Consider the following 144,179-nt stretch of genomic DNA (forward strand, 5'->3'; position numbering starts at 1 on the left):
CCGATTGTAGATGGTTGATACTAAATGGTAGAAAGATAGACGAAAATTTTGATACGCATGGTGTATGGAGTCAAATGACTAGCCATCACCGATTTAAAGGGGGAAATTACTCTTATTTGGATATAGATAGAGCTGAATTAAGAGTAATTCATAGGTTTTTTGCTAATTCGATTACACAAAGAGGTAAGAACAAGGAAAAGGTAAATGAACAGGATTTGTTTTACCATATGTGTATTCGAGACCCACAAAGCGCTGTAAGTATACCTTATTGTGTGGGTTATTATTTATCAGCTATGGTTAGGGGGATGAGACCGCATAACATAATAGGAGGTGGTATATTTATTACTTTGATTGCTGAATATCTCGGTGTGGATATAAGTCGGGGGGATTATTAGTCGAAGAACCAGAACCCCTCGATACAATAGGTTTAAATGTATACCATGGTGCGAAAGTTTTGAAGAGGCGAAATAACGCCACAGTACAATACCATGGTAGACATCCACAGGTTGAGAGAAACCAACAGCAAGGTAATGTAGGAGGGGGAAATGAAATGGCAGAAATGCAAAGGTTTATAGCTTCACAAGAGTATGAAAATGCTAGACATAGAGCATTTGAAGATTGGCAAGTTCATCAAAACCAAATCATAGCTTATTGCCAACATATAGGTAGAAACTATATTCCTACTCCATCACCCATATTCCATCCCTGGTCTATAGAGATTCAACCACCGTATCCTACGTATAACCCAGCTGAAGCATTTTATAGCACCTATGGTTATGCATGGAACCCCTACTGGTATCAGTATCATCCATAGTCTACTTAGTTTTATTTATTTTGTAATTTGTAATGTTGATACGTTTAATACTTATTTAATATCGTAATAGTTTTTATAATTTTCTAACTTTTATTCTTAGATTTTAATAATTTTTGAATGTGGGATAATATACCAAACTTCAAAAATATGTATATATGTATGCAGTTTATCTTATGTACACAACAGGGTAAAACAACGTATTTTCAAAGACTGGCATTAAGTTCAGCAAAAGCAATTAATTTTGACGACAAGATGCAAAATATATGTGAAATAACAACAAGACGGAATGAACAAATGATATGCACCATTTATCATTCAGCAAGCAAACACAAATATGTTTGGAAACGTTGGTAAAATTTAATCATTTTCACACAAATCATCCTCAATAATTTAAATTGTTACTGATTTCTTGCAAATGAGGGCATTGCAAGATCTTAAGTGTGGGAAGGGGTTAAATTCTTTCGGATTTTAAAATTTTTATCTTAAACACTGGGTTACCATTAAAAATACTAGTAAAGCAGTAGTTGTATTAGAATCTAGTGCTCTCTGATAATAAAGAACAGCCCTAGTCTTATATACTGACTACCCAATTCTAGTAAAATTTTTCAAAATTTTCAATTAAATGAACTCAAAATCATGTTTATACATATTTATGAACGATAAAACTAGGTTTTAACACCGAAATTATTGTTACCTCTGAAAGGACATAAATTGAGAAACAAACCAAAATGTTAAAATTCATTTAAAATGGAATAGCGGACAATAAAAAAGAAAATAAAAGCCAAGTGTGGGAAAATTTACCAAGTTATCTTAAACATATGTCACATATATCTGTAACAAATAACTGAAAATACTTTTGCTTTGGACTAAACTAAACTGTTTTACCCGATGAAAGAAAAGAAGAGATGGATCTACACGATGAATCAATTCCATCATTAAAAGGAAGTAAAGTCTTCCGAAAAAGAAACGCGCTTCTTGATTTAGGTCAGGAAGTTGTCGTCCAGACCAGCTGTAGGTTGACGAAAAACCTAGAAAAGTCATCACTAAAATCAGCAGGAAATCCACGAACCTCAGCATTAAACAGGGTCGCCAAGTGGTCAGATTTATCCTAACCATGAGAAGGATTTATCTCGTACAATGGGGGGCACCATGCAAATTAGCTGGATAAGACTAATGAATCAGATCCCTAGAAAGGATAATCTCCTTAAAATATCAAAAATCAGCTTTTAAGCCTGATATTACTCAATCCTTGAGATTGACCTTAAAGATTGAGAATTACAAACTCATGGAATTCAATGATATCTAAACTCGATCCTAAACGAGAAAATATTTTGATAAAAATTACAAACCGATTTGTTTTCTAAAAACCCATTTTCAATGCATTCATTACCATTGAACGTAAAATCCTAGGAATTCACCTGGAATTCATTAGGTCACCTGAACCAAATTGGGTGTCAACCGTAAGAACGGTGGTTGCATAGCATGGTCAAAAACAGGACCTTGTGCCAGACCGGAAAATTATAAGGGTGAGCTTTACTATTGCTCCTACCAAGGATAGTAATTGCGTCCGACACGTTATAGACCATAATTAAAAGCATGTCAGGGGACATTGCCTTAACAGTTGCTTGTTCAACGCTTTCCTTTACAACCGGACGGTAGTTTACCGAAAGGTAATATACGGGACAAGTAAACTGGACGTGTTGCTTTCCTAATACAAGGTTAGCAAGTGGGTGACACAAAACCGCAAGTTTTGAGCTAAAATTTTCAAATCTGAAACCCACCAAACCCACAAAAATAATTTGCAAACACCGGTAAAGGGTTATTCCTGAAAACTTATCTAGGGTAAAAACTAGATTTAATTTTCAAAAGATCAAATGTTTTCATAAAGATTCAATTTCCTTAATGGATCTAAATTTTTATAGTCATGTGGGACTGTAAACCATATCGTTACTACCATTGTTTATACCGCCGTATAGAAGTCACTGATGTACAAAGTGTGAAGAATAAAGAAGTGATTCTAGTATTTCAAGACGATATTGCTTGAGGACAAGCAATGTTCAAGTGTGGGAATATTTGATAATGCTAAAAATGAACATATATTTCATAGCATTATTCCCCAAGAAAGACAAGCTTTTAGTTGCAATTGTTCTATTTACAAGTGATATTCGTTTAAATATTAAAAGGTGAAGACAAAAGACAGATTCGACGAATTGAAGACGCAAACGACCAAAAAGCTCAAAAGTACAAAATACAATCAAAGAGGTTCAATTATTGATAAGAAACGTCTCGAAATTACAAGAGTACAAGATTCAAAAGGCAAAGTACAAGATATTAAATTGTACGCAACGACGTTCGAAAATCCGGAACCGGGACCAGAGTCAACTCTCAACGCTCGACGCAACGGACTAAAAATTACAAGTTAACTATGTATATAAATATAATATAATATATAATTAATTATATAAATTATATATATATTATATTTATATAATAAACCGTCGGAAAACAAAGAGCCAAAATGGAGTGAGCTATAATTACAAACTCCGCGACTCGCGGAGTTTGAAGAGCAAAAAGGTCGCGAGTCGCGGAGACCCCCTGAACTCAATTCCCTATAAAAGCAAACGCAGTTTGATCGCAAAAAATCCATAATTTCATCTCTCTCTATATATGTATACGTAAATATATTTATATTTTAATTTTAATTTTAATTTTAATTATAATTCTAATAATAAGGGTATGTTAGCGAATGTTGTAAGGGTGTAAGTCGAAATTCTGTCCGTGTAACGCTACGCTATTTTTAATCATTGTAAGTTATGTTCAACCTTTTTAATTTAATGTCTCGTAGCTAAGTTATTATTATGCTTATTTAATCCGAAGTAATCATGATGTTGGGCTAATTACTAAAATTGGGTAATTGGGCCTTGTACCATAATTGGGGTTTGGATAAAAGAACGACACTTGTGGAAATTAGACTATGGGCTATTAATGGGTTTTATATTAACTAAACAATACCTTGTTAATTTAATATACAAACTTATAATTCGACGTATTTATATATAACCATATACGCTTGACTGGGTACGGTGGGTGGGATATCTATAAATACCAATAATTATTCATTTTACCGGACACGGAACTGGATTAATAGTTAAATAGACTTGTTGAAACAGGGGTGAATTACATTCAAGGGTAATTGGTGTAATTGTTAACAAAGTAGTAAAACCTTGGTTTACACGCAGTCGATAACCTGGTGTATTCATTAAACAAAGTATTAAAACCTTGTTACAATTCGAATCCCCAATTAGTTGGAATATTTGACTTCGGGAATAAGAATAATTTGACGAAGGCTTTCGCTCTTTATATTTATGACTGATGGACTATTATGGACAAATCCGTATGGACATATTAAATAATCCAGGACAAAGAACAATTAACCCATGGGTATAAAACTAAAATCAACATGTCAAACATCATGATTACGGAAGTTTAAATAAGCATAATTCTTTTATTTCATATTTAATTTCCTTTATTTTATATTTAATTGCACTTCTAATTATCGCATTTTTATTTATTGTTATTGTATTTAATTGCACTTTAATTATCGTACTTTTTAATTATCGCAAGTTTATTTTATCGCACTTTTATTATTAGCAATTTCATTATCGTTATTTACTTTACGCTTTAAATTAAGTCTTTTATTTATATTTTACATTTGGTTTTAACTGCGACTAAAGTTTTAAAATCGACAAACCGGTCATTAAACGGTAAAAACCCCCCCTATATAATAATAATATTACTTATATATATATATATATTTGTATTTTTATAAAAGTAACTAATATAGCGTTAAGCTTTGTTTAAAGATTTTCCCTGTGGAATGAACCGGACTTACCAAAAACTACACTACTGTACGATTAGGTACACTGCCTATAAGTGTTGTAACAAGGTTTAAGTATATCCATTCAATAAATAAATAAATATCTTGTGTAAAATTGTATCGTATTTAATAGTATTTCCTGCTAAAATTTTATAGTATTTTATACCCCTTAGCTCTAACTATCAAGGTTGTCAACCTAACGGATCCGTCCATCTAAATTGTGCTTACACCGATGGTATTAAAAGTATTCAAGCTAGAGGCTTTTTGAACAAACTCATTATGCATATGTGTAGTACTCATGTCAATATAAAAGTAATTGAAAATGTAAATATAACAGTGTGTATTCTCATTCCTGAAAACATGTAAAAAGCGGGACTGTAGACTCACCTTTGAATAAGCTCGGAATGAAAAGTGAAAAATAACTTGTACGGTTTATAGCCGAGTAATGCAACCTAAGTATACGTATGTAGGTTGGTCAATATATGTATCTTATATAAGTGTGGTTTCATAGTGTACGTTGTCTTATTGCTCGACTCGACGCGTTTCAAAGTAAAAGTCAACTATATCATGCAAGTCAAACAAAGTCAACTGAAGTCAAACCGAAAGTCAAACTTGGTCAATGTGGTCAACTAAAGTCAAAATAAGTAGGTTCATGTCAAATATTAGTCAACATGTCAAACCTAAGTCATACAATACGTTTTAGGTCATGAATAATCACTTTCACAATTTCAGTTTATCGATGTGCACCAAATCCATGAACACGTAGCATACTTAGCATATTATCTCATAGTACAAAATTTTTATAAACATGGAAAACTCCAGATCATAAATAGACTTAAAATTGATTCCAAAAAGTCCGGCCAGGGTCTCATACGATAATTAAAAGTCAGGAATCAGAAGGGGTACATTTGGGGTTTACCAAGTCAGTTTTTGACTCCGCACTGATTTCATTTTGGCTATAACCGGAGTTAGGAACATTAAATTGATACAAGACCAGTGGTCATAGTTCAAGGACAAATCAAAGTAACACATATCACAAATCTAGCAACTTTTGTTTAGCCAATTTGTAGAGTTTATTCGTGCAATTTGAACATTCAGTTTTCAGTTCAAATCAGAATTTGCATAAAGTATGGCTCTATTGTGCCCAATTCATAAGGTTTCAGAGATTGACATAAACTAAGAATAAGTCACATATCATGTTAAGTTTCATTTCCAGAAGCATATTTGCTCAAACAATTCACATAATCCACAGAGTACAAAACCGTGATCAATTTACAGATTCGATTCTCATTTAGTTAGTCACATTTGCATACGATTATCCGAAGATCTAGATACAATTAGCCTATGAAATCCACATGAAAGATGAAGTAATTGTTGTCTACTTTTCAAATATGCAAAGATTTAATCACAGGAGTTAACACATTTTATCATACAAGGTTATTTTCACGCAAGTGCTGTATAAAACTACTTCTACACTAATTCTAGCATAACTCGGGCTATACAAAAGCAAATGACATGATATCCTAGTCTAAATTGAGTATTTTTAAATTATATTTCCAGTGGTATAAGTCTTGCATTCCAATTCATTGTCTATCAATACCAGATTTCTGATCAAGCAACAAAAACACAACGATAATTCAAATTGACATAACTTAATCATACGGAAACGAAATCAAGCAAATCCAAAGCCTAAACTCAATAGTTTTTTTGCAAGGAATGTGATTATAACATAATAATTAACATTTGAAAACTTAATTTTTCTGATCAAGCAAATAAAAATTCGTTTTTAAACCCTAGCGCATCAAACAATCAAAATAACGATAACGATTAACACGTACGCGTATAGCCTTGAGTAATTGACAACATAACTATGAAACTTTAATAAAAATCAGATTTTAAGAATTAGGGTTTATGCAATTATACCTTAGATCGCTAAAAGAATTATATCAACGCGTAGAGGATAACGCGAATTGAAACTTTGATGTTGAACACTTAAGCTAAAAAGCAAAAATTGATGGTGCTATGGGATGGTGATGGGCGACGGTTCAAGAGGGAGGGGAAGAGATTGACTGCACAAAAATTTAGGTAGGAGATAATGCAGTTTAGGTTTAACACATACCATTTATATTAAGTCCTAGTTCCACTAATTAACTCTTAAGTCCTCCAAGTTGCAAAATTTTAAAAATAAAGGGTGGGGAGGGGGAGTTCGGCCGTGGCCCACATGGGAAGTATTCCCGGGCTCTCGTTTTGCAAAAGTGTGTATTCATGGACCGTTTTAAGTGCCGTTTAGTCGTACCGAAGTCCCGGAATGCTAACCCAATCGTTAAATACAACTAATCGCTTAATTTATTAAAAACCCAATAAATTGAATATTTTAAAAAGTTAATAATTAATAAAATTAATTATTAAAATAAAGCCGAGCGTTTCGTTGCTCAAAAAGCTATGATCAAAATCGTATCGTTTTTATCGTATTTCATTATTCGAAATATTTATTTGAATTAATATCAACTCATATTAATTATTAAAACCCTCCGGAGATCAAGTACGCATTTAATACACGTAAACACATAAAAGTTAAATAATCGCCGTTAAATAAACTTACGGAAGGTTAACGGAAGTAACGGAAAAATCAGGGTTGTTACAATGGTGGGGAATAAGTTTTCGCTATCTTTTCAAAAAGTGATTCTTTTGTCTGCCAACAACCATATATACATCAAAAGTGCCATTTAGCTTCACTGAACTGAGAGAATAAAAATGATGACTTACTAAGGCTTGTTGTAGTCTTAGAATGAAATAGAAAAGGAACGAGGAATAGCATCAACCATGCATAGTTATATTGAGCGTATAATTGTTTTGGGCTTGAATCAAAAATAAACATAAATCGTAACAGCAGGTTGTGAGTGGCGTCTTTGAACAGAAAAATAAAATAAAAACGGCAGTGTGGTTGATGAACTAAAACTACGGAGTAGCAGTAATGGTGACGATGGTGTTTGACGATAATGGTTAAGAGAGAGGAAGAGGGATAGTGAGAGAAAAAGAGATGATGGAGAAAGGTGGTGCTCGATGGTTCATGGGTGTTTAATAGTGGTAGTGGCGATGGTGGGTTTACGGTTTAAATATGATAGGTATTAACGGCGAAGGGTGACTGGTGAAGATTATGAAGTGATGGTGGTTTTGAAGGGAATGACCGATGAGTTTCATCGAGTTTAATATATGTAATAGATAACAATTTCGACGCGTTCATGGTGTTATTCGAACCGAGATAAATAGGATGGTTTGAGTGTTGGTGATCATATAAGTGTTTAGACAATTATTAATGTGGTGGAAGACGATGGTCGAGGTTGTTCACTGGTGGTGACCGAAGGTTGAAGGAGAAGGTGTTGCAGTGGGTTTGGGGTTTGTGAATGTTAATACATATATAATACTCCGCAAGACATTTTGTTTAGAACAAAACACAAACAGTAATTAATAATAATATATAATATAATAATAATATTAATAAATCAAATGTAAATAAACGTGCAGGAATAGTTCAGCAACCTTGAAACTTGTTTTCTTTCTACCGACAGTTTTAACGGACTATTATATCGTGCCCCGTTGTTCACTCAGTAGCGAATAAAAAGTCTTCAGAAAAATCCCATATTTTTAAATTAAATAGTTTTATTTATTTTAGTCATTATGGTATAAAATTTGATCATTAATTTATTAAATAAAAATTACATCAACTATCCCTATCAATTCTGGGTAAAATATAGAAAGTGTAAAAATTTAATAACTAGATCCTATATACATTTTTAGTAAGCCTAAAATTTATAGAACTCATTTTCGGATCACCGTTTATTTTAAAATTAAATAAGTTTGAATTTAACTTGCTTAATATCGATCGACTGACAAACGAGTGCTATTATCGTTTACTAAATAAATTCGAAAATATACATTCAATATACCTTACATATATATATATAGATTTATATTAATATCATATATTATTTTATTTACATAATTAATTAACTAATATAATATTTTAATTTATAATAATTAATATATATATATATATATATATATATATATATATATATATATATTTATTTATTTATTTATTTACACATAATGGTTCGTGAATCATCGGGAATAGTCGAAGGGTAATTGATTACATGAACTCAGTTCAAAGTTTTTGAAACATCAACATTACAGACTTTGCTTATCGTGTTGGAAACATTAAGTCATATAAAGATTAAGTTTAAATTTGGTCAGAAATTTTCGAGTTGTCATACCACAGGGGAGATTGCCCCATTCTCAACTGCTGCTTCTGAAAAGAAGGTTGCTATGGAACCTAGTGCGTCTCTAGACCAAATAGCAGAAATCTCTAACTTCATTAAAATTATTTTACCTGCTGACTTGAAAAATGAAAGTAGAGTTAAAGATACAACTTTGGCTCCCAAGCTGACTAGTTTTAAAACTAGTGTTAAGAAGAGTAGCAACCCATATTCTTCTAACCACACACTTTCACATTTTTCAAAATTATACTTTATGAAATATCTTCTGCTGACAGTACAACCAGCAGAGAACATAACTGACCCCAAAAGCATACTTGAGTTGGCTCCTCATCGTGTTGAACCAGCTCAAGCTACTGCAAAACCCAAATGTTACTTGGATCATGCTAAGAGTCACACTTCTAAATCATTACCAGCCAGAACTCTTACATAATCTGAGTCAACATGTGTTGCCAATGAGTCAGCAGAGTCATAGATGCACTTACAGACACCTTACTCTGTCTCAATCAAAGGGTTGACTAAATCACCAGTCTGTCCCGAGAGACCAACAACAGATGCAATTGTTGAGTCAAATTTATTTGGTTCTACAGTTGTTAACATAAAATGTTCTTTTGTTTCACTTCTTAGCAGGGTAGATGAATAGGCAGAGGGGAGCAAGAGGAGATTGTTAATGTTTCCACTAATGAGCTCTCTATTTCTGCTACTGGTGTTGGTACTACTAATTTTTCTACTGGTGGTGCTGATGCTAGTACTGTTGCCTCTGCTGCTGCTGGTAATACTGGAGATGTTGTGTCTACTGGTTCCACTGAAATTACTGTTGATAAGGAGTTAGCTACTGCTGATATATCTGCTACTCCTCCCATTGTCTCCGGTAGTGCTGCTTCAACCACTGATTCTGAAGTGGTTGATGAGATGATAATGGAACCTCCTCCTGTACTTGAAAAAGTCATTGATAATATTGTTAAGGAGGTTCTTGATCTGGATGTTATTGGTTCTACCACTGTTACTCCTCCAGCTGTTGCTACTAAGGAAGTTACTACATGAGGTTACCAGGATGATATGGTGCTCACTGATGAGCTTATTGCAGCAAATGCTGCCTATTTTGCACCTATCACTGGTTTTATGGAACCCACTTTGGATGTTGGTACCTCCACTGCTACTACAACTGATGCTACTCTGGTTTCTACTTCTACTGAGAAGAAACCATATGTCTATCAGGTACCGGATCCAGAAGAAGTTGTGCCCAACTTCATCTATAGGGGAGCTTATGTCACTCCCAGGATTGCCTTGCTGGTGGATCAGCTGACGATTGATCCTCAAAGTGCCTTGGTATCAGCCATCAAACTACCCAGAGAGGAGCTGACTGAACTATTATCTCAGCTTGATCACCCAGCAAGAGAAGAAGTTTATGAGAGGCTGGCCACTCTTTAACAGGTTAATGAACAGCCATACTACCATTACTTTGGTATGGCTTCAGCTGCTTCTCCATGGCCTGGTACATGGAGGCCTCTCAAGTTCATTCGAGATCATGCTACTAGTAAGTACATCATGCAGAAACTTCCTGATTCGCCAGTACCTTCTGATTCATCAGCTTCTTCCTCATTATCTTATTCATCTGATGGTGATGCTGATAAAGGTACTGGTAAGGAAGAGCCAGTCATTCATGATAATGTGACTGGCTCCAAAGAACAACCAGTGGATCTCGATGATGATGCTGATAATGATGCTGACAAGGATACCAGTGGTTCTAAACCTTCGGGTGAAGGTAAAAATGATGGTGATCATGGTGATGAGTCAGATTCTGACCTTCCACCTCCACCACCCCACGAAGGTAATCCTATTGTCACTATTAGTAATTGCCCCTCAACCAGTAGTTTTGATCCTACTGAGGTGGCTGCTATTTCTACTCTGACTGTTTATCGTACAGTAGCCAGAATCACACCCGATCTATAAAGAACCATTCGCACTACTCTTTTCAATCGAATGACTGAAGCCATATGCAGCGCTGCGGATGTAACCACATCCACTATTGAAAACTAGCTCAAACAGGTGTGTGCTTTTGCTGATCTAGCAGTGGAAGCCATTGTCAAACACCATGAAGAGGAGGAGGAACTTAAACAGTGAATCATCTCTCATAATGAGTATGCTGATCACATTGCCCGTCTTCAAGCTGATCTAGATGCTGCTAATCGCAGGATTATTTTTCTTAATGAGGAGAATAGGGCCTTGAAAGAGAGATTGGATTCACAAGAACAGCAAATGGCTCACATGGTTCCTGCCTCTGCTTATGTTCAAATGGTAGAGGTAATGCAACGAATGGCTACTCTTCAAGCTGATGTTAGAGCTGATGTTCAGTAAATGGCCATTGGTGTTGCAAGGAATGAAGTCAGATCTTCAAACCTTTGCGTCAGACAACATGGCATGGATCCTTGTACCCATCTATCTCCTGCTGATGCTGACTGGAACATATTTTCTTATTCTGTTCCTGAGTCAAATGAAGCGACCCGTCCTAATCCATCTGGACGAATACATTACATTTGGTTACATCGTGAGGTACTTGACCTCTATATGATACATTTTACAAACATTGCATTCGTTTTTAAAAGACAAACTTTCATTACATCGAAAGTTGACAGCATGCATGCCATTTCATAATATATCCAACTATAATTGACTTAGTAATAATCTTGATGAACTCAACGACTCGAATGCAACGTCTTTTGAAATATGTCATGAATGATTCCAAGTAATATCTTTAAAAATGAGCAAATGCACAGCGAAAGATTTCTTTCATACCTGAGAATAAACATGCTTTAAAGTGTCAACTAAAAGGTTGGTGAGTTCATTAATTTATCATAATCGATCATTTTCAACATTTTAATAGACCACAAGATTTCCATTTCCATTTCTCATAAATATACGTCACATGCATAGAGACAAAAATCATTCATATAGATTGAACACCTGAAAATCGACATTAACAAGATGCATATAGAATATCCCCATCATTCCGGGACACCCATCGGACATGATAAATTTCGAAGTACTAAAGCATTTCAAATTTCAGAATGGGGCTTGTTGGGCCCAATAGATCTATCTTTAGGACTCGCGTCAATTAGGGGTGCACTAATTCTCAAAATTAGTGATGTTCCCTAATTCTTAGATTACCAGGCTAAAAGGGGCATATTCGGCTTCGATACATTCAACCATATAATGTAGTTTCGATTACTTGTGTCTATTTCATAAAACATTTAAAAAGCGCATGTATTCTCAGTCCCAAAAATATATATTGCAAAAGCATTTAAAAGGGAGTAATGAAACTCACAATACTGTATTTTGTAGTAAAAATACACATGACGACATTGAACAACTGAACAATACAGGGTTGGCCTCGAATTCACGAACCTATATCAATCGTATATCTATTAAAACATATAATGGAAATCACATAATTTCATTTATTAATATATGTTATTTATGTAATTTTAGTTATGTAAAATTTATACTAAATTTCATTAAAAATCATATACTTATATTATATCTTAAATTATGTGTTATTTATGTTTATTTTGTATATATATCTAAAATGATTAATATGGTTATATTAATATCTAAATATATTTAGTATTATATTAAAAATACCTAATTTATTATATATAAGTATTTATATAGATAATGTTAATATGTTTTATATATAGTTATATGGAATATTAATATAATTATATTATATGTAATAATTGTGTTTTTATGTATAAAATATTTATTTGTTAAAAATGATAATTTTGACATTAATGATCTACTAATGATAATAATAATAACTTTATTAATAATGATAATATTAATACTAATAATGATATTGTTAATAATGATACTTATGTTAATAATAATAATAATAATCCTAATAACTATAACAATGATACTAATACTAATATTAATAAAAATAATAATGTTAATTCCAATACTAATGTTTAGTAATAATAATAACAATACTTTTATTAATCATTTTAATACTAATAATAATAATTTTTAATAGTAATAATATTAACACTAATATTACTTTTAATAATAATAATGATCTTACAAATTTTAGAATGATAATAATATTCCTAATATCAATAATAATAATACTTGTTCTAATACTTGTTTTGATATTAATAATAGTTAATATAATAATAATGATTAAAATAACAATAACAATAAGTAATAATAATAATAAAAATTTTAAAATGGAGAACTACCTCAAAATCTGTTTTTAAAAAGAAAGCGCCCCGAACCGGGCTCGAACCCGCGACCTCCCGCTTAACCCCAACACTCCCAACCAACTCTATGTCTGATTCTTTTCCGAATTAATACCCAATTTAATTAATATAACTCGTTTGTAGCAGCAAGTAGAAGATTTGGGTTTTGTTCAAAACAGAAAACAGTTGAATTTTTTATGGCCCAACAACCAAAAACAATACACACCACCCAATTAAGAACATGATAGCCCAACAATAATTCATGGCCCAAGCTTCATCAAAAAAAAAATGGTGTACAGAGATATATACGAAGCAGCAGCAGTAGAACAAAAAAAATAAATAAAAAAAATATAAAAGGGTTTTGATCGATCCATACAGGAACGAGAGTGATTCGTTGGTAACTGTCACAGAAGCAATCGGTACTAAGGGTTGGATTAACAGGAGATAAGAAGAAAAGAACAAAAAATAAATAAAAAGAAAATAAAAGGAGCTGAAGAACACGATTTTCTTGGGATCAAATCTGATATTCTAAGGACTTTTACGAATCGATTTCTTCATGAATCCTGCTTCAAATCACAACTATAATACTCATGTATTATCAATTGAACCTGAAACAGCTTATAAATCTTTAATTTGAGAAATTGAAATTCAGTTGACTTTTGGATTTGAAATTTGACTCTTCGAATTCAAGTTTGATATGACGAATTAAAACCTGAGAATTTGAGGAAACGTTCACGACATGATTTATGATATTTCTGCATTTCTACTTATTGTCAATTCATTTTGAATCAATTTAAAGGTTAAATGGGTTTGAGAGAAAAAAAAATGAAGAAAAAAAAAATAAATATCGATTCTGTTTCTTTTAGAATTTTGTTTTCAATTTCGTATGGTAGTAGCAGATTGCAATTGAATGATTGATATATGCAGTACTAATTGATCAAAATTGGTTGCTGGTGGAAGACAGATAATCACAGACGAACAGAAGGATAGAAAATGATAAAGAACATATTCAATGAATAATACTTATGAATATCTGCTTTAATGTAATATATATCTATGTTCGTATATATATCTGTATCTGTATACTCATCCGTATTTATGTATCTATATATAACAGTATTTATATATATATCAGTATTTATACATTACAACTAATCTTATTACTTAAAAATATAATAATAATAATATTACTCTTAATATTATAAATAATAATAATAATAATAATACTAATAATAATAATTTATAATAATATAATGGTAATAATAATACTTTTATTATTAGTGATAATGATAATAATGATAGTAATATTAATGATTATAATAATAATGATAATAGTATTAATACAACGAATTATTATTTCATACCATGTTATAAATTTCTATATAAAATTTTATAATTTATTTCTATTACAATATCCATATATATAATTATGTATAGAAGCTTATATATATATATATATATATATATATATATATATATATATATATATATATATATATATATATATATATATATATATATATATATATATATGTATATTGATCTACAATCGTTAATATATATACAAATTCGTTATTAACTTTGTTAAGAATAAAACGAGTACTTTTAGGTAATATATTCAAGGCTTCAAAAATATTATATATATAACTATTTCGTAACAAGTTTTTTTTACATAGAATAACAGATTAAATATAGATATATATATTAAAATACATAAACTTAAAACATAATATTATACTTTAAGTGTTATGTTAAAGTTTTCAGGTTATTATATAAATACACATATTTATATAATATTTTTTATATGTATGAATATATACATATTTATTTACAAACAGTTGTTCGTGAATTGTCGATAACAGTCAAAGGTCAAATGGTTTCATTAAAACAATTTCAAAGTTTTTGAGACTCAACATTATAGACTTTGCTTATTGTGTCGAAATCATTTAAAGATTAAGTTTAAATTTGGTCGTAAATTTTCGGGTCGTCACAGTACATACCCGTTAAAGAAATTTTGTCCCGAAATTTGAGTGAGGTGGTCATGGCTAACAATAAAAATGTTTTCATGACGAATATGAGTTGATAAATAGAATTTTATCATTATTGAGTAATATGGATAAAACAATTCATTTATGTGAGGAGTACGAGTGAAGCTCTCACAAAAGAATGAAATGAGTAAATGCATCTTCGTTTTAACCGGTGACGTAGTCACGGCTGATTTTCGGAATTCAATGGATTTAAAGAAAATCTTCGAAATCTAAAAGATTTGATTCTTCGACGAATGAGGAAATTAAGATCTCTATAATTAAATACGGTGATCTGCCTCGATTACTCTGTCTGATATTTCCATTATCAATTAAACCGTTCCATTATTTTCACCATTCCTATACTTTCTTTCTTAGTTCATACATCTAAAAGATTGTGAAAATGCTTAATCCAGTTCTAATCCTTGATATTTTCCTACTTATCATTTCCGTCATCCCTCTTTTCAATCTTTCACCAAGAAAATCTGTTTACTTCTACTATTACCTTGGGGTGATACTATTCTTAATTCTACCGTGTCTTTATATTGCTATTCGTATTAATATCCACGGTTTGTAACCTCCGTGTTGTTATTGGGCTTTATATTTTTTCTTATATTTTTGAGCTATTTGCCTTTTTTTATTCTCTTCTCGACCTCTAGTAAATCGAGTAATGGTCCAAAATTCGTAAGTATGGGGTTTCGAATGAACTTGATGTTCTAAACAAGAAAGAACGTAATAGCACGAGTTGAGTTATCATAATACCGGAATCACTGAGAATAGAACTATCAAGAATATATTTTCTTGATATGTTCAGAAGTTAAGCAGAATGAAAGAGTTATGTAACATGGCACATGATGACGTTATGATCTGTGAATCATCACGTTCCATTAGAAACTCAGCATGACTTACTGTAATATAATCACGTTGATCAAGTGTCATTATATTATACTAACTCATGCATCAATTTCCAACACTACTTCAAAATCATTCATAATTCAAACTCGAATTTTAAAGAAATTTAGAAACTAAAGTAGTTTCCTTTATGATGTATTATAGATAGCACGAAGAGATAAATAATTTCGGACGAGAATATTTATGAAAATATCTTCAGAAATATCGAAGATATTTATGATGATATTTTGGAATTTCTAAGTTCGATGGTTGATGAAGAAAGATTTTTCGCAAGATTTTAACAAGAGTACGGAGCAAGATATTCGTTGAAGGTTTCATCGGATCCAGAATTACCTGGATTCTTTGAATATAGGGTATGGTCCTTGCATTTGTCCTTGGTCCTCTTCGTGGTTAGCTCAATCCGTTTTCCAGTTCCAACTTTTCTGAGCTTTTCCAACATACTATTCTTTATTATCAAACTTTTGGCCGTTTAGACCGTCTACAATTTTGCTGTTTCCTCCGCATTTAATTCTACGATATCGGAATCATCGGTTATCAATCCGAGGTGATTTTAAGAGAATTGTGTTTTTAGATGATTAGACGCTGATGGTAATATGGTAGAATATAAAAGGTTTCCTGGTAATAATAAAAGAGTACGCATATATATCAAGGTTATAATAAAGTTGTTTCGAACGAAAAGTCGAAGTTGATTTGCTGGAGCTGTGACAAAATTGGCTAATTTTGAAAGGGATTGCAAAGTTATTTTTGGTAATAACAACGCCAAAGGAGCTAGCACAGATTCGTGTTTAACGTTTAATCAGGTTTTGAGTGTTTTCAGGTGCATAATTATATGCATAAATTTTTCCTTCCGTAGATAAAGTGCGGTTGGGTCATCCTCTAGATTGAGGTGTTTTCAAGAATCATGAAAGGTTTGAATGCTGATTGTAATCATCAAGATACAAACGAGGTTTAAGATGAAATCAAGTGGCAAACTTGAAGAAATGTTTAGTTTCATATGTTATAATCAATATTTTAATTCATTTTAATTGTCCAATGATATTAGTCCATAGTCGATAGTCCACAGTTAATAGTCCAATAATTCATATATAGTTTAATATATAATATTCGAATTAATTAATACGTATCGTGACTCGTGTACATGTCTCAGACTCGATCACAACTCAAAGTATATATATTATTTGAGAATCAACCTCAACCCTGTATAGCTAACTCAAGCATTACTGCATATAGAGTGTCTATGGTTATTCCAAATAATATATATAGATGCGTCGATATGATATGTCAAAACCTTGTACACGTGTCTCGATATTTAAAGTGCGTAAAATAAATACAGAAATTAAATGACGATAAATAAAATTGCGAGAATTAAAATTGCGATAAAATAAATTGCGATAATTAAAATGTAATAAGGAATTAGCGGTTAGCTAGGAACAGTTAGCTAGGATTTTGTTTGCGTGAATTCTTAACAAAATTTCTCATAGTTAATTTGTTTGTTTCTAACAAATTTTATTTTGTCCAATATTTTCTTCATTATGCCACTTGTTGGATTCTGATATGTCAAAATCCAAATATGAAATTGAATGAAAATGGTTATTCTGCGGTGAACGGATACGTATATCTTGTGGATGTAAGTAGGATAGTAAATGACTATTGAATCAGATTCAAAGAATGTACAATGTAACTTATTAATGTGAAATCTAAATATTCCTCGGGTATTACCTACCCGTTAAAATGTTTTCATCATTAACAGTTTGTACGAAAGAATTTTTAATTACAACCTTTATGAAAACATATATACATATATATTTTTTTCAGATGTAATCATGAATTTAACGAGTCAATATGATATTAGACTCATTTGATTTACCGTTAGAACAAGAATATATAATCTCTAAAACATTAGAGATTACATAATCGTCATGAAGAACGAAGATAATTGATGTAGAACGATACGTAGAACGATACGTAGAACGATGATTATGCTCGAGGTACAAAATGAGATGTTGAGGTGTGTGATGTTGAACTTGGATTGTTGGTGGTACTGGTATTGATGTTGGTGCTGGTGATGTTGCTGAAGCTGGAAAATTTTGCATCATATTCTCCAAAGTCACTACCCGAGCACAAAATTCGTTGACTTCTTCTATTATTCCGGGATGATTGTCTGTTGGAACAAGCGGATGAATAAGGTTTATAATTTTAGATAGAATATAATTGTGGCAAGATTTTCGAGAAATGAGAGAGAAAATGGTGTCTCGAACAGGTTCGCCGGTAAGTGCTTCAGGTTCTTCTCCAAGAGGGCAATGTGGTGGATGGAAAGGATCACCTTCTTCTTGTCTCCAATGATTAAGGATGCTACGAACCTATCAGATGAATTGGGGATGGCTGATTGGCTGATTCATTCTGGTGACGTTGCTTCTAGAGCTTAAGTGAACATCCATGTCGGAATAGCTATCGGGTTCAGAAGAACTTGAACTAGTGACGAGCTCCATTTCGTACGATTGAGTAAAGGATTTTTCGATATAATGATTTTCGGCTATTGGATGGTATTCTAATTACATAGAATATCTATATATATAGAACAAAATATTTCGTAGATTACGGAGGAGTTTACGAAATATGTCAGGCAAGATTACAATAACAGATACGCTAAGATATGAAGTAGCAAATACGCTAAGATATGAATTTTGTCTATACACTATTCATGCAATCTAGGCAGTAAGATATGTCTAGATTAAGAATGATAAGCAAGTGATTCGCTAAGAATGATAAGCAGGTAATTTTCGACACGAAATGATAAGCAAAACTTTTGACATGCAGACACGGTCGAAGTCCAGACTCACTAATGCATCTAATCAACTATCAGTTAGACACATTAATGCAAGACCTGGTTCGCTAAGACCACCGCTCTGATACCACATGAAGCAACCCATCCTAATCCATCTGGACGAATACATTACATTTGGTTACATCGCGAGGTACTTGACCTCTATATGATACATTTTACAAACATTGCATTCGTTTTTAAAAGATAAACTTTCATTATATCGAAAGTTGACGGCATGCATGCCATTTCATAATATATCCAACTATAATTGACTTAGTAATAATCTTAATGTACTCAACGACTCGAATGCAACGTCTTTTGAAATATGTCATGAATGATTCCAAGTAATATCTTTAAAAATGAGTAAATGCACAACGAAAGATTTCTTTCATACCTGAGAATAAACATGCTTTAAAGTATTAACCAAAAGGTTGGTGAGTTCATTAATTTATCATAATCGATCATTTTCAACATTTTAATAGACCACAAGATTTCCATTTCCATTTCTCATAAATATACGTCCCATGCATAGAGACAAAAATCATTTATATGGATTGAACACCTGATAATCGACATTAACAAGATGTATATAGAATATCCCCATCATTCCGGGACACCCATCGGACATGAAAAATTTCGAAGTACTAAAGCATTCCAAATTCCAGAATGGGGCTTGTTGGGCCCAATAGATCTATCTTTAGGATTCGCGTCAATTAGGGGTGCACTAATTCTCAAAATTAGTGATGTTCCCTAATTCTTAGATTACCAGGCTAAAAGGGGCATATTCGGCTTCGATCCATTCAACCATATAATGTAGTTTCGATTACTTGTGTCTATTTCGTAAAAAATTTAAAAAGCGCATGTATTCTCAGTCCCAAAAATATATATTGCAAAAGCATTTAAAAAGGGAGTAATGAAACTCACAATACTATATGTTGTAGTAAAAATACACATGACGACATTGAACAACTGAACAATGCAGGGTTGGCCTCGGATTCACGAACCTATATCAATCGTATATCTATTAAAAAATACAATGGAAATCACATAATTTCATTTATTAATATATGTTATTTATGTAATTGTAGTTATGTAAAATTTATACTAAATTTCATTAAAAATCATATACTTATATTATATCTTAAATTATGTGTTATTTATGTTTATTTTGTATATATATCTAAAATGATTAATATAGTTATATTAATATCCATATATATTTAGTATTATATTAAAAATAACTAATTTATTATATATAAGTATTTATATAGATAATGTTAATATGTTTTATATATAGTTATATGGAATATTAATATAATTATATTATATGTAATAAATGTGTTTTTATGTATAAAATATTTATTTGTTAAAAATGATAATTTTGACATTAATGATCTACTAATGATAATAATAATAACTTTATTAATAGTGTTAATATTAATACTAATAATGATATTGTTAATAATGATACTTATGTTAATAATAATAATAATAATTATAATAATAATAATAATAATAATATTAATAATAATAATAATAATAATAATAATAATAATAATAATAATAATAATAATAATAATAATAATAATAATAACAATGATTCAAATACTAATATTAATAAAAATAATAATGTTAATTACAATACTAATGTTTAGTAATAATAATAACAATACTTTTATTAATCATTTTAATACTAATAATAATAATTTTTAATAGTAATAATATTAACACTTATATTACTTTTAATAATAATAATGATCTTACAAATTTTAGAATGATAATAATATTCCTAATATCAATAATAATAATAATACTTGTTCTAATACTTGTTTTGATATTAATAATAGTTAATATAATAATAATGATTAAAATAACAATAACAATAAGTAATAATAATAATAATAATTTTAAAATGGTGAACTACCTCAAAATCTGTTTTTAAAAAGAAAACGCCCCGAACCAGGCTCGAACCCGCGACCTCCCGCTTAACCCCAACACTCCCAACCAACTCTCTGTCTGATTCTTTTTCGAATTAATACCCAATTTAATTAATATAACTCGTTTTTAGCATCAAGTAGAAGATTTGGGTTTTGTTCAAAACAGAAAACAGTTGAATTTGTTATGGCCCAACAACCAAAAACAATATACACGGCCCAATTAAGAACATGATAGCCCAACAATAATTCATGGCCCAAGCTTCATCAAAAAAAAAAATTGGTTTACAGAGATATATACGAAGCAGCAGCAGTCGAACAAAAAAAATTAAATAAATAAAATATAAAAGGGTTTTTATCGATCCATACAGGAACGAGAGTGATTCGCTGGTAACTGCCACAGAAGCAATCGGTACTAAGGGTTGGATTAACAGGAGATAAGAAGAAAACAAAAAATAAAATAAAAAGAAAATAAAAGGAGCTGAAGAACACGATTAACTTGGGATCAAATCTGATATTCTAAGGACTTTTACGAATCGATTTCTTCATGAATCCTGCTTCAAATCACAACTATAATACTCATGTATTATCAATTGAAACTGAAACAGCTTATAAATCTTTAATTTGAGAAATTGAAATTCAGTTAACTTTTGGATTTGAAATTTAACTCTTCGAATTCAAGTTTGATATGACGAATTAAGACCAGAGAATTTGAGGAAACGTTCACGATATGATTTAGGATATTTCTGCATTTCTACTTCTTGTCAATTCGTTTTGAATCAATTTAAAGGTTAAATGGGTTTGAGAGAAACAAAAAATAAGAAAAAAATAAATAAATAAATATCGATTCTATTTCTTTTAGAATTTTGTTTTCAATTTCGTATGGTAGTAGCAGATTACAATTGAATGATTGATATATGCAGTACTAATTGATTAAAATTGGTTGCTGGTGGACGACAGATAATCACAGACGAACAGAAGGACAGAAAATGATAAAGAGCATATTCAATGAATAATACTTATGTATATCTGCTTTAATGTAATATATATCTTTGTTCGTATATATATCTGTATCTGTATACTCATCCGTATTTATGTATCTATATATAACAGTATTTATATATATATCTGTATTTATACATTACAACTAATCTTATTACTTAAAAATATAATAATAATAATATTACTCTTAATATTATAAATAATAATAATAATAATAATAATAATAATAATAATAATAATAATAATAATAATAATAATAATAATAATAATAATAATAATTTATAATAATATAATGGTAATAATAATACTTTTATTATTAGTAATAATGATAATAATGATAGTAATATTAATGATTATAATAATAATGATAATAGTATTAATACAACGAATTATTATTTCATATCATGTTATAAATTTCTATATAAAATTTTATAATTTATCTTTATTACCAATATCCATATATATAATTATGTATAGAAGCTTATATATATATATATATATATATATATATATATATATATATATATATATATATATATATATATATATATATATATATATATATATATTGATCTACAATCGTTAATATATATACAAATTCGTTATTAACTTTGTTAAGAATAAAACGAGTATTTTTAGGTAATATATTTAAGGCTTCAAAAATATTATATATATAACTATTTCGTAACAAGTTTTTTTTTACATAGAATAATAGATTAAATATAGATATATATATATATTAAAATACATAAACTTAAAACATAATATTATACTTTAAGTGTTATGTTAAAGTTTTCAAGTTATTATATAAATACACATATTTATATAATATTTTTTATATGTATGAATATATACATATTTATTTACAAACAGTTGTTCGTGAATCGTCGGTAATAGTCAAAGGTCAAATGGTTTCATTAAAACAATTTTAAAGTTTTTGAGACTCGACATTATAGACTTTGCTTATTGTGTCGAAATCATTTAAAGATTAAGTTTAAATTTGGTCAGAAATTTTTGGGTCGTCACATCAGATAGTGACCTTGATGCACAAGTCTCCCCAGCTCCTATTTCTGCCCCTGCTGATGACAAAAAGGGGGAAAAGAAGTCTAAAAAGAAATCTAAAAAGAGAAAACAATCTGAGGGGGAGCATGAGCATGAAAAGGCTCCAAAGCAGCAAAGGAGAGATGGTGATGATGATGGTACTGGTACTGGTCAAGGCTCTGGCACTAAGCCCAGCAACCCTCATGCTGAAGTAAGTGTCAAGACTGCTGGTGAATCTCTACCCAGTATGTCTGCCACATCTGTAGATGATATTGGTTCTAGCAGTAAGCCCAGTGATGTTTCTGAACTGGCTGTTGCTGAATCTTTTGTTATTTCTCAAACTATTGAAAGGAAAATGAAAAGAAAAATGGAGAGACATCAGAAGAGACAGCAGGAACTTGATGCTGCTTTCAACGCTAAGTTTGAGGCCTATGCTGCTATGAAAAGACTTAAAATTCAGCGTAGACGAACCCTCACTCCTGAGAAGCGTGAAATTGATGATGAACTAATCAGCATTGATGAACATAAAAGGGCTACCTTGAAAAGAAATGCTAAGTTCATGATCAAATATGATAAAAGAAAGCCAAGTTGTATGTTGAGCGAGCTGATAGAATTAAGAAGATGACTCCTGAAGAGATGAAAGATTACTTAGCTTCTACTGAGTCAGGAGGAGTTAGGGCTGATGTATTTATGAAGTGGCTTGATGCTATACTAGAAACCAGCCAATCCTCTCGAACTGCATCTACTGCTTAGCCAGCTACACAGGCACAGCCAGTAGATATCATCAACCTTGATGATGATGATGAACCAGCAGAGACTGATGTGTCTACTGCTGAGGGGGAGCACTTAGCAATTGTCCCCTATATGCCTCCATAAGAACCAGTATCAATACAAGAACCATCAGCTGAACCCATGCCTATCGATAAACAAAGGGTGGAATCTGCTCCTAGGGACAACCAACCCTTAAGGAAAGGACCCCTATTTGAGGTAACTGATGAAGATACTATGGCAGTTGTGCCAGCTGATACTAATCAGTCAGCTAGTACTGAAGACTTAACAAGGAGTGCTGTGAATGATGACCCAGCCAGAAGTGTGCGGCTGGGTGGATCAAGTGTTGAAGACCCAGCTAAGGTGGTTGAGCTGGGTGCTAATAAAGACGATGATACTATTGATCCTGCTGATTTCACAGTCTGGGGCTGAGGGGATCATCTATTTGTTCAATCACCTATTTCTGCTCAGACTCGTGCTTATTTTGATAGAACACAGGATGAACGTATTGACTTTTATTCAGTAGGTTCTTCTGGCATAGCAGAATCACTCATGTATCCTCCATCTTCCCCAAAACATCATGATAAACACACAACTTAGGAAGATGATCCAGTTGCAAAAGGTGAGCCAGATCTAAGAAGGATGAATCCAGATGAAAAAGAGGCTTACAGGCTAGAGATCACTGTACATGAATTGCTTGAGCAAAGACAAGCATCTATTTCTGAAAGGATATGCTAAGTTAGATTGCTGCATCATCCACTTGATCGGCCATTCTATATCACTGCCTTGACTTATGGCATTGAAATTGGTGTGTATCTAAATAACAGTGGTCAAAGGCTACATACTAATGAAGAGAAAACTCTCTTTTATGAGGCTCTATGACTGGACATGGATCTAAAGCAATACTGTGATGTCTTTAAAACTGTTAAGGGAAGGCAGATGATTGCAACAGTAAAATCCCTGAATATTACTGCCAATGACTATCTTTTGGGTCTTCAAGTTGAAAGACAAAGAAGGGAGGCTGTTGATGCTGAATATGCTGAGAGGCTGAGGCTTCAGGAAGAAGAAGCTAAGTTGGCTGCTGATAGAAAGCTAGAGGCTGAGTCCCTCAAATTAGCCAAATCTATTGTAAAGGAGCAGGACAAGGAATTCGATAAGCTGGCAGCTGCTGAGAAGGCACCTACTACTGTCCCTATAGAAACTGAACGAACAATTGAGTTATCTGATCATTACTATAGGAGCAAATATGGTGATGTGCTGACCAGGAGATTAAATCCTGGCAAGATCATCAAAGTGCACAAAGACAAAAAAAGGGCTTTCTCTGTCAGCAGGGAAAATAATGTTTATAAGCGGGTAGACTACACTGAACTCAGATCTTATGGTTACAGTGAATGGATGGAGATTATTGAGTACTTCATTGATAAAGGTAAAAGTGCTTTTAAAGACACACTGAAACGTGATCTTCAAGAACTTTTCAATAAAGCTGTCAAATATGGAAATGCACCAGCAGTAAATGTAGAGGAGATCCTTTCTCAGAAACCTAAAAGGAAGAAGTCTGCTGGTGAAGGTCCACAGAGAAGAGATTCCATCATTCTACCCCCTCACATTCCAGTATGTGACCATGCTGAGCTACCTATCTTGTTTCCTGAAGCCTGGGCAGCTCTCAAAGTTAAAGAAGAAGAGCTATCTGAAGATGAACAAGAGAAAGACAAGGATAAAGACAGATAGCCTTCTAGTGCTCAAATTGTATCTTTTGATTATTTCATCGTTCATTATAATGTTTTGTAATTATTGTATATACTCTGTTGTAATGAAAATGAAATGAGTTTATCTTCAAAAATCATATCAAATTATAAGATATAGATAACTCAGCAAAAGATCCCAAAACAAGCTTAAAAAGGAACAAATTTACTGCCTATTTTTTTAAAGTCCCTTAGGCTGGCTTTAGTGTTTTCACTTTATGTCATAGGTTTTATCATCATCAAATAGGGGGAGATTGTTGAGTCCCCAAAATAATTAAGGATTTAATTATGACAAAACTGTAAATAATTTGTACTAAAATGTTATGTGTAGCCAGCACAAGTTTATTTATGTATAGATAGCATGTATTGAGTGTCGCGTGTTTTAGTATGCTGCCTAGTCTACCAGCACAAGGTAGAGAGTATTCTTCGAATCAGCACAGCATGAGTACCCAGCAATTCAAGAATATCAAGTGACTCAACATGAGCAGAACCAGTAAACCTGATAAGCAGCATACAACACAAGACAGCCATGCTCCAAACAGAAGTCAAAGACAAAGTTGAACAGAAAAGGACACGCGTCGGCGGCTGACAAGTGACCTTACAAGACCAAGTAGGAATGCAGAAGTTTAACGCATGTGTAGACATGTGTTACACTTTATCAATGCCTAGGGAACACAACATTCTATTTGTTTAAACAAATAGTGGTGCCAAACCGAATTAGGGTGTTCCTGCAAATAGCTATCAAAGAGGAAAGAGGAGAGCATGCTCTCTGATGCAATTGTCCCCACAAGTACAAACATCCTATGTACCAGTGGATAATAGATTAATTACACAGATAATAGGACTAGTATAAATTGAAGTATCCACTATTGTAACAATTAGTGGTGTGGGTTTTATTATTTAGAGTCCAAAACGTGTAATAGCTTAAGTTTATCCTCATAGCTATATTCTAGGTAAATCTGTATCAACCAACTATGATTCCGCCAATGATAGTTGTAATTCTTTATGATTCAATCAATAAAGAATAAACCGTTGAAAATTACCAGTGACTCTACTTAATTTACTTACTTGAATACTGAATTGTGTTTAACTGTTAAGTTAATTAAAAAGAATTGTATTCACCCCCTCTACAATACTCCTGTTGTTTATCAAGGGACCAACAATTACAACCGAAGAAAATATACATATATTTTCATAATGACTGTAATAAAAATTCTCTTGAATGAAAGATTACTTGTGAAACTTTTAACGGGTAGGTAATACCCGAGAGATATATAAATTCACAATTGATATGTTACATTCTTCAATTCTGATTCAGCAATCAGCAACTATACTCACTACCTTCACAACGCTATACATTCTTTCATAGAAATCCAAACAACCATACTCACTCAAATCCAATTTCATATTCTGATTTTAACATATCAGAATCCAAGTCGAGGTATAACCGATATCATCACTCTTAGATCCCTACAGCTTTCAAAACTATACTTTGACTTCAAAACTGTGCTAGAACATCACTTCTATTCATAACATCCAGAAAAATACTCTTATCGTTCAAAATTCTAGAACATCATATGTATATTGAATATTACAATCTGCGTTCAAACCCTTCATGATTCTTGAAAACACCTCAATTAAGAAACAACCGAGAGGATGATCCAACCACACGTTATCTACGAAAAGAACTTATGCATATAGTCATGCACCTAGAAAATGCTTGGAATTTAAGTAGAAGTTTAACACAAATCTATGATCCATTGGCGTTGTTATTAAAGAAAATAACTTTATAATCCCTCTCCAAATTAGCCAATTTTGTCACATCTCCAGCAAATCAATATCGACCTTTCATTCGAATAAGCCTTATTATAACTTTGATATATAAGATTGCCCTTCGAACTGTTTATATCCCACCACATTAGCAGTAAACTTACCAGCAACTTCATTGATCTTTGAATTTCCAAAAAATCATTATATACGTTGAAACTCTATCATGTACTCATCTACATCTTGTAACAATAATTGCCATACCAACTACCGGGAATTAGCAATCAGTATATCAAATCTCGCAGCATTTCTACATCAACAGTTATATATATATATATATAACATTTATCTCTTAGAACTATGATCTTCCATTCTGAAATTCTGAAAAGCACCCAGTCTACGAATCAATACTCCAAATTTTCAAAATTGCTGATGAAGCAGCAAAAACTGTAAACGACCTTAACAGTCGGAAGTTTGATGATAAAGAATAGTGGCTGAAGAAGCTCAAAAGAGGAGAAAATTTGGTACTGAAAAATGGATTGAGCAAACTATGAAGGAGACTGTGGACAAATCACCAAGACTAAACCTGCCTCCAAAGAATCCAAATGATTCAGTATCTGTTGAAGTCATTAACGAATACCTTTCTCCTGACTCTAAACCTTTACGGACAATCTTCTTCATCATCCTTCGATATTAGAAATTCTAAGATATCATCGTATCTTTCATTATGAATATCCTCGATATTTCTGAAGATATTTTCATAAATATTCTTATCTGAAATCATTTATCTCTTCATGATATTAGTGTTATATCATAAAGGAAACTGTCTTAGTTTCTAAATTCTGAAAAATTCGAATTTAAAATATGAATGTTTTATGAAGTAGTGTTGGGAATTGAAGCATGAGTTAGTATAATATAATGACACTTAATCAACGTGATTATATTACAGTAAGTCATGCTGAGTTTCTAATGGAACGTGATGATTCACAGAACATACCATCATCATGTGCCATTTTACACGACTCTTACATTCTACCCAATCTCCAAACATATCGAGAACATATCTTCCTGATAGTTCTATCTTTTCTCTTGAATTCTGGTAATTTAACCAATCAAGATCGTGCCTATTACGATTTCTCTCTCAGAACATTAGTTATGTTCATTCCAAATTTCATACCTACGAATTCTGGACCATTACTTGCTGTGCTTAATGGCAAGAAGAGAAAACAAACGCATGAAGCTTCGAAATAGAAATGGGAGTATAAATCGCAGCAAATAGGAGAGAGCATTAACTGTGGATGTCAATGATTATAGAAAGGCAGAAGCAGGGACTCAGAAATATAAGGAAAGATATAAAGTCTGGCGACAACACATAAATTACAAACCGTGTATATCAATACGTATTGCAACGTAAAGACACGGGAAAATTAAAAACACTATAACCCCAAGGTAATAGTAAATGTAAATAAATTTCTCCGGTGGTAGATGAAAAAGAAGAATGACAGATATGAAAGTTTGGAGTATATCAAGAATCATAACGGGATGAAGCATATTGACAAATGCTTTAAGGTATGAATTGAGGGAGAAAGAATAGAAGATGTGAGCTGTGGAAAGAAGAAAACAAAGGGAGTGGATTTATAGTAAAATATCCGACATAGAAATCAAAACAGATTATTGCATATAACCAAAGAAGATCCTAATTTCCTTAATTACCGAAGAACCAAATCTTATTACGAAGATTTCCATTAAATTCCTTGAATTCCGAAAATCAACCGTGACTATGACACCGGTTAAGACGAACCTGCATTTACTCATTTCACTCTTTTGTGATAACTTCACTCGTACGCTTCACATAAATAAATTGTTTTATCCACATTACTCGCTGATGATAAAACTCTAATTTTCAGCTCGTATGCGTCATGAAAACATACTTATTGTCAGCCATGACCATCCCAATCCTGACCAAATTTAAACTTAATCTGTATATGATTCCAACACGATAAGAAAAGTCTATAATGTTGAGTTTCGAAAATTTTGGAACTATGTTTATATATTCAATTACCCTTCGACTATTCCCAACGATTCACGAACAATTATATTTAACTTGATGTGCATATATAATTATATATAAATATTAATTAAAGATGTTAACAAAGTATTAGATGTATAACACTTTACATTAACGTAATTTTTTCGATATATGTTTAATATATTTATCGGCGGAATTAAAAGATAATATCAAATGATTGAATTATCAGATACATTGTGATATGATTAGGGGTCTCGGTTGAGGTCCATGTTGATTTGAGAAATCATTTCTTTTTTAACGGTATTAGGAATAATTGGTAAAGTGATCTACATATGAGAACAAAGTGTCAATTAACGAGAATTGGACAAAAGTTAGTGGAAGACTAAATTTCATAATAATCAATTGATTTAGTTTCAAATGTATGAAAATATTTTTCGATATAATAGAATTTGATTATTTAAAATGCCTTTGATTAAATAACTTGAGTTGGAATATTGGTTGTTAAATATATAAATAACTTGCAACGTATATTTAAAACGTGTTAATGTATATTGAATATATATATATATATATATATATATATATATATATATATATATATATATATATATATATATATATATATATATATATATATATATGATTTCAAATTAATTAATTAAACGATAGTAACAATTGGTTATTGATTCGATTGATATTTAGTCATGTTAATTAGAACGTTTGAGAAGTTAAAATAAATGTTGGCGCATAAATGAATTATATCAAACTAAGTTCTAGAGCGTAAACGTTAAGTAATATAATAATTTCTATTATGTAAACAATCTTAAATTATACTTTGAAATATAATTAGTATTTGAAAAACTAAATATTATATTATTAAATAAATAGTTCTAAATTTATATTTCTAAATATATATATATATATATATATATATATATATATATATATATATATATATATATATATATATATATATTTTATAAAATGATAAAATATAATATTAACCTTGATATAAAAAGTTTTGATTTAAAATAATACTATTATATATATATATATATATATATATATATATATATATATATATATATATATATATATATATATATATATATATATATATATATATAACGAAACGATGATTTAAAGAAACAAATGACCAAAACACTCAAATGAATAAGTTACACCTTGAGTGGGATAGTTTTTCATTGATTTGAGTCTTGTTATTGATAAAGGTACATTACACGAAATATAAAGTATCAATTTTCTAAGCGTACGAAAATGCGTTCGAGAAACCAGAACTGGGACGTAAGTCGAGCGTCAACGTATAAATCTTTGAAACAAAAATTTCAAGTTAACTATACACATGAATATAATATAATATATAATTAATTATATAAATTAAATATATAAATATATATTATATATTAAATAACACAGCAGCCCACATTTTAAGCAAGATTGGGTGCGTACTAGCTGGCCATGCGGTCGCATGGCCATAAGCCTAAGAAACCATGCGATCGCATGGGGTCAAAAATCAGCAAAAATCTATAAAGCTCGACGAATTTAGTTGTTACACACACCTGAATCTCTCTATCTATTTCTCGTATATAATTATTATTTATATTATTATTATTATTAATAATAAGATTAATATTATTATTAATCTTATTATTATTAGTAGTATTATACATAAAATATTACGACGGGGTCATGAGCTAGTTATTTTAAAAATTGGTTTTCGAGCGGGATAGAGCTAAGGAAATTATGGGTTATCGCTATGGAGGTTATGGGTATTGTTCGGGGGTATTGCTCGTGAGGTCAAACTAGTGTTTATCATTTCCGTTATATCTACGTACTTTTCTGCAATATTGAATCACAATATTGATACGTGAGCATTCATATCTTATCTTTTATATATTAATAGTGTATCCCTGACTAGCGCTCGAGTATATATGATTATGCATGCTTGTATGCTTAATTTTGTCGTTAAATAGTTTATGATAAATCACGAATTTGATACATATGCTACTGAGATAAGTTAAATGATATGCATGTCGTTGGAAAGCTGGCGAAAAATTAATAACTTTTCATTTAGAAATAGTGTGGTTTCGATAAACATATTAAAAGATATGGTCAACTGAATTATCATTAATTCTAATATTATTATTATTATTATTATTATTATTATTATTATTATTATTATTATTATTATTATTATTATTATTATTATTATTATTATTATTATTATTACTATCGTCGTTATTGTTATCGTCATTATTATTATTATCTAATAATTATTATTATTATTATCATTATCGTTATCAATATAAGTATTATCATTAAAATTGTTATTGTTATTATTAATACTATCGTTATTATCACTAAGGTTATTATTAATATTATTATTATTATTATTATTATTATTATTATTATTATTATTATTATTATTATTATTATTATTATTATTATTATTATTATTATCATTATCATTATAATAATTATTAGTATTATCATTAGTATTATTATAATTATTATTATTAGTATCATTATCATTAAAACTAATATTAGTATTATCTAATTATTATGATTAATATTATTATCATTATTATGAATGCGATATAAAAGAGGACTAAAAGCCATTAAACAAGTCGATTAGTAAATAATGAGTATAAGTATCATGATTCAGTTAAAATATTGTTAAGATTATGATTTAGATAAAAATATCATTTTCATTATTTTTATCATTATTAGTAATATTATTATTATTATGACATTAGTATTACTATAAAAGATTATTATTTATTATCAAAATTATTATTATCAATATTAATATTAAAATTTAAAATCAGTATTATTAATATTATTGTTTTCAATATATAACATATAGATATGAAGTTGATATATATAAATTGTTATAGAATTATTATTACTAATATTATTATTATCATTCATAAAATTAGTATTATTATTATATTATTATTATTATTATTATTATTATTATTATTAATATTATTGATATAAATTTTATAGTTATTATTATCATCATCATTAATAATAATAATATTATTATTACTATTAAAATAATTAATATTATTATTATTACAAAATAATACAGCTTTTGGTTCATTATTATTATTATCAATATTATATTATTTAATCGAATAAATATTTGATACAAATATATATTTATTACATGTAATGCAATTATATTAATAATACATATCACTATATTTTTTATCATTAAAATGATATTATGTAAATACAAATTATAATACTTAATATATAAATATATATTTTTATCATATCTCTTTATCATTAATACATTATAATAGATGATGAAATAATTTAAGAATATTACTATATAAATATTAAATTACTTAAAATATGTAGAATAAATATAAGTTATTTAATTATTAAAATAACATATAATTCAGTAAAATAACATATAGATTACAAATAGATATACATAAACTAGTTACATTGATTTATCTAAAAATTTCCGAATATAACAATTTAGTCAGTTATGTGATGAGTTGAGATTTGTAAATTATCGATTCATTCAACTATCAAGATTTATACTCTAGTAATATAATTATATAATAAACATGTATAGATTTTGAAAGTCATTTTTGGATTAGATGACTTGCGTTAACTTTTGCATGATAATCTCGAGCATTAGAATTGTGATACACTATGACCTGACCTAGCTTATTAGACATTTATTTGATCAACATATACTAATATAGGTTCGTGAATCTGAGGCCAACCCTACACTTGTTCAATACCGTCATATGTATTTTTACTACAAAATACAGTATCGTGAGTTTCATTACTCCCTTTTTATATATATTTTTGGGACTGAGAATATATGCGCTGTTTTTATAAATATTTTACAAAATAGACACAAGTACTTAAAAATACATTCTATGGTTGGATTATTAAACCGAATATCGCCCTTTCAAGCTTGGTAGCCTAAGAATTAGGGAAATGGCCCCTAATTGACGCGAATCCTAAAGATAGATCTATGGACCTTGACAAGTCCCATTCGGGTTACGGATACTTTAGTACTTCGAGGTTTATATTATACAGACGAGAGGTTCTGTTTGGGGATATTCTATGCATTAAAGTTAATGTCGGTTACTAGGTGTTCAATCCATATGAATGATTTTTATGCAGATTGCTATATGCATGCATGATGTTTATGAGAAATGGAAATGAAATCTTGTGGTCTATTAAATAATGGAAATGATTGTTTATGATAAACTAATGAACTCACCAACCTTTTGGTTGACACTTGAAAGCATGTTTATTCTCAGGTTTGAAAGAAATCTTTCGCTGTGCATTTGCTCATTTTAAAGATATTACTTGGAGTCATTCATGGCATATTTAAAAAGACGTTGCATTCAAGTCGTTGAGTTCAATAAAGATTATTATTAAGTAAATGACAGATTAAGTCATTTATAGTTTGGATATATTATGAAATGGTATGCATGCCTGTCAACTTTCGTTGTAATGAAAGGTTGTCTTTTAAAAACGAATGTAATGTTTGTAAAATGTATCATATAGAGGTCAAATACCTCGCAATAAAATTAATTATTATGTAATATTTATAATCGATATGAACGGGGCATTTCACATACATGTTCAGACGGCTCATCCAATTGAGCGACTCGGTTGGGTGATGTATTAACTTTCCAAAATGGTCTAAATTTTCTTAAGTATAATAGAATACATGGTTTTCCATATCCGAGAGACGTGATGTGCCTCGATGCTTTCGTTAATGATTGGTTAAAAGATAGTTAGGCCCTTAAAAGAGTTCAACCATAAAGAACACCATGGCCAAGTCAAGCTGACTTCCATGAATATGTTCGATTATCCTAACGGTCTAATCCTTTATGTGTTTGAACAAACAGTTCCTTAATTAACCAAGAATCCCTCAAGCGTGGTGCAATGCTTGAGTACGCATTATGGTGAAGTGTACTAGTCAACATTAATCGTGTTCCATGGCCTTACTTAGTAGAGGTACAGCTTACAACAACCGTTGTGCTTCAGCGTGCACGTATGAAGTTTATATGCTTGGTGACTACACTAGCATGGTCCAGGACCGACAATGTACTAGGGTTCTAGTTGGATGTTTCACTACAAAAAAGTCCTCAGTCGGAATCCAAGGCTCGGTGGACTTACTACAACCGGTGTGCCTCAGTTAAACTCACGTTGTATCTGATAGACTTCTCTTAACAAGGGGTGACACAGATAGTATACTCTGAATCGGGGTTCGCGACTTCCCAATAACAGAGCCAATAACTACGTTCTATTAGTTGGAAAATCGATTGAGTTCAAAGCATAATCGAAAAGCATTTTGACAACATACACAAAACATAATATAATTTCGGCATTATAACTAACTACGTTATAACATACACTAAAGATAACTACTCGCTAATCATGGCAACAATATCACAAAGCATAATAATGGAAGACATTATATAAAGACAAGGGATAAAAGTACCAGTAGATTAAACGAGTTCCGAATACAAAAGTGACAACTTCAAAACTCCAGACCGCTCCTAATACAATCTTCAGCGTTCTTCTCCGGGTACTAGGTTTCTCGCACGGAGTTGAAGGCCTTGAGAGTATGACTAATATTGTACAAGAGAGAAAGAAGTGAATTGAAGTGTGTGTTTGAAATGAATGACAAAGACCCTTTAAATAAGCTTGATTTTTGCCTGCAAACGGCTGGCAGGCCGTTTGGCAAGCCGTTTGGCAGGCCATTTGCAGGGGCTGTTTGCCAGACCAGCCCGTTTTCTGAGGCCGTTTGCTGAGGGCGTGTGGCAGGCCATTTGTGAGCCATGAAGGCCATTTGGCAGGTCATTTGGAAAGCCGTTTGGCTTGCTGATTCCCTGGATCGTAACTTGATTCCTTATCTTTCACCGTTTTCGCTCTAGAATCTTCGTTTTAGCTCCGATTCTCTTGATTCTTTTTGCACCATCTTCGTAATTACTTGTTCTTCAATATGGATCGAAGAAGCGGGTATTTTGGAGATAAATTTTGGAATTTTATTGTTTTTGGGCCATAATACTTAGGTAAAAACGTGACTTTTTTGTCGACATCAACCCTCTTTTAGTGATAATGTGTTTTTGCAATTATATGAACAACGATTTTCATAATTTTCATATGTGTTAATGCTTTGCAAACTTGGTTATCATCAATACATGAGTGATTTGATGTTAACATTCTTCACATTATCACCCTCTTTTAGTGATAATGTGCTTGCACCATATGAACAATGATTTCATGAAAACCTAATCTATTTGTATCATGAACCCTAGAATTCATACCTTGAATTGATGCATTATTATTACAAATTCAAAGTTTTGGATGTTTCAAGAACACATTTGATTGTTTGCATCAATTCATAGTGTACAATATTCAAGTTAGGGTTTCTTTAAATAATATTTGAAGATTACATCATATAAACACAATTGAATGAAAGGAACATATAGATTAATCTTACTGAGAGTTAAGATTAAGATTGAGTGATCACGAGTTCTTCGGTGTCCGGTTTGGAGCCTTGGTCGTGTGTCACGACCCTACTTTTTTCGTTATCTTTTACCGTTTATTATTTAACGCCCGTTAATTGTTATTCATGCCACGTCTTTTCTATGACTTATATTATTATTTTAGTAATAATATATTAATTATTGTGTGTTATATGAATATTTGTATTCATATTTTAAATCTACGTGTCGTGAATTTCTATCCGGCGAATCTTTTCAGTTTTCAAACCAACGGTCAGACTTTTGAGATTTTTGAATCCCAATTATTTTAAATATGATATTTTTATATCATATGTTTATATATAGTGTTTATATATTTTTTTGTCGCGTATATGTTATCTCTCCGAATAATCAATCGCGTAGTAGTGTTTTCGTGTTGCGGGCTTTCGGGCCACAAGCTTTTCTTCTAATCATCAAAGTGGGCTAAGGAGCCCACTTCTTGGGGCATGGTTTGGCCGAACACCCCTTAAGGTGGGGAGAGTTTGATTTTTATTTTTTTCACTTAAGCCTTTTCCATTTTAATTCAACTTTCACTACTTCATTTTTCATTTTCCCTAAACCTAAACTTTCTCCTCTCCTCTTCCTTCTTCCTAGCTACCGCCAACCATCAACATTATCAACGTCATCTTTCAATTTTTGCCTTGAAGGTTTAGAGCTTTCATCATAATCGGGTTGCTCTCGTTCTCCTCTACACGATCATACCTTTCATTTCTCGATTAGGGTATAAATCCTAACGCTAGCCTTTTGATTTTTATTTAATTTTACTTATTTTGATATTATAATGATTATATAGTACTTGTGTATTGTTGTATTGATGATTGTATGCGTAGAAATGCTCGTTATTGTATGTTTTCGGTTTGATTGAATTGGGACAGCGGGCTTTTTATTAATTTCTGTAAACTTGGATGTTGTTTATGATAAAATAAAGTGTTTAGATGAGTTCCTCTCATCAAGAAAATAATTTTGGACTTTGGATTCATGTTAATTCGAGTTTCGGATCAAAAGTTATGCTTGATTTAGTGTTTTCATGAAATTGAACTGTAAAAACGAATGTATTCAGTTTTGGTCCGACTTTGTGAACACTTTTGGAGTCTCTAGGGTGTACTAGTGTGTTAGAATTGATGATGGGATGAACATTCATGTTCGGGTCATCGAAATCCGAGCCACGGATCAACCGGAATGACTAAAACAAGATTTAGAACGGATTAAAGTTCTAAGTTGATTCATGGCTGTAGGTCACAACTTGGGGACTGATTTTAGGGTGTTCTTGAGTACACTAATGTGTCGGGTGGTTTGGTTAGACAAGGATATATATAAGACTCGCCGAAAACCGACACCTGGGGCACAAGTTATGACCCAATGAACTTTTAATTAAAACTTATGGTTATAAAATTTAACTTATGATATAAATAATGATTTTCATTATCATTAAATTACTTATGATACAAAATTAATTATTTTAATTTAAGACTTATGATATATATATTTATTATATCATTTATTAATTACATTATAATTTAATTAAACTTTTAATTAAACTTATGATTAATAATACTTTTATTATTAATGAAAAATACTTATGGTATGTATTAAATTTATGATATGAGATTATTATATTTTATATTAAGACTTATAATAAAGTTTTTTTTTTTAAACGGCAAGCTTGCATCAGTGTATCATTTATTTCAACGGCACTCATCATTTGCACACATACACACGTTCGGGAGGAAACCCGAATCGCATTACAGGAACTCGATCCTTATAATAAATATTAATTAATTATTTAATTATTATAAGGCTTAGTTATTATTTAATTATAAATTAATTATTAAATACTTATGATTTAATGATTATAATTAAATACTTATGATATGATTAATAATTCATTATTAATTAATAATACTTATGATATGATTTAAAATTTATTATTAATTAATAATATTTATATTATGATTAATATTTAATTATTTAATTAAATAGTTATGTTATATTAATTATATCATTTAAATTTATGTTAACTTTAATAATTTACGGCTCTGTTGAGTCGACAACAATCATCAATTTATTGGCGACTTGACTGACTCTTAGAGCCTAAATTAAATTCCAGTCAAGATTTAGAACCCGTGGAAATTTGATTCTACCATTTTCATGGCGTCTAATTATTTTTATTTTATATTTTTTTAGTCTTTTAAAAAAAATTTCCTACTTAAAGGTCGGAGGTCCTCTCGGAAGCAATCTCTTTATTCGTCGAATAGAGAGAGGGGTGACTTCCTCTACTTTTGAGAGTGTTTGACTCTGGGTGGAGTAATGACTTGTCTTTAATCTCGGATAGGGAAAAGATTGTCTACATCACACCTCCCCCATACACCACTTATGTGGTATTGGGTTTTTTGTTTTTGTTGTTGTTGTTGTTGTTGTTGTTGTTGTTGTTGTTGTTGTTGTTGTTGTTGTTGTTGTTAACTTTAATAATTTATTTTAATTTAATTAAACTTATGTTATGACATAATTATACATTTATGACTTTAAATAACATTATAACTTATATTATTAATATAATTTACACCTTAACCTCAATGTTGACTAAGTTTGACCAAGGTTGACTTTTGAGTTGACTTTCGGTTGACTTTGACTTTCTGTTGACTTTCTGTTGACTTTTGTTGACTTTTCTAATTAAGAAAACTTTCCTAAGTTATAAACTTTCCAAATATAGCAATTTTCTAAAAATGAAAACTTTCCAAAAATATAAACTTTCTAAAAATAGAAACTTTCCAAAAATAGAAACTTTCTAAAAATAGAAACTTTCCTAAAACATAAACTTTCCAAAAATAGAAACTTTCTAAAAATAGAAACTTTCCTAAAATAGAAACTTTCCAAAAATAGAAACTTTTCAAAAATAGAAACTTTCTAAAAATAGAAAGTACTGGTTATACGCTGTCCTGATCATATCGAAGCATACCGAGTGTTGTTCTATGTTTACTTGCAACAAGTACTATAGCTATCATACTAAGACTTGACCTAAGTTAGTTATTTATATCGACTTGCTTTATTTATAGGTCGGCGTTGTGATCATTCTTGATCACTTACTTCATTTGCGGTTCACATTTTTGTGTGGTTACTTCATTTACGTTAAGGTAAGTTATAGTCCCGCTTTTCATACTATTTAAAGTATTTTGGGATGTGATTACATGCATTTTGTTTTACGTTTAGACACAAGTGGCAATTAAATTTAAATTATTCATTATGAGTTGAACGAAAATATTCCCTAGTCTGGTAACTGTAATCACTGGTTTATACTGGTGAACGCGAATCCTATGGATAGATCTATCGTGCTTGACAGCCCCATTTCGAGCTAGTCGCGCTAGCAATTTATAATCATAATGTATTAGTACTTCGTTATTATTTGAAGATACACCTGTTCAGTGTATATTGTGTTTGGTTAAGTGGTTACCATGTGACTCATGGATTAATGGAATAATATTTTATGTTTTCTAACATTTGAAATCTTGTGGTCTAAAGTTTATACGTTTATTTAAACCTATAATTCACTCAAGATTTTTGTTGACAGTTTACTCGCATGTTTTCACAAGTACTTGATTAATTGGGCTTCCGCTATGTTAGAGAGTCTGCATGCTTTTGGGCAAATTTTTGTTAAACATTAAAACTTTGCATTCTCTTTTGAATTATTAAATTGTGGGTGTTTGGTTGACAATGTTTTATGTCAACTTTGGTTATTTTAATATGTTGGGTTTGTTTAAACTACATATTTTGATAAATTTCCTTTTTATGAAATTATTTTAAATAAAGAATGCAATGTTGTTTAATAAATTAATTTAGTGTTTGATCAAGCTGTGGTTGAGAAGGGACCCGTTCATATACATTATAAACGATTCACAATAGTTGATTTCATTGCGAGGTACTTGACCTCTATATGATACATTTTACAAATATTGAATTCGTTTTTAAAAGACAAACTTTCATTTACATCGAAAGTTGACGGCATGCATACCCTTTCATAATATATCCATCTATAATTGACTTAATAATAATCTTGATGAAATCAACGACTCAAATGCAACGTATTTTGAAATATGTCATGAATGACTCCAAGTAATGTCTCTAATATGAGCTAATGCACAACAGAAGATTTCTTTCATACCTGAGAATAAACATGCTTTCAAGTGTCAACCAAAAGGTTGGTGAGTTCATAAGTTTATCATAAAACAATAAAATTCATCATTTTGATAGACCACAAGATTTAAATGCTGCATGGTACAAATGGGCCCGAATCCTATACCCACCTGTAATGTACATGCGATATCTTTTAAATACAGTACACCTTTCTCGTGTACGAAATCATCTTTCATAAATCTTAGTAACCGTACACATATCTCGTGCACAAAAATAACATACACATAACCTGTGTATAAAATCATTCTCTCGATACATAACATTCACTTTTCATTGCTTTCATAGCTTGGCTTGGTAACCGACCTTAACATATAATGCGTATAATAATATCCCCAAAATAGAACATCTCGTCTGTATAATAATCATATAAACTTCGAAGTACTAAACACCATGCCCACTAGCCCTTCCGTCTAGTAAACATTCTGGGTGGGGGTGTTAAACCCGGTAGCTACCTTTAGGATTCGCGTCAATTAGGCGTGCACTAATTCTCAAAATTAGTGATGTTCCCTAATTCTTAGGTTACCAAGCAATAATAATCAGGGGAAAAATATTCATATCAATTGTGGCAATTATCACGTCCACATAATTCGATGGTGACAATTATCACGTTCACATAATTCAATGGTGGCAATTTTCACGTCCACATAATTCATTCCAGGAATGTTTTGCTTGTGTCTATCTCGTCAAACATTTATAAGAGCATTTTATGTATTCGCAGTTCAAAATGTGTTTCAAAAGTATTTAATAAAGCAGTTGTAAAAGTAGCGCATGTGTTCTCGGTCCCAAAAATGTAAAGAGTAAAAGGGAATCAAATGAACACACCAAATGTATTTTGTAGTAAAAATACATATGACTATATTGAACAATGCAGGGTTGGCCTCGGATTCACGAACCTATATCATTTGTATATTTATTAATACACATAATTGTAACTGAACAAATTCATTTATTATATCTTAATTTATATGTTATATATTTAATTTGTGTATATATTCAAAATGATTAATATCTATATAGTTATATTAATATATATTTGGTTAGTATTTGTCATACCCCGTCCTAATCCGTCTGGACGAAGTCACCAACATCTGGTTCCATTGTGATGATCGACTCCAAGTAATGTCTTTAAAATGAGCAAATGCACAGCGGAAGATTTCTTTCATACCTGAGAATAAACATGCTTTCAAGTGTCAACCAAAAGGTTGGTGAGTTCTTAGGTTTATCATAAAACAATAAAATTCATCATTTTGATAGACCACAAGATTTAAATCCTGCATGGTACAAATGGGCCCGAATCCTATACCCACCTGTAATGTACATGCGATATCTTTTAAATACAATACACCTTTCTCATGTACGCAACCATTTTTCATAAATCATAGTAACCGTACACATATCTCGTGCACAAAAACTAATACACATAACCTGTGTATAAAAATCATTCTCTCGATACATAACATTCATATCAATTGGTGGCAATTATCATGTCCACATAATTCAATGGTGGCAATTATCATATCCACATAATTCAACGGTGGCAATTATCATGTCCACATAATTCAACGGTGGCAATTATCATGTTCACATAATTCAATAATAATCTGCAGAACTTCTGTCTGCATAATAATTCATTCTAGGAATATTTTGCTTGTGTCTATCTCGTCAAACATTTATAAAAGCATTTCATGTATTCGCAGTTCAAAACATATTTCAAGAGCATTTAATAAAGCAGTTGTAAAAATAGCGCATGTATTCTCAGTCCCAAAAATGTAAAGAGTAAAAGGGAATCAAATGAACTCACAATACCATAATTTGTAGTAAAAATATGCATACGACGGAACTAAACAATGCAGGTTTGGCCTCGGAATCACGAACCTATATCATTTATATATATATTAACACATATAATGGCAATCGAACAAATATATATATTATTAGTGATTTAATTGTTATTTTCATTATGTGTTTCATTAATAACCTAATTAATTACATTTATTAATATTTATTATAAAAGTATTAATATAGTTATGTTATATGTAGTAAATATAGTTTTATATAACCAATAGTTATTTAATAAAATAATATTGATAATAATAATAATAAATAAAAAGTTGTTTTATTTTACAATAATAATAATAATAATAAAATCATGTTTAATGATAATAATAATAAAAATAAAATTACTACCTCAATGAAATAGCTCTAAAAAAATAGACGCCATCGCCCGGGCTCGAATCTAGGATCTCTCGTTCAAAGACTCATACCCTTAGCCATCTCTCTGTCCCAGTTTTTCTGATTTAATTGTTACATAAAATCTTTTAACCCGTCATTCGATCATTTAAAAAAAATAACATAACTGTCTTCGTCATATATTATCGATGGGCTTGCAATTTCGTGGCCCAATCATAAGAGCTAGTCCTCGGCCCAATCAAAGTAAATGACCCAACATTAATTCACAAGCCCAACTTGCAAATCAAAAAAAATTAATACGGCCCAATTAAAACAAATTGGATTACGGCTGGAAAAGAAATGTAGTAGCTGTAGCAACATCATTGTGACCTCACCAACATACACTTGTCTACATAAGGGTATAACGGGTATTTTGATATGAGCATTTGAAAGATCTCAGATAAGTGTGCCACTATACTTGAACATTTTAAGATTTAATAAACAATCCCAACCATTATATGTAAAACGTGATGTAACCTGAGTAATTATTGTGTCTTAGGCTCAAGTGCCTCACTTGTTTCCTTTGGTTTGGAATTAGCTACTAAAACTCTTTGATCCATTCTGGCAGATCGATGGTCAAGATTAGGACGTGCATGTGGCGGCTTAATGTGTTCCTCGTATTCATTTGTCCATGCGTAATGGATGGCAAAATCCATACGACTAAGATCTCATATTTAGAGACCATGACAAAAGTGATCAGTGAACAATATAGCCACACCTTATAAAGGAAACTTAGAATTTAGAAGATGAAAGAAAGACAACAGAAGAAAAAAAAAATATAATACATCGGTTTGGTGATAACGCTCGTGTTCGGTTTTAGATTGATCGAAACAGAAAAAAAATTGGAAAAGCGAAGGTGGTGGTCAAGATGGTCTGAAGGTGGTGTTCGATGGGTTGGCTTACAACCGAAACATAAATTCAAACAAAAAAATGATTCGTTGGTGGCGGTTTGATTCATTGGTGAGGGTGGTGTGTAATGTTGGGTGGCGATGGCGGGTGTTTCATGGAAAAGGTGGTCGTGGGTGATGGTTTCAATTGTGGTGATATGGGTTGATGATCAAAGGTGGTTTGGAGGTGGCGGTTTATGGTTAACGGAAGTGCAAAATGGGGCTGACCAACTTGAAGCACATCATCGTCACTAATAGTAGTGACTACGTCATCAAATTACATTTCGTCGGATTTTCATAAAAAGGTAGAAGGATTGTTTAGTGTATGAACTGGGTATGAGAATTCTTGAAATCTTCCGTGTCGTGTGATACTAGCTTAGCTGTTGCTACATATATAGATTTGCATGAACTACAATTACCCATTTCTTAAATAAAATAAAAATCAGATTGTGGAAATATGTTGGAGTGGTGTGGAGTGGTCGATGGATTGTATGTATCCTATTTATAACACAGAAGTATATTAAAATAAACTTAAATCACACGTTTACAATTTAAAAGTCTTTGTATGATGGCTTTGATTGGGAGTAACAACAAAAAGAAACAAACATTAATATCTTTTAAATTACACACAACATTAGCCGCCACTAACTTATCTGTCGACATTAGATTTAGGGTATTATTTCGTGCTCCATTGTTAATCAGTGTCGGATAAAAGTCTTCGGAAAAATCCCAAATTTTTACATTAATTATATTTATTTATTTTAGTTATTATGGTATAAAATTCTATCATTAATTTGTTAAATAAAAATTACATCAACTGTCCATCTCATTTATGGGTGAAATATAAAAAGTGCTAAAACTTAACAAATAGTTCCTAAATACATTTTTAATAAGCCTAAAATTTATAGAACTCATTTTTGTATCACCGTTTATTTTAAAATTACATATGTTTGAATTTAACTTGCTTAATATCAATCGGAACATCAGAGGAGTATTGCAATCACTTAATATTTATTTTTAATATACTTTATTTATATATATAGATATATTTTAAATAAAAATTATTATAATATCCTATTTTTATTTTATTAAATTTTTTTTAATAACAACAACATATAGTACTTCAAATTATATTTCGAATTATTATTTATATATACATACACACATATCTATTTACAATTAATTGTTCGTGAATCGTCAAGAGCAATCGAAGGTCAATTGAATATATGAACATCGTTCCAAACTTTTCTAGACTCAACATTACATACATTGTTTATCGTATCGAAATCATATGAAGATTAAGTTTAAATTTGGTCGGAAATTTCCGGGTCGTCACAGTACCTACCCGTTAAAGAAATTTCATCCCGAAATTTGATTGGGATTGTCATGGCTGACAATAAATATGTTTTCATGACGAATATGAGTTGATAAATAGAGTTTTGTTACTGTTGAGTAATATGGATAAGATAATTTGATTACTCGAAGAGTACGAGTGAAGCTATCATAAAAGAATGAAATGAATAAATGCAGATTTGTTTTGTCTGATGACGTAGTCACGGCTGATTTCCGGAAATCAAGGAATTTAGAGAAAATCTTCGTAATAAGATTTGGTTCTTCGATAATTAAGGAAATTTGGATTATCTTTGGTTAAATGCGATGATCTGCCTCAATTGCTTTGTTGGATATTTTACTATAAATCAACCCTATTCATTTCCTTTATATTTTGGAGTTCCATCCCTTTTGTTTTCTCTTCCCGACTTTAAGTCAAGCGAATAATGGTCCAGAATTCGTAGGTATAGAGTTTAGAATGAACATGGTTAATGTTCTAAGAAAGAAACGGTAATAGCACAATCTGGCTTGTCAAATTACCATAATTACTGAGAATAGAACTATCAAGAATATATTTTCTTGATATGTTTAAAAGTTAAGCAGAATGAAAGAGTTATGTAACATGGCACGTGATGACATTATGATCTGTGAATCATCCCGTCCCATTAGAAACTCAGCATGACGTACTGTAATATAATCATGTTGATCAAGTGTCATTATATTATACTAACCCAAGATTCAGTTCCCAACACTACTTCAAAAACATTCATACTTTAAACTCGAAGGTTTCAGAATTTAGAAACTAAAACAGTTTCCTTTTATGATATAACACAGATAACGCGGAGAGATAATTAATATCGGACTAGAATATTTATGATGATATCTTCAGAAATATTGAGGATATTAATAAGGAAAGATACGATAATATCTTAGAATTTTAGAATCAAATTGTGATGAAGAAATTCATTCATAATGATTTAGAGCGGTTACGGAGCAAGGTATTCGCTATAGATTTCATCAGAAATAGAATCATCATGATTCTTTATGTACCAGTTTAGTCCTTGTGATTTGTCCACAGTCTCCTTCATAATTTCGCATAATCCGCTTTCCAGTTCCAACTTTTCTGAGCTTTGCCCACATACTATTCTTTATCTTTATACCTTCGACTGTTAAGGTCGTGTACAGTTTTTTGCTTCTGTATTCAGCTTTTTCAGAATTCCGAGTATTGATTCGTAGACTTGGTGTTTTTCAGAATTCCAGGATGGAAGATTATGATTCCAAGAGATAAATGTTATATGTATACATATAACTGTTGATGTGAACATGCCGCGAGATTTCAAAATACTGATTGTTAATTCCGGGTAATTGGTATGGTCATTCTCGTTATAAGGTGTGGATGAGTATATGATAAGGTTTTTAATGAACAATTAGTTTTTCGAAGAAACTTAAATCAATGAGTAATGAAACTGCTGGTAAGTTTACTGTTAATGTGGTGGAATATAAACGATTCTTCGGTAACGGTGACGAAAGGCAAACTTATATATCAAAGTTATAATAGAGTTTATTCGAATGAAAATTGAAATTGATTTGCTGAAGCTGTGACAAAATTGGCTAATTTGGAGAGGGATTTCAAAGTTATTTTCGGTAATAACAACGCCAAAGGAGCTAACACAGATACGTGTTAAACGTTTACTCAGGTTCAGAGTGTTTTCAGGTGCATAACTTTATGTATCAATCTTTTCTTTCGTAGATGAAGTGCGGTTGATTCATCCTTTCGATTGAGGTGTTTTCGAGAATCATGAAAGGTTTGAACGTAGATTGTAATCGTCAAGATACAAATGAGTTTTAAGATGAGATCAAGTGGCAAACTTGAAGAAATGTTTAGTTTCATATGTTATAATCAATATTTTAATTCATTTTAATTGTCCAATGTTATTAGTCCACAGTCGATAGTCTACAGTTAACAGTCCGATAATTCATATATAGTTTAATATATAATATTCGAATTAATTAATATGTATCGTGACCCGTGTACATGTCTCAGACTCGATCACAACTCAAACAATATATCTTATTGTAGAATCAACCTCAACCCTGTATAGCTAACTCAAACATTACTGCATATAGAGTGTCTATGGTTATTCCAAATAATATACATAGATGCGTCGATATGATATGTCAAAACCTTGTATACGTTTCCCGATATTTAAAGTGTGTAAAATAAATAACAGAAATTAAATGACGATAAATAAAATTCTGAGAATATAAATTGTGATAAATAAATTGCGATAATTAAATGTAATCAGTTAGCTAGGAACAGTTAGCGTGGATTCTTAACAAAATTATTTTTTCTCATAGTTAATTTGTTTGTTTCTAACAAATTTTATTTTGTCCAATGTTTTCTTCATTATGCCACTTGTTGGATTCTGATAGGTCAAAATCCAAATATGAAATTGAATGAAAATGGTTATTCTGTGATGAACGGATTCGTACTTCTGTGGTTGTAAGTAGGATAGTAAATGACTATTGAATCATATTCGAATAATATACAGTGTAAGTTATTAATGTGAAATCTAAATATTCCTCGGATATTACCTACCCGTTAAAATATTTTCACCATTAACAGTTTGTACAAAAGAATTTTTAATTACAATCTTTATGAAAATATATATACATATATATTTTCTTCAGATGTAATCATGGATTTAATGAGTTAATATGATATTAATCTCATTTGATTTATCATTAGAACTAGAATACATAATCTCTAAAACATTACAAATTATCTAATCGTCATGTAGAACGAAGATAAATGATGTAGAACGATTCGTAGAACAATGATTATGCTCGAGGTGCATAATGAGATGTTAAAGCGTGTGATGTTGAAACCTGGGTTATTAGTGGTACTGTTGGTGCCGGTGATGTTGCTGAAGCTGGGATGTTTTGCACCATATTCTCCAAAGTTACTACTCGAGTGCGAAGTTCGTTGACTTCTTCTATCACACCGGGATGATTGTCGGTTGGGACGAGCAGATGAATAAGATCTAAAATCTGAGATAAGATATAATCATGATGAGATACTCTGGAAATGAGAGAGAAAATATTATTACGAACAGGTTCGCCGGTAAGTGTTTCGTGTTCTTCGCCAAGAGATGAATTCGGTTGGTGGAAGGGATCGCCTTCTTCGCGTCTCCATTGATTAAGTCGACTACGAACCCATCAGATGAATTGGGGATGGCTGATTGATTGATTCATTCTGGTGACACTGCTTCCGGAGCTTAGGTGAATATCCATGTCGGAATAGCTGTCGGAATAACTATCGGAATAGCTATCGGAATCTGAGGGACTCGAACTGGTTGAGGGATTCATCTAGTACGATCAGATGAAGGATTTTCGATAAGAAATAGATTATAGGATGTAGATTAGTACCCTGCAATACATAATTTACATATGCATATATAATACTAAAATCCCATAAGTTACGGAGGAATCTACGGAAGCTGTCAGGCAAAGGTAACAATAACAGATACGCTAAGATATGAATTTATCTATACACTGTCTATGCAATAGAGGCAGTAAGACGTGTCTAGACTTTAAGGATGATAAGCAAATAATTTTCGACACTAAATGATAAGCAAAACTTTTAACATGCAGACACGGTCGAAGTCCAGACCCACTAATGAATCTAAACAACTATCAGTTAGACACACTAATGCAAGACCTGATTCGCTAAGACCACCGCTCTGATACCACATGTCATACCCTGTCCTAATCCGTCTGGACGAAGTCACCAACATCTGGTTCCATTGCGATGATCGACTCCAAATAATGTCTTTAAAATGAGCAAATGCACAGCGGAAGATTTCTTTCATAGCTGAGAATAAACATGCTTTCAAGTGTCAACCAAAAGGTTGGTGAGTTCATAGGTTTATCATAAAACAATAAAATTTATCATTTTGATAGACCACAAGATTTAAATCCTGCATGGTACAAATGGGCCCGAATCCTATACCACCTGTAATGTACATGCGATATCTTTTAAATACAATACACCTTTCTCGTGTACGCAACCATTTTTCATAAATCATAGTAACCGTACACATATCTCGTGCACAAAAACTAATACACATAACCTGTGTATAAAAATTATTCTCTCGATACATAACATTCATATCAATGGTGGCAATTATCATATCCACATAATTCAACGGTGGCAATTATCATGTCCACATAATTCAACGGTGGCAATTATCATGTCCACATAATTCAATAATAATCCGCAGAACTTCTGTCTGCATAATAATTCATTCGAGGAATGTTTTGCTTGTGTCTATCTCGTCAAACATTTATAAAAGCATTTCATATATTCGCAGTTCAAAACATATTTCAAGAGCATTTAATAAAGAAGTTGTAAAAATAGCGCATGTATTCTCAGTCCCAAAAATGTAAAGAGTAAAATGGAATCAAATGAACTCACAATACGATATTTTGTAGTAAAAATATGCATACGACGGAACTGAACAATGCAGGTTTGGCCTCGGATTCACGAACCTATATATATATATATATATATATATATATATATATATATATATATATATATATATATATATATATATATATATATATATATATATATATATATATATATATATATATATATATATATTAACACATATAATGGTAATCGAACAAATATATATATTATTAGTGATTTAATTGTTATTTTCATTATGTGTTTCATTAATAACCTAATTAATTACATTTATTAATATTTATTATAAAAGTATTAATATAGTTATGTTATATGTAGTAAATATAGTTTTATATAACTAATAGTTATTTAATAAAATAATATTGATAATAATAATAAATAAAAAGTTGTTTTATTTTACAATAATAATAATAATAAAATCATGTTTAATGATAATAATAATAAAAATAAAATTACTACCTCAATGAAATAGCTCTAAAAAAATAGACGCCATCGCCCGGGCTCGAACCCAGGAACTCTCGTTCAAAGACTCATACCCTTAACCATCTCTCTGTCCCAGTTTTTCTGATTTAATTGTTACATAAAATCTTTTAACCCGTCATTCGATCATTTAAAAAAAACAACATAACTGTCTTCGTCATATATTATCGATGGGCTTGCAATTTCGTGGCCCAATCATAAGAGCTAGTCCCCGACCCAATCAAAGTAAATGACCCAACATTAATTCACAAGCCCAACTTGCAAATCAAAAAAAAAAATTAATACGGCCCAATTAAAGCAAATTGGATTACGGCTGGAAAAGAAATGTAGTTGCTGTAGCAACATCATTGTGACCTCACCAACATACACTTGTCTACATAAGGGTATAACGGGTATTTTGATTTGAGCATTTGAAAGATTTCAGATAAGTGTGCCACTATACATGAACATTTTAAGATTTAATAAACAATCCCAACCATTATATGCAAAACGTGATGTAACCTGAGTAATTATTGTGTCTTAGGCTCAAGTGCCTCACTTGATTCCTTTGGTTTCGAATTAGCTACTAAAACTCTTTGATCCATTCTGGCAGATCGATGGTCGAGATTAGGACGTACGTGTGGTGGCTTAATGTGTTCCTCGTATTCATTTGTCCATGCGTAATGGATGGAAAAATCCATACGACTAAGATCTCATATTTAGAGACCATGACAAAAGTGATCAGTGAACAATATAGCCACACCTTAGAAAGGAAACTTAGAATTTAGAAGATGAAAGAAAGACAACAGAAGAAAACAAAAATATAATACATCGGTTTGGTGATGACGCTCGTGTTCGGTTTTAGATTGATCGAAATAGAAAAAAAAATTGGAAAAGCGAAGGTGGTGGTCAAGATGGTCCGAAGGTGGTGTTCGATGGGTTGGCTTACAACCGAAACATAAATTCAAACAAAAAAAAATGATTCGTTGGTGGCGGTTTGATTCATTGGTGAGGGTGGTGTGTAATGTTGGGTGGTGATGGCAGGTGTTTCATGGAAAAGTTGGTCGTGGGTGATGGTTTCAAGTGGTGGTGATATGGGTTGATGATCAAAGGTGGTTTGGAGGTGGCGGTTTATGGTTAACGGAGGTGCAAAATAGGGCTGACCAAGTTGAAGCACATCATCGTCACTAATAGTAGTGACTACGTCATCAAATTACATTTCGTCGGATTTGCATAAAAAGGTAGAAGGATTGTTTAGTGTATGAACTGGGTATGAGAATTCTTGAAATCTTCCGTGTCATGTGATACTAGCTTAGCTGTTGCTACAGATATAGATTTGCATGAACTACAATTACCCATTTCTTAAATAAAATAAAAATCAGATTGTGGAAATATGTTGGAGTGGTGTGGAGTGGTCGATGGATTGTATGTATCCTATTTATAACACAGAAGTATATTAAAATAAACTTAAATCACACGTTTACAATTTAAAAGTCTTTGTATGGTGGCTTTGATTGGGAGTAACAACAAAAAGAAACAAACAGTAATATCTTTTAAATTACACACAACAGTTAGCCGCCACTAACTTATCTGTTGACATTAGATTTAGGGTATTATTTCGTGCTCCATTGTTAATCAGTGTCGGATAAAAGTCTTCGGAAAAATCTCAAATGTTTACATTAATTATATTTATTTATTTTAGTTATTATGGTATATAATTCGATCATTAATTTGTTAAATAAAAATTACATCATCTGTCCATCTCATTTATGAGTGAAATATAAAAAGTGCTAAAACTTAACAAATAGTTCCTAAATACATTTTTAATAAGCCTAAAATTTATAGAACTCATTTTTGTATCACCGTTTATTTTAAAATTACATATGTTTGAATTTAACTTGCTTAATATCAATCGAAACATCAGAGGAGTATTGCAATCACTTAATATTTATTTTTAATATACTTTATTTATATATATAGATATATTTTAAATAAAAATTATTATAATATCCTATTTTTATTTTATTAAAATTTTTTTAATAACAACAACATATAGTACTTCAAATTATATTTTAAATTATTATTTATATATACATACACACATGTCTATTTACAATTAATTGTTCGAGAATCATCGAGAGTAGTCGAAGGTCAATTGAATATATGAACATCGTTCCAAACTTTTCTAGACTTAACATTACATAAATTGTTTATCGTATCGAAATCATATGAAGATTAAGTTTAAATTTGGTCGGAAATTTCCGGGTCGTCACAGTATTATATTAAAATACTTAAGTTTTATATATGAATATTTATATATAAAATGTTAATATGATTATTAAATACTTATATGTAATATTACTAAAAGTGTATTTTATATACAAAATATTTATTTGGTAACATAATATCAATAATAGTAATAAAAGTTGCTTTTGATTATAATGACAATATACTATTAATAATAATAACTATAAAAATAATGATTTAATAAGTAATAATAATAATACTAATTCTTATCTTAATAACTACATTGATAATAATGCTACTAATAATAATACTAATACTTACTTATGACTACAGATTCTATAACTTAAATTCATAATCATATTCATAATTGTACATGTATTCATTTAATTATAACCAATTTTCATAATTTTTATCATATCGCTTTTAATAAAATTTCGTAACACGAATGTTGTTTAACATGTTAATAATCATATTAATGATGATGATCATAATGATACAATATTAACACTACTAATAATAATAATGTTAGTCATGATAATATTAATAATTTTTAATTGATAATACTAGTAATGCTAACGATATTAATATTAGTGATAATGACAATAATACTTAAATAATATAACTTGATAATGATGATAATATTAGTAATAATAGAAGTTATATTATTAATCTTAGTGCATCTATAATAACAATAATAATAATCATAATAATAATGTTAATAATAATAATAATAATAATAATAATAATAATAATAATAATAATAATGATAATAATAATAATAGAAATTAAATTAAAAGTGTATACCTATTTGGAACCTTTTATAAAAAAAATTATTCCAGAAGAGACTCGAACCCAAGACCCCTCGATAACTCGACGCCCCCTCTAACCATCTGAGCTGGCTCACTTTTCTGTTAAAATTCAGTTTCGTTTATAATTAACTAGCATTATCTGATGATCTTTCTTCTTCTTCTTCTCCCTTATCAAATTTAAAGTCGACCAGTTAAATCTCGTAAATCAAATTGTCAAATTCGTTGTTTCATTTAAGATTTGTAAACAACAAATAATAGAAAGATTGTTATCAATAATAAATGAAAAAATGAAAAAAAAAAAAAAAAAAAGGACATAACCAATAGCTACTGCTGTTCGATGTTTAAAAAAAAAAAAAATTTTTATTTTTAAAACGTTTTAGCCTTTGATTCCTTCACAAACTATTTTCTAAATCACTCCTATGATCTATTGGAATCATCAATTGCTCAAGAAACATCAAAACTCAATTGAATTTCGCGATGAACACTTTAGTTGACTTTTTTAAATAAAACTTTGACCTCAAAATTCGTTCTTGATTTTGAAAATTAATACTTGAAACTATACAGGAAGATTACCTAGAAGATTCCTAACAAAGCTGCATTTTTACATTTTGAATTAAATTGGATTATGGGCTGTTGAATAAAATGAACACAAACAGAGGTGCTTACGGTTCCTTGCTCCAGTTTTAAAAAAAAGACTTTGATAATTGATAATACTGATTGAATAATTAAATGGGGTTATAATTAATCTCATGTTATTTGTAAATTGAAAAATGAGTATGACATATAAGAAATTATCGACAACAAGTTCTGAAAAAATCCAATCAGTGGAAAAGTAAAATAAAAATAAAAATAAAAAAATAAAAAGGGACATCGACCTCTAACAACTTTTGTTGTGTTTTGGTAATTTAAAATCAACATTATAATAATCTGAAGATAGGTACAAAAGTCGTATACAGTTTGGTCGTGAGACTAAACTGAATTCTTTAGGATTCGTCATTTATATTTATTTTTAATAAATAAAGTGTAAATACATATTAATAATATATAACTCTATTAATATTAATAATAATAAGTGATAATAATACTAATAATAATTATTAACAATATTGTTCATGGTATTATTAATAATAATAATAATAATAATATTGAAAATGGTAACATTAATAATAATGATTATAAGGATAATGAATATGATAAAAATGTATAAGATAATAATGATAATTTTAATAAAAAAGAAATGATGTTTCTTTTTAATAATGTTAATCATAATAACAATTACAGTTATAGTTAATTCCTTCCTATAATAAAATTTATATTTATCATCTTTATTTTGTTAAATTATATATATATATATATATATATATATATATATATATATATATATATATATATATATTAACTTATTTGTTCTATTTATTATTCTACATTTTTTTTAATTTATTTTATGTTTTTATTGATTAAGTGTACTTTTAGTAATTTAAAGTTTTATATATTCATTTATATTTATATTTATAACTATATATGTATTTACATATTTATTTTCACATAGTTGTTCGTGAATCGTCGGGATTGGTCAAAGTTTAAATGAATACATGAACACAGTTCAAAGTTTTTGAGACTTCCACATTACGGAATTTGCTTTTCGTGTAGAACTTATATAAAGATTAAGTTTAAATTTGATCGAAAATTTCCGGGTCGTCACAGTACCTACCCGTTATAGAAATTTCGTCCCAAAATTTGAGTGTGATTGTCATGGTTAACAATAAGAATGTTTTCATGACACATACGAGTTGTTAAATGGAGTTTTATCATCAGTGAGTAGTATGGATAAAACAATTCGATTATTCGAAGAGCACGAATGAAGCTATCACAAAAGAGTGAAATGAATAAATAAAGTTTCGTCTTAACTTATGACGTTGTCTTGGTTGAATTTCAGAATTCAAGGGATTTAAAAGAAAATCTTGGAAATCTATAAGATCTGATTCTTCGGGACTCAAGGAGATTAGAATCTCTTTAATTCAATGCAGTCATCTATCTCGATTGCTCTGTCGAATATTTCTATTATAAATTAACTTCTTCCATTTCCATTATTTTCACCGTTCCTTTACTCAATTCATACTTCCAAAAGATTCTGAAAATACTTAATCCGGTTCTAATACTTTGTATTTTCCTGACTATCGCTTCTGTCATTCTTCTCTTTCATTTATCACCAGAGGAATCTATTTACTTCTATTTCGCTCTCGGGATTGTTGTATTTATAATTCTCCTGTGTCTTTATATTGCTATACGCCTTGATATACACGGTTTGTAATTTTTATGTTGTCGTGCTTATATTTCGGAGCTCTCTGCTTCTGTTTTCTCTTCCCGACCTGAAGTAAAGCGATCAAGACGTCTTGGTTTGCAGGTATGAAGTTCGAAAGAACATAATTAAGATTATAACCAGAAAGGAAAGGTAATATCATGATTTGATTTTTTCTTTTATTTACCAGAATCATCGAGGGTAGAACTATCATGAATATATTTTCTTGATATGTTCAGAGGTTAATTAGAATGAAAGAGTTATGTAACATGGCACATGATGATGGTATGATCTGTGAATCATCATGTTTCATTAGAACTTTCAGCATGACTTACTGTAATATAATCACGTTGGCCAAGCGTAATTATATTATACTAACCCATGCTTCAATTTCCTACACTTCTCTAGAATTCATTCATAATTTATACTTAGATTTTACAGAAGTTTAGAAACTAAAACAGTTTCTTTTATGATGTAACATAGATAGCACGAAGAGATAGATAATTTCGGACAAGAATATTTATGAATATCTCTTCAGAAATATCGAAGATATTTATGACGATATTTTAAAATTTATAAGATCGAAGATTGATGAAGAAAATCATTTCGCAAGGATTTAGAATAAATAAGAAGCAAAGATATTCGCTGAAGAGTTCATCTAATACAGAATCATCTAAATTTGTTAACTACAGGTTTAGTCCTTATGATTTGTTCACAGTCTCCTTTATAGTTTTACATAATCCGTTTTCCAGTACCAATTTTCTATTGAGTGTTTCCAACACTCCATTCTTTATCATCAAATTTTCGACTGTTATGGTCGTTTACAGTTTTTGCTGCTTCATCAGAAATTTTCAAAATTTGGACAATTGATTCATAGATTGAGTGCTTTTCAGAATTTCAAAATGGAAGATCATAATTTTAAGAAAAAAAATGTTATATGCATACATATAACTGTTGATGTAGAAACGTTGTGAGATTCAAAATAATGATTGCTGATTTCTAGTAATTGGTTTGGCAATTGTCGTTACAAGATGCGGTTGAGTTCATGATAAGACTTCAATAGATAAATATAGTGATTTGTTAGAGAGATTTACGCTAAGGAGAAACGAAGTTGCTGGTACGTCTGCTGGTAATATGGTGGAATATAAAAGGTTCCCCGGTAACAATAAAAGAGCACACATATATATCAAGGTTATAATAAGGTTAATCCGAATGAAAGATTGAAGTTGATTTGTTGGAGCTGTGACAAAATTGGCTAATTTGAAAAAGAATTGCAATGTTATTTTCGGTAATAACAATGCCAAATTAGTTAACACAGATACGAGTTGAACGTTTACTCAGGTTCTGAGTGTTTTCAGATGCATAACTATATGCATCAATCTTTTCTTCTATAGATGAAGCGCGGTTGGTTCATCTCCTCGATTGAGGTGTTTTCAAGAATTGTGAAAGGTTTGAATGCAGATTGTAATCGTCAAGATACAATGAGGTTTAGGATGAAATCAAGTGAAAAACTTGAAGAATTGTTTAGTTTCATATGTTATAATCAATATTTTAATTCATTTTAATTGTCCAATTTTGGTAGTCCACAGTTAACAGTCCACAGTTACTAACTCAATAATTTATATATAGTTTATAATATTTGAGTTAATTAATACGTATCGTGACCCGTGTACATGTCTCAGACTCGATCACAACTCAAAGTATATATATTATTGTAGAATCAACCTCAACCTTGTATAGCTAACTCCAGCATTACTGCATAAAGAGTGTCTATGGTTATTCCAAATAATATATATAGATGAGTCGATATGATATGTCAAAACCTTGTATACGAGTCCTGATATTTAAAGTGCATAAAATAAATAACAGAAATTAAATGACGATAAATAAAATTGCGAGAATTAAAATTGCGATAAATAAATTGCGATAAATAACTGTAATAGGAATTAACAGTTAGCTAGGAACAGTTAGCGTGGATTTTTAACAAATTTTTTTTTTCATAGTTAATTTTTTTGTTTCTAACAAATTTTATTTTGTCCAATGTTTTCTTCATTATGCCACTTGTTGGATTCTGATAGGTCAAAATCTAAATATGAAATTGAATGAAAATGATCATTCTGCGGTGAACGGATACGTATATCGGTGGTTGTAAATAGGATAGTAAATGACTGTTGTATCAGATTTGAAAGAATGTACAGTGTAACTTATTAATGTGAAATCTAAATATTCCTCGGGTATTACCTACCCGTTAAAATTTTTTCACCATTAACAGTTTGTACAAAAGAATTTTTAATTACAATCTTTATGAAAATATACTTTCATATATATATTTTCTTCAGATATAATCGTGGATTTAATGAGTTAATATAGTATTAAACTTATTTGGTTTACCGTCAAAACTAGAATACATAATCTCTATAACATTAGAGATTACATAATCGCCATGAAGAACGAGTATAATTGATGTAGAACGATACGTAGAATGATGATTATACTCGAGGTACAGAATGGGATGATGAGGCGTGTGTTTTTGATGGTACGGGTGCTATTGCTGGTGGTCCTGTTAATGTCGGTGATGTTGCTGAAGCTGGTAGATTTTGCACCATATTCTCCAAAAATCATTACTCAGGCGCGAAACTCGTTGACTTCTTCGATTACTCCGGGATGATTGTCAGTAAGAATGAGCGAATGAATAAGGTTTAGAATCTGAGATAGTATGTAATCATGAGGAGATATTCGGGAATTGAGGGTGAAAATGGTATTGCGGACTGGTTCACCGGTAAGTGCTTCAGGTTCTTCGCCAAGAGGTGGATTTGGTTGATGGAAAGGATCGCCTTCTTCGCGTCTCCATTGATTAAGTCGACTAGGAACTCATTAGATGAATTGGGGATGGATGATTGGTTGATTCATTCTGGTGACACTGCTTTCGGAGCTTAGGTGAAACTCCATATCGGAATAGCTGTCGGAATCCGAGAAATTTGAACTGGTTGAGGGATTCATCTCGTACGATCAGATGAAGGATTTTCGATAAGAAATAGATTATAGGATGTAGAGTAGTACCCTGTAATATATAATTTACATATGCATATATAATACTAAAATCCCATAAGTTACGGAGGAATCTACGGAAGTTGTCAGGCAAAGGTAACAATAACAGATACGTTAAGATATCAATTTATCTATAAACTGTCTATGCAATAGAGGCAGTAAGACATGTCTAGACTTTAAGGATAATAAGCAGGTAATTTCCTAAGGATGATAAGCAGATGATTTTCGACTAGAAATGATAAGCAAAACTTTTGACATGAAGACACGGTCGAAGTCCAGACTCACTAATGCATCCTAACGACTTATCAGTTAGACACACAAATGCAGACCTGGTTCGCTAAGACCACCGCTCTGATACCAACTGAAGGGACCCGTACATTATAAACGTTTCACAATAGTTGATTTCATTGCGAGGTACTTGACCTCTATATAATACATTTTACAAACATTGCATTCATTTTTAAAAGACAAACTTTCATTTACATCGAAAGTTGACGGCATGCATACCTTTTCATAATATATCCATCTATAATTAACTTAATAATAATTTTGATGAACTCGATGACTCAAATGCAACGTCTTTTGAAATATGTCATGAATGACTCCAAGTAATGTCTCTAATATGAGCTAATGCACAGCGAAAGATTTCTTTCATACCTGAGATTCTTTCATAGGTTTATCATAAAACAATAAAAATCATCATTTTGATAGACCACAAGATTTAAATACTGCATGGTACAAATGGGCCTGAATTGTAATGTACATGTGATATCTTTTAAATACAGTACACCTTTCTCTTGTACGAAATCATCTTTCATAAATCTTAGTAACCGTACACATATCTCGTGCACAAAAATAACATACACATAACCTGTGTAAAAAATTATTCTCTCGATACATAACATTCACTTTTCATTGCTTTCATAGCTTGGCTTGGTAATCGACCTTAACATATAATGCGCATAATAATATCCCCAAAACATAACATCTCGTCTGTATAATAATCATATAAACTTCGAAGTATTAAACACCACGCCCACTAGCCCTTCCGTCTAGTGAACATTCTGGGTGGGGGTGTTAAACCCGGTAGCTACCTTTAGGATTCACGTCAATTAGGCGTGCACTAATTCTCAAAATTAGTGATGTTCCCTAATTCTTAGGTTACCAAGCAATAATAATCAGGGGAAAAATATTCATATCAATTGTGGCAATTATCACGTCCACATAATTCAATGGTGACAATTATCACGTTCACATAATTCAATGGTGGAAATTCTCACGTCCACATAATTCATTCCAGGAATGTTTTGCTTGTGTCTATCTCGTCAAACATTTATAAGAGCATTTTATGTATTCGCAGTTCAAAATGTATTTCAAAAGCATTTAATAAAGCAGTTGTAAAAGTAGCGCATGTATTCTCAGTCCCAAAAATGTAAAGAGTAAAAGGGAATCAAATGAACTCACCAAATGTATTTTGTAGTAAAAATACATATGACTATATTGAACAATGCAGGGTTGGCCTCGGATTCACGAACCTATATCATTTGTATATTTATTAATACTCATAATTGTAACCGAACAAATTCATTTATTATATCTTAATTTATATGTTATATATTTAATTTGTGTATATATTCAAAATGATTAATATCTATATAGTTATATTAATATATATTTGGTTAGTATTATATTAAAATACTTAAGTTGTTATATATGAATATTTATATATAAAATGTTAATATGATTAATAAATACTTATATGTAATATTACTAAAAGTGTATTTTATATACAAAATGTTTGTTTGGTAACATAATATCAATAATAGTAATAAAAGTTGCTTTTAATTATAATGATAATATACTATTAATAATAATAACTAAAAAAATAATGATTTAATAAGTAATAATAATAATACTAATTCTTATCTTAATAACTACATTGATAATAATACTACAAATAATAATACTAATACTTACTTATGACTACAGATTCTATAACTTAAATTCATAATCATATTCATAATTGAACATGTATTCATTTAATTATAACCAATTTTCATAATTTTTATCATATCGTTTTTAATAAAATTTCGTAACACGAATGTTGTTTAACATGTTCATAATCATATTAATGATGATGATCATAATGATACAATATTAACACTACTAATAATAATAATGTTAGTCATGATAATATTAATAATTTTTAATTGATAATACTAGTAATGCTAACGATATTAATATTAGTGATAATGACAATAATACTTAAATATTATAACTTTATAATGATGATAATATTAGTAATAATAGAAGTTATATTATTAATATTAGTGAATCTATAATAACAATAATAATAATCATAATAATAATGTTAATAATAATAATAATATTAATGATAATAATAATAATAGAAATTAAATTAAAAGTGTATACGTATTTGGAACCTTTTCTAAAAAAATTTGTTCCGAAAGAGACTCGAACCCAAGACCCCTCGATAACTCGACACCCCCTCTAACCATCTGAGCTGGCTCACTTTTCTGTAAAATTCAATTTCGTTTATAATTAACACGTATTATCTGGTGATCTTTCTTCTTCTTCTCCCTTATCAAATTTAAAGTCGACCAGTTAAATCTCGAAAATCAAATTGACAAATTCGTTGTTTCATTTAAGATTTGTAAACAATAAACAATAGAAAGATTGTTATTAATAATAAATAAAAAAATGAAAAAAAGAAGGACAGAACCAACAGCTACTGCTGTTCGATGTTTCAAAAAAAAAAAATTTGATTTTTAAAACGTTTTAGCCTTTGATTCCTTCCCAAACTATTTTCTAAATCACTCCTATGATCTATTGGAATCATCAATTGATCAAGAAACATCAAAACTCAATCGAATTTCGCGATGAACACTTTAGTTGACTTTTTCAAATAAAACTTTGACCTCAAAATTCGTTCTTGATTTTGAAAATTAATACTTGAAACTTTACAAAAAGATTACCTAGAAGATTCCTAACAAAGCTGCATTTTTACATTTTGAATTAAATTGGATTATGGGTTGTTGAATAAAATGAACACAAACAGATGTGCTTACGGTTCCTTGCTCCAGTTTTTTTTTTAAAAAGACTTTGATAATTGATAATATTGATTGAATAATTAAATGGGGTTATAATTAATATCATGTTATTTGTAAATTAACAAATGAGTATGACATATAACAAATTATCGACAACAAGTACTGAAAAAATCCAATCAGCGGAAAAGTAAAATAAAAAAAATAAAAAAATAAAAAGGGACATCGACCTCTAACAACTTTTGTTGTGTTTTGGCAATTTGAAATCAACATTGTAATAATCTGAAGATAGATACAAAAGTCGTATACAGTTTGGTCGTGACACTAAACTGAATTCTTTAGGATTCGTCATTTATATTTATTTTTAATAAATAAAGTGTAAATACATATTAATAATATATAACTCTATTAATATTAATAATAATAAGTGATAATAATACTAATAATAATTATTAATAATATTGTTCATAGTATTAATAATAATAATAATAATAATATTGAAAATGGTAACATTAATAATAATGATTATAAGGATAATGAATATGATAAAAATGTATAAGATAATAATGATAATTTTAATAAAAAAGATATGATGGTTCTTTTTAATAATGTTAATCATAATAACAATTACAGTTATAGTTAATTCCTTCATATAATAAAATTTTTATTTATCATCTTTATTTTGTTAAATTATATATATATATATATATATATATATATATATATATATATATATATATATATATATATATATATATATATATATATATATATATATATATATATAATATAGTAACTTATTTGTTTTATTTATTATTCTACAGTTTTTTTAATTTATTTTATTTTTTATTGATTAAGTGTACTTTTAGTAATTCTAAGTTTTATATATTCATTTATATTTATATTTATAACTATATATGTATTTACATATTTATTTTCACATAGTTGTTCGTGAATCGCCGGGATTGGTCAAAGTTTAAATGAATACATGAACACAGTTCAAAGTTTTTGAGACTTCCACATTACGGACTTTGCTTTTCGTGTCGAAATTATATAAAGATTAAGTTTAAATTTGATCGAAAATTTCCGGGTCGTCACAGGTTGTAGCGAACTAGGCGGTCTTAATGTGGTCAACCCGTGGTCTTTAGGGTGCATTAGAGTCTAGTCTACAGCCCGGACCTCCTTGATATAGCATTATTATGCATTTCATTTCATATGATGAATATTTATAAGTTATTGCTTATTTTGTTTCTCTATTTGTATGTGGCATGTGGTTTTGCTATTTGCAGATGTCGGCTTCAAGCAATACTTCGGTTACTGCTCCTATTTCTTCGTCTGCTGCTAGACGTCGTGCTCGTCAACCTTTGATCGATGACCCGGTTAACTACTACATGTCCACTATTAATCATATGACCATGGCCTATAAGCCGGAGACTCGTATTGATGCTATAAGTGACTGCATACGTGTTTTACCGCATGTGGAGAGACTTGATGAGATTAGAGCTATTATGGATGGGTTCATTAGTTTCAAGAATGATGTTAGGTTCGGGGTTCATAAGCATAACCGTGAGGTGGACGCTAAGTTCGAGGCTCTTGAGAGCGAGATACGTGGTCTCAAGACGGAGTTGGAGATGGTTAAGGGCAAGTTGAGGAAGTATGAGGCTCTTGAGGAGCCTCATACCGGCCCAGCTTATCAAACCCGCTCTAAACAGATGTGATGTGATGTTTCATGAGTGATTTATTTATTTCATAGACTTATTGTCCTTTTATACATTCATTTTTTGGGTGATGTACGCCATTTTGCTGAGGATTTTGTTATGGAATATTTTCATTTATGTATGGATGGTTATTTCTTTTATAAAATCTGTTTATCATTATCATGTTTTATTCTGGTGTTGTGACTCTTGGCATGTTATATTATATGCGTAATATAGTTCATGTATGTTGGATGCTATGTATGATGTACGATTTTTATCATAAGTATGTATGCATGTGGTGGCTATTTCTATAACGATCATAACTATCATGTTATTACTCATTGTATTCATTGACTATTATTTTAATGGTTAATCTTTCTGTGCTCGATCTATTCCTTTATAACACTAGTATTATTCTTAGTACTAATGGTTGTGTTATTCTGTTTTGAAGATCATGCCGCCCCGTGAGTCCAACGAAGCTCGCATGCAACGTTTAATTTTTGAAGGGATAGCAGCTGCCATGGCAGCTAATGCGAATGCCAATAATCAGGTGGGGTGTTCCCACAAGACTTTCATGGCTAGTCGTCCACAAGAATTTAGTGGCACCGAAGGACCCATTGGACTTACCCGCTGGTTTGAGAAGTTTCAGTCTATCTTTCGGGTTAGTAGAGTCTGTGATGAGGACAAGGTCAGTTTCACCATCTGCACTCTCAAAGACAGAGCATTACCTTGGTGGAACAATTTGGTTAACAGTTTGGGTAATGATGCTGCTTATGGTTTGACTTAGAATGATTTCAAATAGAGGATGATCACCCGTTAATGTCCCAGGGGTGAACTTAAAAAGTTAGAGACTGAACTTAAGAACTTAGAGATGAAGGGCACCGATATCGATGCTTACGATCAAAGATTCTTTGAGTTGACGTTGTTGCATCCAAATGCTTATCCTGATGAGGATCGAAAGATTGAAGCTTATATTGATGGGTTATCTGAGCAGATTGAGAATGGGGTTGAGTCTAGTGAGCCCCAGACTATTGAAGCAGCTATCTCTATGGCGCATAAGCTAAATGATAAGATTTTGAGAAGAGGTAAGAAAGCTGCGTCGGATGCTCGTGATAAAGTTGTTAAAAAGGCTGATGATGGGAAAAAGTAGCGGGATAACACCCGCAACCAGAACCAGAGTCAGCAGAAGAAACAAAATACTTCTAGTTCGAATAACAGTAATCAGCGTGTTTGTCCGAGTTGTTATAAGGCTAACGATGATTATTGTTCGATTACTTGCAAAAGGTGTTCCAAGCAGGGACACATTGCTAAAGATTGTAAGGTGATCATGCCGGATACCGCTCCTCCTGCTGCAAGTGGTGGTAATAATGGTGTTAATAGTAATGGGAAGCCGAAGAATGGTGGTAATCAGAAGGTCTGTTATGAATGTGGTAAATCTGGGCATTTCCGTGATACCTGCTGAAATGTCCCGTTCTTATTGATTAAAAACGTTCCATATTAATTGATTTCATTGCGAGGTTTTGACCTCTATATTAGACATTTTTCACAGACTGCATTCATTTTTAAAACAAACCATAACCTTTATTTCATAAATAAAGGTTTAAAAAGCTTTACATAGATTATCAAATAATGATAATCTAAAATATCCTGTTTACACACGACCATTACATAATGGTTTACAATACAAATATGTTACATCGAAATCAGTTTCTTGAATGCAGTTTTTACACAATATCATACAAACATGGACTCCAAATCTTGTCCTTATTTTAGTATGCAACAGCGAAAGCTCTTAGTATTCACCTGTGAAGAAACATGCTTTAAACGTCAACAAAAATGTTGGTGAGTTATAGGTTTAACCTATATATATCAAATCGTAACAATAGACAACAAGATTTCATATTTCAATACACATCCCATACATAGAGATAAAAATCATTCATATGCTGAACACCTGGTAACCGACATTAACAAGATGCATATATAAGAATATCCCCATCATTCCGGGACACCCTTTGGATATGATATAAATTTCGAAGTACTAAAGTATCTGGTACTTTGGATGGGGTTTGTTAGGCCCAATAGATCTTTCTTTAGGATCCGCGTCAATTAGGGTGTCTGTTCCCTAATTCTTAGATTACCAGACTTAATGAAAAGGGGCATATTCGATTTCGATAATTCAACCATAGAATGTAGTTCCACGTACTTGTGTCTATTTTGTAAATCATTTATAAAACCTGCATGTATTCTCATCCCAAAAATATTAGATTTTAAAAGTGGGACTATAACTCACTTTCACAGATTTTTACTTCGTCGGGAAGTAAGACTTGGCCACTGGTTGATTCATGAACCTATAACAATATATACATATATATCAAAGTATGTTCAAAATATATTTACAACACTTTTAATATACTTTGTGGTTTTAAGTTTATTAAGTCGGCTGTCCTCGTTAGTAACCTACAACTAGTTGTCCACAGTTAGATGTACAGAAATAAATCGATAAATATTATCTTGAATCAATCCACGACCCAGTGTATACGTATCTCAGTATTGATCACAACTCAAACTATATATATTTTGGAATCAACCTCAACCCTGTATAGCTAACTCCAACATTCACATATAGAGTGTCTATGGTTGGTCCGAAATATATATAGATGTGTCGATATGATAGGTCGAAACATTGTATACGTGTCTATGGTATCTCAAGATTACATAATATACAATACAAGTTGATTAAGTTATGGTTGGAATAGATTTGTTACCAATTTTCACGTAGCTTAAATGAGAAAAATTATCCAATCTTGTTTTACCCATAACTTCTTCATTTTAAATCCGTTTTGAGTGAATCAAATTGCTATGGTTTCATATTGAACTCTATTTTATGAATCTTAACATAAAAAGTATAGGTTTATAGTAGGAAAAATAAGTTACAAGTCGTTTTGTAAAGGTAGTCATTTCAGTCGAAAGAACGACGTCTAGATGACCATTTTAGAAAACATACTTCCACGTTGAGTTTAACTATAATTTTTGGATATAGTTTCATGTTCATAATAAAAATCATTTTCCCAGAATAACAACTTTTAAATCAAAGTTTATCATAGTTTTTAATTAACTAACCCAAAACAGCCCGCGGTGTTACTACGACGGCGTAAATCCGGTTTTACGGTGTTTTTTGTGTTTCCAAGTTTTAAATCATTAAGTTAGCATATCATATAGATATATAACATGTGTTTAGTTGATTTTAAAAGTCAAGTTAGAAGGATTAACTTTTATTTGTGAACAAGTTTAGAATTAACTAAACTATGTTCTAGTGATTACAAGTTTAAACCTTCGAATAAGATAGCTTTATATGTATGAATCGAATGATGTTATGAACATCATTACTACCTCAAGTTCCTTGGATAAACATACTAGAAATGAGAAAAATAGATCTAGCTTCAAAGGATCCTTGGATGGCTTGAAAGTTCTTGAAGTAGAATCATGACACGAAAACAATTTCAAGTAAGATTTCCACTCGAAATAAGATTGTTATAGTTATAGAAATTGAATTAAAGTTTGAATATGATTATTGCCTTGTATTAGAAAGATAACCTACTGTAAGTAACAAAGGTTTCTTGATCTTGGATGATTACTTGGAATGGATTTAGAAAACTTGGAAGTAAACTTGCAATCTTGGAAGTATTCTTGATTTTATGAAACTAGAACTTTTGGAATTTATGAAGAACACTTAGAAATTGAAGATAGAACTTGAGAGAGATCAATTAGATGAAGAAAATTGGAGAATGAAAGTGTTTGTAGGTGTTTTTGGTCGTTGGTGTATGGATTAGATATAAAGGATATGTAATTTTGTTTTCATGTAAATAAGTCATGAATGATTACTCATATTTTTGTAATTTTATGAGATATTTCATGCTAGTTGCCAAATGATGGTTCCCACATGTGTTAGGTGACTCACATGGGCTACTAATAGCTGATCATTGGAGTGTATATACCAATAGTACATACCTCTAAAAGCTGTGTATTGTACGAGTACGAATACGGGTGCATACGAGTAGAATTGTTGATGAAACTGAACGAGGATGTAATTGTAAGCATTTTTGTTAAGTAGAAGTATTTTGATAAGTGTCTTGAAGTCTTTCAAAAGTGTATGAATACATATTAAAGCACTACATGTATATACATTTTAACTGAGTCGTTAAGTCATCGTTAGTCGTTACATGTAAATGTTGTTTTGAAACCTTTAGGTTAACGATCTTGTTGAATATTGTTAATCCATTGTTTATTATAACAAATGAGATGTTAAATTGTTATATTATCATGATATTATGATATATAATATATCTTAGTATGATATATATACAGTTAAATGTCGTTACAACGATAATCGTTACATATATGTCTCGTTTCGAAATCATTAAGTTAGTAGTCTTATTTTTACATATGTATTTCATTGTTAATACACTTAATAATATATTTACTTATCATTTAACATAATTAACCAAGTGTATCAATATCTTAATATGATTCATATGTACCTAGTAAGATGTTGTTATAACGATAATCATTATATATATCGTTTTCGAGTTTCTTAAATTAATAGTCTCATTTTTATGTATATAACTCATTGTTAAAATACCTAATGAGATACATACTTATAATAAAATCATGTTAACTATATATATAACCATATATATGTTATCATATAGTTTTTACAAGCTTTAACTTTCATGAATCACCGATCAACTTGGGTGGTCAATTGTCTATATGAAACCTATTTCAATTAATCAAGTCTTAACAAGTTTGATTGCTTAACATGTTGGAAACACTTAATCATGTAAATAACAATTTCATTTAATATATATATAAACATGAAAAAGTTCGGGTCACTACAGTACCTACCCGTTAAATAAATTTCGTCCCGAAATTTTAAGCAGTTGGAGGTGTTGACGTATCTTCTGGAAATAAATGCGGGTATTTCTTCTTCATCTGATCTTCACGCTCCCAGGTGAACTCGGGTCCTCTACGAGCATTCCATCGAACCTTAACAATCGGTATCTTGTTTTGTTTAAGTCTCTTAACCTCACGATCCATTATTTCGACGGGTTCTTCAATGAATTAAAGTTTTTCATTGATTTGGATTTCGTCTAACGGAATAGTGAGATCTTCTTTAGCAAAACATTTCTTCAAATTTAAGACGTGGAAAGTGTTATGTACAATCGCGAGTTGTTGAGGTAGCTCCAGTTGGTAAGCTACTGGTCCGACACGATCTATAATCTTGAATGGTCTTACCAAATTGAATAACGCCTTTCCAAGGTGAAACCTTAAGCATGACCATTTCTCCAATTTCAAACTCTATATCTTTTCTTTTACTGTCCGCGTAGCTCTTTTGTCGACTATAGGCGGTTTTCAATCTTTGTTGAATTTGGATGATTTTCTCGGTAGTTTCTTGTATTATCTCCGGACCCGTAATCTGTCTATCCCCCACTTCACTCCAACAAATCGGAGACCTGCACTTTCTACCATAAAGTGCTTCAAACGGCGCCATATCAATGCTTGAATGGTAGCTGTTGTTGTAGGAAAATTCTGCTAACGGTAGATGTCGATCCCAACTGTTTCCGAAATCAATAACACAAGCTCGTAGCATGTCTTCAAGCGTTTGTATCGTCCTTTCGCTCTGCCCATCAGTTTGTGGATGATAGGCAGTACTCATGTCTAGACGAGTTCCCAATGCTTGCTGTAATATCTGCCAGAATCTTGAAATAAATCTGTCATCCCTATCAGAGATAATAGAGATTGGTTTCCATGTCTGGAGATGACTTCCTTCAAATACAGTCGTGCTAACTTCTCCATCTTGTTATCTTCTCTTATTGGTAGGAAGTGTGCTGACTTGGTGAGACGATCAACTATTACCCAAATAGTATCATAACCACTTGCAGTCCTTCGCAATTTAGTAATGAAATCCATGGTAATGTTTTCCCATTTCCATTCCGGGATTTCAAGTTTTTGTAGTAGACCTGATGGTTTCTGATGTTCAGCTTTGACCTTAGAACACGTCAAACATTCTCCTACATATTTAGCAATATCGGCTTTCATACCTGGCCACCAAAAATGTTTCTTAAGATCCTTGTACATCTTCCCCGTTCCAGGATGTATTGAGTATCTAGTTTTATGAGCTTCTCTAAGTACCATTTCTCTCATATCTCCAAATTTTGGTACCCAAATTCTTTCAACCCTATACCGGGTTCCGTCTTCCCGAATATTAAGATGCTTCTCCGATCCTTTGGGTATTTCATCATTTAAATTTCCCTCTTTTAAAACTCCTTGTTGCGCCTCCTTTATTTGAGTAGTAAGGTTAGTGTGAATCATTATATTCATAGATTTTACTCGAATGGGTTCTCTGTCCTTTCTGCTCAAGGCGTCGGCTACCACATTTGCCTTCCCCGGGTGGTAACGAATCTCAAAGTCGTAATCATTCAACAATTCAATCCACCTACGCTGCCTCATATTCAGTTGTTTCTGATTAAATATGTGTTGAAGACTTTTGTGGTCGGTATATATAATACTTTTGACCCCATATAAGTAGTGCCTCCAAGTCTTTAATGCAAAAACAACCGCGCCTAATTCCAAATCATGCGTCGTATAATTTTGCTCATGAATCTTCAATTGTCTAGACGCATAAGCAATCACATTCTTCCGTTGCATTAATACACAACCGAGACCATGCTTTGATGCGTCACAATAAATCATAAAATCATCATTCCCTTCAGGCAATGACAATATAGGTGCCGTAGTTAGCTTTTTCTTCAATAATTGAAACGCCTTCTCTTGTTCATCCTTCCATTCAAATTTCTTCCCTTTATGCGTTAATACAGTCAAGGGTTTTGCTATTTTGGAGAAATCTTGGATGAATCTTCTGTAGTAACCAGCCAATCCTAAAAATTGACGTATATGCTTCGGAGTTTTTGGGGTTTCCCACTTTTCAACGATTTCGATCTTTGCCGGGTCCACCTGGATACCTTCTTTGTTCACTATGTGACCGAGGAATTGAACTTCTTCCAACCAAAATGCACACTTTGAAAACTTAGCGTACAGTTTTTCTTTCCTCAATACTTCTAGCACTTTTCTCAAATGTTCTTCCTGCTCTTGATCATTCTTTGAGTAAATAAGTATGTCATTGATGAAAACAATGACAAACTTGTCAAGATATGGCCCACACACTCGGTTCATAAGGTCCATGAACACAGCTGGTGCGTTAGTCAATCCAAACGGCATAACCATAAACTCGTAATGACCATAACGCGTCCTAAAAGCAGTTTTTGGAATATCATCCTCCTTTACTTGCATTTGATGATATCCAGAACGTAAATCGATCTTCGAATAAACCGACGAGCCTTGTAGTTGATCAAATAAGTCATCAATTCTCGGCAGTGGATAACGGTTTTTGATGGTAAGTTTGTTCAACTCTCTGTAGTCAATACACAACCTAAATGTACCATCCTTCTTCTTGACAAACAAAACAGGAGCTCCCCATGGTGATGTGCTTGGTCGAATGAAACCACATTCTAATAGTTCTTGCAGTTGGCTTTGCAGTTCTTTCATCTCGCTGGGTGCGAGTCTATAAGAAGCACGAGCTATTGGTGCAGCTCCTGGTACAAGATCTATTTGAAATTCAACAGATCGATGTGGAGGTAGTCCCGGTAATTCTTTCGGAAATACATCGGGAAATTCTTTTGCGACGGGAACATCATTGATGCTCTTTTCTTCGGTTTGTACTTTCTCGACGTGTGCTAGAACAGCATAGCAACCTTTTCTTATTAGTTTTTGTGCCTTCAAATTACTAATAAGATGTAGCTTCATGTTGCCCTTTTCTCCGTACACCATTAAGGGTTCTCCTTCTTCTCGTACAATGCGAATTGCATTTTTATAACATACGATCTCTGCTTTCACCTTCTTCAGCCAGTCCATGCCAACTATTACATCAAAACTCCCTAACTCTACTGGTATCAAATCAATCTTAAATATTTCGCTACCCAGTTTAATTTCTCGATTCCGGCATATATTATCTGCTGAAATTAATTTACCGTTTGCTAATTCGAGTAAAAATTTACTATCCAATGGCGTCAATGGACAACTTAATTTAGCACAAAAATCTCTACTCATAGAGCTTCTATCCGCACCCAAATCAAATAAAACGTAAGCAGATTTATTGTCAATAAGAAACGTACCCGTAACAAGCTCCGGGTCTTCCTGTGCCTCTGCCGCATTAATATTGAAAACTCTTCCGCGGCCTTGTCCATTCGTGTTCTCATGGTTCGGGCAATTTATAATAATGTGGCCCGGTTTTCCACATTTATAACAAACTACATTGGCATAACTTGCTCCGACACTACTTGCTCCGACATTACTCGTTCTGACACCATTTGTTCCTTTCGTTCTGTTAACCCCTGGTCCGTAGACCTCACACTTCGCCGCGCTATGACCATTTCTTTTACACTTGTTGCAAAATTTGGTGCAGAACCCCGAGTGATACTTTTCACACCTTTGGCATAGCTGCTTCTGATTGTTGTTGTTGTTGCAGTTGTTATTGTTGTTGGGATGATTGTTGTAGTTGTTATTGTTGTTGTTGTTGTTGTTGTTATTGTTGTTGTTGTTGTTGTTGTTGTTGTTATTGGGCCGTTTGTTGTAGTTGCGATTGATGTTGCGATTGTTGGGATAATTGTTGCGATTATTATTGTAATTGCTGTTGTTGTTGTATTGGTGATTCTTATCACCGTTTTCCTCCCACTTTCTTTTGACTTGCTTCACATTAGCCTCTTCAGCCGCCTGTTCTTTAATTCTTTCCTCAATCTGGTTCACTAGTTTGTGAGCCATTCTACATGCCTGTTGTATGGAGGCGGGCTCATGTGAACTTATATCTTCTTGGATTCTTTCCGGTAATCCTTTCACAAACGCGTCGATCTTCTCTTCCTCATCTTCGAACGCTCCCGGACACAATAGGCACAATTCTGTGAATCGTCTTTCGTACGTGGTAATATCAAATCCTTGGGTTCGTAACCCTCTAAGTTCTGTCTTGAGCTTATTGACCTCGGTTCTGGGACGGTACTTCTCGTTCATCAAGTGCTTGAATGCTGACCACAGTAGTGCGTACGCATCATCTTGTCCCACTTGCTCTAGATAGGTATTCCACCATGTTAACGCAGAACCTGTGAAGGTATGCGTAGCGTACTTCACTTTGTCCTCTTCAGTACACTTACTTATGGCAAACACCGATTCGACCTTCTCGGTCCACCGTTTCAATCTGATCGGTCCTTCGGTTCCATCAAATTCCAAAGGTTTGCAGGCAGTGAATTCTTTGTAGGTGCATCCTACACGATTTCCTGTACTGCTAGATCCAAGGTTATTGTTGGTATGTAGCGCAGCCTGTACTGCGGCTATGTTTGAAGCTAGAAAGGTACGGAATTCCTCTTCATTCATATTCACGGTGTGTCGAGTAGTCGGTGCCATTTCCTTCAAAATAGTCAAATGGAACAAGTTAATCATACAGAATATTAAGAGTAGTTAATAGTATTTCGTAGCATAATATGAACTCATTTATAAAAGCTTTTTCTTCATATTAGCGTTTTATAAGTTTAAATTCGGGTAGTACCTACCCGTTAAGTTCATACTTAGTAGCAAATATACAATTCAACTACTACAATTCTATATGAAAAACTGATTATAATAATATTTCGCGTTCAAACGTTTATACAATATTTTACAAATTTACAATACCGCTTATTTTACATAAAGCATGAAATATAGCACACAATAACATTGATACAAGATAGTTGTGAAGATAATTCTAGCTAGTACACAAGTCGTTCAGCAAAGGCAATAAAGACACGTAGTTCATACGTCCAGAAGTAAGTCATGCATTCTGGTTTTACTAGGACTACTTCCCATCCTTGGTCTTGTGGAACATAACCGTTATGGCCGTTGATAAGACAGTGTGTTGTAACGTCATCAAAGGGACGAGGGTTACGTAATGACCAACAGTCTCGTAATAACCTAAAAACCTCATTTCTTACCCCAACTACCGACTCCGTCACTTGTGGGAACGTTTTGTTTAATAGTTGTAGCCCGATGTTCTTTTTCTCACTTTGGTGAGAAGCGAACATTACTAACCCATAAGCATAGCATGCTTCTTTATGTTGCATATTAGCCGCTTTTTCTAAATCATGAAGTCCTATATTCGGATACATTGAGTCATAATAATTTCTTAACCCGTTGCGTAAAATAGCATTTGGGTTCCTCGCAATATATGCGTCAAAGTAAACACATCGTAACTTATGGGTTTCCCAATGTGATATCCCCCATCTTTCAAACGAAAATCTCTTATAAACCAAGACATTCTTGGAACGTTCTTCGAATGTCTTACAAACTGATTTCGCCGTAAATAGTTGTGCCGAAGAATTCTGACCGACTCTAGACAAGATTTCATCAATCATGTCTCCGGGTAGGTCTCTTAAAATATTGGGTTGTCTATCCATTTTGTGTTTTTATACTGTAAAATAGACAAGAGTTAGATTCATAAAAAAAAATACTTATTAATACAAGCAATTTTTACATATATCATAAAGCATAAGCACACTATATTACATATATTACACCACACGAATACAACTATCTTATTCCGACTCGCTCGTTTCTTCTTCTTCGGTTTTGGTTCGTTTTGCCAAGTTTCTAGGGATATATGATGTTCCCCTAATACGAGCTGTCGTTTTCCACAACGGTTTAGAAAAACCTGGTGGTTTAGAGGTTCTCAGGTCATTGTTACAACTTAAGTGCTTCGGGGGTTGACGATACATATAAAGTTCATCGGGGTTGGAATTAGATTTCTCTATTTTTATGCCCTTTCCCTTATTATTTTCTTTTGCCTTTTTAAATTCAGTTGGGGTAATTTCTATAACATCATCGGAATTCTCGTCGGAATCCGATTCATCGGAGAATTGGTAATCCTCCCAATATTTTGCTTCCTTGGCAGAAACACCATTGACCATAATTAACCTTGGTCGGTTGGTTGAGGATTTTCTTTTACTTAACCATTTTATTATTTCCCCCACCGGTTCTATTTCCTCCTCCGGTTCCTCCTCTTCCGGTTCTGATTCTTCTTCCGGTTCTGATTCTTCTTCCGGTTCTTCTTCGGGAACTTGTGAATCAGTCCAATATATATTCGACCCTTCGTTATTATTAAGTGAGTCAATGGGATTTGTACTAGAGGTAGACATCTATCACACAATATCAAACATGTTAAGAGATTAATATATCACATAATATATACATGTTAATAATATATAGTTTCCAACAAAAATGTTAAGCAATCATTTTTAAAGAAAACACGGTCGAAGTCCAGACTCACTAATGCATCCTAACAAACTCGATAAGACACACTAATGCAAATTTTATAGTTCTCTAAGACCAACGCTCGGATACCAACTGAAATGTCCCGTTCTTATTGATTAAAAACGTTCCATATTAATTGATTTCGTTGCGAGGTTTTGACCTCTATATGAGACATTTTTCAAAGACTGCATTCATTTTTAAAACAAACCATAACCTTTATTTCATAAATAAAGGTTTAAAAAGCTTTACGTAGATTATCAAATAATGATAATCTAAAATATCCTGTTTACACACGACCATTACATAATGGTTTACAATACAAATATGTTACATCGAAATCAGTTTCTTAAATGCAGTTTTTACACAATATCATACAAACATGGACTCCAAATCTTGTCCTTATTTTAGTATGCAATAGCGGAAGCTCTTAGTATTCACCTGAGAATAAACATACTTTAAACGTCAAAAAAATGATGGTGAGTTATAGGTTTAACCTATATATATCAAATCGTAACAATAGACCACAAGATTTCATGTTTCAATACACATCCCATACATAGAGATAAAAATCATTCATATGGTGAACACCTGGTAACCGACATTAACAAGATGCATATATAAGAATATCCCCATCATTCCGGGACACCCTTCGGATATGATATAAATTTCGAAATACTAAAGCATCCGGTACTTTGGATGGGTTTGTTAGGCCCAATAGATCTATCTTTGGATGGGTCTGTTCCCTAATTCTTAGATTACCAGACTTAATAAAAAGGGGCATATTCGATTTCGATAATTCAACCATAGAATGTAGTTTCACGTACTTGTGTCTATTTTGTAAATCATTTATAAAACCTGCATGTATTCTCATCCCAAAAATATTAGATTTTAAAAGTGGGACTATAACTCACTTTCACAGATTTTTACTTCATCGGGAAGTAAGACTTGGCCACTAGTTGATTCACGAACCTATAACAATATATACATATATATCAAAGTATGTTCAAAATATATTTACAACACTTTTAATATACTTTGATGTTTTAAGTTTATTAAGTCAGCTTTCCTCGTTAGTAACCTACAACTAGTTGTCCACAGTTAGATGTACAGAAATAAATTGATAAATATTATCTTGAATCAATCCATGACCCAGTGTATACGTATTTCAGTATTGATCACAACTCAAACTATATATATTTTGGAATCAACCTCAACCCTGTATAGCTAACTCCAACATTCACATATAGAGTGTCTATGGTTGTTCCGAAATATATATATATGTGTCGACATGATAGGTCGAAACATTGTATACGTGTTTATGGTATCTCAAGATTACATAATATACAATACAAGTTGATTAAGTTATGGTTGGAATAGATTTGTTACCAATTTTCACGTAGCTTAAATGAGAAAAATTATCCAATCTTGTTTTACCCATAACTTCTTCATTTTAAATCCGTTTTGAGTGAATAAAATTGCTATGGTTTCATATTGAACTCTATTTTATGAATCTAAACATAAAAAGTATAGGTTTATAGTCGGAAAAATAAGTTACAAGTCGTTTTTGTAAAGGTAGTCATTTCAGTCGAAAGAACGACGTCTAGATGACCATTTTAGAAAACATACTTCCACGTTGAGTTTAACCATAATTTTTGGATATAGTTTCATGTTCATAATAAAAATCATTTTCCCAGAATAACAACTTTTAAATCAAAGTTTATCATAGTTTTTAATTAACTAACCCAAAACAGCCCGCGGTGTTACTACGACGGCGTAAACCCGATTTTACGGTGTTTTTCGTGTTTCCAGGTTTTAAATCATTAAGTTAGCATATCATGTAGATATAGAACATGTGTTTAGTTGATTTTAAAAGTCAAGTTATAAGGATTAACTTTTATTTGCGAACAAGTTTAGAACTAACTAAACTATGTTCTAGTGATTACAAGTTTAAACCTTCGAATAAGATAGCTTTATATGTATGAATCGAATGATGTTATGAACATCATTACTACCTCAAGTTCCTTGGATAAACCTACTGGAAATGAGAAAAATAGATCTAGCTTCAAAGGATCCTTGGATGGCTTGAAAGTTGTTGAAGCAGAATCATGACACGAAAACAATTTCAAGTAAGATTTCCACTCGAAATAAGATTGTTATAGTTATAGAAATTGAATTAAAGTTTGAATATGATTATTACCTTATATTAGAAAGATAACCTTCTGTAAGTAACAAAGGTTTCTTGATCTTGGATGATTACTTGGAATGGATTTAGAAAACTTGGAAGTAAACTTGCAATCTTGGAAGTATTCTTGATTTTATGAAACTAGAACTTTTGGAATTTATGAAGATCACTTAGAACTTCAAGATAGAACTTGAGAGAGATCAATTAGATGAAGAAAATTGAAGAATGAAAGTGTTTGTAGGTGTTTTTGGTCGTTGTTGTATGGATTAGATATAAAGGATATGTAATTTTGTTTTCATTTAAATAAGTCATGAATGATTACTCATATTTTTATAATTTTATGAGATATTTCATGCTAGTTGCCAAATGACGGTTCCCACATGTGTAGGGTGACTCACATGGGCTGCTAAGAGCTGATCATTGGAGTGTATATACCAATAGTACATACATCTAAAAGCTGTGTTGAGACGACCCGACCCAATCCATAGGGACGAATACAATAACATATGATAACATTGCGAGGTACTTGACCTCTATATGATACATTTTACAAACGTTGCATTTATTCTTAAAAGGCAAACTATCATTACATCAATATTTGACATTTTCGTCTAACATTTCATAATATCCAAATGACCTAATCTGTCATTTACTTATTTATATTCTCTATTGAACTCCAATGACTCGAATGCAACGTCTTTGTATCATGGCTTAAAAGGTCCCAAGTAGTATCCTTAACATGAGCTAATGCACAGCGGAAGACTTAATTCATACCTGAGAATAACATGCTTTAAAACGTCAACATAAAGTTGGTGAGATATATAGGTTTGATGCTAGCAGCGTTATAACAATGGAACACAAGATTTCATATATAAACATTTTAATAAAAATATTCTAAGTGGTTGAGCACTTGGTAACCATACTTAACATTTAATCACGTCGCATATTCCCTTTATTATGAAATCTTACTACACCGTACCAAGGTGTAGTCACGAAACGAAGTACTGTGCAACCGTTGAATACTGGTCGTCCAGTCCGGTTGGGGTTGTCAGGCCCGATAGATCTATCAACAGGATTCGCGTTTACAATACCGCTGTAAATATTAGTTACCAAGCTACAGGGAAGTATGCCAGTGGTACAACTCAACGTAGAATATATTTTTCAGTTACTTGTGTCCATAGCGTAAAACATAAAATACATGTATTCTCATCCCGAAATATTTAGAGTTTAAAAGTGGGACTATATACTCACTTTTGTCTTGAAGATATGTAATTTCGACTTGGTCTCCGATTGATATCACGAACCTATCCATATATAATATATCAATACCTTTTCTTTTTAAACAATCGTCACATATATATACTTATAATACTTTTAATACTTTTAATAATTCCTTAGTCCGTAGTTAGCAGTCCGATGTTAGTAATTCAATTTTAATGGTTCATATTTAGTTGTTTAATAAACCCCCAATGAAATAAATAAAACCCCCATCGTATATGTATTGGTCGAGATTAATCTTGACCCATGGTACCGGTGTTGTCAAATGACGTGTTGCGTACATAAAGTACCGGTGTTGTCAAATGATGTGTTGCGTACAATCATGGGATCTTATGATTAATCTTCTCGTATTGTTTACGGGTGATCCTGAACCATATAAAATTAAATTATGAGTACATATGTATAAAATATCATGATACTTTAGGAAGATGTGATTTATTTAATTTTCTCCAATTATTTTCGTGGCTAAACTAGTCTTGGATATCCGATTTTGTTTTGGTCATAATTTCTTCGTTACAACTCCGTTTTCGTTGATTCAACTTTCCACTTCCTTGGATCGAGTCCCTTTTTAAGAATATGAACTGTAAATACCTTAGTTTGTATTCGAAATCATAGGTCATAGGTCAAATTTTGGTGAAACTTATGAAGTTAATCATTTTTGTTACAAAAACATCATTTAATGACCATTTTTCTAAAAATACTTATACTATGAATTAAATCATGAAATTTTTATGTGTTAACATATTCATAAGAAATATCATTTTTCCAGAATATAAACCTCCAATTCAAAGTTCAAGATGGTTTTTAATTATCCAACCCAAAACAGCCCCCGGTTGCACTCCGACGTCATAAAAACAGTTTTTTTAAGGTATTCTTTGAAAAACCAAGTTATACCTTGTTAAATTAGCATATATTTAAGTTATATTACAGGTCTTGAAGTATTTTAAAAGTTAAGTTAGAAGGATCTATTTAGTTTGCAAACAAGTTTGAAATCATTCAAACTATGTTTTTGTTGTTAAAATTGTATACCATACAATAAGATAGCTATATATATATGAATCGAATAAGGTTATGAACAAAGTTACTACCTCAAGTTACTTGGACAAGATTGCTGTAAAAGAGGAGTAAAAACCTAGAACCAAAAGAGTGATGAAATTGGATGAAAGATTGGAAGCAACTTAAGACATAAACTTGAATTGAAAGTTGTATTTTTGTAGTGTTTTTGTTGATCTTTTTATGGTGGTGTTTAAGGTGATTCTTGAGAGGATTTTTTCTGGAGTTCTTAAAGAGACATGAGGCTAGTAAGTGTGTGTGTTTAGCTAGAGAAATGATGTTCCAAAAATTGAAAATGGATGCATGTATTTATGGTGGTGTAAAAGGTGTATAAATTTGTAATTTTGTGAAAAGATCTTTTAATCATGTGAAATTGTCATACTAAATAACAAAAGTAGTTACCTTATACATAAGGCATGAACAAGGGCTGGTTGGTGGTGATTTGATGTGTATATACCAATAGTAAATACGTATAGAAGCTAGGTATGATACGAGTACATATACTCTAGATATACGTATAGAAATCTTGTGAAAAATGGAATGAGGATTCAAATATAGCTATCTTTTGTGAATATACTTATATTGTTTTATGTATTTAAGTCTTTAAAAGTGATTAAATACATTATATATACGATATATGTATAAACATTATAGGTCGTAAGTATTTATGTCAAATAACGTTACGTATAGTTATCGTTTTGAAAGCTTAAGTTAGTAGTTTCAAAATATACTTATAACTTATTGTTATTAATACAAAATGAGATATTTAAACATCCTTAAATCATGTTAAATATGTATATATACATATATATACACAAACGTATAATTAACATATATTGTATAGTTCGTGATATCATCGGTCAAACTAGACGGTTAAACGTTATGTAAAACTCTTTTCAAAATCATAAATCTCAACAATTTAGATTGCTTATCATGTTTGTAAGTTTTAATTTATGTAAATATTAATCTTATAAGTGTAAAACGATCGGAAAAATCCGGGTCGTTACAGTACCCACCCGTTAAAGAAATTTCGTCCCGAAATTTGGTAGAGGTTGTCATAAATAACAATAGGAATGTTTTCATGACAAATATGAGGTATTAATAGAGTTTTATCATTATTGGAAGATATGGATAAAACGATTCGGTCATGTGAAGCGCACGAGTGAAGCTATCACAAAAGAATGAAATGAGTGAATATAGAATTGTTTTAACCGATGTCGAGATTAGGATTGATTTCCAGAATTTAAGGGATTTAAAGAAAATCTTATGTAATAAGATTTGGTTCTTCGATGATTTAGAAAACAGGATCTCCTTTGATTTAATGCGATAATCTGTTTCGATTTCTTTGTCGGATATTTCACTATAAATCCACCTCCTTCCCTTTCTTACTTCCATACCTCACATCTCTTACTCTTCCTCCTCTAATTCATACCTTAAGGTATCCTTTAAAATGCTTCATCCCGTTCTGATTTTTGTTATACTTCTAACTTTCATATCTTTCATTCTTCTCTTTCATCTACCGCTAGAAGAATCTATTCACTTTTATGATTTTCTTGGAATTATAATGTTTCTAATTCTCCCGTGTCTTTACGTCACCATACGTATTGATACACACGGTTTGTAGTTTCTGGGTGGTTATTGGGTTTGATATCTTTCCTTATATTTCGATGCTCCTGCTTCTGTTTTCCATAATCATTGTCATCCATAGTTAATACTCTCTCCTATTTGCTGTAATCTATACCCCAATTTCTATTTTGGGACTTTGTCCCTTCGTTTCTTCTTCCCATCCTTGAGTCAAGCGATCAATAGTTCGAAATTCGTAGGTATAAAATTCGGAATGAACATAGCTAATGCTCTAAGAAAGGAATGGTAATGGCACGATTTTGATTTGTCAAATTACCAGAATATCCAGGAAAATAGAACTATCAAGATGATTTGTTCTTAATATGTTTCGGAATTGGATAGAATGTAAAAGTCGTGTAACATGGCACATGATGACGGTACTGTGAATCATCATATTCCATTAGAAACTCAACATGACTTACTGTAATATAATGAAGTTGATCAAGTTTCATTATATTATACTAATTCATGCATCAGTTCCCAACATTACTTCAAAGCATTCATATTTTAATTTCGAAAGATTTAGAAACTAACACAGTTTCCTTTATATTGTAACGCAGATGTTACCGAGAGATAAATGATTTCAGATAGTGATAATTGTGAAAATATCTTCAGAAATATTGAGGATATTTATAATGAAAGATATGATAATATCTTGGAATTTATAATGTCGAAGGATGATAATGGAGATTGACCCGTAAGGGTTTAGATTCAGAAGCAAGGTATTTGCTACAGAATTGTCATGATTCCTTATGTACAAGTTTAGTTCTTGTAATTTGTTTAGAGTCTCCTTCAGGGTTTGCTCAATCCGGTTTTTAGTACCAAATTTTCTATCGAGCGTTCCTAATACTTCCTTCTTTTATCATCAACTTTTGGTCATTAAGACCATCTACAACATGCTGCTTCGTTATCATTTTCAAAGTTATCGGATCTGGGTCATCGGTTATCAAACCAAGATGATTTCAGGAGGATTGTATTTTTAAATGATTAAACGCTGATGGTAATATGATGGGATATAAAAGGTTCTCCGGTAACGATGGCGAAAGAACAACGTATATATATCGAGGTTATATTAAGAGTAATCTTACTGAGAAGTTGAAGTGGAGCTGTGACCAAAATTGGCTACTTTGAAAAGGAGTCATAAGGTTGTTTTTGCTAATAAATGCCAAAGGATCTGACACAAATACGTGTTAGACTGTAACTTTGGTTTAGAAAGTTTTTCAGGTGCATAATTGTATGCATAAATCTTTCTTCCGTAGACGAGGTGCGGCTGGTTCAACTTCTCGATCGAGGTGTTTTCGAGAATCATGAAAAGATTTGAACACGCATTGTAATTGTCGAGATACAAATGAGGTTTAAGATGAAATCAAGTGGCAAGCTTGAAGAATTATTTAGTTTCATATGTTATAATCAATATTTTAATTTAATTCATTTTAATTGTCCAATGTTAACAGTCCAATAGTCCGATGGTTCAATGATTCATATATAATTTAATATATAATATTCGAATTAAATAATACGTATCGTGACCCGTGTACCGGTCTCGGTGTCGATCACAACTTCAAAGTATATATATATTTTGGAATCAACTCCGACCCTGTATAGCCAACTCCCACCTTCACATATAGAGTGTCTATGGTTGTTCCGAAATATATATATAGATGGATCAATATGATAAGTCGAAACCTTGTATACGTGTCCCGTTATTTAAAATGTGTAAAATAAATAAATATATATCATGACCCATTATACAACGTGTTGTCTCAGAATTAATCCGACGTGTTGTTGTACATGTGTCCCGACGGTATGTAAAGTACAGAAATTAAAATTGCAAGAATGTAAATTGCGATAAATTAAATGTTAATCAGTTAGCTGGGAACAGTTAGCCAGAACAGTTAGCGTGTAATCCTATTACAATTTTAATTAATTAATTCGTTTGTTTCTAACACTTTTTATTATATCCAATGTTTTCTTCATTATGCCACTTGTTGGATTCGGATAGGTAAAAATCCAAATACGAGATTTGAATGGAAATGGTTATTCTGGGGTGGATGGATACGTATATCGGATAGTGAATAATCGTTGAATCAGATTCGAAGAATGTACAGTGTAACTTATTAATGTGAATTCTAAATATTCCTCGGGTACTACCCACCCGTTAAAATATTTTCATCATTAATAGTTTGTACGAAGGAATTTTTTTATTACAATCTTTATGAAAATATTCTTGCATATATATTTTCTTCAGATGTAATCATAGATTTAATGAGTCAATAAAATATTAAACTCATTTGATTTATCGTTAATACTAGATTACATAATTTCTAAAGCATTAGAGATTACATAATCGCCAGGTCGAACGAAGATAAATGAGGTAAAACAATACGTAAAGCGAAGATAATCGATGTAGAACGACATATAGAACGAAGATCATACTTGAAGTTCAGATGATGATGTTGAGGTACGTGGTGCGGATGTGATTGTTGGTGGTGAAAATGATACGGTTGGTGTTGATGCTGATGATGCCGTTGACGTCGGTGATGCTGCTGGTACTGAAGATTGTGAGGTTGATGTTGTCAACGTACTAGTTATGCTGCCAGTACTGCTGCTGGTGTTTGTAACCTTCGCACCGTGTTTTCCAAAGCCGTCACGCGAGCGCGAAGTTCGTTAATTTCTGCTATTACACCGGGATGATTGGCGGTTGGAGTGAGCGAATGAACAAGATCCGAAATATGGGATAGGATATAATCGTGACGAGATACTCGAGAAATGAGAGAGAAAATGGTTTCTCGAACAGGTTCGCCGGTAAGTGCTTCAGGTTCGTCGCCAATGGGGCAATTCGGTGGGTGAAAGGGATCACCTTCTTCTTGTCTCCAATAATTTAGTATACTACGAACCCATCCCCAATTCATCCAGAATAGATGATGAGAAATTGGTTGATCCATTCCAGTGACGCTGCCTTCAGAGCCCGAATGGAAATCCATATCAGCGTAGCTATCGGAGTCGGAGGAATTCGAACTGGACGCGGAGTTCATCTTGTACAGTCGGGGAAATGAATTTTTGGTTTGGAATAGATTATAGGAGTTGGGTTTGGTATTCTTCAATACATAATTTACATATGTATTTATAATACTCAAAATCCCGTGAATTACGGAGAATCTTTGAAATTCGTCAGGCAATGTCTATAGCAACAGATACGCTAGGATACGAATTTTGTCTATACACTATCGATGCACCAAATGCAGTAAGACGTGTCTAGACTTAAGAATACTAAGCAGGCAATTCTTAAGGATGATAAGCAGATGATTTTCGACTAGATATGATAAGCAAAACTTTTGACATGTAGACACGGTCAAAGTCCAGACTCACTAATGCATCCTAACAACTACCAGTTAGACACACTAATGCAAGGCCTGGTTCGCTAAGACCAACGCTCTGATACCACATGAGACGACCCGACCCAATCCATAGGGACGAATACAATAACATATGATAACATTGCGAGGTACTTGACCTCTATATGATACATTTTACAAACGTTGCATTTATTCTTAAAAGGCAAACTATCATTACATCAATATTTGACATTTTCGTCTAACATTTCATAATATCCAAATGACCTAATCTGTCATTTACTTATTTATATTCTCTATTGAACTCCAATGACTCGAATGCAACGTCTTTGTATCATGGCTTAAAAGGTCCCAAGTAGTATCCTTAACATGAGCTAATGCACAGCGGAAGACTTAATTCATACCTGAGAATAACATGCTTTAAAACGTCAACATAAAGTTGGTGAGATATATAGGTTTGATGCTAGCAGCGTTATAACAATGGAACACAAGATTTCATATATAAACATTTTAATAAAAATATTCTAAGTGGTTGAGCACTTGGTAACCATACTTAACATTTAATCACGTCGCATATTCCCTTTATTATGAAATCTTACTACACCGTACCAAGGTGTAGTCACGAAACGAAGTACTGTGCAACCGTTGAATACTGGTCGTCCAGTCCGGTTGGGGTTGTCAGGCCCGATAGATCTATCAACAGGATTCGCGTTTACAATACCGCTGTAAATATTAGTTACCAAGCTACAGGGAAGTATGCCAGTGGTACAACTCAACGTAGAATATATTTTTCAGTTACTTGTGTCCATAGCGTAAAACATAAAATACATGTATTCTCATCCCGAAATATTTAGAGTTTAAAAGTGGGACTATATACTCACTTTTGTCTTGAAGATATGTAATTTCGACTTGGTCTCCGATTGATATCACGAACCTATCCATATATAATATATCAATACCTTTTCTTTTTAAACAATCGTCACATATATATACTTATAATACTTTTAATACTTTTAATAATTCCTTAGTCCGTAGTTAGCAGTCCGATGTTAGTAATTCAATTTTAATGGTTCATATTTAGTTGTTTAATAAACCCCCAATGAAATAAATAAAACCCCCATCGTATATGTATTGGTCGAGATTAATCTTGACCCATGGTACCGGTGTTGTCAAATGACGTGTTGCGTACATAAAGTACCGGTGTTGTCAAATGATGTGTTGCGTACAATCATGGGATCTTATGATTAATCTTCTCGTATTGTTTACGGGTGATCCTGAACCATATAAAATTAAATTATGAGTACATATGTATAAAATATCATGATACTTTAGGAAGATGTGATTTATTTAATTTTCTCCAATTATTTTCGTGGCTAAACTAGTCTTGGATATCCGATTTTGTTTTGGTCATAATTTCTTCGTTACAACTCCGTTTTCGTTGATTCAACTTTCCACTTCCTTGGATCGAGTCCCTTTTTAAGAATATGAACTGTAAATACCTTAGTTTGTATTCGAAATCATAGGTCATAGGTCAAATTTTGGTGAAACTTATGAAGTTAATCATTTTTGTTACAAAAACATCATTTAATGACCATTTTTCTAAAAATACTTATACTATGAATTAAATCATGAAATTTTTATGTGTTAACATATTCATAAGAAATATCATTTTTCCAGAATATAAACCTCCAATTCAAAGTTCAAGATGGTTTTTAATTATCCAACCCAAAACAGCCCCCGGTTGCACTCCGACGTCATAAAAACAGTTTTTTTAAGGTATTCTTTGAAAAACCAAGTTATACCTTGTTAAATTAGCATATATTTAAGTTATATTACAGGTCTTGAAGTATTTTAAAAGTTAAGTTAGAAGGATCTATTTAGTTTGCAAACAAGTTTGAAATCATTCAAACTATGTTTTTGTTGTTAAAATTGTATACCATACAATAAGATAGCTATATATATATGAATCGAATAAGGTTATGAACAAAGTTACTACCTCAAGTTACTTGGACAAGATTGCTGTAAAAGAGGAGTAAAAACCTAGAACCAAAAGAGTGATGAAATTGGATGAAAGATTGGAAGCAACTTAAGACATAAACTTGAATTGAAAGTTGTATTTTTGTAGTGTTTTTGTTGATCTTTTTATGGTGGTGTTTAAGGTGATTCTTGAGAGGATTTTTTCTGGAGTTCTTAAAGAGACATGAGGCTAGTAAGTGTGTGTGTTTAGCTAGAGAAATGATGTTCCAAAAATTGAAAATGGATGCATGTATTTATGGTGGTGTAAAAGGTGTATAAATTTGTAATTTTGTGAAAAGATCTTTTAATCATGTGAAATTGTCATACTAAATAACAAAAGTAGTTACCTTATACATAAGGCATGAACAAGGGCTGGTTGGTGGTGATTTGATGTGTATATACCAATAGTAAATACGTATAGAAGCTAGGTATGATACGAGTACATATACTCTAGATATACGTATAGAAATCTTGTGAAAAATGGAATGAGGATTCAAATATAGCTATCTTTTGTGAATATACTTATATTGTTTTATGTATTTAAGTCTTTAAAAGTGATTAAATACATTATATATACGATATATGTATAAACATTATAGGTCGTAAGTATTTATGTCAAATAACGTTACGTATAGTTATCGTTTTGAAAGCTTAAGTTAGTAGTTTCAAAATATACTTATAACTTATTGTTATTAATACAAAATGAGATATTTAAACATCCTTAAATCATGTTAAATATGTATATATACATATATATACACAAACGTATAATTAACATATATTGTATAGTTCGTGATATCATCGGTCAAACTAGACGGTTAAACGTTATGTAAAACTCTTTTCAAAATCATAAATCTCAACAATTTAGATTGCTTATCATGTTTGTAAGTTTTAATTTATGTAAATATTAATCTTATAAGTGTAAAACGATCGGAAAAATCCGGGTCGTTACATGTGTATTGTACGAGTACGAATACGGGTGCATACGAGTAGAATTGTTGATGAAACTGAACGAGGATGTAATTGTAAGCATTTTTGTTAAGTAGAAGTATTTTGATAAGTGTCTTGAAGTCTTTCAAAAGTGTATGAATACATATTAAAACACTACATGTATATATATTTTAACTGAGTCGTTAAGTCATCGTTAGTCGTTACATGTAAATGTTGTTTTGAAACCTTTAGGTTAATGATCTTGTTGAATGTTGTTAACCCATTGTTTATTATAACAAATGAGATGTTAAATTGTTATATTATCATGATATTATGATATATAATATATCTTAGTATGATATATATACAGTTAAATGTCGTTACAACGATAATCGTTACATATATGTCTCGTTTCGAAATCATTAAGTTAGTAGTCTTATTTTTACATATGTATTTCATTGTTAATACAATTAATAATATATTTACTTATCATTTAACATAATTAACCAAGTGTATCAATATCTTAATATGATTCATATGTACCTAGTAAGATGTTGTTATAACGATAATCGTTATATATATCGTTTTCGAGTTTCTTAAATTAATAGTCTCATTTTTATGTATATAACTCATTGTTAAAATACCTAATGAGATACATACTTATAATAAAATCATGTTAACTATATATATAACCATATATATGTCATCGTATAGTTTTTACAAGTTTTAACGTTCTTGAATCACCGGTCAACTTGGGTGGTCAATTGTCTATATGAAACCTATTTCAATTAATCAAGTCTTAACAAGTTTGATTGCTTAACATGTTAGAAACACTTAATCATGTAAATAACAATTTCATTTAATATATATATATAAACATGGAAAAGTTCGGGTCACTACACCTGCCCTAATAAGAAGACTATTGAGAACGCACGTGCAAGGGCGTTCAACATTAATGCCAGGGATGTTGAGGAAGATCCAAAACTTGTTACTGGTACATTCTCGGTCAACGATTTATCAGTTTATGTACAATTTGATTCAGGGGCTGATTTAAGTTTTGTGTCAAGTAAATTTAGTCCAAAAATCAAAACACCGTTAACTCCTTTAGACACAAATTATGTTGTAGAGGTAGCTAATGGTAAGGTTCTTAATGCTAAGAGTGTGTATCATAAGTGTAACATGAATCTGGCTGGTAGAGATTTCGAGGTAGATTTAATACCAATTGATCTAGGCAGTTTTGACGTTGTTATTGGTATGGATTGGTTGTCTGCGAATCGTGTTGAAATTATGTGTTATCAGAAAGTTGTTCGTATTACTAATGTGGTTGGAGAGCTGCTGATGGTTTTTGGGGATTAGAAATGCAGACAGTTAAATCTTATTAGCTGTTTGAAAGTTCATAAACATTTTCGCAAAGGCTGTCATGCTATTCTAGCCCATGTTGTTGATTCTGATAAAGAAGAGAAGGGCATTGGTGATGTTCATATTGTTAGAGATTTCCTGAGGTATTTCCCGAGGATTTACCTGGCCTTCCACCGCAACGCGCGGTAGAATTTCAAATCGATCTTGTTCCTAGTGCTGCTCCTGTATCACATGCTCCTTATCGACTTGCACCTTCTGAACTTCAAGAGTTGTCGAGTCAACTCCGTGAGTTGTTAGAAAAGGGTTTCATTCGTCCCAGTTCATGCCCTTGGGGAGTTCCTGTTCTGTTTGTTAAAAAGAAAAATGGTTCGTTTCGTTTGTGTATTGATTATCGAGAATTGAACAAGCTTACAGTTAAAAACCGTTACCCTCTTCCTAGAATTGATGATCTGTTTGATCAGCTTCAAGGTTCGTCTGTTTATTCTAAGAACGATCTTCGTTCCGGTTATCATCAACTGCGGGTTAAAGAATCTGATGTTCCGAAAACCGCATTCCGCACCCGTTATGGTCACTACGAATTCCTTGTTATGCCGTTCGAATTGACTAACGCACCTGCTATGTTCATGGACCTCATGAACCATGTGTGTAGACCTTATCTGGACAAATTCGTTATCGTTTTCATCGATGACAATCTTATATATTCCAAGAGTGATGAAGAACACGAAGAACATTTGACGTTGGTGCTTGATTTGTTGAGGAAAGAAGAGTTGTATGTTAAGTTCTCTAAGTGTGATTTCTGGTTAAGAGAAGTTCAATTCCTTGGACATGTTGTTAGTAAACAGGGAATACAAGATGATCCTGCCAAGATTGAGGCAATTGAGAAGTAGGAAATTCCGAAGACTCCTACTTAGATTCGTCAGTTTCTAGGGTTGGCAGGCTACTATAGAATGTTCATTCAATATTTCTCTCATATAGCGAAACCTCTGACTGCTTTAACGTACAAGGGGAAGAAGTATGAGTGGAAGAATGAACAAGAGGCTGCTTTTCAAACTCTGAAGAAGAAGTTAACTTCCGCTTCAATATTATCACTATCCGAGGGTAATGACGATTTTATTGTCTATTGTGATGCTTCGCGTCAGGGCTTTGGTTATGTTTTGATGCAGCGAAAGAAAGTCATTGCGTACGCGTCACGTTAGTTGAAGATTCACGAACAGAATTATACGACCCATGATTTAGAATTGGGAACTGTTATATTTGTGCTTAAGATTTGGAGACATTATTTGTATGGGGTCAAAAGTACAGTGTACACTAATCACAAAAGTCTTCAACATATCCTTGATAAAAAATAGTTGAATATGAGGCAGCGATGATGGGTTAAGAAGTTGAATGATTATGATTGCGAACTCCTGTATCACCTGGGAAAGGCCAATGTTGTGGCCGATACGTTAAGTCGCAAAGAGAGGGTTGAACCTCGCCGGTTTAGAGCCTTGAATATGACCATTCGAACAAACCTCGCAAGGCAGATTCTTGCTGCTCAATAAGAAGCCTTGAAGGAGGAGAATTCTGCGAATGAGAAGGTCAAAGGCATAGGTAAGAAATTTGAGGTACGAGCCGATGGTACTCGGTATTTTGCGGGACGTCTTTGCATTCCAAAGTTTGGCGATCTGTGACAACTTGTGTTAGATGAGGCTCATAAGTCTAGGTACTCTATTCATTCTGGTTCAGGAAAGATGTATCATGATCTTAAGGAACTGTGTTGGTGGTCTAATTTGAAAGCTGTTGTGGCTACGTATGTGGATAGGTGTTTGACCTGTGCTAAGGTTAAAGTTGAGCATCAGAAACCGTCTGGACTTTTGGTGCAACCTGAAATTCCTGAGTGGAAGTGGGAAGGTATTACGATGGATTTTATTACGAAGTTACCGAGAGTTGTAGGTGGTTACGATACCAATTGGGTGATTGTTGACCGACTCACAAAGTCAGCTCATTTCTTGCCGATTAAGGAAACAAATTCGATGGAGAAGCTTACTCGTTTGTACTTGAAGGAAATTGTTTCAAGACATGGTGTTCCTGTATCTATTATTTCAGACTGAAACAATCGATTTACATCGAAGTTTTAGCAGTCTTTACAGGAAGCTTTGGGAACAAAGTTGGATATGAGCACCGCTTATCATCCACAGTCAGATGGTCAGAGTGAAAAGACCATTCAAATGTTAGAAGACATGTTACGAGCGTGCGTTATTGATTTTGGTAATGGGTGGGATAGATATTTGCCACTGGCTGAATTTTCTTATAATAACAGCTATCATGCAAGTATTAAAGCCGCACCGTTGGAGGCTCTGTATGGTAGAAAGTGTAGGTCTCCTATCTATTGGAATGAGGTTGGGGATGCTCAACTCACAGGCCCAGAAATTATTCATGAGACTACCGAGAAGATCGTACAGATTAAAGAAAGATTGAGAACTGCCAGAAGTCGGCAAAAGAGTTATGCCGATATTAGAAGGAAAGATATAGAATTTCAAGTTGGTGACCATGTCATGTTGAAGGTATCACCTTGGAAAGGTGTGGTACGATTTGGTAAGAGGGGAAAGTTGAATCCTTGCTTTGTAGGACCGTTTGAGATTATCGAAAGAATTGGACCCGTGGCTTATCGTTTGAAACTGCCACGAGAACTCAGTATTGTTCATGACGTTTTTCATGTATCGAATTTGAAGAAGTGTTTCGCTGAGGCCAATGAAACCATTCCTCTTGATGAACTTCATGTTGATAAACAACTAGATTTTATTGAGGAACATGTCGAGATTACGGATCGAGAGGTTAAGACACTCAAGCAGAGTAAGATTTCTATCGTTCGAGTTAGATGGAATGGCAGACGTGGACCTGAGTTTACTTAGAAACATGAAGATCAGATGAGGCAGAAGTACCCACATTTGTTCTCAGATGTCGAGTCAACCCCTGCACCTGCTTAAATTTCGGGACGAAATTTCTGTAACGGGAAGGTACTGTCACGACCCTACTTTTTCCATTATCTTTTACCGTTTATTATTTAACGCCCGTTAATTATTATTCGTGCCACGTCATTTCTATAACCTATATTATTATTTTAGTAATAATATATTAATTATTATGTGTTATGTGAATATTTGTATTCATATTTTAAATTGTACGTTTCTACGTGTCGTGGATTTCTATCCGGCGAATCTTTTCGGTTTTCAAACCAACGGTCAGACTTTTGAGATTTTTGAAACCCAATTATTTTAAATATGATATTTTTATATCATATGTTTATATATAGTGTTTATATATTTTTTTGTTGCGTATATGTTATCTCTCCGAATAATCAATCGCGTAGTAGCGTTTTCGTTTTTCGGGCTTCGATCGGGCGTTCGAGCCACAAGCTTTTCTTCTAATCATCAAAGTGGGCTAAGGAGCCCACTCCTTGGGTCATGGTTCAGCCGAACGCCCCTTAAGGTGGGGGAGAGTTTGATTTTTATTTTTTTCACTTAAGCCTTTTCCATTTTAATTCAACTTTCACTACTTCATTTTTCATTTTCCCTAAACCTAAACTTTCTCCTCTCCTCTTCCTTCTTCCTAGCCTTTGCCAACCATCAACATTATCATCATCATCTTTCAATTTTTTCCTTGAAGGTTTAGAGCTTTCATCATATTCGGGTTGCTCTCGTTCTCCTCTACACGATCATACCTTTCATTTCTCGATTAGGGTATAAACCCTAACCTTAGTTTTTTGATTTTTATTTAATTTTACTGATTTTGATGTTATAATGATTAGATAGTACTTGTGTATTGTTGTATTGATGATTGTATGCGTAGAAATGCTCGTTATTGTATGTTTTCGGTTTGATTGAATTGGGACAGCGGGATTTTTGTTGATTTCGGTACACTTGGCTGTTTTTTATGATAAAATAAAGTGTTTAGATATGTTCCTCTCATTAAGACAATAATTTTGGACTTTGGATTCATGTTAATTCGAGTTTTGGATCAAAAGTTATGCTTAATTTAGTGTTTTCATGAAATTGAAATGTAAAAACGAATGTATTCAGTGTTGGTCCGAATTTGTGACCACCTTTTTAGTGTCTAGGGTGTACTAGTGTGTTAGGATTGATGATGGGATGAACATTCATGTTCGGGTCATCGAAATCTGAGCCACTGATCACCCGGAATGATTAAAACAAGATTTTAAATGGATTAAAGTTCCAAGTTGATTCATTGCTGTAGGTCACAACTTGGGGACTGATTTTAGGGTGTTCTTGAGTATACCAATTATTATAAGGCTTAGTTATTATTTAATTATAATTTAATTATTAAATACTTATGATTTAATGATTATAATTAAATACTTATGATATGATTAATAATTTATTATTAATTGATAATACTTATGATATGATATAAAATTTATTATTAATTAATAATACTTATATTATGATTAATATTTAATTACTTAATTATATACTTATGTTATATTAATTATATCATTTAATCTTATGTTAACTTTAATAATTCATTTTAATTTAATTAAACTTATGTTATGACATAATTATACATTTATGACTTTAAATAACATTATAACTTGTATTATTAATATAATTTACACTTTAACCTCAATGTTGACTAAGTTTGACCAAGGTTGACTTTTGAGTTGACTTTGACTTTCAGTTGACTTTTTTTGACTCTTCTAATTAAGGAAACTTTTTTAAGTTATAAACTTTCCAAATATAGCAACTTTCTAAAAATAGAAACTTTCCAAAAATAGAAACTTTCTAAAAATAGAAACTTTCTTAAATAGAAACTTTCCAAAAATAGAAACTTTCCAAAAATAGAAACTTTCCTAAAATAGAAACTTTCCAAAAATAGAAACTTTCTAAAAACAGAAAGTACGGGTTATACAATGTCCTGATCATACCGAAGCATACCGAGTGTTGTTCTATGTTTACTTGCAACAAGTACTATAGCTATCATACTAAGACTTAACCTAAGTTAATTATTTATATCGACCTACTTTATTTATAGGTCGGCGTTGTGATCATTCTTTATCACTTACTTCATTTGCGGTTCACATTTTTGTGTGGTTACTTCGTTTACGTTAAGGTGAGTTATAGTCCCGCTTGTCATACTATTTAAAGTATTTTGGGATGTGATTACATGCATTTTGTTTTACGTTTAGACACAAGTGGCAATTAAATTTAAATTATTCATTATGAGTTGAACAAAAATATTCCCTAGTCTGGTAACTGTAATCACTGGTTTCTACTGGTGAACGCGAATCCTATGGATAGATCTATCGGGCTTGACAACCCCATTTCGAGCTAGTCGTGCTAGCAATTTATAATCAGAATGTATTAGTACTTCGTTATTATTTGAAGATACACCTGTTCAGTGTATATTGTGTTTGGCAAGAGTATAGAAATGGTTAAGTGGTTACCATGTGACTCATGGATTAATGGAATAATATTTTATGTTTTCTAACATTTGAAATCTTGTGGTCTAAAGTTTATACGTTTATTTAAACCTATAATTCACTCAACATTTTTGTTGACAGTTTACTCGCATGTTTTCACAGGTACTTGATTAATTGGGCTTCCGCTGTGTTAGAGAGTCTGCTTGCATTTGGGCAGATTTTCGTTAAACATTAAAACTTTGCATTCTCTTTTGAATTATTAAATTGTGGGTGTTTGGTTGAAAATGTTTTATGTCAACTTTGGTTATTTTAATATGTTTGGTTTGTTTAAACTACATATTTTTGTAAATTTCCTTTTTAGGAAATTATTTTGAATAAAGAATGCAATGTTGTTCAATAAATTCATTTAGTGTTTGATCAAGCTGTGGGATCAAGTAACGGAGCCGTTAAGGGTACTTGACAGGGCCATCACACCGTGGGAGAGAAAGAGTGTATTTGATTTTGAGGGAAATGAAAATGATCCCACCAACATTATTGTTGACTTTTTAAGCATGTATTTTCTTAGATCCATAGACAGGAGTCTGCATTCATAAAGGTTGACTTTTGGGATGTCTTCGAGATGTCGGGATGTTCTTTTGATAGTATATTTTGATGTACTATGTTTAGTGATGTATTTTTGATGTCGTAATAAACTTGTACTTGAATGTTGTAATAAAAATGTTTCCGCTGGCGTCGTTAGTAGTCGTTAACTATAACTGGGACACCAATCAAAAATTATCTCGGGGACCGAGACTAGGGTCATGACACGTTGACCCACATTTCTATTCTTTCATGTATGTACCTACACAAAATTTAATAAACAACGGGTAAGCATAAAATGCTTAGTGCGTTGGATATAAGAAATTAAATGGGCAACTAATAACATCCTCAACTTATCATCATCATAGGAAATCATAGGAACCATACTCCACGTGTTGATAACAATGGCCATTGTATCCATAATTCATTTGATGTCATGAGACATCCATGATCCACAACATAATCCTAAGTCGACTATTTAAGTGTAGTTACCTTTATCCCTGCTATAGGAGATGTGTTGATTGCTTGTTTATGGAATATAGCCTGTTAAACTGGTGAATACATCTTTCTACAGTGAAGCTTAGAATTTTGAGATTTTCATCTCATATTAATATATTTAGCATTAAATGAGTTCCATTTTGATTTCATTGGTGCTTATATGTTAATGTGAGGCTTAGTAGTTTGGCATTAAATTGTTGAAGATAATCGATTAATGATTCATACCAAATTCCCACATTGGAAGTAAAAAAAACTTAAGTATGCATTAAATGGTTGGGGTAAAACAATCCTACAAGTGGTATTAGAGTGAGGTTGCAGCTTTATCTTGGATCTTGTAGTTCATGGAAAGAAACTAACTGGTGGTACAAGAAATTAGTAGAGCGTGTGCGTCTTGGTTTCTTTGGTGATGTAAAAAGCTTCTTGGAAATATATGATCGAAAATATTTGAAGATGTCAAGGGGTGGTAAGACACGGGTAATCATTATGGCAGTAGATGTTCAAATCGAGATGACTATAGACGTGGTTGTGGAAGACGTCGGGTCCGGGAAGAGTCGAGATGGTGTTGTACTCGTTCGGACGCTGCCATTTCAACAGTTATACATATATACATATAACGTCTATCTCTTAAACTTACATACTTCGAATGTGAAGTTTCTGAAAAACACCCCAACTTACGAATCAGTACTATGAAGTTTTGAAAAGGCTGATAAAGTGGCAAGGACTGTAGACGGCAATTACGGTCAGAAGTTTGATAATAAAGAATAGTGTGTTGACAAAACTCAGAAAAAGAGAAGGTTTGGAACTGGAAAACGGATTGAACAAACTATGAAGGAGGCTGTGGACAAATCACAAAGATTAAACCTGCCTTCGAAGAATCCAAACGATTCAGTATCTACTGATATCATTAACAAATACCTTACTCCTGACTCTAAACCCTTTCGGACAATTTTCTTCATCATCCTCCGATCTTAGATACCATCATATCTTTCATTATAAATACCCTTGATATTTCTAAAGATATTTTCATAACTATTCTTATCTGGAATAATTTATCTCTTCGCGCTATCTGCGTCACATCATAAAAGAAACTGTTTTAGTTTCTAAATTCTGAAAAATTTGAATTTAAAATATGAATGCTTTTGAAGTAGTGTTGGGAACTGAAGCATGAGTTAGTATAATATAATGACACTTGATCAACGTGATTATATTACAGTAAGTCAGGCTGAGTTTCTAAATGGAACGTGATGATTCACAGATCATAATGTCATCATGTGTCATGTTACACGACTCTTGTATTTTACTTAACCTCTAAACATATCAAGAAAATATTTTTCTTGATGATTCGGCCTTTTCCAAGGTATTCTGGTAATTTGACAAATCAAGATCATGTCATTACAATTTCCTTCTTAGAACATTAATTATGTTCATTTCGAAATTCATACCTACGAATTCTGGACCATTATTCGCTTGATTTAAAGTCGGGAAGAGAAAACAAAAGAATGAATCTCCGAAATAGAAATGGGGGTATAAATTGCAGCAAATAGGAGAGAGCATTAACTGTGGATGACAATGATTATAGAAGATAGAAGCAGGGACTTTGAAATATAAGGGAAGATATAAAGCCCAGCAACCACCCAGAAATTACAAACCATATATATCGATGCATATAGCAATATAAAGACATGGGAGAACTAAAAACACTATAAAACCAAGAGTATAGTAGAAGTAAATAGATTCTTCCGGCGGTAGATGAAAAAGAAGAATGACAGATATGAAAGTTAGGAATATATCAATAAGCAGAACTGGATGAAGCATATTGATGAATGCTTTAAAGTATGAATTGAGGGAGGAAGAATAGAAGGTATGAATTGTGGAAATAAGGAAACGAAGGGAGTGAATTTATAGTTAAATATCAGACAGAGCAATCAAGACAGATCATCGCAGCTAACCGAAGAGGATCCTAATTTCTTAATTACTGGAGAATCAAATCTCATTACAAAGATTTTCTCCAAATCCCTTGAACTCTAGAAATCAATCCTGTCTATGTCAAAAGATATGACGAATCTACATTTACTCATTTCACTCTTTTGCGATAACTTCACTCGTACTCTTCACATAATCGAAATGTTTTATCCATATTACTCGCTGATGATAAAACTCTAATTTTTAGCTCATATACATCATGAAAACATACTTATTGTCAACCATGACCATTCCAATCAAATTTCAGGACAAAATTTCTTTAACGGGTAGGTACTGTGACAACCCGAAAATTTTCGACCAAATTTAAACTTTATCTTTATATTATTCCGACACGATAAGAAAAGTTTGTTAAGTTGAATTTCAAAAATCTTAAACTATGTTCATACATTCATTTAACCTCGACCAAATTCCAACGATTCACGACCGTTATATAAATGGATATGATTATATATGTATATGTATATATATTATAACTTGAAAATGTTAACAAAGTATTAAATGTATAATACTTGACATGAATGTAATTGCTTCAATATGTTTATCGATGGATTAGAATATTATATCAAATGATTAAATTATCAGATACATTGAATTATGATTACGAGTCTCTATTAAGAGGTCCACATTGATTTGAGAAATCTTTCCATTTTAACAATATTCGGAAAATGGCAAAGAGATTTACAAATAAGAACAAATATGTCAATTATCGAGAGTTAGACAAATATTAGTGGAGATTCCTGTTGATTTGCAATACATGCCTTACAATAATTTACCTCGTAAATTTTGATAAGATAAACTATTTAACTTTTATATTATTGGGGAATATAGATAACTTAGAAAATGAATATTGATAAGTTAAGCGAATTGACGTTTTACACACTTATCTAATCTTTGGACTTTATCACGCTTCACCAGCAAAAGGTAATTTAAAAACTTGAAAACCTGTTATGGATTATTAACGATTTTTACTTTTAGAAAACATTTTTATGATATAATGACTTCCATTTTTTTAACCTTTTAAAAAAATGATTCTTAAATATATAATGTTTTGGAAAACAAAATTTTCATATTTATTTAACTTAGTTTCAAATGTACTAAAACGTTTTCAGTATAAAATTTTTATTATTAGAACGTTTTATATGGAAATTTATTTATACATATATAATTGGAAGAACTTAATATAATCTTTGTATTATAAATTTACAAATATATTTTTATTTTTTTTCACAAAGATAAAAGTGTCACTATATAGTAATTTCGAAACAATTTTAAATGAACTTGAGATATAATTAATTATGAGAAACTAAATGTTATATTTTTAAATAAATATTTAAAACTTATATTTTGAGAAAAAAAAATATATATATATATATATATATATATATATATATATATATATATATATATATATATATATATATATATACTTTACAATGTAATGAGATAAAATAATAATGTAGTCATAAAATGTTTTGATTTAAGATAATACTTTTATATAACGAGACGTCAATTAATAGAAGCAAATGACCATAACACTCAAACGTACAAGTTATATTTGGAATGATATAGTTTAACGATGTTTTAAGCATAATTGTTTATAAAGGTACTTGTCGCGTAACGTGAAATGCAAATTTTCTAGTGTACGAAACGTCGTTCGGAAAACCGAAACCGAGACGTAAGTCGAACGTTAATGTACAAGTTTTTGGAACTAAATTTACAAGTCAAATTTGCATGTAAATATAATATAATATATAATTAATAATATAAATTATATATATATATATATATATATATTATAAAAATCGAGCCGCCCACGAGTGAAACAAGAATGTGAGCTAGAAAAGTGGCTCATGCGATCACATGAGGCCACCCTTACAAACTCATGTGCTCGCATGAGTGGGTTTGGTGTGCGAAGTCTTTATAAGTCGAACGATTTCTGGTTCAGTATATCCATTCTCAATCTCTCTTCCTCTATTATTACTCCGTATTATATATTATTATTTATTATTATTATTATTATTATTAAGATTAATATTATTATTAATCATACTATTATTAATAGTAGTATTATTATTATTAGTATTATTATAAAATACTACGACGAGGTTCTGCTCACATGTTTTCAAAACGAGTTTTTGAGTGGGATAGAGCTAAGGAAATTATGGGTTATAGCTATGAAGGTTATGGGTATAGTTCGTGGGTATGCTCGTGAGGTTAACCTAGTGTTTATCATCTCCGTTGCGTCTACGTACTTTTCCTGGAATATTGAATCACAATATTGATACGTGAGCACTCATAACTTAACTTTTATATTTTAATAGTGTATTCCTGACTAGTGCTCGAGTATATAGGATTATGCATGCTTGTACGTTTGATATTGTCATTAGATAGGTTATATTGAATTCTGAATTAGATACATATGCTACTTAGATAAGGTATAGGATATGCATGTCATTGGAAAGGTGGCAAAAAATTAATAACTTTTCATTTATAAAGCGTATGGTTTCGATGAACGGATTAAAAGATATAGTCAATTGAATTATCTATGATTTTAAGTATTATTATTAAAATGATTATTATTATTACTATCGTCGTTATTATTATTAACTAACTATTATTATTATTATTATTATTATTATTATTATTATTATTATTATTATTATTATTATTATTATTATTATTATTATTATTATTATTATTATTATTATTATTATTATTATTATTATTATTATTATTATCATTATAAATGTTATCATTAAAAATTGTCATTTTTATAAGTATTGTTATCGTTATTATCATTAAGATTATTATTAACATTATCATTATTATTATTATTATTATTATTATTATTATTATTATTATTATTATTATTATTATTATTATTATTATTATTATTATTATTATTTTATCATTAAAATAGTTATTAGTAATATCATTAATGTTATTATAATATTTATTATTATTAGTATCTTTATCATTAGAATTATTATTAGTAACATCTAATTATTATGACTAATATTATTATCATTATGAATACTATTTAAAAGAGGACTAAAAGTTATTAAACAAGTCGAGTAAGAAATAATGAGTATAGGTATCATGATTCAGTTAAAATAATGATAAGATTATGATTTAGATAAAATATCATTTTTATTATTACCATTATTATTATTAAAAGTATCGTAAAAGTTCAAACTATCAGTTTATCAAAATTATCGTTTTAATAGAAATATTATTGTTATTATAAAGTATCATTATTATTACCATCTTAGTATTATTAAAAATTATCATTTTATAATTAATTTCATCACTAGTAAATAAATATTGTTATTACTATTATTAGTAATTATTGTTATTTCAAAATAATACAAATTTTATTCATTATTATTATTATTATCTATAGAATTTAAATATGTGATACAAATATATTTTCATCACACGTAATATAATTACACTAATAATACATACCACTATATTTTTATGATGTTAAGTAAACTTTATAAATTACTTAAGATTTATAAAAGTATATTTTTACCATATATATATATATATATATATATATATATATATATATATATATATATATATATATATATATATATATATAATTTCTATTAATAAATGACTTTTATTATTTACTTTAATAAAATCTGACAAAAATATTTAAATATATATCAAATGACTATATTTAAATTATATAATAAACACATATAAATTTTGGAAATCATTTTTAGTCAGATTGACTTTTGTTGACTTTTGCATGATAATCTCGAGCATTAGGATTGTGATACACTATGACCTGATCTAAATTGTTAGACAGTTATTGACCAACATATAAATATAAATAATCAATATAGGTTCGTGAATCCGAGGCCAACCCTGCATTGTTCAGTTCCGTCGTATGAATATTTTTACTACAAAATATTGTATCGTGAGTTTCATTTGCTCCCTTTTTAAATGTTTTTACAATATATATTTTTGGGACTGAGAATACATGCGCTACTTTTATAAATACTTTACGAAATAGACACAAGTAATCGAAACTACATTCTATGGTTGGATTATCGAACCGAATATCTCCCCTTTTAGCTTGGTAGCCTAAGACTTAGGGAACAGACACCCTAATTGACGCGAATCCTAAAGGTAGATCTACGGGCACTAACACCCCCCATACTGGAAAATGGTATGCTTTAGTACTTCGAGTTTATATTATACAGATGGATTTCTATTTTGGGGATATTCTATATGCTTTATGTTAATGTCGGTTTCCAGGTGTTCAATCCATATGAATGATTTTTAAACACTTGCGAGTGTATGATTATTGGATAAAGGAAGTCTTATGGTCTATTAAAATTATGGAAATGAATGATTACGATAAACTAATGAACTCACCAACCTTTTGGTTGACACTTTAAAGCATGTTTATTCTCAGGTATTAAAGAAATCTTCCACTATGCATTTGCTCATTTTAAAGATATTACTTGGAGTCATTCATGGCATATTTTAAAAGACGTTGCATTCAATTCATTGAGTTCAATAAAGATTATGATTAAGTAAATGACAGATTAGGTCATTTATAGTTGGATATTATGAAATGGTATGCATGCCTGTCAACTTTCAATGTAATAAAAGTTTGTCTTTTAAAAACGAATGCAATGTTTGTAAAATGGATCATATAGAGGTCAAATACCTCGCAATGAAATCATATGTTATTGTATTCGTCCTTATGGATTAGGACGGGTCACTTCATGTGGTATCAGAGCGGTGGTCTTAGCGAACCAGGTCTTGCATTAGTGTGTCTAACGGATAGTTATTAAGATGCATTAGTGAGTCTGGACTTCGACCTTAGCTGGATGTCCAAAAGTTTTGCTTATCATTTTTGTTAGAAATTACCTGCTTATCATTCTAAAGTCTAGACACGTTTTAGTGCAACTATTGAAATGTCCCGTTCATATTGATTATAAACGTTCCATATTAGTTGATTTCGTTGCAAGATTTTGACCTCTATATGAGACGTTTTTCAAAGACTGCATTCATTTTTAAAACAACCATAACCTTTATTTTATCGATAAAGGTTTAAAAAGCATTACGTAGATTATCAAATAAAGATAATCTAAAATATACCGTTTACACATGACCATTACATAATAGTTTACAATAAGAATGTATTACATCAAAAATAAGTTTCTTGAATGCAGTTTTTACATAATATCATACAAGCATGGACTCCAAATCTTGTCCTTATTTTAGTATGCAATAGCGGAAGCTCTTAATAATCACCTGAGAATAAACATGCTTAAAACGTCAACAAAAAATGTTGGTGAGTTATAGGTTTAACCTATATATTATCAAATCATAATAATAGACCACAAGATTTCATATTTCAATATACATCCCATACATAGAGAAAAATTCATTCATATGGTGAACACCTGGTAACCGACATTAACAAGATGCATATAGAATATCCCCATCATTCCGGGACACCCATCGAATATGATAATTTCGAAGTAAAGCATTCCAAATTCCAAAATGGGGCTTGTTGGGCCCGATAGATCTATCTTTAGGATTCGCGTCAATTTGCGGGTCTGTTTCCAAATTCTTAGGCTACCAAGCTAAAAAGGGGCATATTCGGCTTCGATCATTCACCCATATAATGTAGTTTTATTTACTTGTGTCTATTTCGTAAAACATTTATAAAACTGCATGTATTCTCATCCCAAAATATTAGATTTTAAAATTGGGACTATAACTCACTTTCACAGATTTTTACTTCGTCGGGAAGTAAGACTTGGCCACTGGTTGATTCACGAACCTATAACAAATATGTACATATATATCAAAGTATTTTCAAAATATATTTACAACATTTTTAATACATTTTAATGTTTTAAGTTTATTAAGTCACCTGTCCTCATTAGTAACCTACAACTAGTTGTCCATAGTTAGATGTACAGAAATAAAGTGATATATATTATCTTGACCCAATCCACGACCCTGTGTATATACGTCTCAGGCTAGATCACAACTTAAAGTATATATATTTTTGGAATCAACCTCAACCCTGTATAGCTAACTCCAACATTACTGCATATAGAGTGTCTATGGTTGTTCCAAATAATATATATAGATGGGTCGATATGATATGTCAAAACATTTGCATACGTGTCTATGGTATCCCAAGATTACATAATATATTAGAATACATGTATAATACAATATAAGTTAGCTAGGATATGATTTGTATAGAATTGTTACAATATTTCCCGTAGCTACAACAATCAAGAAATATCCAATCTTGTTTTACCCATAACTTCTTCGTTTTAAATCCGTTTTGAGTTAATCAAATTGCTATGGTTTCATATTGAACTCTATTTTATGAAACAGAAAAAGTATAGGTTTATAGTCGGAAATATAAGTTACAAGTCGTTTTTGTAAGAGGTAGTCATTTAACTCGAAAGAACGACGTCTTGATGACCATTTTGAAAAACATACTTCCACTTTGAGTTTAACCATGATTTTTGGATATAGTTTCATGTTCATAAGAAAAATAATTTTCCCAGAAGAACAACTTTTAAATCAAAGTTTATCATAGTTTTTAATTATCAAACCCAAAACAGCCTGCGGTGTTACTCTGTCCGGTTTTACGGTGTTTTTCGTGTTTCCAGGTTTTAAATCATTAAGTTAGCATATCATATAAATATTGAAAATGTATTTAGTTGATTTTAAAAGTCAAGTTAGAAAGATTAAATTTTATTTGCAAACAAGTTTAGAATTAACTAAACTATGTTCTAGTGATTTCAAGTTTAAACCTTCGAATAAGGTAGTTTTATATATATAAATCGGATGATGTTATGAACATCATTACTACCTCAAGTTTTGTGGATAAACCTACTGGAAATGAGAAAAATAGATCTAGCTTCAAAGGATCCTTTGATGGCTTGAAAGTTCTTGAAGCTGAATCATGACACAAAAACAAGTTCAAGTAAGATTTCCACTCGAAATAAGATTGTTATAGTTATAGAAATTGAATCAAAGTTTGAATATGAGTATTACCTTGTATTAGAAAGATATCTTACTGTAAATAAGAAAGATTTCTTAAAGTTAGATGATCACTTTACAAGATTGGAAGTAAGCTAGCAAACTTGGAAGTATTCTTGATTTTATGAAACTAGAACTTATAGAATTTATGATGAACACTTAGAACTTGAAGATAGAACTTAAGAGAGATCAATTAGATGAAGAAAATTGAAGAATTAAAGTGTCTGTAGGTGTTTTTGGTCGTTGGTATATGGATTAGATATAAAGGATGTCTAATTTTGTTTACATGTAAATAAGTCATGAATGATTACTAATATTTTTGTAATTTTATGAGATATTTTATGCTAGTTGCTAAATGATGGTTCCCACATGTGTTAGGTAACTCACATGGGCTGCTAAGAGCTGATCATTTGAGTGTATATACTAATAGTGAAAGGACCCGTTCATATACATTATAAACGATTCACAATAGTTGATTACATCGCGAGGTATTTGACCTCTATATGATACATATTACAAACATTGCATTCGTTTTTAAAACACAAACTTTCTTTACATCGAAAATTGACAGGCATGCATACCATTTCATAATATCCACTATCCAATTATAAATTAATTTAATAGTAATCTTTGATGAACTCAATGACTCGAATGCAACGTTCTTTGAAATATGCCATGAAATACTCCAAGTAATATCTTTAAAACAAGCAAATGCACAGCGGAAGATTTCTTTTATACCTGAGAATAAACATGCTTTAAAGTGTCAACCAAAAGGTTGGTGAGTTCATTAGTTTATCATAATCATTCATTTCCATCATTTTAATAGACCACAAGAATTTCATTTCCAGTTCTCATAAATATACGTCCCATGCATAGAGACAAAAATAATCATTCATATGGATTGAACACCTGGTAACCGACATTAACAATATGCATATAAGAATATCCCCATCATTCCGGGATCCTCCTTCGGACATGATATAAATTTCGAAGTACTAAAGCATCCGGTACTTTGGATGGGGTTTGTTAGGCCCAATAGATCTATCTTTAGGATTCGCGTCAATTAGGGTGTCTGTTCCCTAATTCTTAGATTACCAGACTTAATAAAAAGGGGCATATTCGATTTCGATAATTCAACCATAGAATGTAGTTTCACGTACTTGTGTCTATTTTGTAAATCATTTATAAAAATTGCGCATGTATTCTCAGCCCAAAAATATAAAGGGTAAAAAAGCAAATGAAACTCACCATACTGTATTTCGTAGTAAAAATACATATAACGTCATTGAACAAGTGCAAGGTTGGCCTCGGATTCACGAACCTAAATTAATTATGTATATATATGTGCTGGTCAATATTTGTCTAACAAATTAGGTCAAGTCATACTGTACCACAATCCTAATGCTCGAGACTAATATGCAAAGATCAACAAAAGTTAATTTGACTCAAAATGATTTCCAAAATTCTATACATGATTAATATATAGTTTAAATATCGTCGTTTTATATTTTTAAATATTTTTAAAAGATTTATTAGAGTAAATAATATAATTTATTTATTAATAAATAAAATTTTATATTAAATTTATATAATAAAATATACTTTTATATATATTTAAGTAATAAAATTTATAGGGTTCATTTAATATCATAAAGATAATATGATAGGTATTATTAAAGTAAGTTATTACACGTAGTAAAATATGTTTGTATCACATATTTATTGGATAAAATAATATCTATAATGATAGTAAGTAAAAGTTGTATTATTTTGTAATAATAATTATTATTATAAAAATATCAATATTTATAATTACTAAGATGATATTATGATAAAACGATAATTCTAATTATGATAACTTTAATATTTACGATAATTTTTAATATTATCTTTAAAATAATAATTCTATTTAAAATAATAATAATAATGATATTTTATAGTAACAATGACATTTCTATTAAAATGATAATTTTTGTTAAAATGATAGTTTTAATACTAACGATACTTTTAATAATAATAGTAATGATAAAAATAATAAGAACGATAATTTTATCTAAATCAATATCTTATAATATTTTATTTTCATCATGAAACTCTTACCCATTATTTCCTAATCGTTTCGTTTAATAGCTTTTAATCGTCTTTTATATCGTGTTCATAATAATGATAATAATAGTAATCAAAATAATTAGGTGTTACAAATATTTGTTTTAATTACACTAATATTAATAATGATAGTTACTATAACATTATTAACGATAATACTAATAATTATCTTAATGATAATATAGTAATAATAATAATAACAATAACAATAACTATTTTTAAATAATGATATATATATATATATATATATATATATATATATATATATATATATATTAATAATGATAATAATAATAATAATACCAATAATAATAATAATAATTGGATAATAATAATAATAATACTAATTATAACTTTAACGATAATAACGATAGTAATAAAAAAAATAACAATTTTTAATGATAAATCCCTTTTATTGATAAAGATAATAATAATGATAATAATAAGATAAAACTAGAACGACGATAAAAACGACGATAATAATAATCATTTTTAATAAAAATATCGAAAATTCAATTGATTATAACTTCTAATCCGTTCATCGAAACCATTCGATATCTAAAGGAAAAGTTCTTAATTTTTCGCTAGCTTTCTAAGGACATTCATATCTTATACCTTATCTCAACCGCAAGTGTAACTAATTCAAGATTCAACCTAACCTGTCTAAGGGCAATATCAAAAGTACAAGCATGCATAATCCTAAATACTCGAGCACTAGTCAGGGATACACTATTAGTATGTAAAAGTTAAATTATGAGTACTCACGTATCAATATTGAGATTCAATATTGCAGGAAAGGTACGTAGACGCAACGGAAATGATAAACACTATATTGACCTCACGAGCATACCCATGAACCATACTCAATCACCTCCATAGCTATAACCCATAATTTCCTTAATCCTATCCCACTCGAAAAACAATTTCGAAATCACTCGGACAGCACTCCGTCGTAATATTTTATGTATACTAATAATATCTTGAAATAATACGGAGTAAATATATATATGTAAATCGATTGAGAGAGTTTAGAGAAAAATATTTTCAAGTTTCTATGAAATAATGAAACCTATTGAATTCTATTTATAATAGATTTTTGAATTATTAAAGTGAATTATTAAAGTATGAATTATTAAAGTGAATTATTAAAGTATGAATTATTAAAGTGAATTATTAAAGTATGAATTATTAAAGTGAATTATTAAAGTATGAATTATTAAAGTGAATTATTAAAGTATGAATTATTAAAGTGAATTATTAAAGTTAAAGTAAAGTAAAAATAAAGTAAAGGTAAAGTTTAAGTATAGTAAAAGTATAAAACTACATAATACGTATAATACGCGTATAAATATATATAATATTAATTTAAATCATTATATATATTTAATAAAATAAAATATAAATATCGTTATCTTTATCATACTAGTTAAGTAATGAGTTGTCAAAAGTGGTTCTAGATATTTATAAAAGTTATATACGTTTTAATAATAAAGTTCTTTTTAAACTGAAAACGTTTTTGTACGTTTGAAACTAAATAGATCAATCGAGTCTTTATGAGATTCAATCTTCCACTATCCTTTGTCTAGTTCTCAATGATTAACAATTTGTTCTTATTTATAAATCACTTTACCATTTTCCGAATATTGTTAAAATAGAAAGATTTCTCAAATCAACGTGGGCCTTTCAACAGAGACTTGTAATCATAATTCAATATATCTGATAATTCAATCATTTGATCTTATCTTCTAATTCCATTGATAAAAATTTTGAAACAGATACAATCATATAAAGTATTTAATCTAATATTTTGTTTACGTTTCAAGTTATAATATATATACACATATACATATATGATCATATTCGTTTAATGGTTCGTGAATCGTTGGAACTTGGTCGAGGTTGAATGAATGTATGAACATAGTTTAAAATTCTTGAAATTTAACTTAACAAATATTGTTTATCGTGTCGGAAACATATAAAGATTAAAGTTTAAATTTGGTTGGAAATTTCCGGGTTGTCACAGTACCTACCCGTTAAAGAAATTTCGTCCCGAAATTTGAGTGGAAAGGTCGTGAATGATAATAAGTATGTTTTCATGATGCATACGGGCTGAAAATTAGAGTTTTATTATCAGCGAATAATTTGGATAAACAATCCATTTATATGAAGAGTACGAATGAAGCTAACATAGAAGAGTGAAATGAGTAAGTGTAGATTCATCTTATCATTTGACGTAGATATGATTGATTCCCAGATTTCAAGGGATTTGAAGAAAATCTTCTTAATAAGATTTGACTCTCCGGTAATCAAGGGAATTAGGATCCGCTTTAAATGCGATCGTCCATTTTAATTGTTCTGTCGAAGATTTTCTTATAAATTCACCTCCTTCGTTTCCTTACAACTCACACCTTCTGTTGATGCATTTTATGCAAGTCCCTAGACATCTACCCACGTCCATTGCAGGTACAACAGTTTACAGGCCACCATGATTGTTCGTTATTATACTATCCGTGTTTATATGTAGTTACAGGAACTGCAGGAACGAGATTTAGATGTTTGACTATGTTAGACTTAGTCAGACATACGAGTGAAGCCTCACTAGTACAGCTGACAGGCTCATACGCATGGTTGATGCTGAGCTAAGTCACAATTACGACCTAAATAAGAAGACACGAGTGAGTGATCACCCGTACGGCTGATGAAGCCAACTCGTACGTGTGATGAATGAATTGTATGGGTGAGTCAACAGCAGGGGTATATAAAGTCTTATGTTCTTCATTTTAGGTTAAGCCTCTCATTTGTTACACACACTCAGATCTAGTGAGCTCCTCCGATTCTCTCTCAGTCCAAATCACCCAGGTGGTGAATAATAGCTCTAGGTGTTGATCTAATCACACTTGATTTAGCTGTGATTTGACTAAATTAATAAAAAAAAAACTTAACCTATTCACTAGAGGATTTGATTCACTTATTCTGCCATTGTGTGAGTTAAATCTGTTGATTTCTAAGTTCCTAGTCATGTTTCATCACCTTCTATTCTTTCCCCCTCAACTCATATTTTAAAGTATTCATCAATATGCTCCATCCAGTTCTGATTCTCGATATACTTCTAACTTTCATATCGGTCATTCTTCTTTTCCATCTACCGCTGGAAGAATTTATTTACTTCTACTATACTCTTGGGTTTATAGTGTTTCTAGTTCTCCCGTGTCTTTATATTGCTATATGCATCGATATATATGGTTTATAATTTATGGTTTATCGTTGGGCTTTATATGTTCCCTTATATTTCAAAGTCTCTGCTTCTGTCTTCTATAATCATTATCATTCACAATTAATGCTCTCTTTTATTTTCTGCAATTTATACCCCAATTTCTATTTCGGAGTTTTGTCCTTTCGTTTCTTCTTCTTGCGATTAAGCACCGCTTGTAATGGTCCAGAATTCACAGATATGAATTTCGAAATGAACATTGTTAATGTTCTAGGAAGGAAATTGTGATGGCACGATCTTGACTTGTCAAATTACTAGAATACCTTGGAAAAGGCCGAATCATCAAGAAATATTTTCTTGATATTTTAGAGGTTAAATAGAATACAAGAGTCGTATAACATGGCACATGATGATGTTATGATCTGTGAATCATCACGTTCCATTTAGAAACTCAGCATGACTTACTGTAATATAATCACGTTGATCAAGTGTCATTATATTATACTAATTCATGCTTCAGTTCCCAACATTACTTCAAAATATTTCTATTTTAAACTTGAATGTTTCAGAATTTAGAAACTAAAATAGTTTCTTTAATGATGTAATACAGATAGCGCGAAGAGGTAAATGATTTCAAATAAGAAAAATTAAGAAAATATCTTCAGAAATATGGAGGATATTTATAATGAAAGATATGATGATATTTTAGAATATCTAAGATCAGAGGATGATGAAGAATATTATTCACAAGGGTTTAGAGTCAGGAGTAAGGTATTTGATAATAATTTCAGCAGACACTGAATCATTTGGATTCTTTGAAGGCAGGTTTAGTCTTTGTGATTTGTCCATAGCCTCCTTCATGGTTTGCTTAATCCTTTTTCCAGTTCCAAACCTTCTCTTTTTCTAAGCTTTTCCAACACACTATCCTTTATTATCAAACTTTTGACTGTTAAGGTCGTTTACAGTTTTTGCTGCTTCATCAGCATTTTCCAAACTTCGGAGAACTAGTTCGCAGTTTAGGGTGTTTTTCAAAAACTTCACATTCAAAGTATATAAGTCTAGGAGATAGACGTTATATATACACCTATAACTGTTGGCAGAGACATGCTGCAAGATTTCAAAATACTAATTGCTGATTCCCAGTAATTGGCATGACAATTCTTGTTACAAGATGCGGATGAGTAAATGATGGGGTTTCGATAAATATAATGACTTTTCGGAAAGTCAAAGATCAGTGAAGTTGTTGGTAAGTTTATTTTTAATGTGGTGAGACATAAAAGGTTCTCCGGTAACGATGACGAAAGGGCAACGTCTATATCAAGGTTATAATAAGACTGTTTCAACTGAAAAGTCGAAGTTGACTTGCTAAAGCTGTGACAAAACTGACTAATTTGAAAAGGAATCGCAAAGTTATTTTTGCTAATAAATGCCAAAGGGTCTGACACGGATACGTGTTAAATTATGACTCTGGTTTCGAGAGCTTTTCAGATGCAAGACTGTGGTTAATATGTGGTTGGATCATCATCTCGATTGCTCATTATTTGAAGTGTCTTCAGATATTTTCGAAGGGTTTGAACACAGATTGTAATCGTTAATATACATTTGATGTTCTAACACAGTTTTGAAGTCAAAGTATAGCTTTGAAAGATGTAGGAATCTAAAAGTGATGATACCAGTTATATCTCGAATTGAATTCTGAGGTTTCAAAATCAAAATTTATAATTGGGTTTGAATGAGTATGGTTGTTTTGATCTCTTTGAAAGAATGTATATTATTGTGAAAGTAGGAAGTATAGTTGATAATTTGCTTGATCAGATTCGAAGAATGTAACATATTAATTGTGAATATATATATCTCTCGGGTATTACCTACCCGTTAAAAAATTTCACAATTAATATTTTGTACATAAGAATTTTATTACAGTCTTTGTGAAAATATATATGTATATATTCTCCTCAGATATAACATAAATTTTAATGAGTTAATACTAAATTAAACTCATTCGATTTATGGTTGAAACTAGAATTGAATAATCCCTTGAAGGCTTTAGAGATTACATAAGTATTTCTTCAATAATATTGAAATTACGAATCAATACTTCGTTATTTGTTGAGGCGTGATGTTGATTTTTGTTAAATTCTTGTGAACTTCGCAAAGTACGAGTGATGGTATCTGAGAAGTTTCGGTTACATCGATGATGAAAGTGTAAAATCAAATATATACTTGATTTATTATGAATTGGAATTTGTTGAATTGAGACAGAGATTGTAGTTAACGATGGTTAAGTTGTGGGTGAAGGACGTACATTATTGCATATTTGTAAGATGAATTAACCGAGTAGTTAAGATTCACACACAATAGCTTAGCACGGAAAGATTTATTTTTATTTCAAAATATGTATATATAAAATATACATATAATTTCTTCAGAGGGAATGAGTTAACTCTTCATAACTCCTTGATACAATATACGCGTTATTGATTCGTAATGATGTCCACAGTGATTCTTGAACTGACGGAGTTTGTGATGTTATAGGTGTTGTTGATTCTGATGTTGACTGTACTGACGATGCTGGTGACGCTGATGGTACTGTTGATGCTGTTGGTAAAACAAGTTTAGCTTGTTAATCACACACCATTTTTGTCAGGGTTTCTACTCTTCCTTCTATCATTTTGGTTCGCTTAACTGATTTATGGTTAGGGCTAGATTAGATAATCTCTAAGACTTTAGAGATTACATAATCTCCGTGGAATGTTTCTCCAATGAAGTTATGAACTAATACATCGTCAGTTATTGTTGCTGGTATTCCTTGATATCTATGGTGCGTATGACGTTGATGCTCGTGGGACAGATTGTGAAGTTGAGGTTTACGACGCGGTTGTGGTTGGAGGTGGTAATGGTACTGTTGGCGTTGATGATGGTGGTACTGGTTATGCTGCTGGTGTTGCTGTTGGTGCTGCTACTGGAGTTTGTAATTTTTGCACCATATTCTCCAAAGCCACTACCCGAGCGCGAAGCTCGTTGACTTCTTTTATTACACCGGGGTGATTGTCGGTTCGAACGAGCGGATAAATAAAATCTAGAATTTGATGGAGTATATAATCGTGACGAGATACTCTGGAAATGAAAGAGAAAATGGTGTTTCGGACAGGTTCGCCGGTAAGTGCTTCAGATTCTTCGTCAAGAGGGCAATGTGGTGGATGGAAAGGATCGCCTTCTTCTTGTCTCCAATGATTGAGGAGACTACGAACCCATCCCCAATTCATCCAGAATAGATGATGACTGATTGGTTGATCCATTCCGGTCACACTGTTTTCGGAGCTTGAGTGAGATTCCATTTCAGAATCCGAGTGACTTGAACTGATGACAACTTCCATTTCGTACGATTGGATAAAGGATTTTTCGATATAAAATGATTTTCCGGCTATCGGGTGGTATTCTATTTACATAGGATATCCATATATGTATATAGATCAAAAGATTTCGTAGATTACGGAGGAATTTACGGAATATGTCAGGCAAAGTTTACAGTAATAGATACGATAAGATATGATTTAACAGATACGCTAAGATATGAATTTTGTCTATACACTACTCATGCAATTAATGTAGCAAGACGTGTCTAGACTAATAATGATAAGTAGGTAATTTCCTAAGGATGATAAGTAGATGATTTCCGACTAGAAATGATAAGCAAAACTTTTGACATGCAGACACGGTCGAAGTCCAGACTCACTAATGCATCCTAACGACTTATCAGTTAGACACACTAATGCAGACCTGGTTCGCTAAGACCACCGCTCTGATACCAACTGAAAGGACCCGTTCATATACATTATAAACGATTCACAATAGTTGATTACATCGCGAGGTATTTGACCTCTATATGATACATATTACAAACATTGCATTCGTTTTTAAAACACAAACTTTCTTTACATCAAAAATTGACAGGCATGCATACCATTTCATAATATCCACTATCCAATTATAAATTAATTTAATAGTAATCTTTGATGAACTCAATGACTCGAATGCAACGTTCTTTGAAATATGCCATGAAATACTCCAAGTAATATCTTTAAAACAAGCAAATGCACAGCGGAAGATTTCTTTTATACCTGAGAATAAACATGCTTTAAAGTGTCAACCAAAAGGTTGGTGAGTTCATTAGTTTATCATAATCATTCATTTCCATCATTTTAATAGACCACAAGAATTTCATTTCCAGTTCTCATAAATATACGTCCCATGCATAGAGACAAAAATAATCATTCATATGGATTGAACACCTGGTAACCGACATTAACAATATGCATATAAGAATATCCCCATCATTCCGGGATCCTCCTTCGGACATGATATAAATTTCGAAGTACTAAAGCATCCGGTACTTTGGATGGGGTTTGTTAGGCCCAATAGATCTATCTTTAGGATTCGCGTCAATTAGGGTGTCTGTTCCCTAATTCTTAGATTACCAGACTTAATAAAAAGGGGCATATTCGATTTCGATAATTCAACCATAGAATGTAGTTTCACGTACTTGTGTATATTTTGTAAATCATTTATAAAAATTGCGCATGTATTCTCAGCCCAAAAATATAAAGGGTAAAAAAGCAAATGAAACTCACCATACTGTATTTCGTAGTAAAAATACATATAACGTCATTGAACAAGTGCAAGGTTGGCCTCGGATTCACGAACCTAAATTAATTATGTATATATATGTGCTGGTCAATATTTGTCTAACAAATTAGGTCAAGTCATACTGTACCACAATCCTAATGCTCGAGACTAATATGCAAAGATCAACAAAAGTTAATTTGACTCAAAATGATTTCCAAAATTCTATACATGATTAATATATAGTTTAAATATCGTCGTTTTATATTTTTAAATATTTTTAAAAGATTTATTAGAGTAAATAATATAATTTATTTATTAATAAATAAAATTTTATATTAAATTTATATAATAAAATATACTTTTATATATATTTAAGTAATAAAATTTATAGGGTTCATTTAATATCATAAAGATAATATGATAGGTATTATTAAAGTAAGTTATTACACGTAGTAAAATATGTTTGTATCACATATTTATTTGATAAAATAATATCTATAATGATAGTAAGTAAAAGTTGTATTATTTTGTAATAATAATTATTATTATAAAAATATCAATATTTATAATTACTAAGATGATATTATGATAAAACGATAATTCTAATTATGATAAATTTAATATTTACGATAATTTTTAATATTATCTTTAAAATAATAATTCTATTTAAAATAATAATAATAATGATATTTTATAGTAACAATGACATTTCTATTAAAATGATAATTTTTTTTAAAATGATAGTTTTAATACTAACGATACTTTTAATAATAATAGTAATGATAAAAATAATAAGAACGATAATTTTATCTAAATCAATATCTTATAATATTTTAATTTCATCATGAAACTCTTACCCATTATTTCCTAATCGTTTCGTTTAATAGCTTTTAATCGTCTTTTATATCGTGTTCATAATAATGATAATAATAGTAATCAAAATAATTAGGTGTTACAAATATTTGTTTTAATTACACTAATATTAATAATGATAGTTACTATAACATTATTAACGATAATACTAATAATTATCTTAATGATAATATAGTAATAATAATAATAACAATAACAATAACTATTTTTAAATAATGATATATATATATATTAATAATGATAATAATAATAATAATACCAATAATAATAATAATAATTGGATAATAATAATAATAATAATACTAATTATAACTTTAACGATAATAACGATAGTAATAAAAAAATAACAATTTTTAATGATAAATCCCTTTTATTGATAAAGATAATAATAATGATAATAATAAGATAAAACTAGAACGACGATAAAAACGACGATAATAATAATCATTTTAATAAAAATATCGAAAATTCAATTGATTATAACTTCTAATCCGTTCATCGAAACCATTCGATATCTAAAGGAAAAGTTCTTAATTTTTCGCTAGCTTTCTAAGGACATGCATATCTTATACCTCATCTCAACTGCAAGTGTAACTAATTCAAGATTCAACCTAACCTGTCTAAGGGCAATATCAAAAGTACAAGCATGCATAATCCTAAATACTCGAGCACTAGTTAGGGATACACTATTAGTATGTAAAAGTTAAATTATGAGTACTCACGTATCAATATTGAGATTCAATATTGCAGGAAAGGTACGTAGACGCAACGGAAATGATAAACACTATATTGACCTCACGAGCATACCCATGAACCATACTCAATCACCTCCATAGCTATAACCCATAATTTCCTTAATCCTATCCCACTCGAAAAACAATTTCGAAATCACTCGGACAGCACTCCGTCATAATATTTTATGTATACTAATAATATCTTGAAATAATACGGAGTAAATATATATATGTAAATCGATTGAGAGAGTTTAGAGAAAAATATTTTCAAGTTTCTATGAAATAATGAAACCTATTGAATTCTATTTATAATAGATTTTTGAATTATTAAAGTATGAATTATTAAAGTGAATTATTAAAGTATGAATTATTAAAGTGAATTATTAAAGTATGAATTATTAAAGTGAATTATTAAAGTATGAATTATTAAAGTGAATTATTAAAGTATGAATTATTAAAGTGAATTATTAAAGTTAAAGTAAAGTAAAAATAAAGTAAAGGTAAAGTTTAAGTATAGTAAAAGTATAAAACTACATAATACGTATAATACGCGTATAAATATATATAATATTAATTTAAATCATTATATATATTTAATAAAATAAAATATAAATATCGTTATCTTTATCATACTAGTTAAGTAATGAGTTGTCAAAAGTGGTTCTAGATATTTATAAAAGTTATATACATTTTAATAATAAAGTTCTTTTTAAACTGAAAATGTTTTTGTACGTTTGAAACTAAATAGATCAATCGAGTCTTTATGAGATTCAATCTTCCACTATCCTTTGTCTAGTTCTCAATGATTAACAATTTGTTCTTATTTATAAATCACTTTACCATTTTCCGAATATTGTTAAAATAGAAAGATTTCTCAAATCAACGTGGGCCTTTCAACAGAGACTTGTAATCATAATTCAATATATCTGATAATTCAATCATTTGATCTTATCTTCTAATTCCATTGATAAACATTTTGAAACAGATACAATCATATAAAGTATTTAATCTAATATTTTGTTTACGTTTCAAGTTATAATATATATACACATATACATATATGATCATATTCGTTTAATGGTTCGTGAATCGTTGGAACTTGGTCGAGGTTGAATGAATGTATGAACATAGTTTAAAATTCTTGAAATTTAACTTAACAAATATTGTTTATCGTGTCGGAAACATATAAAGATTAAAGTTTAAATTTGGTTGGAAATTTCCGAGTTGTCACAAATAGTACATATATCTAAAAGCTGTGTATTGTACGAGTACGAATACGGGTGCATACGAGTAGAATTGTTGATGAAACTGAACGAGGATGTAATTGTAAGCATTTTTGTTAAGTAGAAGTATTTTGATAAGTTTCTTAAAGTCTTTCAAAAGTGTATGAATACATATTAAAACACTACATGTATATACATTTTAACTGAGTCGTTAAGTCATCGTTAGTCGTTACATGTAAATGTTATTTTGAAGCCTTTAGGTTAACGATCATGTTAAGTGTTGTTAACCCATTATTTATTATATCAAATGAGATGTTAAATTATTACATTATCATGATATTATGATGTATTAATATATTTTAATACGATATATATACAATTAAATGTCGTTACAACGATAATCGTTACATATATGCCTCGTTTAGAAATCCTTAAGTTAGTAGTCTTGTTTTTACATATGTAGTTCATTGTTAATATACTTAATGATATGTTTATTTATCATAATACCATGTTAACTATATATATATATATATATATATATATATATATATATATATATATATATATATATATATATATATATATATATATATATATATATATATATATATATATATATATATATATATATATATATATATATCCATATATATGACATCATATAGTTTTTACAAGTTTTAACGTTCGTGAATCACCGGTCAACTTGGGTGGTCAATTGTTTATATGAAACCTATTTCAATTAATCAAGTCTTAACAAGTTTGATTGCTTAACATGTTGAAAATACTTAATAATGTAAATAACAATTTCATTTAATATATATAAACATGGAAAAGTTCGGGTCACTACAGTACCTACCCGTTAAATAAATTTCGTCCCAAAATTTTAAGCAGTTGGAGGTGTTGACGTATCTTCTGGAAATAAGTGCGGGTACTTCTTCTTCATCTAATCTTCTCATTCTCAGGTGAACTTGGGTCCTCTACAAGCATTCCATCAAACCTTAACAATTGGTATCTTGTTTTGCTTAAGTCTTTTAACCTCACGATCCATTATTTCGACGGGTTCTTCGATGAATTGAAGTTTTTTCGTTGATTTGAATTTCATCTAATGGAATAGTGAGATCTTCTTTAGCAAAACATTTCTTCAAATTCGAGATGTGGAAAGTGTTATGTACAGTCGCAAGTTGTTGAGGTAACTCAAGTCGGTAAGCTACTGGTCCGACACGATCAATAATCTTGAATGGTCCAATATACCTTGGATTTAATTTCCCTCATTTACCAAATCGAACAACGCCTTTTCAAGGTGCAACTTTAAGCATGACCATCTCTCCAATTTCAAATTCTATATCTTTTCTTTTAATGTCAGCGTAGCTCTTTTGTCGACTTTGGATGGTTTTCAATCGTTGTTAAATTTGGATGATCTTCTCGGTAGTTTCTTGTATTATCTTCAGACCCGTAATCTGTCTATCCCCCACTTCACTCCAACAAATCGGAGACCTGCACTTTCTACCATAAAGTGCTTCAAACGGCGCCATCTCAATGCTTGAATGGTAGCTGTTGTTGTAGGAAAATTCTGCTCACGGAAGGTGTCAATCCCAACTGTTTCTGAAATCAATAACACATGCTCGTAGCATTTCTTCAAGTGTTTGTATCGTCCTTTCGCTCTGCCCATCAGTTTGTGGATGATAGGCAGTACTCATGTCTAGACGAGTTCCTAATGCTTGCTGTAATGTCTGCCAGAATCTTGAAATAAATCTGCCATCCCTATCAGAGATAATAGAGATTGGTATTCCATGTCTGGAGATGACTTCCTTCAAATACATTCATGCTAACTTCTCCATCTTGTCATCCTCTCTTATTGGCAGGAAGTGTGCTGATTTGGTGAGACGATCAACTATTACCCAAATAGTATCAAAACCACTTGCAGTCCTTGGCAAGTTAGTGATGAAATCCATGGTAATGTTTTCCCATTTCCATTCCGGGATTTCGGGTTGTTGAAGTAGACCTGATGGTTTCTGATGCTTAGCTTTGACCTTAGAACACGTCAAACATTCTCCTACATATTTAGCAACATCGGCTTTCATACCTGGCCACCAAAAATGTTTCTTAAGGTCCTTGTACATCTTTCCCGTTCCAGGATGTATTGAGTATCTGGTTTTATGAGCTTCTCTAAGTACCATTTCTCTCATATCTCCAAATTTTGGTACCCAAATTCTTTCTGCCCTATACCGGGTTCTGTCTTCCCGAATATTAAGATGCTTCTCCGATCCTTTGGGTATTTCATCCCTTAAGTTTCCCTCTTTTAAAACTCCTTGTTGCGCCTCCTTTATTTGAGTAGTAAGGTTAGTGTGAATCATTATATTCATAGCTTTTACTCGAATAGGTTCTCTGTCCTTTCTGCTCAAGGCGTCGGCTACCACATTTGCCTTCCCCGGGTGGTAACGAATCTCAAAGTCGTAATCATTCAACAATTCAATCCATCTGCGCTGCCTCATGTTCAGTTGTTTCTGATTAAATATGTGTTGAAGACTTTTGTGGTTGGTATATATAATACTTTTGACCTCTGTTGCAAAACACCCTGTCTCAAGCCGTCTCGACGCCCGTCTCGACAGTTTTGTGACTAGTCCATCTCATCTCGTAGAAAACCGTCTAATATGACAGTCAACGGTCAAAATTCGGGTCAAAGTTGAAAAAATCGGGTCAAAGTCGGTCAGAATTCAGAAAAGCCAGAAAATCGGTAAAATTGGTGAAATATATTGTATTTTAGTTTGAATTTTTTGTATTAAATTAATGATGATAGCAATTATGAGTACAAATTAATCAATTAAAGTTTTTAGCTTTAAAATATGTATACATATATGCATTTATATACTTATATATTTAAAAGTCAACTTTGGTCAACGTCCGTCTCGACCCCCGTCTCGACCCCGTCTCGAACGTCTCGACCCTTTTAGGACCCGGCCGTCTCGACCCCGTCTCACATCTTTTGCAACCTTGCTTTTGACCCCATATAAGTAGTGCCTCCAAGTCTTTAATGCAAAAACAACCGTGCCTAATTCCAAATCATGCGTCGTATAATTCTGCTCGTGAATCTTCAATTGTCTAGATGCATAAGCAATTACTTTCGTTCATTGCATTAATACACAACCGAGACCTTGCTTTGAGCAGTCACAATATATCACAAAATCATCATTCCCTTCAGGTAATGACAATATAGGTGTCATAGTTAACTTTTTCTTCAACAATTGAAACGCTTTTTCTTGTTCATCCTTCCATTCAAATTTCCTCCCTTATGCGTTAATGCAGTCAAGGGTTTTGCTATTTTGGAAAAATCTTGGATGAATCTCCTGTAATAACCAGCTAGCCCTAAAAATTGGCGTATGTGTTTTGCAGTTTTCGGGGTTTCCCACTTTTTAACGGTTTCAATCTTTGCTGGATCCACTTGAATACCTTCTTTGCTCACTATATGACCGAGGAATTGAACTTCTTCCAACCAAAATGCACACTTTGAAAACTTAGCGTACAGTTTTTCTTTTCTTAACAACTCTAGCACTTTTCTCAAATGTTCTTCATGCTCTTGGTCATTCTTTGAGTAAATAAGTATGTCATCAATGAAAACAACGACAAACTTGTCAAGGTATGGTTCACACACTCGGTTCATGAGGTCCATGAACACAGCTGGTGCGTTAGTCAACCCAAACGGCAAAACCATAAACTCGTAATGACCGTAACGCGTCCTAAAAGCTGTCTTTGGAATATCATCCTCCTTCACCCGCATTTGATGATACCCAGAACGTAAATCAATCTTTGAATAAATCGACGAGCCTTGTAGTTGATCAAATAAGTCGTCGATTCTCGGTAGTGGGTAACGGTTCTTGATGGTAAGTTTGTTCAACTCTCGATAGTCAATACACAACCTAAATGTACCATCCTTCTTCATGACAAACAAAACAGGAGCTCCCCATGGTGATGTGCTTGGTCGAATGAAACCACGCTCTAAAAATTCCTGTAACTGACTTTGTAATTCTTTCATTTCGCTGGGTGAGAGTCTGTATAGAGCACGAGCTATTGGTGCAGCTCCTGGTACAAGATATATTTGAAATTCAACGGATCGATGTGGCGGTAATCCCGGTAATTCTTTCGGAAATACATCGGGAAATTCTTTTGCGACAGGAACATCACTGATGTCTTTTCTTCAGGTTTAACTTCCTTGATGTGTGCTAGAATGATGTAACAACCTTTTCTTATTAGTTTCTGCGCCTTCAAACTACTAATAAGATTTAATTTCGCATTGTTCTTCTCTCCGTACACCATTAAAGGTTTTCCCTATTCACGCATAATGCGAATCGCATTTTTGTAACAAACAACCTCTGCTCTCACCTTTTTCAACCAGTCCATAGCAATTATTACATCAAAACTCCCTAACTCGACTGGTATTAAATCAATTTTAAACGTTTCATCCTCTAGTTTAATTTCTTTATCCTGACATATATTATCTGCTAAAATTAATTTACCATTTGCTAATTCGAGTAAAAATTTACTATCCAAAGGCATCAATGGACAACTTAACTTAGCACAAAAATCTCTACTCATATAGCTTCTATCCATACCCGAATCAAATAAAATATAAGCAGATTCATTATCAATAATAAACGTACCCATAACAAGCTCCGGGTCTTCCTGCGCTTCTGCCGTATTAATATTAAAAACTCTTCCGCGTCCCTGACCATTAGTATTCCCCTGATTCGGGCAATTACTTCTAATGTGGCCCGGTTTTCCACATCCATAACAAACAAAGGCGGCATTACTTGTTTCGCCACTATTTGTTCCTTTAGTTCTGTTAAACTTTGGTCCGTAGACCTCACACTTTTTCGCACCATGGCCAGTTCTTTTACACTTGGTGAAAAATGTCGTGCAGAACCCATTCTGGTGGTACTCTTCACACCTTTGGCATTTTTGGTTTTTGTTGCCGTTGTTGTTATTGAGGTGGTTGTTAGGATTGTTATTGTTGTTGGAACATTTATTGTAGTTGTTGGTGTTGTTGTTGGGACGTTTGTTGTAGTTATTGTTGGGGTTGCAGTTATTGTTGCGATTTTTGTTGCGGTTGTGGTTGTAATTGTTGTTGTTGTTGTATTGGTGACCCTTGTCACTGGTTTCTTCCCACTTTCTCTTGAGTTGTTTCGTGTTGGCTTCTTCGGCCGCCTGCTCTTTAATTCTTCCCTCAATCTGATTTATGAGTTTATGAGCCATTCGACTTGCCTTTTGTATGGAAGCGGGCTCGTGTGAACTCGCATCTTCTTGAATCCTTACTGGTAACCCTTTCATAAACGCGTCGATCTTCTCTTCTTCATCTTCGAACGTTCCTGGACATAATAGGCACAACTCTGTGAATCGTCGTTCATATGCGGTAATGTCAAACCCTTGTGTTCGTAACTCTCTAAGCTCTACCTTGAGCTTATTGACTTCGTTTCTAGGACGGTGCTGCTCGTTCATCAATTGCTTGAATGCCGACCACGGTAGTGCGTAAGCAGCATTTTGTCCTACCTGTTCAAGATAGGTGTTCCACCACGTTAACGCAGTACCTGTAAAGGTATGCGTAGCGTACTTAACTGTATCCTCTTCAGTACACTTACTTATGGCAAACACCGATTCGACTTTCTCGGTCCACCGTTTCAATCCAATTGGTCCTTCAGTTCCATCAAATTTTAAAGGTTTGCAGGCAGTGAATTCTTTGTAGGAGCATCCTACACGATTTCTTGTAGAATTAGTTCCACTGCTAGATCCAGAGTTATTGTTATTTTGCATTGCAGCCTGTACTACGGCTATGTTTGCTGCAAGGAAAACACGGAAGTCTTCCTCGCTCATGTTCAAATTCTGACGAGTCACCGGTGCCATTTCCTTCAAAAATAGCCAAAAGAATTGAGTTAATCATATAGAATTTAAGAGTAGTCAATAGTATTTCGTAGCATAATATGAACTCATTTATAAAAGCTTTTTCTTCATATTAGCATTTTATAAGGTTAAATTCGGGTACTACCTACCCGTTAAGTTCATACTTAGTAGCTAATACAATTCAACTACTACAATTCCATATGAAAAACTGATTATAATAATATATCACGTATAAATATTCTTCAAACTTACAACATCGCTATATTACATATAACATGAAATATAGTACACTTTGATACCGGACAGTTTTGAAGATAAATCTAGTTAATACGCAAGTTGTTCAGCAAAGGAAATAAAGACACGTAATTCATAAGTCCAGAAACAAGTCATGCATTCTGGTTTTACTAAGACGACTTTCCATCCTTGGTCTTGTGGAAAATAACCGTTATGACCATTGGCTAGGCAGCATGTTGTAATGTCGTCAAAAGGACGAGGGTTTTGTAGTGACCCGAACTTTTCCATGTTTATATATATTAATTGAGATTGATATTTATATGATTAAATGTTTCCAACATGTTAAGCAATCAAACTTGTTAAGACTAGATTAATTGAAATATGTTTCATATAGACAATTGACCACCCAAGTTGACTGGTGATTCCCGAACGTTAAAACTTGTAAAAACTATATGATGACATATATATGGATATATATATATAGTTAACATGATACTATGATAAGTAAACATATCATTAAGTATATTAACAATGAACTACATATGTAAAAACAAGACTACTAACTTAATGATTTTTAAACGAGACATATATGTAACGATTATCGTTGTAAAGACATTTAATGTATATATATCATATTAAGAGATATTCATACATGATAATATCATGATACTATAATAATTTAAAATCTCATTTGATATTATAAACATTGGTTTAATAACATTTAACAAGATCGTTAACCTAAAGGTTTCAAAACAACACTTACATGTAACGACTAACGATGACTTAACGACTCAGTTAAAATGTATATACATGTAGTGTTTTAATATGTATTTATACACTTTTGAAAGACTTCAATACACTTATCAAAATACTTCTACTTAACAAAAATGCTTACAATTACATCCTCGTTCAGTTTCATCAACAATTCTACTCGTATGCACCCGTATTCGTACTCGTACAATACACAACTTTTAGATGTATGTACTATTGGTATATACACTCCAATGATCAGCTCTTAGCAGCCCATGTGAGTCACCTAACACATGTGGGAACCATCATTTGGCAACTAGCATGAAATATCTCATAAAATTACAAAAATATGAGTAATCATTCATGACTTATTTACATGAAAACAAAATTACATATCCTTTATATCTAATCCATACACCAACGACCAAAAACACCTACAAATACTTTCATTCTTCAATTTTCTTCATCTAATTGATCTCTCTCAAGTTCTATCTTCAAGTTCTAAGTGTTCTTCATATATTCTACAAGTTCTAGTTACATAAAATCAAGAATACTTTCAAGTTTGCTAGCTCACTTCCAATCTTGTAAGGTGATCATCCAACCTCAAGAAATCTTTGTTTCTTATAGTAGGTTATCATTCTAATACAAGGTAATAATCATATTCAAACTTTGGTTCAATTTCTATAGCTATAACAATCTTATTTCAAGTGATGATCTTACTTGAACTTGTTTTCGTGTCATGATTCTGCTTCAAGAACTTCGAGCCATCAAAGGATCCGTTGAAGCTAGATCCATTTTTCTCTTTTCCAGTAGGTTTATCCAAGGAACTTAAGGTAGTAATGATGTTCATAACATCATTCGATTCATACATATAAAGCTATCTTATTCGAAGGTTTAAACTTGTAATCACTAGAACATAGTTTAGATAATTCTAAACTTGTTCGCAAACAAAAGTTAATCCTTCTAACTTGACTTTTAAAATCAACTAAACACATGTTCTATATCTATATGATATGCTAACTTAATGATTTAAAACCTGAAAACACGAAAAACACCGTAAAACCGGATTTACGCCGTCGTAGTAACACCGCGGGCTGTTTTGGGTTAGTTAATTAAAAACTATGATAAACTTTGATTTAAAAGTTGTTATTCTGAGAAAATGATTTTTATTATGAACATGAAACTATATCCAAAAATTATGGTTAAACTCAAAGTGGAAGTATGTTTTCTAAAATGGTCATCTAGACGTCGTTCTTTCGACTTAAATGACTACCTTTACAAAAACGACTTGTAACTTATTTTTCTGACTATAAACCTATACTTTTTCTGTTTAGATTCATAAAATAGAGTTCATTATGAAACCATAGCAATTTGATTCACTCAAAACGGATTTAAAATGAAGAAGTTATGGGTAAAACAAGATTGGATAATTTTTCTCATTTTAGCTACGTGAAAATTGGTAACAAATCTATTCCAACCATAACTTAATCAACTTGTATTGTATATTATGTAATCTTGAGATACCATAGACACGTATACAATGTTTCGACCTATCATGTCGACACATCTATATATATTTCGGAACAACCATAGACACTCTATATGTAAATGTTGGAGTTAGCTATACAGGGTTGAGGTTGATTCCAAAATATATATAGTTTGAGTTGTGATCAATACTGAGATACGTATACACTGGGTCGTGGATTGATTCAAGATAATATTTATCGATTTATTTCTGTACATCTAACTGTGGACAACTAGTTGTAGGTTGCTAACGAGGACAGCTGACTTAATAAACTTAAAACATCAAAATATATTAAAAGTGTTGTAAATATATTTTGAACATACTTTGATATATATGTATATATTGTTATAGGTTCGTGAATCAACCAGTGGCCAAGTCTTACTTCCCGGCGAAGTAAAAATCTGTGAAAGTGAGTTATAGTCCCACTTTTAAAATCTAATATTTTTGGGATGAGAATACATGCAGGTTTTATAAATGATTTACAAAATAGACACAAGTACGTGAAACCACATTCTATGGTTGAATTATCGAAATCGAATATGCCCCTTTTTATTAAGTCTGGTAATCTAAGAATTAGGGAACAGACACCCTAATTGACGCGAATCCTAAAGATAGATCTATCGGGCCCAACAAGCCCCATCCAAAGTACCGGATGCTTTAGTACTTCGAAATTTATATCATATCCGAAGGGTGTCCCGGAATGATGGGGATATTCTTATATATGCATCTTGTTAATGTCGGTTACCAGGTGTTCACCATATGAATGACTTTTATCTCTATGTATGGAATGTGTATTGAAATATGAAATCTTGTGGTCTATTATTATGATTTGATATATATAGGTTAAACCTATAACTCACCAACATTTTTGTTGACGTTTTAAGCATGTTTATTCTCAGGTGATTATTAAGAGCTTCCGCTGTCGCATACTTAAATAAGGACGAGATTTGTAGTCCATGTTTGTATGATATTGTGTAAAAACTGCATTCAAGAAACTTATTTTCTTGTAACATATTTGTATTGTAAACCATTATGTAATGGTCGTGTGTAAACAGGATATTTTAGATTATCATTATTTGATAATCTACGTAAAGTTTTTTAAACCTTTATTGATGAAATAAAGGTTATGGTTTGTTTTAAAATGAATGCAGTCTTTGAAAAACGTCTCATATAGAGGTCAAAACCTCGCAACGAAATCAATTAATATGGAACGTTTTTAATCAATAAGAACGGGACATTTCAGTTGGTATCAGAGCGTTGGTCTTAGAGAACCAGAATTTTGCATTAGTGTGTCTTATCTAGTTTGTTAGGATGCATTAGTGAGTCTGGATTTCGACCGTGTTTACTTGAAAAATGATTGCTTAACAAATTTTGTTGGAAACTATATATTTTTAACATGTGAATATTATGTGATATATTAATCTCTTAACGCGTTTGATATTATGTGATAGATGTCTACCTCTAGAACAAGTCCCATTGACTCACCTAATAATAATGAAGAGTCAAATGTAAATTGGAATGATTCGTGGACTGATTCACAAGTTCCCGAAGAGGAACCGGAAGAAGAGTCGGAACCGGAAGAAGAATCGGGACCGAAAGAAGAATCGGAACCGGATGAAGAAATAGAACCGGTGGGGGAAATAATAAAACGGTTAAGTAAAAGAAAATCCTCAACCAACCGACCAAGGTTAATTATGGTCAATGGTGTTTCCGCCAAGGAAGCAAAATATTGGGAGGATTACCAATTCTCCGATGAATCGGATTCCGACGAGAATTCCGATGATGTTATAGAAATTACCCCAACTGAATTTAAAAAGGCAAAAGAAAATAATAAGGGAAAGGGCATAAAAATAGAGAAATCTAATTCCAACCCCGATGAACTTTATATGTATCGTCAACCCCCGAAGTCCTTAAGTTGTAACAATGACCCGAGAACCTCTAAACCACCAGGTTTTTCTAAACCAATGTGGATAACGACGGCTCGTATTAGGGGAACATCATATATCCCTAGAAACTTGGCAAAACGAACCAAAACCGAAGAAGAAGAAACAAGCGAGTCGGAATAAGATAGTTGTATTCGTGTGGTGTAATATAAGTAATATAGTGTGCTTATGCTTTATGATATATGTAAAAATTGCTTGTATTAATAAGTATTTTTTTTTATGAATCTAACTCTTGTCTATTTTACAGTATAAAAACACAAAATGGATAGACAACCCAATATTTTAAGAGACCTACCCGGAGACATGATTGATGAAATCTTGTCTAGAGTCGGTCAGAATTCTTCGGCACAACTATTTAAGGCGAGATTAGTTTGTAAGATATTCGAAGAACGTTCCAAGAATGCCTTGGTTTATAAAAGGCTTTCGTTCGAAAGATGGGGGATATCACATTGGGAAATCCATAAGTTACGATGTGTTTACTTTGACGCATATATTGCGGGGAACCCAAATGCTATTTTACGCAATGGGTTAAGAAATTATTTTGACTCAATATATCCGAATATTGGACTTCGTGATTTAGAAAAAGCGGCTAACATGCAACATAAAGAAGCATGTTATGCTTACGGATTAGTAATGTTCGCTTCTCACCAAAGTGAGAACAAGAACATCGGGCTACAACTATTAAACAAAACGTTCTCACAAGTGATGGAGTCGGTAATTGGGGTAAGAAATGAGGTTTTTAGATTGTTACGGGACTGTTGGACATTACGTAACCCTCTTCCCTTTGACGACGTTACAACACGCTGTCTTATCAACAGCCATAACGGTTATGTTCCACAAGACCAAGGATGGGAAGTAATCCTAGTAAAACCAGAATGCATGACTTGTTTCTGGACGTATGAATTACGTGTCTTTATTGCCTTTGCTGAACGACTTGTATATTAGCTACTAAGTATGAACTTAACGGGTAGGTACTACCCGAATTTAAACTTATAAAACGCTAATATGAAGAAAAAGCTTTTATAAATGAGTTCATATTATGCTACGAAATACTATTAACTACTCTTAATATTCTGTATGATTAATTTGTTCCATTTGATTATTTTGAAGGAAATGGCACCGACTACTCGACACACCGTGAATATGAATGAAGAGGAATTCCGTACATTTCTAGCTTCAAACATAGCCGTAGTACAGGCTGCGCTACATACCAACAATAACCTTGGATCTAGCAGTACAGGAAATCGTGTAGGATGCACCTACAAAGAATTCACTGCCTGCAAACCTTTGGAATTTGATGGAACTGAAGGACCGATCGGATTGAAACGGTAGACCGAGAAGGTCGAATCGGTGTTTGCCATAAGTAAGTGTACTGAAGAGGACAAAGTGAAGTACGCTATGCATACCTTCATAGGTTCTGCGTTAACATGGTGGAATACCTATCTAGAGCAAGTGGGACAAGATGATGCGTACGCACTACCGTGGTCAGCATTCAAGCACTTGATGAACGAGAAGTACCGTCCCAGAACCGAGGTCAATAAGCTCAAGACAGAACTTAGAGGGTTACGAACCCAAGGATTTGATATTACCACGTATGAAAGACGATTCACAGAATTGTGCCTATTGTGTCCGGGAGAATTCGAAGATGAGGAAGAGAAGATCGACGCGTTTGTGAAAGGATTACCGAAAAGAATCCAAGAAGATATAAGTTCACACGAGCCCGCCTCCATACAACAGGCATGTAGAATGGCTCACAAACTAGTGAACCAGATTGAAGAAAGAATTAAAGAACATACTGCTGAAGAGGCCAATGTGAAGCAAGTCAAAAGAAAGTGGGTGGAAAATGGTGATAAGAATCACCAATACAACAACAACAGCAATTACAACAATAATCGCAACAATTATCCCAACAATCGCAACATCAATCGCAACTACAACAAACGGCCCAACAACAACAACAACAACAACAACAACAACAACAACAACAACAACAACAACAACAGCAGCAGCAGCAACTACAACAATCATCCCAACAACAATAATAACCACAACAACAACAACAATCAGAAGCAGCTATGCCAAAGGTGTGAAAAGTATCACTCGGGGTTCTGCACCAAATTTTGCAACAAGTGTAAAAGAAATGGTCATAGCGCGGCGAAGTGTGAGGTCTACGGACCAGGGGTTAATAGAACGAAAGGAAAAAATGGTACGAGTAATGGCGGAGCAAGTAGTGCCAATGTAGTTTGTTATAAATGTGGAAAACCGGGCCACATTATTAGAAATTGCCCGAACCAGGAGAACACGAATGGACAAGGCCGCGGAAGAGTTTTCAATATTAATGCGGCAGAGGCACAGGAAGACCCGGAGCTTGTTACGGGTACGTTTCTTATTGACAATAAATCTGCTTACGTTTTATTTGATTCGGGTGCGGATAGAAGCTATATGAGTAGAGATTTTTGTGCTAAATTAAGTTGTCCATTGACGCCTTTGGATAGTAAATTTTTACTCGAATTAGCAAATGGTAAATTAATTTCAGCAGATAATATATGTCGGAATCGAGAAATTAAACTGGTTAGCGAAACATTTAAGATTGATTTGATACCAGTAGAGTTAGGGAGTTTTGATGTGATAATCGGTATGGACTGGTTGAAAGAAGTGAAAGCAGAGATCGTTTGTTACAAAAATGCAATTCGCATTATACGAGAAAAAGGAAAACCCTTAATGGTGTACGGAGAAAAGGGCAACACGAAGCTACATCTTATTAGTAATTTGAAGGCACAAAAACTAATAAGAAAAGGTTGCTATGCTGTTCTAGCACACGTCGAGAAAGTACAAACTGAAGAAAAGAGCATCAATGATGTTCCCATTGTAAAAGAATTTCCCGATGTATTTCCGAAAGAATTACCGGGATTACCCCCACATCGATCCGTTGAATTTCAAATAGATCTTGTACCAGGAGATGCACCAATAGCTCGTGCTCCTTACAGACTCGCACCCAGCGAGATGAAAGAACTGCAAAGCCAATTACAAGAACTTTTAGAGCGTGGTTTCATTCGACCAAGCACATCACCGTGGGGAGCTCCTGTTTTGTTTGTCAAGAAGAAAGATGGTACATTCAGGTTGTGTATCGACTACCGAGAGTTGAACAAACTTACCATCAAGAACCGCTACCCACTACCGAGAATCGACGACTTATTTGATCAACTACAAGGCTCGTCTGTTTATTCAAAGATTGATTTACGTTCCGGGTATCATCAAATGCGGGTGAAAGAAGATGATATTCCAAAGACTGCTTTCAGAACACGTTACGGTCATTACGAGTTTATGGTCATGCCGTTTGGTTTAACTAATGCACCAGCTGTGTTCATGGACCTTATGAACCGAATGTGTGGACCATACCTTGACAAGTTTGTCATTGTTTTCATTGATGACATACTTATTTACTCAAAGAATGACCAAGAACACGGTGAACATTTGAGAAAGGTGTTAGAAGTATTGAGGAAGGAAGAATTGTACGCTAAGTTTTCAAAGTGTGCATTTTGGTTGGAAGAAGTTCAATTCCTCGGCCACATAGTGAACAAAGAAGGTATTAAGGTGGATCCGGCAAAGATAGAAACTGTTGAAAAGTGGGAAACCCCGAAAACTCCGAAACACATACGCCTGTTTTTAGGACTAGCTGGTTACTACAGAAGGTTCATCCAAGACTTTTCCAGAATAGCAAAACCCTTGACTGCATTAACGCATAAAGGGAAGAAATTTGAATGGAATGATGAACAAGAGAAAGCATTTCAGTTATTGAAGAAAAAGCTAACTACGGCACCTATATTGTCATTGCCTGAAGGGAATGATGATTTTGTGATTTATTATGACGCATCAAAGCAAGGTCTCGGTTGTGTATTAATGCAACGAACGAAGGTTATTGCTTATGCGTCTAGACAATTGAAGATTCAAGAACAAAATTATACGACGCATGATTTGGAATTAGGTGCGGTTATTTTTGCATAAAGACTTGGAGGCACTACTTATATGGGGTCAAAAGTATTATATATACCGACCACAAAAGTCTTCAACACATATTTAATCAAAAACAACTAAATATGAGGCAGCGTAGGTGGATTGAATTATTGAATGATTACGACTTTGAGATTCGTTACCACCCGGGGAAGGCAAATGTGGTAGCCGATGCCTTGAACAGGAAGGACAGAGAACCCATTCGAGTAAAATCTATGAATATAATGATTCACACTAACCTTACTACTCAAATAAAGGAGGCGCAACAAGGAGTTTTAAAAAAGGGAAATTTAAAGGATGAAATACCCAAAGGATCGGAGAAGCATCTTAATATTCGGGAAGACGGAACCCGGTATAGGGCTGAAAGGATTTGGGTACCAAAATTTGGAGATATGAGAGAAATGGTACTTAGAGAAGCTCATAAAACCAGATACTCAATACATCCTGGAACGGGGAAGATGTACAAGGATCTCAAGAAACATTTTTGGTGGCCGGGTATGAAAGCCGATGTTGCTAAATACGTAGGAGAATGTTTGACATGTTCTAAGGTCAAAGCTGAGCATCAGAAACCATCAGGTCTACTTCAACAACCCGAAATCCCGGAATGGAAATGGGAAAACATTACCATGGATTTCATCACTAAATTGTCAAGGACTGCAAGTGGTTTTGATACTATTTGGGTAATAGTTGATCGTCTCACCAAATCAGCACACTTCCTGCCAATAAGAGAAGATGACAAGATGGAGAAGTTAGCATGACTGTATTTGAAGGAAGTCGTCTCCAGACATGGAATACCAATCTCTATTATCTTTGATAAGGATGGCAGATTTATTTTTAGATTCTGGCAGACATTACAGCAAGCATTAGGAACTCGTCTAGATATGAGTACTGCCTATCATCCACAAACTGATGGGCAGAGTGAAAGGACGATACAAACGCTTGAAGACATGCTACGAGCATGTGTTATTGATTTCGGAAACAGTTGGGATCGACATCTACCGTTAGCAGAATTTTCCTACAACAACAGCTACCATTCAAGCATTGAGATGGTGCCGTTTGAAGCACTTTATGGTAGAAAGTGCAGGTCTCCGATTTGTTGGAGTGAAGTGGGGGATAGACATATTACGGGTCCGGATATTATACAAGAAACTACCGAGAAGATCATCCAAATTCAACAACGGTTGAAAACCGCCCAAAGTCGACAAAAGAGCTACGCTGACATTAAAAGAAAAGATATAGAATTTGAAATTGGAGAGATGGTCATGCTTAAAGTTGCACCTTGGAAAGGCGTTGTTCGATTTGGTAAACGAGGGAAATTAAATCCAAGGTATATTGGACCATTCAAGATTATTGATCATGTCGGACCAGTAGCTTACCGACTTGAGTTACCTCAACAACTCGCGGCTGTACATAACACTTTCCACGTCTCGAATTTGAAGAAATGTTTTGCTAAAGAAGATCTCACTATTCCGTTAGATGAAATCCAAATCAACGAAAAACTTCAATTCATCGAAGAACCCGTCGAAATAATGGATCGTGAGGTTAAACGACTTAAGCAAAACAAGATACCAATTGTTAAGGTTCGATGGAATGCTCATAGAGGACCCGAGTTCACCTGGGAGCGTGAAGATCAGATGAAGAAGAAATACCCGCATCTATTTCCAGAAGATTCGTCAACACCTTCAACAGCTTAAAATTTCGGGACGAAATTTATTTAACGGGTAGGTACTGTAGTGACCCGAACTTTTCCATGTTTATATATATTAATTGAGATTGATATTTACATGATTAAATGTTTCCAACATGTTAAGCAATCAAACTTGTTAAGACTAGATTAATTGAAATATGTTTCATATAGACAATTGACCACCCAAGTTGACCGGTGATTCCCGAACGTTAAAACTTGTAAAAACTATATGATGACATATATATGGATATATATATATAGTTAACATGATACTATGATAAGTAAACATATCATTAAGTATATTAATAATGAACTACATATGTAAAAACAAGACTACTAACTTAATGATTTTTAAACGAGACATATATGTAACGATTATCGTTGTAAAGACAATTAATGTATATATATCATATTAAGAGATATTCATACATGATAATATCATGATAATATAATAATTTAAAATCTCATTTGATATTATAAACATTGGTTTAATAACATTTAACAAGATCGTTAACCTAAAGGTTTCAAAACAACACTTACATGTAACGACTAACGATGACTTAACGACTCAGTTAAAATGTATATACATGTAGTGTTTTAATATGTATTTATACACTTTTTAAAGACTTCAATACACTTATCAAAATACTTCTACTTAACAAAAATGCTTACAATTACATCCTCGTTCAGTTTCATCAACAATTCTACTCGTATGCACCCGTATTCGTACTCGTACAATACACAACTTTTAGATGTATGTACTATTGGTATATACACTCCAATGATCAGCTCTTAGCAGCCCATGTGAGTCACCTAACATATGTGGGAACCATCATTTGGCAACTAGCATGAAATATCTCATAAAATTACAAAAATATGAGTAATCATTCATGACTTATTTACATGAAAACAAAATTACATATCCTTTATATCTAATCCATACACCAACGACCAAAAACACCTACAAACACTTTCATTCTTCAATTTTCTTCATCTAATTGATCTCTCTCAAGTTCTATCTTCAAGTTCTAAGTGTTCTTCATATATTCTACAAGTTCTAGTTACATAAAATCAAGAATACTTTCAAGTTTGCTAGCTCACTTCCAATCTTGTAAGGTGATCATCCAACCTCAAGAAATCTTTGTTTCTTATAGTAGGTTATCATTCTAATACAAGGTAATAATCATATTCAAACTTTAGTTCAATTTCTATAACTATAACAATCTTATTTCAAGTGATGATCTTACTTGAACTTGTTTTCGTGTCATGATTCTGCTTCAAGAACTTCGAGCCATCCAAGGATCCGTTGAAGCTAGATCCATTTTTCTCTTTTCCAGTAGGTTTATCCAAGGAACTTAAGGTAGTAATGATGTTCATAACATCATTCGATTCATACATATAAAGCTATCTTATTCGAAGGTTTAAACTTGTAATCACTAGAACATAGTTTAGTTAATTCTAAACTTGTTCGCAAACAAAAGTTAATCCTTCTAACTTGAATTTTAAAATCAACTAAACACATGTTCTATATCTATATGATATGCTAACTTAATGATTTAAAACCTGAAAACACGAAAAACACCGTAAAACCGGATTTACGCCGTCGTAGTAACACCGCGGGCTGTTTTGGGTTAGTTAATTAAAAACTATGATAAACTTTGATTTAAAAGTTGTTATTCTGAGAAAATGATTTTTATTATGAACATGAAACTATATCCAAAAATTATGGTTAAACTCAAAGTGGAAGTATGTTTTCTAAAATGGTCATCTAGACGTCGTTCTTTCGACTGAAATGACTACCTTTACAAAAACGACTTGTAACTTATTTTTCCGACTATAAACCTATACTTTTTCTGTTTAGATTCATAAAATAGAGTTCATTATGAAACCATAGCAATTTGATTCACTCAAAACGGATTTAAAATGAAGAAGTTATGGGTAAAACAAGATTGGATAATTTTTCTCATTTTAGCTACGTGAAAATTGGTAACAAATCTATTCCAACCATAACTTAATCAACTTGTATTGTATATTATGTAATCTTGAGATACCATAGACACGTATACAATGTTTCGACCTATCATGTCGACACATCTATATATATTTCGGAACAACCATAGACACTCTATATGTGAATGTTGGAGTTAGTTATACAAGGTTGAGGTTGATTCCAAAATATATATAGTTTGAGTTGTGATCAATACTGAGATACGTATACACTGGGTCGTGGACTGATTCAAGATAATATTTATCGATTTATTTCTGTACATCTAACTGTGGACAACTAGTTGTAGGTTACTAACGAGGACAGCTGACTTAATAAACTTAAAACATCAAAATATATTAAAAGTGTTGTAAATATATTTTGAACATACTTTGATATATATGTATATATTGTTATAGGTTCGTGAATCAACCAGTGGCCAAGTCTTACTTCCCGACGAAGTAAAAATCTGTGAAAGTGAGTTATAGTCCCACTTTTAAAATCTAATATTTTTGGGATGAGAATACATGCAGGTTTTATAAATGATTTACAAAATAGACACAAGTACGTGAAACCACATTCTATGGTTGAATTATCGAAATCGAATATGCCCCTTTTTATTAAGTCTGGTAATCTAAGAATTAGGGAACAGACACCCTAATTGACGCGAATCCTAAAGATAGATCTATCGGGCCCAACAAGCCCCATCCAAAGTACCGGATGCTTTAGTACTTCGAAATTTATATCATATCCGAAGGGTGTCCCGGAATGATGGGGATATTCTTATATATGCATCTTGTTAATGTTGGTTACCAGGTGTTCACCATATGAATGACTTTTATCTCTATGTATGGGATGTGTATTGAAATATGAAATCTTGTGGTCTATTATTATGATTTGATATATATAGGTTAAACCTATAACTCACCAACATTTTTGTTGACGTTTTAAGCATGTTTATTCTCAGGTGATTATTAAGAGCTTCTGCTGTCGCATACTTAAATAAGGACGAGATTTGGAGTCCATGTTTGTATGATATTGTGTAAAAACTGCATTCAAGAAACTTATTTTCTTGTAACATATTTGTATTGTAAACCATTATGTAATGGTCGTGTGTAAACAGGATATTTTAGATTATCATTATTTGATAATCTACGTAAAGTTTTTTAAACCTTTATTGATGAAATAAAGGTTATGGTTTGTTTTAAAATGAATGATGTCTTTGAAAAACGTCTCATATAGAGGTCAAAACCTCGCAACGAAATCAATTAATATGGAACGTTTTTAATCAATAAGAACGGGACATTTCAGGTTTCGTAATGTCCAACAGCCCCGCAATAATCTAAAAACCTTGTTTCTTACCCCAACTACTGAATCCGTCACTTGTGGGAAGGTTTTATTTAAAAGCTGCAATCCGATGTTCTTTTTCTCACTTTGGTAAGAAGCAACCATCACTAACCCGTAAGCATAACATGCTTCTTTATGTTACATGTTAGAAGCTCTTTCTAATTCACGAAATCCTATGTTGGGATATGTTGAGTCAAAATAGGTTCTTAACCCGTAGCGTAAAATTGCATTTGGGTTCCCCGCATTTAATGCTTTAAAGAAAACACGGCGTAACTTACGGTCTCCCCAATGTGATATACCCCACCTATCAAAGGAAAGCCTTTTATAAACTAAGGCATTTCTGAAAAGTCTTTCAAATGTTTGACAAGTTAATTTCGCCATAACTAAATGTGCTGATGAATTCTGACCGACTCTAGACAAGATTTCCTCAATCATATCCTCTGATAGGTCTTCTAAAATATTCGGTTGTCTACCCTTAACGTCCATTTTGTTTTTATACTGTAAATAGACAAGGATTAGATTCGTAAAAGATAATTATCAAACAATACAAGCAATTTTTACATAGAACATAAAAGTACAAGCACACTACAATACATATAATACACAACATGATTATAACCCTCTAATCTGAATCACTGATTTCTTCTTCTTCGGACTTGGTTCGTTTTCCTAATTTTCTAGGAATATATGGTGTTCCTCTAATACGATCCGTCATTTTCCACAATGATTTAGAAAAACCTGGTGGTTTAGAGGTTCCCGGGTCATTGTTACATTTTAGGAAATACGGATGTTGCTGAAGGTTTTTCATATGCCCGAGAGACATATTAAATTAATGTTGCTAATGTGTTATGATCCAAGTCGGGTCATACCCAATAACAAGCTTACCGACACGTTAACCGTATTTATTCTTAATGAATGGATCATTAATTGAATACGCAACACTTGGATTTTAGAAAATCGGTTTTTCTAAGATGTCATTACTTGAGATAAATTATTTGGATGATTTATGTGATAAGCATTTAATTATTTGCAAGATTAAATAGTTATGTTGTGATACAATTTTATAAAAGGGATTTATAAAACATAAGTAAAAAAAAAGGGCATGGCATAATATGTAACAAGTTTTTCCTTAATTGCAAGTTACATAATTTTGAGACAATTCCCCATGGGGGACGGTTTTTGAAGGGACCAAGGGTCTCACCCATGCTCCATTTTGATACTTTTAAGATGACACAATATCACATACATATGTTTATTTAATCTACCCATGCTTTGACTCAAGGAATATATGACTACATGCATTCAAAGGTTACAAATAGAATAAAAACACATTCTTCTCTTGGGGGGCTGTAGCTGGCCGAAATTATAGAGGGAAAAGAGAGTGTTCTTGAGTGACTTTGAAGCTCATTGCAAGTGTTGAACAAATCCTAACCAAAACTAAGGGTGTTGGTTATAAGTTTGGGGTATAACACACTTGAGGCTTCAAGTTAGAAGCATATTAGCCTTCAAGTTCATCATTGTTTCTGCTCAAAACAGGTTGCTGCTGATCGGTTTTTTAAAGGCCAAAGAAGTGGTCTTAAAGCTTGGTTTTAAAGGTGATTAAGGTCTAACAACTTTAGGGTGTATTGGTACATTAAAGGGTTGGAGTTTTGCACACTTGTAGGTTCAAGTTGGAGCTCTTAACACCATCAATTCCATCAGTTTTCTGCTCATTTTCAGCAACCCTCAAATTTGATTTGAGGAGGTATAACACTCTTATCCTTTCTTGTAATTTGTAAGCATTATTTCACCACTTGATCCTATTGGGATTTAGCTTTAATTGGCTTAAAGTTCAACAAGTAAAATTTGATAATTATACGCTTCTGTTTATTAAGATTCTTAAAAGGTTTTAAGACTTCTCAAAATTGTTAAATCCCAACAATGGTATCTAGAGCCGAAGTTGTTGAAATATGCTTCGAATTGTTGTTTTAAAACCCATCAAATTTGCATTCTAAGTACATGCATGAAAGAAGAATGCAAAAATTGTTGGATTTGGGTGGGTTTATGTTGAGTGCCGAATTGGTTAGGGTCCAAAAGTGGGTTTGGGCTCTTCCATTTGGTTCATATTTGGTTGCATGTTGAAGTTCACAATCTATGCCTTGACCTTGTGTTGATTGCTTGCTATATTTGGTTGATTTGTTATATTCATTTTGTTTGTAATAATAATTATTCAATGGCATGTAATAATTGTTCAATTGGTTTGTAATAATTCATTCATTTGGTTATGTAATTCATTTTATATTTGGTATGTAAAATAGAATAGGTTGTAATTTCATTTTCTAGATAAAATGTATTAGGATACATATTTTGTAAAAATAAAGATACAAGATGATGAAGACTTGAAGAACACAAGGTGCATATGGATGCAAGATTAAGTGGGAGATTTGAAATCTCCTACTTTGTATGATTAACCCTTACCCGGTGACATTTGTTTTCGGTTAAACAAATGTCCACCAAAATGGCTAGATTGTGAACATACTTATTTTGCATGTGTAGTTGTTTGTATGTTTATGGATTGTATGTTTGATTGCAATAAATTAATCACACAAGTTAACAACAAACAAAACGACAATTTAATTGGTTAAATTAGACGTATTAACGACATGCATAACGGCAATTTAAATGGTTAAATTGAAAAGGCAACTAAAGACCTTAATAAATGGTTATTAAGAACAAGAAAAGGATAACAAATATAAATTGGTTTATATCAAGTAATTGGCTCAATTACAAGACATGAAATTGGTTTTTCATAAGTACCATACACTAAATGCATGTTGGTGTATGGCATAAAAGTTTTCTCAAACTAAAATTAATGAAAACTTAAATCCCTTTTACAAACAAGGTAAACAAGTTTAACGCCATCCTATTGTGTGACACTTAAAAGTATTAGGAAACTCATGATGGGATAAAGGTCACCTAACCGTTATGAGCAAACTAATATGATTAAGGTAAATTTCACATGCTTGTGGGATAAAGGTCACCTAACCACTTGTATGTTAAATTTACAAGTCTATACAAGTAGGACGACTTGATTTGGGAATCATGAACTTAGGGTCACCGAAGCATGAGGAACAAATAGGCGTTGATGGGATAAATATGCCATGCAAAAGGATTGCATGATCCCATACTCTAGAAGTTGCAAATGGATTGCAATTGTCATTTATTGACTACCTAGCTAAATCAAATTGCGGGATAAAGGTCACCTAACCGAAATTTGGTTTACCGTTGGATTCTAGAATTTAATAACTCAATAGGATTTAAAGGGTATTGAATGTTAAATTAAAATCGACACTTAAATGAACTTTGTTAATTTTGTAGATGGTCGCAAATAACAACAACATGCAAAATGCACCACTTAACCTAAACAACCTATCATTAAGGTCTCTCCTCGAGAAAGACAAACTCAACCATACGAACTTTATGGATTGGTTCCGTAATCTTAGAATTGTCCTCAAACTTGAGGATAAGGCGTATGTGTTGGAAGACCCCATTCCCGATCAACCCGACGAGGATGATACGGAAGGCATGGTTTATTGGGATAAGTATTGCGCCGATTCGGTGCAAGTCGCTTGCCTAATGCTTGGGACTATGATACCCGAACTCCAAAAGGATTTCGAACATCATAGTGCATATGACATGATTACGCAATTGAAGGAGATGTTCCTTCAACAAGCACGTGTCGAGCGCTTCGAAACGGTTCGAGCGTTACATGCATGTCGTATGGATGACACCCAATCTGTATCCTCTTATGTCCTCAAAATGAAAAGCCTTATTGATCGCGCAAACCGCCTTAATCTCAACATATCTAATGAGTTAGCCACTGATCTTATCCTAAACTCCCTGTCAAAGAGGTTTGACCAATTTGTAATTAATTACAATATGAATGGGATGGATAAGACCATTGGTGAACTTCATGGCATGTTAAGGACGGCCGAAACTAGCATGGGTAAGAGGACTTCACCCGTGCTAATGATCAATGATGGTGGGTCCAAAGGTAATAACACCTCTAAGCCAAAGGCGGCTAAGAGGAAAGGACCCGCCCATCAAGGCAAGGGAAAGGGGAGGATGGTTACCCCAACCAAAAACAAGAACAAGAAGCAAAAGGTTGCCGGACAAGCAAACCCCAAGGAAGACCCGTGCTTCGGTTGCGGTGAAGTGGGTCACTAGAAACGCAATTGCCCGGTCTACCTTAAGGAGTTGAAGGAAAAGAGGGATGCGGGGCAATCCTCAGGTAACATATATATGGTATATATAGAGCTTAGTATTACTTCTTCTAATACATGGGTATTAGACACTGGATGTGGAACTCACATTTGCAATTCTTTGCAGGGGTTCAAAAGAAGTAGCAAGCAAACGGGAACATCAAGTCTCTTTATGGGTAATGGAGCCAAAGTGCAAGTGAAGGCTCAAGGAGACTTTGTATTAAAGCTTCCAAGTGGTTTGGAACTTATTTTGAACAATGTTTTGTATGCACCGGATTTATGTCGAAACATTATTTCAGTTTCCCGTTTAAAAGAATGTGGTATTTGTCTTAATTTTGTTAATGATCATATCCACGTTTATTTAGATAATGTATTTTATTTTAAGGCTTCGCCTTCAAATGGAATTTATGAATTGGTTCATGATGACACATCATCTAGTAGCTCAATATACCATACTAGCACCAAGAAACTCAAAAGGGATTTGAGTGATTCCTACTTATGGCATTGTCGCCTTGGTCACATAAACAAGAATCGAATGCATACACTTCAAAAGAATGGCCTTTTGAAATCAAATGAACTAGACTCGTTTGATGTATGTGAATCTTGTTTACAAGGCAAAATGACTAAAGCACCTTTCAAAGGGACCTTTGAAAGGTCTAAGGACTTATTGGGATTAATACATTCGGATGTATGTGGACCCTTTAAGCCCATAACTAGGAATGGTGAAAGATACTTCGTTACTTTCATTGATGACTTCAGTCGTTTCGGATATGTCTACTTGTTAAGACATAAGGACGAAACTTTTGAAGCATTCAAAGAGTACCAAAGCGAAGTACAAAATCAACTCAATAAGACAATCAAGGTACTTCGTACCGATAGAGGAGGTGAATACCTAAGCGATGCTTTCCAAGATCATCTTAGGAGTTGTGGGATTATCTCACAACTTACTCCACCTGGAACACCCCAACTGAATGGAGTTTCCGAAAGGAGGAACCGAACCCTAATGGATATGGTTCGATCTATGATGGCTAGAAGCTCACTACCTCTATCATTCTGGGGTTATTGTCTATGCTCAGCGGCTCGTATTTTAAATATGGCCCCAACCAAGAAAGTGGAACGAACACCTCATGAGATGTGGTTTGGAAAACCTCCATCTCTATCATACTTAAAGGTATGGGGATGTGAAGCTTACCCTAAGCTTTACGTCCCTAATAAGCTGAATGCTCGATCCACGAAGTGTATCTTCATAGGATATCCCAAGGATGATATGGGATACTATTTCTATGACCCTTCCGAGCAGAATGTATTTGTTGCTCGGAAGGCTGAATTCCTTGAAACTAAGTTCCTAATGGAAGGAAGTAGTGAAAGGAAGTTAGATCTTGAAGAGGTTCAAGATCAAGTAGATGATACACAATTGGTTGACACTAGCACTCAACATGAAAATGTTGAGAGTGATCAAATGGATGATCAAAATACACAAGACGTTCGCAGATCTGGTAGGATTAGTAATCCTCCTGAGAGATATGGGTTTCTCATGGATGGTTGCTATGTGGTTGATTTGGATGAACCAATAAACTACCAAGATGCTTTATCAAGGATTGATAAAGATAAATGGCAGGAAGCCATGAACGCTGAGATGCAATCCATGTATGACAACCAAGTTTGGGAACTTGTTACGCAACCTGCTGGCTCAAGGCTAGTTGATTGTAAATGGCTTTTCAAAATGAAAACCGACATACATGGAAACTTGGATACATATAAAGCTAGACTTGTAGCAAAAGGTTTCACTCAAACTCAAGGGGTTGACTATGATGAAACTTTTTCGCCTGTGGCAATGCTAAAGTCTATTAGGATATTACTTGCCATTGCTGCTCATTATGATTATGAAATATGGCAAATGGATGTCAAGACCGCTTTCCTAAATGGATATCTTGTGGAAGATGTCTATATGGTTCAGCCTGAAGGTTTTGTTGATCTGAAATATCCTAAAAAGGTATGCAAGTTAAAGAAGTCAATCTACGGATTGAAACAAGCATCTAGAATGTGGAATCATCGTTTTAATGAGGAAGCCGAGAAATTTAGCTTCATTAAAAATGGTGATGAAGCTTGTGTATATAAGAAAGCTAGTGGGAGCACTATCATGTTCCTTGTACTATATGTGGATGATATATTGTTATTTGGAAATGATATTCCGGCAATGCAAGGAGTTAAAACTTGGCTAAGTAAATGCTTCTCCATTAAGGATCTTGGAGAAGTACAATATGTTTTGGGGATTGGGATCTACAGGAATAGATCCAAGAAACTGATAGGTTTGAATCAAAGTGCATACATTGAAAAGATCTTGAAAAGGTTCAAGATGGAGAACTCTAAGAAAGGTTTGGTACCTATTCAAAAGGGAACACTTCTCAGTTCATCTCAGTGCCCCACCACGAAAGATGAACAGGAGAGAATGAAAAAGGTCCCATATGCTTCTGCCATTGGGTCAATCATGTATGCAATGATATGCACTAGACCGGATGTGTCATGCGCTCTTAGCCTGACAAGTAGATACCAGAATAACCCAGGAAACAGTCATTGGATTGCTGTTAAAAGTATATTGAAATACCTTAGGAGGACTAAGGATATGTTTCTGATATATGGGTCTGGTGAGGAGGAACTCGCTGTAAAGGGTTACGTAGACGCGAGTTTCCAAACTGATCGATATGATTCTCGATCACAATCCGGTTATGTCTTCACATTAAATGGAGGTGCGGTCTCTTGGAAGAGTTCAAAACAGGATGTTGTTGCTCTATCCACTACAGAGTCGGAGTACATCGCCGCATCATTGGCAGCTCAGGAAGCTGCATGGATGAAGAAATTCATCGACGACTTAGGAGTAGTCCCTTCCATTCAGGACCCTCTTGAGATCTTTTGTGACAACGAGGGTGCGATTGCTCAAATCAAGGAACCTCGTGCTCATCAAAAGACCCGTCACATTGAGCGGAGATTCAACTACATAAGGGATGAAGTTGAAAAGGGAAAGATATGTATTCGCAAAGTTCACACAGATCTTAATATAGCGGATCCTCTCACGAAGCTCTTACATAGATCAAAACATGCAGGACATGTTTGTGCATTAGGGCTTCGATATTCTAGTGATTGGTAATGATCTGTTTTAAGTATTGTAACGGAACGAAATTGTTCAAACTCATTAATGTAATTACGGTATTAATTTATTTTGAGTTATGTTCCTATTTTGCATATTTTATCCATGAATAAGTAATTATTCTAAATTCCGTAGTCAATCAAGTTTGTGGGAGCAAATGTGAGGTTTAGACTATTATGAACTCGGATTGGTAGACATTCACGAGATGAATGTGGTGCAAGGTGGCAACCAAGGTTCATAGATATTTGTGGGATACAAATATTGGAAGACCCGCTCTCAAGATTTACTGAATAGAGCCTTTGTGGTTGATCACATGTAATCTTGAGTAAAGGCGAATATCATTGTATCCTCTGACCTGAGATACATATTGGGTTCGGATATTTACCAAGTATCGTGCCTTGATTCTTTCCTTCACTATTCTGAAATATGGTAGTTCATAAGGAAGAGCTCAGGTATAATGCAAGGTATATATTTAGGACGTATGTAGTCAAGATGGAATTTGTCCCTCTTATTCGTTGAGAGTCGGATGTCTAAGGCCTGATAAAGTTAGATCTAAAAGAGAGTGATCATTCTGTGTCTCTTGGATTTAACATGACATCTAGGATGAAAGGATATAATGAAAAGATTCACCTATTCATATTTGAGATGGGAACTCGAAAGGGATGATGTTATTGAATGGCACAAAGTCATAACATATTGGGGGTGATGGACGGTCGTTAGGTGGTATCTGTCACTTGCATTAATTTCTTATGTTTCTCGTGCAAGTGGGAGATTGAAGGTTTTTCATATGCCCGAGAGACATATTAAATTAATGTTGCTAATGTGTTATGATCCAAGTCGGGTCATACCCAATAACAAGCTTACCGACACGTTAACCGTATTTATTCTTAATGAATGGATCATTAATTGAATACGCAACACTTGGATTTTAGAAAATCGGTTTTTCTAAGATGTCATTACTTGAGATAAATTATTTGGATGATTTATGTGATAAGCATTTAATTATTTGCAAGATTAAATAGTTATGTTGTGATACAATTTTATAAAAGGGATTTATAAAACATAAGTAAAAAAAAAGGGCATGGCATAATATGTAACAAGTTTTTCCTTAATTGCAAGTTACATAATTTTGAGACAATTCCCCATGGGGGACGGTTTTTGAAGGGACCAAGGGTCTCACCCATGCTCCATTTTGATACTTTTAAGATGACACAATATCACATACATATGTTTATTTAATCTACCCATGCTTTGACTCAAGGAATATATGACTACATGCATTCAAAGGTTACAAATAGAATAAAAACACATTCTTCTCTTGGGGGGCTGTAGCTGGCCGAAATTATAGAGGGAAAAGAGAGTGTTCTTGAGTGACTTTGAAGCTCATTGCAAG

This window comes from Rutidosis leptorrhynchoides, chromosome 8 (genome assembly GCF_046630445.1).
Source record: "Rutidosis leptorrhynchoides isolate AG116_Rl617_1_P2 chromosome 8, CSIRO_AGI_Rlap_v1, whole genome shotgun sequence".
Lineage (NCBI taxonomy): Eukaryota > Viridiplantae > Streptophyta > Magnoliopsida > Asterales > Asteraceae > Rutidosis > Rutidosis leptorrhynchoides.